The 110,200-nt window shown below is 41.7% G+C and overlaps 1 protein-coding gene and 2 long non-coding RNA genes across 4 annotated transcripts in view; 1 reads left to right on the forward strand and 2 right to left on the reverse strand.

The window, feature by feature from the left end:
* Positions 1–6,100: 6,100 nt before the first annotated feature.
* On the reverse strand, positions 6,101–31,682 carry LOC121650195. Its single transcript, XR_006012223.1, has 3 exons — positions 31,325–31,682; positions 20,374–20,377; positions 6,101–6,128 (listed from the first exon to the last, which is right to left on the reverse strand). It is a non-coding gene; the product is annotated as an uncharacterized LOC121650195 (long non-coding RNA).
* ahr1b (aryl hydrocarbon receptor 1b) lies at positions 14,263–98,458 on the forward strand. Of its 2 annotated transcripts, none has more exons than XM_042001568.1 (11): positions 14,263–14,948; positions 19,605–19,792; positions 56,961–57,067; positions 71,279–71,368; positions 78,048–78,177; positions 78,639–78,787; positions 81,038–81,240; positions 81,415–81,524; positions 85,767–85,908; positions 85,998–87,513; positions 96,936–98,458. In XM_042001568.1, the coding sequence occupies exons 1-11, from the start codon at positions 14,908–14,910 to the stop codon at positions 97,083–97,085; spliced, it is 2,826 nt and encodes a 941-aa protein (XP_041857502.1). In that variant the 5' UTR covers positions 14,263–14,907; the 3' UTR covers positions 97,086–98,458. The 2 variants fall into 2 exon arrangements, with proteins under 2 accessions (XP_041857502.1, XP_041857503.1); XM_042001569.1 differs by having other exon boundaries at positions 14,264–14,948; positions 78,654–78,787.
* A 10,556-nt stretch (positions 98,459–109,014) lies between these two features.
* LOC121650944 overlaps positions 109,015–110,200 on the reverse strand; it is an 18,024-nt gene continuing 16,838 nt past the window's right edge. Inside the window, exons 3-4 of the long non-coding RNA XR_006012365.1 lie at positions 109,600–109,667; positions 109,015–109,026 (exon numbers count right to left, since the gene is read on the reverse strand). This is a non-coding gene — a long non-coding RNA (uncharacterized LOC121650944). The remainder of the gene's footprint in view (positions 109,027–109,599; positions 109,668–110,200) is intronic.

Below are 110,200 nucleotides of genomic sequence, written 5' to 3' on the forward strand. Positions count from 1 at the left end.
TACAGACTGGTTTATACTGGGATTAAAAGCTGCTACAGACTGGTTTATACTGGGATTAAAAGCTGCTACAGACTGGTTTATACTGGGATTAAAAGCTGCTACAGACTGGTTTATACTGGGATTAAAAGCTGCTACAGACTGGTTTATACTGGGATTAAAAGCTGCTACAGACTGGTTTATACTGGGATTAAAAGCTGCTACAGACTGGTTTATACTGTGATTAAAAACTACTACAGACTGGTTTTTACTGGGATTAAAAGCTGCTACAGACTGGTTTATACTGTGATTAAAAACTACTACAGACTGGTTTATACTGTGATTAAAAACTACTACAGACTGGTTTTTACTGGGATTAAAAGCTGTTACAGACTGGTTTTTACTGGGATTAAAAGCTGCTACAGACTGGTTTATACTGTGATTAAAAACTACTACAGACTGGTTTTTACTGGGATTAAAAGCTGCTACAGACTGGTTTATACTGGGATTAAAAGCTGCTACAGACTGGTTTATACTGGGATTAAAAGCTGCTACAGACTGGTTTATACTGGGATTAAAAGCTGCTACAGACTGGTTTATACTGTGATTAAAAACTACTACAGACTGGTTTATACTGGGATTAAAAGCTGTTACAGACTGGTTCATACTCGGATTAAAAGCTGATACAGACTGGTTTATACTGGGATTAAAAGCTGTTACACACTGGTTTATACTGGGATTAAAAGCTGTTACAGACTGGTTTATACTGGGATTAAAAGCTGTTACACACTGGTTTATACTGGGATTAAAAGCTGCTACAGACTGGTTTATACTGGGATTAAAAGCTGCTACAGACTGTAGCAGCTTTTAATCCCAGTATAAACCAGACTGGTTTATACTGGGATTAAAAGCTGCTACAGACTGGTTTATACTGGGATTAAAAGCTGCTACAGACTGGTTTATACTGGGATTAAAAGCTGCTACAGACTGGTTTTATACTGGGATTAAAAGCTGCTACAGACTGGTTTATACTGTGATTAAAAGCTGTTACAGACTGGTTTATACTGGGATTAAAAGCTGTTACAGACTGGATTATACTGGGATTAAAAGCTGCTACAGACTGGTTTATACTGGGATTAAAAGCTGCTACAGACTGGTTTATACTGGGATTAAAAGCTGTTACAGACTGGTTTATACTGGGAGTAAAAGCTGCTACAGACTGGTTTATACTGGGATTAAAAGCTGCTACAGACTGGTTTATACTGGGATTAAAAGCTGTTACAGACTGGTTTATACTGGGATTAAAAGCTGCTTACAGACTGGATTATACTGGGATTAAAAGCTGCTACAGACTGGTTTATACTGGGATTAAAAGCTGCTACAGACTGGTTTATACTGGGATTAAAAGCTTCTACAGACTGGTTTATACTGGGATTAAAAGCTGTTGCAGACTGGTTTATACTGGGATTAAAAGCTGTTACAGACTGGATTATACTGGGATTAAAAGCTGTTACAGACTGGTTTTATACTGGGATTAAAAGCTGCTACAGACTGGTTTATACTGGGATTAAAAGCTTCTACAGACTGGTTTATACTGGGATAAAAAGCTGTTGCAGACTGGTTTATACTGGGATTAAAAGCTGTTACAGACTGGTTTATACTGGGATTAAAAGCTGCTACAGACTGGTTTATACTGGGATTAAAAACTACCACAGACTGGTTTATACTGGGATTAAAAGCTGTTACAGACTGGTTTATACTGGGATAAAAAGCTGTTACAGACTGGTTTATACTGGGATTAAAAGCTGTTACAGACTGGTTTATACTGGGATTAAAAGCTGCTACAGACTGGTTTATACTGGGATTAAAAGCTGTTACAGACTGGTTTATACTGGGATAAAAAGCTGTTACAGACTGGTTTATACTGGGATTAAAAGCTGTTACACACTGGTTTATACTGGGATTAAAAGCTGCTACAGACTGGTTTATACTGGGATTAAAAGCTGCTACAGACTGTAGTAGTTTTTAATCCCAGTATAAACCAGACTGGTTTATACTGGGATTAAAAGCTGCTACAGACTGGTTTATACTGGGATTAAAAACTGTTACAGACTGGTTTATACTGGGATTAAAAGCTGCTACAGACTGGTTTTTACTGGGATTAAAAGCTGCTACAGACTGGTTTATACTGTGATTAAAAGCTGTTACAGACTGGTTTATACTGGGATTAAAAGCTGTTACAGACTGGATTATACTGGGATTAAAAGCTGCTACAGACTGGTTTATACTGGGATTAAAAGCTGCTACAGACTGGTTTATACTGGGATTAAAAGCTGTTACAGACTGGTTTATACTGGGAGTAAAAGCTGCTACAGACTGGTTTATACTGGGATTAAAAGCTGCTACAGACTGGTTTATACTGGGATTAAAAGCTGTTACAGACTGGTTTATACTGGGATTAAAAGCTGTTACAGACTGGTTTATACTGGGATTAAAAGCTGTTACAGACTGGATTATACTGGGATTAAAAGCTGCTACAGACTGGTTTATACTGGGATTAAAAGCTGCTACAGACTGGTTTATACTGGGATTAAAAGCTTCTACAGACTGGTTTATACTGGGATAAAAAGCTGTTGCAGACTGGTTTATACTGGGATTAAAAGCTGCTACAGACTGGTTTATACTGGGATTAAAAGCTGCTACAGACTGGTTTATACTGGGATTAAAAGCTGTTACAGACTGGTTTATACTGGGATTAAAAGCTGTTACAGACTGGTTTATACTGGGATTAAAAGCTGTTACAGACTGGTTTATATTGGGATTAAAAGCTGTTACAGACTGGTTTATACTGGGATTAAAAGCTGCTACAGACTGGTTTATACTGGGATTAAAAGCTGCTACAGACTGGATTATACTGGGATTAAAAGCTGCTACAGACTGGTTTATACTGGGATTAAAAGCTGCTACAGACTGGTTTATACTGGGATTAAAAGCTGTTACAGACTGGTTTATACTGGGAGTAAAAGCTGCTACAGACTGGTTTATACTGGGATTAAAAGCTGCTACAGACTGGTTTATACTGGGATTAAAAGCTGTTACAGACTGGTTTATACTGGGATTAAAAGCTGTTACAGACTGGTTTATACTGGGATTAAAAGCTGTTACAGACTGGATTATACTGGGATTAAAAGCTGCTACAGACTGGTTTATACTGGGATTAAAAGCTGCTACAGACTGGTTTATACTGGGATTAAAAGCTTCTACAGAGTGGTTTATACTGGGATAAAAAGCTGTTGCAGACTGGTTTATACTGGGATTAAAAGCTGTTACAGACTGGATTATACTGGGATTAAAAGCTGTTACAGACTGGTTTTATACTGGGATTAAAAGCTGCTACAGACTGGTTTATACTGGGATTAAAAGCTTCTACAGACTGGTTTATACTGGGATAAAAAGCTGTTGCAGACTGGTTTATACTGGGATTAAAAGCTGTTACAGACTGGTTTATACTGGGATTAAAAGCTGCTACAGACTGGTTTATACTGGGATTAAAAACTACCACAGACTGGTTTATACTGGGATTAAAAGCTGTTACAGACTGGATTATACTGGGATTAAAAGCTGCTACAGACTGGTTTATACTGGGATTAAAAGCTTCTACAGACTGGTTTATACTGGGATAAAAAGCTGTTGCAGACTGGTTTATACTGGGATTAAAAGCTGTTACAGACTGGATTATACTGGGATTAAAAGCTGTTACAGACTGGTTTATACTGGGATAAAAAGCTGTTGCAGACTGGTTTATACTGGGATTAAAAGCTGTTACAGACTGGATTATACTGGGATTAAAAGCTGTTACAGACTGGTTTTATACTGGGATTAAAAGCTGCTACAGACTGGTTTATACTGGGATTAAAAGCTGCTACAGACTGGTTTATACTGGGATTAAAAGCTGTTACAGACTGGTTTATACTGGGATAAAAAGCTGTTACAGACTGGTTTATACTGGGATTAAAAGCTGCTACAGACTGGTTTATACTGGGATTAAAAGCTGCTACAGACTGGTTTATACTGGGATTAAAAGCTTCTACAGACTGGTTTATACTGGGATTAAAAGCTGTTACAGACTGGTTTATACTGGGATTAAAAGCTGTTACAGACTGGTTTATATTGGGATTAAAAGCTGTTACAGACTGGTTTATACTGGGATTAAAAGCTGCTACAGACTGGTTTATACTGGGATTAAAAGCTGCTACAGACTGGTTTATACTGGGATTAAAAGCTGCTACAGACTGGTTTATACTGGGATTAAAAGCTGTTACAGACTGGTTTATACTGGGATTAAAAGCTGTTACAGACTGGTTTATACTGGGATTAAAAGCTGTTACAGACTGGTTTATATTGGGATTAAAAGCTGTTACAGACTGGTTTATACTGGGATTAAAAGCTGCTACAGACTGGTTTATACTGGGATTAAAAGCTGCTACAGACTGGATTATACTGGGATTAAAAGCTGCTACAGACTGGTTTATACTGGGATTAAAAGCTGCTACAGACTGGTTTATACTGGGATTAAAAGCTGTTACAGACTGGTTTATACTGGGAGTAAAAGCTGCTACAGACTGGTTTATACTGGGATTAAAAGCTGCTACAGACTGGTTTATACTGGGATTAAAAGCTTCTACAGACTGGTTTATACTGGGATTAAAAGCTGCTACAGACTGGTTTATACTGGGATTAAAAGCTTGTTACAGACTGGTTTATACTGGGATTAAAAGCTTCTACAAACTGGTTTATACTGGGATTAAAAGCTGCTACCGACTGGTTTATACTGGGATTAAAAGCTGCTACAGACTGGTTTATTCTGGGATTAAATGCTGTTACAGACTGGTTTATACTGGGATTTAAAGCTGTTACAGACTGGTTTATACTGGGATTAAAAGCTGTTACAGACTGGTTTATACTGGGATTAAAAGCTGCTACATACTAGTTTATACTGGGGGTTAAAAGCTGTTACAGACTGGTTCATACTGGGATTAAAAGCTGTTACAGACTGGTTCATACTGGGATTAAAAGCTGCTACAGACTGGTTTATACTGAGATTAAAAGCTGTTACAGACTGGTTTATACTGGGATTAAAAGCTGCTACAGACTGGTTTATACTGGGATTAAAAGCTGCTACAGACTGGTTTATACTGGGATTAAAAGCTGTTACAGACTGGTTCATACTGGGATTAAAAGCTGATACAGACTGGTTTATACTGGGATTAAAAGCTGCTACAGACTGGTTTATACTGAGATTAAAAGCTGTTACAGACTGGTTTATACTGGGATTGAAAGCTGCTACAGACTGGTTTATACTGGGATTAAAAGCTGTTACAGACTGGTTTACACTGGGATTAAAAGCTGCTACATACTGGTTTATACTGGGATTAAAAGCTGCTACAGACTGGTTTATACTGGGATTAAAAGCTGCTACAGACTGGTTTATACTGGGATTAAAAGCTGCTACAGACTGGTTTATACTGGGATTAAAAGCTGCTACAGACTGGTTTATACTGGGATTAAAAGCTGCTACAGACTGGTTTATACTGGGATTAACAGCTGCTACAGACTGGTTTATACTGGGATTAAAAGCTGCTACAGACTGGTTTATACTGGGATTAAAAGCTGCTACAGACTGGTTTATACTGGGATTAAAAGCTGCTACAGACTGGTTTATACTGGGATTAAAAGCTGCTACAGACTGGTTTATACTGGGATTAAAATCTGCTACAGACTGGTTTATACTGGGATTAAAAGCTGCTACAGACTGGTTTATACTGGGATTAAAAGCTGTTACAGACTGGTTTATACTGGGATTAAAAGCTGCTACAGACTGGTTTATACTGGGATTAAAAGCTGCTACAGACTGGTTTATACTGGGATTAAAAGCTGTTACAGACTGGTTTATACTGGGATTAAAAGCTGCTACAGACTGGTTTATACTGGGATTAAAAGCTGCTACAGACTGGTTTATACTGGGATTAAAAGCTGTTACAGACTGGTTTATACTGGGATTAAAAGCTGCTACAGACTGGTTTATACTGGGATTAAAAGCTGCTACAGACTGGTTTATACTGGGATTAAAAGCTGCTACAGACTGGTTTATACTGGGATTAAAAGCTGCTACGGACTGGTTTATACTGGGATTAAAAGCTCCAGCTGGTTTACATGAAACAGTAAAAAATGATCTGGCATTTTAAGGGTTAAAAAGTCAACAGGAAACGTGAGTATGCAGAAAGGCAAACGGTGGACACAGCTGTCTCATGACGTCCACGTTATAAATGAAGAATCTGTTCACAGCTGTAAATGTAAGCAAAGGTGTGTAAAGTTGTGTGTGTGAATGCTGGAGTTCAGCTATAACCAGGCGTTTGCATCAGCTCTTCCTGAATCACCTTAGACTTAGACTCACTTTCTTTAGTAATTTTTTATTGTTGATGCTAATTTAACGTTAAACAGGCTCAGATTTGCATTGATTATAACTGAAAAATAAAGGAGTCTCAATAATAATAATAATAATAATAATAACAGATTTATATTTTGTTTTTTTGCTGATGGTACTCAAATTGCTTCCATGAACGAGAACAGAGCTGATCTGGTGTTCAACAGTTCTGAAAACATAAAAACACCTTCCATCAGGCCATTTTTTATTTTTTTAAAATGATTGTGGAAGAACTTAAGTCTGAGAAGAGGATGAGGATGTGAAGATGACCTGGCACATCACAGCTGTAATGACAACAGGTGTCCACCAGATGGCACCATGTGCCTTTTAGGGTAAGTACTTCCTCCACGCCGCTTTCTTCCTGATGATTACAGCTCCTTCAATATTTTAAATTACAGCTTTTATATTCATAGTTTTTGTGAACTTGGTAATAGATTAATTATGTTCTTTAAAAAGAAAACAAAACTTCTAAATGTGTTTAAATCTTTTCAAAACTTTATGTTAACAGATCAGACTGACCCTGCCTCGTTTCCATGGAAACAGGAAGCAGCTTTTGTGATTCAGTGAAATATGTTCAGTCATCAGTATAAACCCAGATCAGAACCAGAGTCCAGTTCTAAGGAGGTTGTTTTAGTCTTCAACACAGTCTGAACCCTCTCAGAGAAGCTTTATGCCTTTTCTTTAAGTCGTCTCCAGGAAAGGTTCTCCATGATCCTTGAAGGACTTTCCAAAACTACTCTTTGGATGTTTCTGCCTTTTGTTTCGTTCTCTGTCCATATAAGTGAGTAGGTAAGTAAATGTTTATTTATACAGCACCTTTCAAGATAAAAATCACAAAGTGCTTCACAATAAAACAGAACACAAAATAACAACACAGAGAACGTAAAGTAAAAGCAAGTTTAAAAAGATGTGTTTTAGCTGCTTGAGCCTCCACCCTCCTCAGCTCCTGCCTCCTGACTGGTCAGCCATCATGTGTTTTCCAGCTTGCAGCAGGTGACCTTGACCTGTGAGTGGACGAAGTACAGCAGCCACTCTTCAACCCCCTGTCGCTCTGCAGAGCTCAGAGCATGAAAAACTCATTTGCAGCCGTGACAGAGGTCGTCCCCGGAGACAGCCGGAGACAGCCGGCGTCCAGACAAACACAGAAACTCTCTCCTGGCTGGGAAGCATCCGCCTGATCTCCGGGAAGGAAGGACGACTCGGCGGCCAACACGGCAGCTTCCTGCTTCAAGGAACATCTTCTTCTTTCATACATGAGGTCACATCAGTAGATGCAGACTTCATGTTCATCATCAGGACATTATTCTGCAAAGTCTACTGTTAAAGTAGAGTTTTTCAGGGTGACTTGTATTTTTTTTAAGATATTACATTTTTTATTTTAATCTAAATTCATATTCTTATTTTTATTTTTATACTTCATTTTAATTTTGAAAAATTTTTATCATTAAAAAATAATGGTCTTTCTCTTTCTGTTTTTATATTATATATTTGTAAATTCTTGATCTTTATTTTAATTTGTTTTTTATGTTTAATATTTATTTAAATAATTGATCTGTTTCTAACAAACTATTTTGAATTTGAATTAAATAATTGAATCATTTTATTCCTTTATGGCAGCAATGGAATGGTCTAAAACCTGGTGTCCAGCTCTGGTCCTCAGAGACTGCCGCCCTGCATGAAACATCTAAAACCTGGTGTCCAGCTCTGGTCCTCAGAGACTGCCGCCCTGCATGAAACATCTAAAACCTGGTGTCCAGCTCTGGTCCTCAGAGACTGCTGCCCTGCAGGTTTTGAATGTTACCTGCTTCAACACCCGATTCTAGTGAAATGGATTTCCTCAACAGCTTGTCAAGTTCTGACTGTTAATGATCCATTAATCTGAGTCAGACGTGTTGCGGAGCAAACATCTAAAACCTGCTGGACTGCAGTCCGTGATGACCAGACTCTATGCAGTCTTTATATTCCTCATTGGTCCTGTTTCACTCACTTCTATATTTGTTGACTTTATTCTTTCCCCTGGTTTAAACCCGATTTCTTTTTTTTTTCCTCAGTTCCTTACGACTTTGTGAATGTCGCTGGGAATAACACTTTGGGTTCATTAGAGCTGGGATGGGATGGGACTGGGTAGAACCTCTAGTTTTTATTGGTTTATTTAACTTAACTTTAAATCCAAACCTGAGTCTTTCTGTTCTGCATGAGAAGCCGGATCTAAATAAAGTTTGATTTGTTAACATGAAGTCTCGGCATCATCCCATCATTGGTTGAATTTTCATTCCTACCTGGTTTATTTCGGTTCTCTCCTGGTCGTTCTTCTGGGTTTTTCTGCCTCATAAATAAATAAAACTGAACACCATGAAGAAAATACTTTAGAATAACTCTGATGGAAGCAGGTCTGAACACCTGACCCATCCTCCCTCTTCCTCCTCCTCATCAGTGACACCTGCTTGTGTCTGATTGGCTGGGGAGTCTCAGGTGTGAACATCAGCCTGATCAGGTGAAGCTCAGACAGAAACTGGATTTACTGCGTTTTTTTCCAAGGTGAGTAAAATATGTAGGAGTCCGGTTGGCGAGGACGGGTCAGGTTCTGGACGATCTGAGCTGAGTGAAGAGCTGCACATGTTTCTTCATCAGAACCAGTTTTTGCTGCTGCAGCGTCTCGCTATCCTCCATTCATGAAAGATTAACTTTACATTTCAGCCGTTCTGCTGTAGATCTGCAGCTATGTGTGTGAAGCTGCAGGGTTTATGTCCATTATCAGTGAACTAGACATTGACTTGATACTAACATAAAAAACAGTAAGATTTTAGAACAGCTGACACCTTTAACATGCGAACTGAGGCCTGGAGGGTCTGAGATGGAGATCTGGGTATTTTGTAGTTTCTCTGAGCATCGCCTGGTCTGACGTCCACTCGTGGGAAGATCAGCTGATGTCTTGAATGTTTTCCACTTGTGAATAATGTTAAAGGAACTTACAACCCTTCCCATACTGACAGCTTCTTCTCTAAGATCCTTGCTGATGTCTTTCCTCCTTGGCATTGTGTTCTGTTTCAGATTAAAGAAAAGTGAAAATATGACATTTTGTTTGACGGATGAGATGAGGAATGAAATCTCACTTAGAAACGACAGTGTTCATCCTCTGGGAAGCCTAAATAGTCATGAAATAAATGAAAACAACCTCCCGGCTTGTTGGCCTAGTTTTCTGCCAACATGGGAAAAGAGGGGGGGGCATGTGCACGTTAGCACCCTACGGGTCTGGTTTGGTCATGTGACTCGATGTATGCATTTCCATGGCTGCACATGAGGACATATCTGCCTTTGTCTGCTGTCTAAACACAGCTGTGTTCAAACTATGATTGTTTGCACACACTAAGTGTACACGCTTGTGGCTGGAATCAGGTTTCTGCATTTATGGGGATGAATGATTTATTGTTGGTGAGTGATGGTGGAGGCTCTCTAAGGAACCTGCAGACATTAGAGCTGAATATGTGGTCTAATCTAGTCTCCTAAAAGGAGAAATCAAAGACTAAAACATGAAATCACTGCTTGCTTTCCCCTTCATTTCATTTCACTGTTTAGTTTTATCTTTTTTAAATAATGTAACGTATTTAAAGTATCTGAGGTAACTACAGATGCAGAGCATGACCTTACAGTAGTCAGATTACTTGTTGCCCCCCATGTACTCGCTCTGCAATTCTGGCCCAGTTTTCATGCTGCATTCAATGTAACTGGGAAATTTAGCTGTTGGAAAAAAGAATACAGAGATTTCCAAATCTTTTTTTTTTTTTTTTGTTTCCAATAGAACATAAACAACATTAGATGTTGAGACCATTTCCTGGAAAATATGAGCTCATTTTTAATCTGATGGCAGCAACACATTTCAGTTTGTTTGGATTCTAGCTGTTAGCTAAAAACTTGCATGCTGTGCAGTCTGTCCATTAAAACATTTGAGAAGAGGCTACAAGGCTAACATAGAAGCCACTGTTATCTTTCTGACACTTAAATTAACCTTTTTATGGGAAAACAAAGTGGCTAACATCACTTGGTGAAGAATAATAAATAGGTTGCTAACTTTATTCTGCTTTAACTTAGCAGCTAATGCTAACATAACTACGGAAGCGTGGCGCTGTCACCCAAATAAAAGAAATCGGTCCGATTTCTTTTATTTGGGTGACAGCGCCACGCTTCCGTACATAACAGCTCATGCTATGTTGTTTATGCTAATGTTGCAAACTAATTAAAACTGGTAAAGCTAATCCAGCAGCTGGTAACGTGAAAGCTAATGTAGTAGCTGACAGTTCAATGTTAATGCCAACGTAGCAGCAAATGTTACCTTGTTTAAAGAAGGCCTAATTATTTAACTGTTAAAACTGTCTAGAAAAACAAAGCAGCTAACATCTTAATCATGCTGACATATTTATTATAACATAGCTGCTACAGTCATATGTTTAAAAACACGTGTTTAGACTTCATTTTCATCTTTAGACCAGAATAAAAACCGTAGTTATCTTTTTATGCTAAAACAGAAATAACAGATTGATCTTGTTTAGGCTAACACTGTGGCTGATGTTATCTTTATAGGGCTAGCATATTAAGGCTAAAATAGTTGCTAAAATGACCTTGTTAAAGCTAATATAGCAACTAATGTGATCTTGTTTAGACTAATAATATCACGTTAAGGCCAATATGAGTCAAATATTTCTTTGAGCTTCTTTGCTCCACATGTCTGGAACAAACTCCCAGAAAGCCTCAGATCAGCTGAAACACTCCGTTTATTTAGATCCAGGTTAAAGACCCACCTGTTCTCTGCATTTCACTAGTTTTTATTTGGAGTCCAGATCTGGATCTGGTTCTCCTAAGCTGTAATCTTTAGACTTGATCATGTTTTAATTGTCTTTCCCCACACTGGAACTTTATTTCTTGCATTTTATCTATTTTGTTTGAGGTTTTTCTTTCGGTTTTCATTAAATTAATTTTATTCCTTTTAATTTTTGTTTTTTTAATGCACTTGTTTTGCCTTCTGACCCTGCTGGGATGTTTTATGTAAACCATTTTGAATTGTCTTGTACATGAAATGTGCTACATAAATAAATTTGCCTTGCCTTTGAGCCACAGTCATGGTAGTGGCAGCAATGAGAGTCACTTTCTCTGCTTTCTCTGGTGTTTTTAACACCATCCAGCCACTGCTGCTGGGTGAGAGGCTGTGGGGGATGGGTGTCCACCCCTCCATGGTCTCCTGGATTCCTGACTACCTGTCAGGCCACAGTAGGTCCATCTGGGCAGCGTCCTGTCTGACGTGGTGGTCCTCAGGGGACTGTGCTGTCTCCTTTCCTCTCCACCTTCTACACCAGTGATCCTCAGTCCAACACTGAGTCCTGCCACCTTCAGAAAGTCTGATGGCTCAGCTGATGTTGGGTGTCTAGGAGGATGAGGACGGAGCGCTAGTAGACCGGTTTGTAGAGTGGACTGGCAGGAACTACCTGCATCTGAATGTCACCAAGGCCAGAGAAATGGAGATAGACATCTGGAGGAAGAGGACTCCTCTACCTCCACTGAAGATCAAGGGGCAGGAGGTGGAGGTTGCTGAGACCTAGAAGTACCTGGGAGGGACCATGGATCCCAGACTGGACTGGAGATCCAGCACAGAAGCTGTGTACCAGAAGGGGTTGAGCAGGCTCTGCTTCCTGAGACGGCTCAGATCCTTCAGTGTTGGAGATGTTTTACCAGCCTGTCGTCTCCAGGGAGCTTCTCTTTGCTGCTGTGTGCTGGGAAGCAGCTGCACCAGCAGCCTGAACAACCTTAGAAAGAAGGCTGGAACTGGTGGAGAGGAGGCTCAGAACAACCTGGTTTCCATCACGGAGAACCCGACCTTCCTCTCCACCTCACTGGTCAGCCAGCGGAGCTCCTTCTCTACCAGTCTGAGACGCTCCGATGCAGGAACCCTGTCCATCACTGGTCAATAAGTCAGACACCAGGCTCCACCTGCTGCTTCTATCCACCACTTTTATTCTACTTTTTACATTCTAGTTGGTTTGCACATCATTCTATTTATCTATCGATCGATCGATCGACCGACTGACCAACCGACCGACCGATTGATTGATTGATTTCAGCAGCAACAAGGTGATTCCCAAACAGCTGGTAGCTGGAAACCTGGCGTACCTCAGCATGGAGGCAGAAACTGGACACGTGGAGGACAGAAGAAGAAGCGTCAGGACTAAAAACCATCTAAAGCAGATGAGCAGGATCTGAGATCCAGCAAAGACCTGAACCTGGACCTGAGAGATGCATCTGGACCTTCAGCTGATCCATCTACTGTTGCCTCATCAGAAATGGTCTCCATGGAAACGTGGCTGTCAAGAAGCCGTTCTTAAGGAAGGAAACAGGGAGAAAAGGCTGATGTAGGTCACATGACCCAAGAAGTGGACTGAAGATCTACAGAAACAGGTCTGATGGAGGGTCGTATCCTCCCCAGATCCCGGACCTCCACATTACTGAAGCAGCGTGGGATCATCTGGACAGAAGACAGAAAAATCCAAAGAAGAGATTTGGAAAGTCCTTCAAGGATCCTGGAGAACTCTTCCTGGAAAGTCCTTCAAGGATCCTGGAGAACTCTTCCTGGAAAGTCCTTCAAGGATCCTGGAGAACTCTTCCTGGAAAGTCCTTCAAGGATCCTGGAGAACTCTTCCTGGAAACTGCTGAAAGAAAAGACAGAAAGCTTCTCTGAGAGGGTTCAGACTGGGATGAAGAATTAAACAAGCTCCTTAGAACTGGACCGGTTTATATTTATGACTGAACATCACAGCAGCTGTTTCCTGTTTCCATGGAAACGTATGAAGAGATAAAAGCACATCAAACATGAAAAGAATACATGAAAACAGTAAATGAGAATAAATGATGAGTCAGAACTTCTCGTTTCATGAACATGTGAAATAAGAATCAGTTCAGAATATTAAAGAAAAGAAGGATTTCTTCCTTTGTTTCTATTTTTTCCTCCACAGTTTTTCTGGACATTGTGTGTTTGGAAATATCAAATATCAGAGCTGTGAAAGACTTCATTTCAGCTTCCAGCCTGAATTCATCTCATCTTCCACAGCGACAGCTTGTTCTCAGTCTGCAGGTCTAAAGAATAAAACTAAGCGGCTTTTAATTTCCTCCTGACTCTTAATGTTGCAGAAACATTCAAACTGAAGTAAAAGCCGCTGTGAAAAAATAAATTCCTGAACATCACTGTTTTTATTTAAATGTTCATTTATAAAATATTTGTATTGAAATAATTCATGACATGAACGTAAAAATATTCTGTTAAAATTAACTGCACAACTTAATCTTTTAATCAAACTGATTTTATTCCTTTTTCTTCTTCATTTACATCTTTTTGCTGCGATTCATTCGCTGTTTTCATTATTTACTGGAATTTCTAATAATTAACTTTTTTAAAATTCCAAATCAGAAATTAGAACTTGATTTATTTATTTTAAGTAACATCATTAAATTAATTATTTAGAAATAAAAAAAATTATTTAAAAGAAGTTTTACTTTAGAAAAATGTTCATACTTAAAAACACAAAAAATAAAAGTGAGAAAATATTTAAATATTAAATATTTAAACCGTGTTCCAGCAAATATTTTGCACAATAGTTTAAGATTTTCTTCTTTTTTTTCCAGTTTTTCCTTTTTTTAAATTTTTTTTTAAATTCCACTTTTTCTGATCAGTTGGTCCAGTTCCGGTCTGACTCCTGGACTGGTTCTGGTTTGACTCAGACAAGGTCCTGGTCTGACTCCTGGACCAGCTCTGGTATGACTCGGATCTGATGATGAAGACCTTGTAGTCTTCCTCAGCAGGTTACATTATTTAAACGTTGACCTCTGACCCACATTCTAAAGCTCCATCCGCGCGCTGATTGGTCAACGAGGATCTTTCCAGAACGCGCTCGCGTGAACGCGCTCGACCTGTGTTTCCAGGAGACTATCCCTGTGCCTGCGCACTTGATGCGCGCACTCGACAGTCGGGCGTGCCCGCCAGTGGAATGCGCGTGCTCGCCGCCGCTGCCAGTGCAGGTTGGAGTGCGCGTTCAAACCTGAAGCTCCGCTGCGTTTCTGCGCGCTGCTGTGCTGAGGTGCGCACCGTTCCGGCGCAAACTGCGCCTGTTCTCCCCTCCTCTTCCTCGGGATGAAGAGCCGACGTCTCCTCTGCACCTGAACTACCCGCCGCTGCGTCATTTTCTTCTTTCTGCGGGGTTTGGATGCGTTTGCGCAACATAGCGGACTGCGACAGAACTTCTGACCCGTTTTAATAATTGTTTTTCTCTCTTTTCCTGAACATTTATTCGTTGATTTGTGGGTTCGGGGCCATGAGCTGTGAAGGAGCAGGTCTGTAGCGGCCCGTCTGGGTCCATGAGGAGGTGCGCGTGTTTCTGACGGATCTCGGCTTATATAAGAGGAGCGACATGTATGCGGGACGCAAGAGGAGAAAACCGGTCCAAAGAGCGTGAGTTCTTCTTTTTCTTTACTTTGCTCTAACTCTGTGGTTCTGAGCCAGGGCTCAGTTAAATCCCGGAACGGATCCCGGTTCCGTGTGAAGACCCTGCGACCAGCCGAACCCTTCCCATCAGATTTGACCCTCCGTGTCCTGAACGCATCTTTATTCCAGATTTCGTTTCTTTGTGAATCCAGAATCATTTCCGACCTGCTTTAAACCCCCGAACAGTTCGTGGTTTTCAGAAATAATTGGATCTTTCGGTGAAGCGGATTACAGCAGGCCTGCAGCGGCGGCCTCGGTCCGACCCGAACCGGCCCGATCCGGTCCGACACTTTCTGCTTTTTACCATAAACCAACATTCATTTGGAACGACCTGAGATTTATTTGTGCTTTGGTTAATGTTTTAGTGGGATTGTGTATTTATTGATATGGATCCGCCTCCCGGGACCCTCCCGGTGGCCGGGTCGCCATTTTCTGTCCGGACGCCCCTCAGAGAAAAACCAGGACCTGGTCTGGTTCTGTTCATCGACCAGTTTTTAGATCTTCATCATGGTTTTTCCATTAAATAACAAATTTATTGGTTTAAACTAATTTTTTGTAAATGAAACTAATAATCCTGAAGTCTGACGCAGAGGCGCTTTATTTCGTTTTTGTTTAAACGCAAAACTTTTTTGTCTCGTTTTTTTATATATTTAGTTTTTGTTTTTATAATTTAATGAAACTGTATTTTCAAGATCAAAAGAAAGAAAAAGAAATCAGCCTTCAGTCAGAATCTGCAGATAAATAATTATTTGTTCTGAACTGAAAATCTGTTTTCACATTCAACTCAAATATTTATATATATATATATATATATATATATATATATATATATATATGTACATGAATGATAATTTTGCAGGAATTTGTCTGGACAATTATTTCTTATAACGATGTTTTTGAGGTTCCTGTTTAATAAATGAATGAAGACTTAAATAACCAGCATGTCGCATTTCTTCACAATTTTTAGAAAAACGCAAAAAACAAACAAACAAACAAAAAAAAAGAAAAAGAAACGCTGCTTCTCAAAACACAAATTAATTTTTCCTTGTGTCTCTATTTAAACATTTTCCACCTTTTGGGATTTCTTGTTACAACAAAGAAATAATCCAAGTAAAGTATGTCTTGCTTGTTTTAAATAAAACGTAAGTAAACTAAGAAATATATAACAATTGGATTTTTTTATATCTTCAGAATTGATTTGATGATGATTTATTTCTAGTGAAATGTGTTGAATGTAGAACAGGCCTCGTGGAGCTGGTGTCAGAGTAACGTGGAGGTGTAGATTTTACTGCTACATCTGTGGGTTTAGCTTTTTTCTTTTGTTTTCAATTATTTATTTTCATCATTTTGAATCAAAGTTATGTCTGCTTTCCTCTCATGGATTGTTTTGCTGTAGAAAATATTTAAAACATCTATAGTGGCACCTGTTTTCCTCGGCCCCCTTCATGCTGCGGGCCCATGCCCCACCCATGCTGAAACCGTAGTTGGTTTAAAGCTTTCATTTGTGAGATTCTCATTCTGGCTGATGTCCTTCGATTAAGCTAAACAACATATAGGCTTGACCTTAATTTTTTTATCACGATGGCTCTGAACGTTCAAAGCCTCGGAGACCCGCTGTGCTCTTTGGGGGCTCCCGGTGTCGTGCCGAAAAAAGCACCCCTGCCGTGAGACGCACCCACGTCAAGGAGCGCAGTAACAGCATCTCGCCTTACCAGAAGCCTGAACTAACCTATATATCTTACACAGAGAAAAACAATCAAACACTGATGCTTAAATGGTTTGTATATGGTCACACAGAAATAATAAGACTAACAGGGACAGATTTATATGTCCCCGTTGGTCCTGGTTCTTTTATTTTTGTGTGACCAAATACAGACCATTAAAGCATCTTTTTTCTGTGTAATATACATATATATATATAAATTTATGGGTCATGGTTTTCTGTGCTGAGCATCATCCTTCTGATGGTTAGCCCAGATTTTTAAAACACCAAAACAAGACGTAGATGTAGAGATGAGGTGGATTTGTTTTGGTTTCTGTTGGGTTGAATGAGTTGCTTTGATCTCCACCTGGAGGGTGCACATGTTTCAATCCAATAAGTGATCAAGTTCAGTTAAAGTCCTTTCTGGGATCTGGAGTCAAAACATCTGTGAAAGTTTTTATTCGGTGCATATAATGATATGAAATACATATGAGGCAGTGAATGCAGCTATGGGTTGATACTGGCTTCTTCCCACTCCCTTTGGACAAAGACCTATTTTACTTTCTCTTATTTTTTTATATTCCTTTTGTTTTCCTGTTTATTTTATTTCATTTTTATTTTGTTCAAATAAAGACTTTTAATCAATCAATGCAGGGGCTTTGCCAGACAAAGGCCTCTACGGGGGCCCAGGCCCCACATTCCTCAAGTCACATTCTTAAACATAAAGATCTGCTAAATTTATGAAACTACTGTTATGTTTTACCTTCTTCCCTTTGCTAACCTGACTGTTACTGCTGCTTCCAACGAACAGCTGCAACTAAAACACCAAATAATATAAATAATTCTGACAATATGGTAAAAAGAAAAAAACAACAAAATAAATAAATAAACCAGTTAAAAAATAATTTTGCTCTCACCTGAATATGGAGGTTCATTTTGAAAAACCAGCCTAGAACAGTAAAATGGTTAGATGCCACTCATCTTTATTTTTATTTACAGACAAATAAGATTGCTGGAAATGTGTCCAATAAATACGTTGTTTAAAATACTGATATTGTTATTTATTTTCCAGTAAAATCCACTGAATCATGTTTTATATTGACCCTGCTTTCTGACTGTTATTTTCTTCTTCTCTGGATCCTATAACCTGTAGGTTGAGCAGATTTCTGATGCACAGTACTAACTTAAAACTGTTAATCCCCCCCCCCCCCCCATATTGCATTAAGTAATTAATTCTGATTATCAGTATAGCAGTCAATTTTTAAGAAAATATAGCTTATTATCAGATATAAATCTGATTAAAATCAGTAGGTCCCACTCAGACTCTGCCTTATTCATCATTCATTACGGCCTTAAAGTTGGAATATTCTCTTCCTGTTTTAGTAGACCTAATATAACATCTGTAAAATGATGGAACATAATTTAAAATGACAGTTTTTGAGGTCTTTTTTACTCAGTTTTCCAGATAGAGCAATTATAGAGACAGAGATAAGGAATCTATTGAATATGTCCTGATTGATCTCTGGGGAAGGGCAGTGTGTTCTGTGTATTTCTAGGGATGCATTCCCACTCGGTTCAATAGGGGGTGCAACAGAGTTTGCGTTCACGCTGCAACATTCAAACAAATCAGACCTTTAAATAACATGTTCCACTCTTTGCCACATGTGGCGCTACATCAAGAATTACTGAAGGAGAAGCGAGACACACAACAAAGAAGGAAACTGGTTAATTTATTGATTAATGAGGAACAACTTCCAGAGTAAAACATGGAGCTGCATCTGTCATGGGTGGAGTCAGCGGCAGGAGGCAGACTGTAGGAACAAAGTTAATTCTAAGAACAGACACAAGGAAACACAACGGAGAAATACGATTTCTCCATCAAAAATGTACTGCTAAAGCTAACATTGCATCCTCTTCAGCTTAGAATATAATGTTTGCTTCAGCTGATCATTTGCTGAGACACTGATATTAGAGAGAGCTTGGGGATGCCAGGTTTTCGGGGTTAGAAATGAGAACCTGAATCCAGTCTAACTAAAACCAGCCCCTGGCAGGAAGTCAGCAACAGCTGAGAGACCAACAGAAACACCAAAATTTTCCAATAAATGAAGAAATGTTTTCTTCAGTGTCCCTAGGAAAACTAAAAAAAGGAAGAGCGTTGTCGGAAAACTAGAGCAGCCTCTTTTCGCTCTCCCCAAGTGTTTGAGCTGCAGCGGGAGGCTGTCCCAAAGAAAAAATTCAGTCCATGACCACAAAACTGCTGTAGGAGAGAATGCCTTGTATTATACATAAAGAGACATGAAAAAAAGGAAGGCTGTCAATGGTACTAAACTCAGCTGATTGAGCATCCAGCTCATATAGAGACAACAGCTGCTGTATGTTCGATTTCCAACTTGGAGCAAAAATAATGATCTCTTTACAAAAACACAGAATTCAGGGAAGCAAATGGAAAACATTTCATTCTGGAAGAAAAAATAAACAGATTTCAAAGCTTCGCTATATTTCCTTAAATGCTGCATAAGCTAATCTGACCACTATACATTTCTGTGAAGGAAGGAATTAGTGGTAGCTACTGGTTTAAGTTTGGACTGGTTCTGGACTAGTTTTGGTTTGGACTAGTTTTGGTTTGGACTAGTTTTGGTTCGGACTAGTTTTGGTTCGGACTAGTTTTGGTTCGGACTAGTTTTGGTTTGGACTAGTAAGTAAGTAACAGAAATGGGAGGGAAACTACTTTGTTGTCTCCAGGACTTCAGGAGTCATGTGATCGCTTCTCATTTTTATACATATTATTTTTTTTATCTATTAAATGTTTAAATGTTGGAATGAAGTTTTGCCATGTTGTAGTTTAAAATGTAGAAATGCCTCCTGTGTGTGAAAACCTCTGAAATGTTCTGACAGTTTTCTCACCATTCCTTGGTGATCAGGGCGAAGCAGCCTCCGGCTGAAGGTGCCAAGTCCAACCCGTCCAAACGGCACCGGGACCGGCTGAACGGTGAACTGGAGCGGCTGGCTAGCCTGCTGCCTTTTCCTGAGGATGTCACTGCCAGTCTGGACAAACTGTCCATCCTCCGTCTGAGTGTCAGCTACCTGAGAGCCAAGAACTTCTTCTCAGGTGAGTTCACAGCAGTTTGTCACTGAACCCGATCACACATTAGTCTGCGGATCAGTCTGGGGATCAGTCTGGGGATCGGCCTGCTGATCGGCCTGCGGATCGGCCTGCGGATCCCCTGTGACTCTGAGGGTTAATATCAGATTATTGAATCAGCGGAATATTGAACATGGGAAAAACAGACATCTTTAGGTAATGGGTAGACTGATCTAAAGGTAGAGAGGGTGTGTGCTTCCTGAAGCCAATCTGGGAGCTGGTTCCACAGCGAGGGCTCTGATACTGCAACTGAAGGTTCTGCCTCCCATTCTACTTCTAGAACCTCTAGGAACCACCAGTAAACCTGCAGTCTGAGAGGGAAGATATGATGGGAAAATCTGGAACACAGATCTTTAAGAGCCAGTGCATCTTGGTCACTAAGAGTTTTATAGGTGAGGAGAATTATTTTAAATTCTGGACTAAGCAGTTTTACATTGTTGCTGCTGCAGCATCGGCTTTTTTAGGCCTGGACTCCAAGCTTTGCTGGTAAAAATGTTTTGAACTGGTTCAGAGAGTTAAGGTATCAAGTACTGGTTCTGAACTAGAACTGAACTAGAAGGTTTCATAAAGTAGTTGACTTGTCCTTTGCTGTTTTAATCATCCTTATAATAGCCGCTAGGAGCAAAAGTCTCTCCACAAAGTTCCACAAATTTTGTTCTCTGCACACTTCTCCTTAACCTGAACAAGCTCCCACTCAGTCAGGAGGAGCTCCTGTTCCTTCTGGTGGCGATGGTTTCTTCCTGATGGTGGTGATGGTTTCCTCCTGATGGTGGTGACAGTTTCCTGCTGATGGTGGTGATGGTTTCCTGCTTATGGTGGTGATGGTTTCCTGCTTATGGTGGTGATGGTTTCCTCCTGATGGTGGTGATGGTTTCCTCCTGATGGTGGTGATGCTTTACTCCTGATGGTGGTGATAGTTTCCTGCTGATGGTGGTGATGGTTTCCTCCTGATGGTGGTGATGGTTTCCTCCTGATGGTGGTGATGGTTTCCTGCTGATGGTGGTAACGGTTTCCTCCTGATGGTGGTGATGGTTTCCTCCTGATGGTGGTGATGGTTTCCTCCTGATGGTGGTGATGCTTTACTCCTGATGGTGGTGGTGGTTTCCTGCTGATGGTGGTGATGGTTTCCTCCTGATGGTGGTGATGGTTTCCTCCTGATGGTGGTAACGGTTTCCTCCTGATGGTGGTGATGCTTTCCTCCTGATGGTGGTAACGGTTTCCTCCTGATGGTGATGGTTTCCTCCTGATGATGGTGATTGTTTCCTTCTGATGTTGGTGATGGTTTCCTCATGATGGTGATGGTTTCCTCCTGATGGTGGTGATGGTTTCCTCCTGATGGTGGTAACGGTTTCCTCCTGATGATGGTGATGCTTTCCTCCTGATGGTGGTAACGGTTTCCTCCTGATGGTGATGGTTTCGTCCTGATGATGGTGATTGTTTCCTTCTGATGGTGGTGATGGTTTCCTCATGATGGTGGTGAAGGTTTCCTGCTGATGGTGGTGACAGTTTTCTTATGATGGAGGTGGTGGTTTCCTGCTGATGGTGGTGATGGTTTCTTCCTGATGGTGGTGATTGTTTCCTTCTGATGGTGGTGATTGTTTCCTCTTGATGGTGGTGATGGTTTCTTCCTGATGGTGGTGATTGTTTCCTTCTGATGGTGGTGATTGTTTCCTTCTGATGGTGGTGATTGTTTCCTCCTGATGGTGGTGATGGTTTCTTCCTGATGGTGGTGATTGTTTCCTTCTGATGGTGGTGATTGTTTCCTCCTGATGGTGGTGATGGTTTCTTCCTGATGGTGGTGATTGTTTCCTTCTGATGGTGGTGATTGTTTCCTTCTGATAGTGGTGATGGTTTCCTCCTGATGGTGATGGTTTCTTCCTGATGGTGATGGTTTCTTCCTGATGGTGGTTATTGTTTCCTTCTGATAGTGGTGATTGTTTCCTCCTGATGGTGGTGATGGTTTCCTCCTGATGGTGATGGTTTCTTCCTGATGGTGGTGATTGTTTCCTTCTGATGGTGGTGATGGTTTCTTCCTGATGGTGGTGATTGTTTCTTCCTGATGGTGGTGATGGTTTCCTCCTGATGGTGATGGATTCTTGCTGATGGTGGTGGTGGTTTCCTCCTGATGGTGATGGTTTCTTCCTGATGGTGGTGATGGTTTCCTCCTGATGGTGATGGTTTCTTACTGATGGTGGTGATGGTTTCTTTCTGATGGTGATGGTTTCCTCCTGATGGTGATGGTTTCCTCCTGATGGTGGTGATGGTTTCCTCCTGATGGTGGTGATTGTTTCCTCCTGATAGTGGTGATTGTTTCCTGCTGATGGTGGTGATGGTTTCCTCCTGATGGTGGTGATTGTTTCCTCCTGATGGTGGTGATGGTTTCCTCCTGATGGTGGTGATTGTTTCCTCCTGATGGTGGTGATGGTTTCCTCCTGATGGTGGTGATGGTTTCTTCTTGATGGTGGTGATGGTTTCTCCTGATGGTGGTGATGGTTTCCTCCTGATGGTGGTGATGGTTTCCTCCTGATGGTGGTGATGGTTTCCTCCTGATGCTGGTGATGGTTTCCTCCTGATGGTGGTGATTGTTTCCTCCTGATGGTGGCGATGGTTTCCTCCTGATGGTGGTGATTGTTTCCTCCTGATGGTGGTGATTGTTTCCTGCTGATGGTGGTGATGGTTTCTTCTTGATGGTGGTGATGGTTTCTCCTGATGGTGGTGATGTTTCCTTATGATGGAGGTGGTGGTTTCCTGCTGATGGAGGTGGTGGTTTCCTGCTGATGGTGGTGATGGTTTCCTCCTGATGGTGATGGTTTCTTCCTGATGGTGGTGATGGTTTCCTCCTGATGGTGATGGTTTCTTCCTGATGGTGGTGATGGTTTCCTCCTGATGGTGGTGATGGTTTCCTCCTGATGGTGGTGATTGTTTCTTGCTGATGGTGGTGATGGTTTCCTCCTGATGGTGATGGATTCTTGCTGATGGTGGTGATGGTTTCCTCCTGATGCTGGTGATGGTTTCCTCCTGATGGTGGTGATGGTTTCCTCCTGATGGTGGTGATGGTTTCCTCCTGATGGTGGTGATTGTTTCCTGCTGATGGTGGTGATGGTTTCCTCCTGATGGTGGTGATGGGTTCCTGCTGATGGTGGTGATAGTTTCCTCCTGATGGTGGTGATGGTTTCCTCCTTATGGTGGTGATGGTTTCCTCCTGATGGTGGTGATTGTTTCCTGCTGATGGTGGTGATGGTTTCCTCCTGATGGTGGTGATGGTTTCCTCCTGATGGTGGTGATTGTTTCCTGCTGATGGTGGTGATTGTTTCCTCCTGATGGTGGTGATGGTTTCCTGCTGATGGTGGTGATGGTTTCCTCCTGATGGTGGTGATGGTTTCCTCCTGATGGTGGTGATGGTTTCCTGCTGATGGTGGTGATGGTTTCCTCCTGATGGTGGTGATTGTTTCCTGCTGATGGTGGTGATGGTTTCCTCCTGATGGTGGTGATGGTTTCCTCCGTATGGTGGTGATGGTTTCCTCCTGATGGTGGTGATTGTTTCCTGCTGATGGTGGTGATGGTTTCTTCCTGATGCTGGTGATGGTTTCCTCCTGATGGTGGTGATTGTTTCCTTCTGATGCTGGTGATGGTTTCCTCCAGATGCTGGTGATGGTTTCCTCCTGATGGTGGTGATTGTTTCCTGCTGATGGTGGTGATGGTTTCCTCCAGATGCTGGTGATGGTTTCCTCCTGATGGTGGTGATGGTTTCCTCCTGATGGTGGTGATGGTTTCCTGCTGATGGTGGTGATGGTTTCCTCCTGATGGTGGTGATGGTTTCCTCCTTATGGTGGTGATGGTTTCCTGCTGATGGTGGTGATGGTTTCCTCCTGATGGTGGTGATTGTTTCCTGCTGATGGTGGTGATAGTTTCCTCCTGATGGTGGTGATGGTTTCCTCCTTATGGTGGTGATGGTTTCCTCCTGATGGTGGTGATTGTTTCCTGCTGATGGTGGTGATGGTTTCCTCCTGATGCTGGTGATGGTTTCCTCCTGATGGTGGTGATTGTTTCCTGCTGATGGTGGTGATGGTTTCTTCCTGATGCTGGTGATGGTTTCCTCCTAAAGGTGGTGATGGTTTCCTCCTGATGGTGGTGATGGTTTCCTCCTGATGGTGGTGATGGTTTCCTCCTTATGGTGGTGATTGTTTCCTGCTGATGGTGGTGATGGTTTCCTGCTTATGGTGGTGATGGTTTCCTGCTTATGGTGGTGATGGTTTCCTCCTGATGGTGGTGATGGTTTCCTCCTGATGGTGGTGATGCTTTACTCCTGATGGTGGTGGTGGTTTCCTGCTGATGGTGGTGATGGTTTCCTGCTGATGGAGGTGGTGGTTTCCTGCTGATGGTGGTGATGGTTTCCTCCTGATGGTGATGGTTTCTTCCTGATGGTGGTGATGGTTTCCTCCTGATGGTGATGGTTTCTTCCTGATGGTGGTGATGGTTTCCTCCTGATGGTGGTGATGGTTTCCTCCTGATGGTGGTGATTGTTTTTTAGCCGATGGTGGTGATGGTTTCCTCCTGATGGTGATGGATTCTTGCTGATGGTGGTGATGGTTTCCTCCTGATGGTGGTGATGGTTTCCTCCTGATAGTGGTGATTGTTTCCTGCTGATGGTGGTGATGGTTTCCTCCTGATGGTGGTGATGGGTTCCTGCTGATGGTGGTGATTGTTTCCTGCTGATGGTGGTGATGGTTTCCTCCTGATGGTGGTGATTGTTTCCTGCTGATGCTGGTGATGGTTTCCTCCAGATGCTGGTGATGGTTTCCTCCTGATGGTGGTGATTGTTTCCTCCTGATGGTGGTGATGGTTTCCTGCTGATGGTGGTGATGGTTTCCTCCTGATGGTGGTGATGGTTTCCTCCTGATGGTGGTGATGGTTTCCTGCTGATGGTGGTGATGGTTTCCTCCTGATGGTGGGGATTGTTTCCTGCTGATGGTGGTGATGGTTTCCTCCTGATGGTGGTGATGGTTTCCTCCTTATGGTGGTGATGGTTTCCTCCTGATGGTGGTGATTGTTTCCTGCTGATGGTGGTGATGGTTTCTTCCTGATGCTGGTGATGGTTTCCTCCTGATGGTGGTGATTGTTTCCTTCTGATGCTGGTGATGGTTTCCTCCTCATGCTGGTGATGGTTTCCTCCTGATGGTGGTGATTGTTTCCTGCTGATGGTGGTGATGGTTTCCTCCAGATGCTGGTGATGGTTTCCTCCTGATGGTGGTGATTGTTTCCTGCTGATGGTGGTGATGGTTTCCTCCAGATGCTGGTGATGGTTTCCTCCTGATGGTGGTGATGGTTTCCTCCTGATGGTGGTGATGGTTTCCTGCTGATGGTGGTGATGGTTTCCTCCTGATGGTGGTGATGGTTTCCTCCTTATGGTGGTGATGGTTTCCTGCTGATGGTGGTGATGGTTTCCTCCTGATGGTGGTGATTGTTTCCTGCTGATGGTGGTGATAGTTTCCTCCTGATGGTGGTGATGGTTTCCTCCTTATGGTGGTGATGGTTTCCTCCTGATGGTGGTGATTGTTTCCTGCTGATGGTGGTGATGGTTTCCTCCTGATGGTGGTGATGGTTTCCTCCTGATGGTGGTGATTGTTTCCTGCTGATGGTGGTGATGGTTTCTTCCTGATGCTGGTGATGGTTTCCTCCTAAAGGTGGTGATGGTTTCCTCCTGATGGTGGTGATGGTTTCCTCCTGATGGTGGTGATGGTTTCCTCCTTATGGTGGTGATTGTTTCCTGCTGATGGTGGTGATGGTTTTTTCCTGATGCTGGTGATGGTTTCCTCCTAAAGGTGGTGATGGTTTCCTCCTGATGGTGGTGATGGTTTCCTCCTGATGGTGGTGATTGTTTCCTGCTGATGGTGGTGATGGTTTCTTCCTGATGCTGGTGATGGTTTCCTCCTAAAGGTGGTGATGGTTTCCTCCTGATGATGGTGATGGTTTCCTCCTGATGGTGGTGATTGTTTCCTCCTGATGGTGGTGATTGTTTCCTGCTGATGGTGGTGATGGTTTCTTCCTGATGCTGGTGATGGTTTCCTCCTAAAGGTGGTGATGGTTTCCTCCTGATGGTGGTGATGGTTTCCTCCTGATGGTGGTGATTGTTTCCTGCTGATGGTGGTGATGGTTTCTTCCTGATGCTGGTGATGGTTTCCTCCTAAAGGTGGTGATGGTTTCCTCCTGATGATGGTGATGGTTTCCTCCTGATGGTGGTGATTGTTTCCTCCTGATGGTGGTGATTGTTTCCTGCTGATGGTGGTGATGGTTTCTTCCTGATGCTGGTGATGGTTTCCTCCTAAAGGTGGTGATGGTTTCCTCCTGATGGTGGTGATGGTTTCCTCCTGATGGTGGTGATTGTTTCCTCCTGATGGTGGTGATTGTTTCCTGCTGATGGTGGTGATGGTTTCTTCCTGATGCTGGTGATGGTTTCCTCCTAAAGGTGGTGATGGTTTCCTCCTGATGGTGGTGATGGTTTCCTTCTGATGGTGGTGATTGTTTCCTGCTGATGCTGGTGATGGTTTCCTCCTGATGCTGGTGATGGTTTCCTCATGATGGTGGTGATGGTTTCCTCCTGATGGTGGTGATTGTTTCCTGCTCTTCATTGAGGACGTTGTTACTTCAGGTGCTGATCTTTCACAGAATGCTGCAATGCGGCCGTCAGATGGTCTTGAAACATGAATAATTGAAAGAAACTCAGGAGTCTGAAGAATTTATGAGCTGGAGGAAGAAATGGCTGTTTGGGCTGAGGCTGTGGTTCTGCTGCGAGGTCGCTCGCTTCGTATCAGACACCCTGAAGAAAGTAATTAAAGCCCCGACTCCAGTCTGAGGCCGTTTCTTCATTCTGACAGATTCATTTCCAAACATTTTACAGTGATTTGACTTTTTTATTTGCTGGCTACTGAAGATGTCACAGTGATTTCTTGATGTTGAACTTCAGAACTAATAGGTCAAATTGTAGCCTATAGACAAAACTTCCTGTCTAACTACATTAGCCTACTTCCTGGACAGTCTCTAAGTAATTAACAAGCTCAGGGCTCCTACATTAAGAGAGCAGCTCTGTGGTCCCTGTAGCTCCGGGCTGCCTTCGTGGTCCTCTGTAATTTGTTGTATGTAAACAGCTTAAATCCAGCTCGTTCAGAAGTGGGTGGTCTGAGCGGAGAGAACTCTGGGAACGCTGCCACTGCTTCGACGCTCTGCTGTGTTTATGTGTTCGGAGGAACTGTTTAACGCTGAGAGGAGTCTTCATTAACTTTTAAAGTGTACGAGTGTGTTGAAGCCAAAACACACTGGGTGACAGCTCAGCCTTTAAAGGCTGAACAAAGCTCACTTAATCTGCACAACAGTAGTATCCCAACAAGCTGCCATCTTTGTTATCAGTGGGAGCAACAATGGGCGTGACCCCCCTCGCCCCCCACTCAGCCGCACCACACCTTCATCTTCATCTTCACAGCTGTTGTCTGTCATTTGGATCATTTGTCTACAGAACTTAAAGACTAAAAAATGGACGTTTAACACTGTGTGGCAGCTGATTCATTTAATTAGTTTTTAAATTATTTATCTGAGGAAAAGGGAAAAAAAGGATATATTTAAGTGCAAAAGAATTAATTTAATTACATGTAATTTAAATATGATAAAAAAAATGATAAATTGAAACAAATGATCAAAAGCATTTTTTTATTTTAAAATAAAACCCTCTCACAGACAAATTCAGAATTAGTTCATTTTATTAAAATATTAGTTAATATCTTCTGTTATTTTCATATTTACCAAATTCATCTTACGGACCAAATTAGACCCTCTGAAGGGCCGGTTTTGGTCCCTGGCCTGTATGTTTGACACCCCTGATCTAAAAGGTAATTAATTTTTTTAAACACCCAATAAGAAGCAACATTAAATTAAAGCTTTGGAGTAAACGTCCTGATTTTAACCTCTTCACGCCTGGCGTCGCAAATTTCTATCAAACCACTTCTTTGTTCATGTTTTAGTTTTCTACTTGATTTGTCTGTACGTTTGTTCCCTCTTGTGTTTTTATTTCTGTTATTTATTCTGTATTAATTTGTAAAATATTTTGGATGATTTATTTTAATTATGTGTTGCTTTTTTCCTGTACGGGAGTGTATAGAATCATCTGCTCCAGCCTACTCCCTGTTGGTTTATCATGTTTATCATGTCTTACCTCCACATTACGATGAACCAATAATCCAATCTCGATATAAAAAAGCGAGAACGAGTCAAGGATTTTATGAAAAGATGGAGAGAAACGTGTCCTGTGACCGGTTACGTTTGTGTTTGTTGGTTTTGCGTGAACGGTTGGAGCCCTGTCCGTCGCAGAGCTGATGGACTTGTTGATGATCAGGAAGGAGTAGTTTTGATTTCAGCCGTAGAAGAGCTGTGCAGTCTCAGACGGACTGGTTAAAGCGGGTCTGCTTCTGGCCTGAATGTAACCGTGACCTTGTGATGTGTACAGCTTTCTCCTCTTCCTCTTCTTCATCACTTGGGTTAGGGTTTTCCACCCTCCTCCTCAAATGTCCACCAAGAACAGCCAGGACTTGTAAAGGTGGTTTTCTCAGGCTGGAGAAATGAAAGGAAATGGACTCGGGCCTTGAACCGTGGCCTACATGCAGTGTGACCAGTGTTTATCTTGGCTTCCTGACGTTAGATGAGCTTTGATGATTCTCCATATTGAAGATCATTCCTTGGAGGAAAGAGCCTCAGACTTGATGAGATTCTGGATGACACAACTATGCCAACAAAGCCTCTCGTGGGTGTCATGGAGGAGTCACTGCCTGCAGACATTCAGATCACTTGTCCTTTGTCCTTTTTCTTCATCGTATCTCTCTGTTGAACCCAATCTGCCCCGATTCTGCTTGTGTTTCTCCACCGAGGTTTTCTGAGTTTTTCAGGCTGCAGGACTCAAACCTGCCGTCATGTGACTGACCTCGGCTTTAGAGCTTCAGCTGCGACTACAGAGGATCCCAGAGTAGACTTGAGGTCCGAGGAATGTTTCCAGCACGGGTCCAAAATCTGAACTCGGCACTGCCCACTGGATGAACTGACTTATTACCCATGGAAACGTAAAAAGACGTGTGGAAGTACGAGGGCGGCGAAGTATGACGAAGCCGTCCGTCGGTCTGCGCATCCGTCTATGTGTCGAGCTTAACTGGGCCTTTAGGTTCACTTCATTAATTCCAAGGAATACTTCACTCATTCCTTGAACTACTTTCTAATTTCTAAGCCTGCTATACTCATTCCTAGATTAACTGGGCTGCTTCTGGTTTTCATTTAAAGTAATGTAGTTTTCTTTTATGAGGACATGTGTTCCAGGAGAATCTACTCTGACACCGTAACACATATGTTGATTCTGACACTTCTGTAATAATCTCATGTCTCAGCTTTCTATAGAGACCAGGATTGGACATACAGCCTTTGTAGTTGTGAAGATAAACTTTGTTTATTTTGGGGATGTTATTTAAGACAGGAAGTAGAAAAAACTGGCCTGGTAAAGAAGAGGTTAAATTGCTGCAGAGCCTGATGTCTGACATTAAAACAGGGCAGACAAATCTGTTTGAATTAAGTTAACACCTGGACATCGCTGCTGTGCTTCTGCATGCATGATGCCAGCACACAGCTGTACATATCTGGCAGGATGACATCCCTGTTGCTGCTCCCTGACCGGTTATCTAAGCTGTGAAAGTCTCATGACATGTCGTCATATCCGGTTCATTTAACGCTGTCAGGGAGAATTTATCTTTGATGAACGGCCCCGCCTCCTTACAGAAGGAGTTTCTGCAATAGTACTCCACCACAGCAGGCCGTCCCTTCATGAAAACCCTCCCTCCATCTCTACACTGTAGAGCTTAACCCCTCCCCCACGCCTCGCGGGCTAATCACGATGTGGCACCCAAAGGAATGCAGGCCACTGAGGGGATAACCTGGTCATCAGGAATGACCCCCCTCCCACATCGTTCCCTGCCCAAATCCTCCCCCTCCTGCTGGATGTGGATGTGGTGGAGCTGAGTGTGTGTGCCGTTCCTGCTGCATTAGGACTGTGTTCATGTTCAGCCTGTAAAACTCTGTACCTGTTGTGTGCATCCATGTGTGTGTGGGGGAGGTGTGTGTGCATCGCGTGTTCATCCGCTGACATGTTTACACGCTGCTGTTTTCACTCTGGTAAAGTAATTACCATATAAACACACACATTCTGCATGCATGTGTGTGTCCATCCTGACAGCTTTCCTCCGTCCTGCTCGTAGAGGAGCTAAAGCCGAAACGTATCTGCAGATTTCTGCTCTTTAAAGTGTTGTCGTTGCAGCCTAAATAATTATTTATAAAATTCATGAGAAGAAGAGTTGATGTCATTCACACACACGTCACCTCTGATCAACGACCACAGCTCGACTTCCTGATTGGATGCAGGCTCAGAGATTAACACCTGAGCCGAGCAGAACTTTTCATGGCTGCTGCCTGAAGACGTTCGCAAACCAGACAGTTTTTCTTTTTTTTAGAAAATTTGTTGCTCTTGGTATAAAAGAAATGATTGATCCTTCTGAAAACTTATAAATACAGTAGATAATCCACGAACTACCAAATATATCAGCATGCTTTTCAACAATATGTTACAGAAAACCAACCTGTCCAATATCACAACTTGTGTGTAGTGTGTGTCTCTGTGGGTTAAACTGTGATGGATATTTAACCCTTTAGCTGATCTACGGAAGTTTTCCAGCTTTTCTATCCCGTCCAGGAGGTTTACAATCCAGCCACTAAATGTAGTTTTATTCAGAGACTCTATCTGGTAAATCCACAATGATCCATGATAACAGCATTATTTATCACATTTCATCATAAAAACATCACCATCACTACTATGTTGCTAAGAGACCTCTATTTAGACCTGGACATGATGATGAAGCCACTTCCTGTCAGACTTTCCACCAATCAGAGAGCTTAGATTGACGGTAACGTCCAATCAGGAGCAGCCAAAGATCAACCAGTGAGCAGAAAGTTCTATGTGTGTGTGAAAAGAAGAAAAATAATGCTCCTCTATGGCTGGAATAAAGCCAAGAAGACGTTTCTGATGCACGGTGGCGCCACAAAGCAGCTGAGCTGGAGTTGGTTTAGTGAGGATAGCAGGTAAATAGTAGCAGGAATAACTGGAAATGAGGAAAAAGTGGAAACATGGAAATAGTTTCTGTTGTGTGTTTGTTTCAATAACAATATTTTTTCTCCTGAAAGCCAAGACTTGAGAGAACGATGAGATGAGAAAAGGTTTGGTCACTGTTGGTCTGTGTGTTATTTCTACAAAGTTCTGTTAGTAATAAATTCTGCTTTCTTCTTCTGGTCGACCTTTATGCTGCTACATCTATTCATACATTCATTTTATATCATTTTACCTCCCAGTCTGACAGCTGAGAAACATCATGTCTGACTGGGATTAAAAGCCTCAGCTTCTACAGGCAGTACATGAAAAACAAACAAACAAACAAACAAGCAGGTCTAACAAAAATAGTAGAAAACAGCTTGGAGTTTTAAGGGTTAAAGACAGGACAAAAAGGAAAAAAAAAGCTTTACTGAGACTGAGAGGCCAGCTGGTCACAGATCATCCAGCGTAAAGCTGGGACAGACTGCGCCTGTGAATGTTGGGATTTATACTCCAAAGATCAAAGAAAAAAAAAACACACAGTTAACTCACAGCAAATATTTATCAAATATTTGACCATTTTCAATTTGTCCCTTCATGACACTACAACAAGATTATCAGGGACATGTTGCGCTTATGCTGCTTCAATGTCCAGCCCAATCCCTACATGCCATCCTGGAATTTCTCCAGAGCATTTCCACAAGCCGCTGTGCCACACACACACACACACACACATATACTGACGTATAAAAGTGACACAAGAGACTTATGAAAGAGTTTGGGACCAATCGCAGCAGAGATTTGGGATGTTACTTAACAAGCTGCAGTGAAAACCATCAAACACCACTTTATTTTCAGCCTTAATTAATATTTTTATTTGCACGTTAACTAGCCCAGACATAGAGAGAAACAGAGATGTTACTTCAGCTTCATGCCCGCCAGTCAGACTCAACCTGTTTGTTTGCACCACGTATGAATCATGTGCACACCATACAGCCCTCATTAAGCCAGCATGTTGAGCCCGCAAGGGGAGGGGGCGTGGGGGGCGCTCAGCTGCTGCCTTAATGCAGATGATTGGACAAAAGCTCCTCCCACATCACCAAGGGAGGTGTTTGTTTTGAATTTGCACCAAAACTGATTAAGAGTAAAATGAAATCTGAGAGGTTTACTATTTATTTTCAGGCCGACACACTTTCAGTGGTGACCGACTCTTCACCATATTTTACTTAATTTTAAAAATTCCAATTATTTTAATCATTTAACCCTTTAAAGTTGTATGCATCGTAAATGATGCATTCAGTTTGAGACCTTTTGAATCAATTTATGGAAAAAAATCTTGGGTTTCCTCATGTAAGAGGTGTTGTATAAATAAATGCTGGTTGAAGTGTAGCTCCACCTCCTACTTTCTGCATAACTCCACCCACTGCCATATTTGACAAATGCCAGAAACTGCAAGGGTGGGGTGGGAGGTGTGGGGTGATCAGGGGCGGAGAGTGGGCGGGTCGGGATACTCAGGCAGAAGTGATTGACAGACAGCAGCTCAGCTCACTGGCAAGATACAAAGCGAGACTCACAAAGCAGCTACACCACAGAGCATCTTTGAGGTGGAAGACTTTCCCTCCTGAATCTCCTCAGCTACACATGGACCAGGTGGTCCTGAACGTATCAGTGTGAGCCGTTAGCTGTTAGCTGTTAGCTGCCTGTCAGCAGCTCCAGCAGCTCTGGAAAGCTGTGGAGACTCGTGGCAGGTTGTGGCAGCTGCAGGAAGAGCTGCAGGAAGTTGCTGCTGCTACGATTTGAGCTGCTGTCTGTCGCCAGAAGAGGATCAACAGGTAAAGAATAAAGTCCAGTGTTGCTTTTACACCCACAGAAGCACAAATCCGTCCCATTGCAGGAATATTTCATCAGAAACTCTGTGAAAGAACAGAAGTCTGAAACTAGCAGATCTAAAACAGATAAGTTCACATCCCTTCATATGCGTTGGTGGGCGTGGCTTTCTATGCCTGCAAGGTGAAGCCCCGCCTACCTGCATCTGGAGGGAGGGGCTGTGGAGTTTTAAAATTTTCTCGTAATGTAGATAACCTCTTTATGTCACTAAAACCATAACCTGGTTATACCCTGTAGAGGACGTTATGAGCCATTTTTACCCCCACAAAAATTTCATTTTTAAAATAAATTTAAAAAATACAAATTTTATCAACAGTATATGTATCGTCACAGGTAATACTTCTATTCTCTATTCTATTCTACAGTCATTTAGAAGACTCTTTTATCCAAAGCGACTTACATTTGAAAGTTAGAACAATACTGTGTTTACAGCTCAAAAAACACATTTTTGGTTGCACTACCCCTTTAATCTGAAAATAGTTTTTATCTCAGTACTTGTCAGCACAATTTAAGCGTGTCCAGTTTTCTGGGTCTTCCTCTACATTCCTGTGTTAAGGGGTGTGCCCCAAGGCTCTATTTTGGGACCACTGTTGTTTTCAGTCTGTCAACAATCTGTGAGATTTGGCATCATTATAATACAGTCCTTTTTTGTTCCTTGTCTTCAATAATTAAAACCATAGGCTAAAAATCCTGTTGTACACAGTCTGATACTTGTCTTCTGCCCCCTGGTGGACATCTTTTGCACTGCAGTAATGTTGACATATGACACTATAATAAAAGATAAATATGCATGAATTAATTATATTTTTACAGTTTGTTAAAGGACCAGATAAAGAGTTTAGATTCAAAACATTTGAATTTTCTTCCCATTTCTGAGTGGGTCAAGCTTTAATGGAATAAATTCATAAAAACATATATTTGCCTTCAGTTTGAGGCTGTCTTAGCAGATTATTCCATGTTCAAATCAGAAAAATCTTTTCATTTTTTTTACTGAACTCCGGTAAAGTGTTGTTTGTTAATACTCTGGGTAGGTATACTGTAAATAAAAGCTTTGGTAGATGATGAATTAGTGATTTTAGTTTGCACACAGCCAATCACATGGTAGAAGACTTGGATCATACCATTATGTTAAAGAAGAGAGGGGGGTAGGTAGATGCTCTGAAGACAGTGTAGTGGTACAGACCAGGTTCAGGGAGCGACAGAGAGACAGATTTAAATGCAAGAATGTCAAGAATGAGTGAAGAAACAAGTGAAAACTGAAAAATAATCAGCATTTTGCTGCATTTCACTGAGACTGAAAACCCGAGAGCAGAATTTGTCAAATGAAAATGTCTCACTTTATCTTAACTGCTGCATGTTGTCAGTTACATAATTTACTGACCAATCAGAAGTTGAGAAGGCCATAGAAACGGTGTGGTTGGGAGATCGAGCTGCGGCTTAGACCAATGCGAGACCACTCATATGTGTGCAGAGACATTAGTGAATACCTGTAAATGTAGGCTACTGGTTGGTGGGATGGAGGATAACGGCTCTTTCCCACTAATACCTACTGAGCCCAGCCCAACACCACCCCTCCCGATATGTAGGCATTCCGTCAGTGAGTAGACAGACTTTTAGCACCTACTCTGTCAAGCTTCAGAAGGTCCAGACCCGGGCCAGAAATTGTGACATGTCGAGACAGCAGGCCTCTGTTGGCCAGAATTTGACATCATGGGATCAGTTATGAGAGCGACTCCCGACCCCCCATCTTTAAAACCCTGAAGCCGCAAATGGGGATAACACTGGCATCATGACGTTTCAAAAACCATCATCATGGTCCAACACAGAGGTGAAGACGTTTTTGTGTTTGTTGGCCAACTAAAAAATATATATACTTTTTCTAAATACTTTGCTTTATTTCGAACATGTAAGAAAACAAACAAAACAAATAACAATAGTCAAAACAAAACAAAAATAATAATATGAGCAAAAATAAAAACATGTCTGAAAAGGAGTCATGAAGCATAAGCTTATTTAGCCCCTTCTCTTTTACTCCAGTCTCCTCAGAATACATATTAGCATTACGCACATTTACAAGAAGTAGAAAATAAACAGATTAAATAAATACATAAATCATTATGAGAACACCTGCGTGTTAAAGCCCTTCTTCCTCCCTGTATCTGGTGACAACCAGGTGTTTTAAACTGGTAATGCTTGGCTGATGCCGGAGCTCCACACCCAGACTGTTCCAGAGCCTCCCTCCACATCAGAAACTAAAACTTTGTCATGTTCTACGTGAACTCCCCCTCAGATTGCTACCCTGTCTCTGTTAACAAACTATTTCTGAATATTTCCAGGAAGTAGACGGTGTGCTGCTTTGTTCATGATCTGTGCTGTTTGAAAATGAAGCAGGTCAGTGAATCCCCTCCACAGACCAAAGACTGTGGTCCAGAAGGTAGAGGTGTCTGTGGTCCAGAAGGTAGAGGGGTCTGTGGTCCAGAAGGTAGAGGGGTCTGTGGTCCAGAATATGGAGGGGTCTGTGGTCCAGAAGGTAGAGGGGTCTGTGGTCCAGAATGTAGAGGGGTCTGTGGTCCAGAAGGTAGAGGGGTCTGTGGTCCAGAATGTGGAGGGGTCTGTGGTCCAGAATATGGAGAGGTCTGTGGTCCAGAATGTAGAGGGGTCTGTGGTCCAAAAGGTGGTGGGGTCTGTGGTCCAGAATGTAGAGGGGTCTGTGGTCCAGAATATAGAGGGGTCTGTGGTCCAGAAGGTAGAGGGGTCTGTGGTTCAGAATGTGGAGGGGTCTGTGGTCCAGTATGTGGAGGGGTCTGTGGTCCAGTATATAGAGGGGTCTGTGGTCCAGAATATGGAGGGGTCTGTGGTCCAGAATGTAGAGGGGTCTGTGGTCCAGAAGGTGGTGGGGTCTGTGGTCCAGTATGTAGAGGGGTCTGTGGTCCAGAATGTAGAGGGGTCTGTGGTTCAGAATGTGGAGGGGTCTGTGGTCCAGTATGTGGAGGGGTCTGTGGTCCAGTATATAGAGGGGTCTGTGGTCCAGAATATGGAGGGGTCTGTGGTCCAGAATGTAGAGGGGTCTGTGGTCCAGAAGGTGGTGGGGTCTGTGGTCCAGTATGTAGAGGGGTCTGTGGTCCAGAATGTAGAGGGGTCTGTGGTCCAGAATGTAGAGGGGTCTGTGGTCCAGAAGGTAGAGGGGTCTGTGGTCCAGAATGTGGAGGGGTCTGTGGTCCAGTATGTGGAGGGGTCTGTGGTCCAGAATGTAGAGTGGTCTGTGGTCCACAAGGTAGAGGGGTCTGTGGTCCAGAATGTAGAGGGGTCTGTGGTCCAGAAGGTAGAGGGGTCTGTGGTCCAGAATGTGGAGGGGTCTGTGGTCCAGAATGTGGAGGGGTCTGTGGTCCAGTATGTGGAGGGGTCTGTGGTCCTGTATATAGAGGGGTCTGTGGTCCAGAATGTAGAGTGGTCTGTGGTCCAGAAGGTAGAGGGGTCTGTGGTTCAGAATGTAGAGGGGTCTGTGGTCCAGTATGTGGAGGGGTCTGTGGTCCAGTATATAGAGGGGTCTGTGGTCCAGAATGTAGAGTGGTCTGTGGTCCACAAGGTAGAGGGGTCTGTGGTCCAGAATGTAAAGGGGTCTGTGGTCCAGAAGGTAGAGGGGTCTGTGGTCCAGAATGTGGAGGGGTCTGTGGTCCAGAATGTAGAGGGGTCTGTGGTCCAGTATGTAGAGGGGTCTGTGGTCCAGAATGGGTTTTGCTCAGAGCACGAATGCTCCTGGTCTGTTTGCTTTGTTCATGTTTGATATGAGACTTCCTGCTTGTTTTATCATCTGTTACTTGTTTCCATGTCCAGGTACTCGTGTCTGTTCTTGTGTTTTCTTATTGCTGAATAACATGAATTTGGTTTCTGTTAATACCCGTGATGTTGAACCGTTTGCTCTGAATTCAGACTGACTGACAGAAAGTCATTTATCTTTATCAATGTGTCTGATCTGAAGTAGAGAAACTGGCCTGTAATTAGTGGCATCGATGCCCAGTTTTATACAGAGGAGCAACTTCAGCTGTTTTCATGTTGGTAGGAAACGTCCCGTCATTCCAGATGGAAAATCCTCTCAGTGACCTTTTTACTACTTCACAGCTGTTGGCCACATCATCCATATTGTCCTTTTTTATATTCTTACCAATAAAATATTGAGGATAGCTCTGTTCTTTAGAACCATTTTTAATAGTATTTAATATGTCCCATATTCCTTTAATATTGTTTTTATTATATTTTACTAGAGTATTCCTCCCTACATGCCCTTAGTGGTTAACCTATTTTCATATTTTTTATATTTATTTTCTGCCTCTTCAGTCCTTTCTTTTATCAATTCTCTGTCCAGTGTATTTTTCGTTTTACAGGTATTTTGTAATCCCTTCCTGAGCCATATTTATGTTTTCTGTAGTATCGTTTTATTGGACAATATTTTATCACATAATGTGAATATTATTTAAAAAGTTTCATTTGCAGTATCGATGTCACTTTCATTATATACCTGTTCCCAATTTAATGCCAGTAAATAGTTCTTTAGTGTATTTGCAGCTTCGTCTGTGCTTACTCGTCTGTACTCTTGTTTTTCCTCTGGCTTCCTTCTCTGCTGGTTCTGTTATAAACTGTGAAAACTGGTGTCGTTAGAGAAAATCCTGAGCGACCTGGACGGCGTGATGAGAAGGTTTTCCAGCCATAGGTGGAGTCTATGGCGGCTCACGTTGTTGTTTCCTGCTTCTGTCCCCTGCCGACGCTTGCTGCTTTGCTCTCCTCCTCTGCTTGCATTTTTCTGCCAATATTCTTATTTTTCTAATCAGTTCTAATCAAGAAACTTATGAGCAACAGCTCCTGGATACTTATTAATCACCGGTACTGTATTTTGGATACTACTATTTTTTAAGACTCTTACAATCTTGTCAGTGTCACATCAGCGTGGCCTACAAATAGCAGAAGCCTTATCTACAGTTACTCAGGAGCTAAAGCTAACTAGCTGCAAGATGCCTCCCTTCTCTACAGATGACTATCACAAACTTCTACAGGGGATCAACACGCTGGAAACAAAGATTCAACAGCTCGAGGTGAATGTGGAAGTGAATGGATTGTGTGGAAATGAAACAACCTTGCCTTTAATAAAAAACAGCCGACAAGATTGTGCTAACACACAGCTAATTAGCACAAACTTAGCTGGAAAGAAAAAGGAGGACAATGTACGAGTTAATAACTCTTTCACTGATAGTCCTCCCTGGAATGCTCTTGGTGCAAAGACAAAGAGTAAATCATCTCACAGGGAAATGGGAGGACGAGAAACAGGCAGAGCCCAGTCTGCTGAGATTAGCGACGCGACCGGCTGGCCTGCTCTACCATCCAGACCAAGCACATCCTCAACCCCTCTCATTAGCAAGACACAGTCATGGCCAGTTATCAGAAGGAAAACTAACAAATCCTCTCCACAACAACCGGACATGCAACTACAGAACAGGTTTGCTCCACTGCTGCAGGATTCTGGATCTACATCTGATGATCAGAATGAAATCTCCCTACACACCAAGGTTAGACCAAAAAACAACTCAGAAAGTAAAAGGTGACAAGAAAAGCAAACGGCTGGGCCTCAGACTCTGATTGTTGTGACTTCGGTGTGAAAGACGTGAGAAATGTGTGTGGAAAACGTACAAAAATACTGTGCTTTCCCAAGGATATGGTATCAGGTGTGAGAGGCAAAATTACGCAAATTGTGGCGGTGCACCCAACTGTGGAAAACCTCATCCTGCATGTGGGGTCGAATGATGTTGTGAAACAACAATCTGAGGTGCTGAAACAGGATTTTACTGAACTGCTGGATACGATCAGCTGTCTGGGTGCCCAGATATTCATCAGTGGCCCTCTTCCTCCCATCAGAGGAGGAGTGGAGAGATTCAGTAGGCTGTTTAGTCTGAATACATGGCTGCCGGCTGTATGTACCACACATCCAGTTCATTTCATAGACAACTTCAACTTCTTCTGGGACCGTAGGCACTTTTTTAAGATGGATGGATTCTGCCTGAACAGGTCAGGAGTGAAGCTGTTCGCCTCCAACCTGTTTTATTTTCTGAACAGACACTCTGTTCTCTCGGACAAGGACAACAGACAAGAGAGACCAAAACAACCTGATAAGACACAGCCTAGAGGAAACCTTAGGAAAAAACCACCTCAGCCCCCTCCCGAAGAAAGCCCCAAAGCTCTTAGCGAGGACCCACCCCCTTCATCTCATTATATTCCATCCAAGTCACCCTCCCTCTCCCCATCCTCCCCACCCCTCCTGGACTTCACTTCCCAGCTGGTCACTATTGCGACCAAACTAACGCCATGCCCCATTATGCTTTTGTCCCCCATAAACCCCCCCACCAGAGCGGCTAAAGGGGGGCACCCAGCCCCTCCTTTGCCACCAGGCCAACTTCATGTTTCGGATGTATGATGTGTGGAGGGTCCAGGCTGTGTAGATAACAGCAGTCATGATTTTTCCCAGGTCCAGCTGGATCCCTGTTTATTAGAAGGTTCAAAAATATCTGGACTGTTTGGTAACAGAAGAAGAAAAGTAGCTCGGTCAGAACACAGAGAGCTGCTTTCTAAAAGGTTTCTAAGTAGAATTAACATACCCTGTGAGCCACAGCGTGCCCCCAAACATAGGGTAAACAATTCCAAACCCATCAAGTTAGCTTTATTAAATGTTAGGTCATTAGTAGGGAAACATTTTTAATTAATGATTTTATAACTGAGCACAACCTTGATTTTATGTTTTTAACAGAAACTTGGTTAAACCAAGATAACAAGGCAGCCACTCTGATAGAGTCAACCCCTCCTAACTTTAGTTTTATCAGTGAGGTCAGACTGAACAGGAGAGGAGGGGGGTTGCAGTTTTATTTAATGAATCATTTCAGTGGAAGCAGTTATCTCTTGGAAGCTTTACTTCTTTTGAATACGTGGCTCTTCAGTTGAAAGCTTATTATAAAATATCTAAATTTCTATAGACCACCAGGGCACTGCGCAGACTTTTATGATGAGTTTAGTGAACTGCTGCTACAATCTGTTTGGATTTTGACTGTGTAATTATTGTTGGTGATTTTAACATCCATGTAGACAACCCTCAGGACAAAGCCACTGAAGATCTGGGTAACAGTTCGGAGAACTTTGGGCTGACTCAGCATATAACAGAGCCCACACACATTAAAGGACACACTCTAGACTTGGTGATTTCTAAGGTTTTGGATGTTTCCATGGTTACTGTGTGTGATGTGGGCCTGTCTGATCATTACTGTGTTTTCTTTGAGTGTACAGTTTCTGTTCACACAAATGTCTCTACAGAGATGATCACAAACCGCTGTATAACTAAAAACACGACTAGGATGTTTAGCCAGGTCTTCTCTTCAACACCTGCCCTGTCAGGCGGTTCAGCCAATGAGCTTGTTGCTAGTTTTAATGCTAAAATGCTAAATATTATGGATGCTATTGCTTCTGTTAAGGTGAAGGTTGTCTCTGGAAAGAAAAAGTCTCCATGGAGAAATTCCACACTGGTAAAGCATGGAAAAAGAGAGTGTCAGATCTGTTACAGATTGTGAACTTGTTCTTAATTTCTAGCGTCATCCCAGAACTTTTAAAAACAGCTGTAATGAAACCTCTGCTAAAAAGGGACAATCTAGACAAGACACAAATGAGCAACTACAGGCCGATCTCAAATCTTCCTTTTCTAAGTAAGGTAATTGAAAAAGCCGTTTTTCATCAACTAAACAACTTTTTAACACAAAACAACTACTACGATGTCTTCCAGTCAGGTTTTAGACAGCACCACAGCACTAAGATGCTCTGACCAAAGTCATTAATGACATATGTTTGAATACAGATGATGGAAAAATGTCAATCTTAGTCTTACTGGACCTCAGTGCTGCTTTTGGGACAGTGGACCACAATATATTACTTAAATGACTGGAGAACTGGGTGGGCCTCTCTGGCACTGCACTACTCTGGTTTAAATCTTTTGGAATTAGAGAATAGAAAGTACTTTGTGTCAATAGGTAATTTTACATCTGAACAGACAGGAATTACATGTGGAGTTCCCCAAGGTTCCATCCTGGGGCCTTTTCTGTTTAACATCTACATGATCCCACTGGCACAGGTCATGAGGAAAAACAAAATTAGTTACCATAGCTACGCAGATGACACACTGATATATATGACAATGTCACCAGGAGACCGAGGCCCCGTACAGGCTCTTAGTAAATGCATTAAAGAGATTAATGACTGGATGTGTCTGAACTTTCTTCGGTTAAACAAAAACTAAACTGAGGTGATGGTTTTTGGAGCGAAAGAAAAACGATTAAAGGTCACCACAGAGCTTCAGTCTATACACCTAAAAACCACCAACCAGGCCAGAAATCTGGGTGTAGTGATGGACTCAGACCTTGACTTTGAGAAACACATTAAGGGAATTACAAAATCAGCCTACTATCAGCTTAAGAACATATCAAGGGTAAAAGATGTGATGTCTCAGCAGGACCTGGAAAAACTGGTCCAGCTTTCATCTTTAGTCGGCTTGATTATTGTAACAGTGTTTTTACAGGTTCTACCTAAAAAATCAATTATACACCTGCAGCTGATCCAGAACTCTGCTGCTCCAGTCCTCACTAAGACCAAGAAAGTGGACCACATCAGTCCAGCTCTGAGGTCTTTACACTGGCTGCCTGTTCGTCAGAGGATAGACTTTAAAGTTCTGCTGCTGGTCTATAAAGCTCTGAATGGTTTAGGACCAACATACATCAGAGACCTCTTGACCCAGTATGAACCTACCAGAACCCTCAGGTCATCTGGATCCAGTTTCTTATCAGTTCCAAAGTCAGAACCAGACATGGAGAAGCTGCATTCAACTTCTATGCTCCACATGTCTGGAACAAACTCCCAGAAAGCCTCAGATCAGCTGAAACACAGTTTATTTAGATCCACCTGTTCTCTGCTGCATGGAACTAGTTTTTATTTAAAAGTCAAAATCTACATCTGGTTCTTTTAAGCTGGAATCATTTAATATTGTCTTTCCCCACACTGAAATTTTATTCTTGCATTTTATCTATTTTATTTTAGCATCTTCGTTCTGTTTTTATTTCATTAATTGCATTTCTTTTAATCTTTTTTTTTATTATTATTATTATTGCACTTGTATTGCTTTCTGCACCCTGCTGAAATGTTTTATGTAAAGCACTTTGAATTGTCTTGTACATGAAATGTGCTGTACAAATAAATTTGCCTTGTTCCATGTGTGGCTTCATGCTACTGACTAGCTGCATTGCTAACACTGAGCGAGGCCTCAGTTGCCCTCGACTGTAATGAGAACAATCGAAACCGGGGTGGTGTCGGCTGAACTAGTGGGAAGTTTGTGAAGCTGGATTTTATCAGATATATAAACCACATATTTTCCATCACACTCAGAGTGTGCTCACCGGTGTGTGCTCATCGGGATGGAGGAGGATTGTGATCATGTGTGAGACAGAAATGTTTTGCCATCTGTGAATACGACCAGTAACATCAGACTGTTTAGTTTTTTAAACCCTGAAGCTGGATGACGAAAAGAAGTCGGACTGACGGTGATAAAGGACGGTTCCAATGCTTTTGGGGGGGACTTGGACCACATTAGACCAGGTCCTGCAGACAAATACATAACTTGACATGTTTAGATCTGGACTGAATTATTTTACTGCAGATTCATTAACACACAGTTTCTGATGTTTGCAAAAAGACCCATTTTATTTATTGATGTATTGTTTGCATGTAGACCACATCAAACCCAGGGTCAGTTCCACAAAGCAGTAAATAATGATGAATAAAAGCCTATGAATTTAAAACTGAAAAATTTCTCTGTTGTTTTAGTGCAAATAAATTAGACATTTACCTATTTGAATAATTTTCATGTTATTTCTTATTTTTCTTTTTTAACTTTTGTTATTTTAAAAAAATATTAGTGCTGGGCAACGATTAAAATTTGTAAGTGTTGCGATTAATCGCAGCATGTCATGCAATTAATCGCGATTAATCGCATCGTTACGCGCAAAATGTCTCTTTCCTTTAAAAAAAAGGCCTACAGCTATAAAAAGAAAATGCAGTAAGGGGTCTCCAACCTGCAACTCTGGAGCTGCAAGTGTCTCTCTGGACCTTCCACAATGCCTCTAAATACGTGGCTAAAATATTTTTTTTCATTTCTTTTACATCATTTTCCACAAATATCTACATTCCTTAGCAGAAAGTCTGTCTATCCTCTTTTTTTTTTTATAAAGGTTTTAACTTTTTCTTTATTTTAAAACCTTAAAAATGGAAATAAAAATGTGGTTCTTCAAAAATAACAAACATCCTATGGTGGTTCTTCATTAAAATATATATTAACTTGCCTTTTTGAAAAGTCTCGTAACATTTGCATCTCTAAAGTAGTTTTATTTAGCTGGCTGAGGGAAAATGGCTCTTTGGATTGGAAAGGCTGCAGACCCCTGCACTAAACACATAAACAGGTTTAGCAGCAGTTTTCTCTTTAAACAGCAACAGTTAAAATATTTCTTCATATATAAAATCAAATATTTATGAGAAAGAAGGATGAAATGTTCAGGATTTACTAACTAAAAGGTAAAAAGTCAGCAGGATGAATTTAAAGCTGTGAAGCTGCTTCCTTCTAAACACAGAAGGAACAATATGTGATGAATATCAGCATCAGGTGAACAGACAGAAAGCAGGATGAGAATCTCACAGCTTCTAGATGGTGAGGAGAGAGAAATGTTCACAATATGCACAATAACTTCCATCCATGCACCTTCACTGCTTCATTATCCACATTTCTGGATATAAATTCTCTAAACTTTAATTTTCAGCCTCCGCTACCGGGAGTTAAGGGTTAACATCTGGTTTCCGGGTGTAGCATCAGGTCTGTAGATGTAACTATAAACATGTGTGGTATCCACAGAAAGTCCAGAATCTCAGCTACCAGCTCAGTAAAACCATTTCTATCACCAACACAAACAGTTAAGACAACAAATTATTTAAAGAGCAGCTACACAAAGTCCAAAAAATATGTAAACACAAATTATGTCTCCCCGTGTCCACCCCACGGCATGAACACGAACAAACGGCTCCTCTACTGAAAGCTCACATCTCACAGATTCCACAGCTGGAAGTTTCATGTCGCTACGACCAAGATTCACCGAACCAGAGGCAGAAGAAGACCCGGTTTATGCTGCATGTTTGTAAAAGTCAGAAAGCATGTCTTACCTTTGCTCTCTTGCATAAATTAAAACTGCATTTATTAAAAAACATAATAATAAAAAAGTTTCCCATCCAGAAATTACGATGTTCTGTCCATCTGCATGTATTTTGACAAAGAGAAACGTCGGTTCTTTTTTTCTTCTTTTTGTTCCAGACAGAAAACATCTCTTTATTTTAATAAACCCGCTCTCTCTCGATCACGTCAGACGCACCGCTGCAGCAGGGAAGAGAGACATGGACGCCATGTTTCTGTCATCAAAGCCAGCGGCCAGCAACAAAAGAAAAATTAACAAGCGATTAAAAAAATTAACGGCGTTAATTAAGCGTTGCGTTAACGCGCGATTAATGCAACGCAACGCAAAAAATATATATATTATTTTTTATGTATTCCTTATTTTATTATAGATTTTTATTTTATTTTATATGTAATATATACAAAATCTATTTTTGTGTTGATGAATCAATTTTATACATTTTTTATTTATGGGGTGGTGGGTGGGACGATTAATCAATTACAAATAACTAATGCATTTAATCACAGCTTGTGTTCCAATTAACGCGGAACATTTGTCTGTGCACCATTTCCAGTACACCGATTAAATTGAGACACACCTTAGCGCTCGGCTTAATCGGTGTTGCTAACTTAGCTTCTTTAGCGCTATATTTAACGAGTTTTCAGACCCATCAGTGACTCTGTTTCAAAAATGCAACTAGTGACACATCTAGAGACCTTTTTCTGGTGTTATTGGAGACTTTTGAAGCACATTTACTTCTTCTCAATGAGCTTACGCCCCTCCCCCGTCTGCAGCCCCCTCCCCTGTCCACAGGCCCCTCCCCCGTCTACAACCCCCCCCAACAGGCCCTTCTCCCGTCCACAGGCCCCTTCCCCATGCGTGCATGGGTCTTCTCTGCACCAGGACCTGACTGAAAATAAAACGTGTAACTTTGGGTCTAATTATTTTGGGTGATATTTTCTATGTAATTTTTCTACTGTTTTGAATTGAAATGCAAGTAAATGCATTTTTTCAGACATCACTAGAGCTGGAGTCTTTTATCTGGTTAAATTAAGGAGAAAATTATACTGGTCCTAGGACTGAACCTTGGGGTACACCCTGAACTTTCATCAACAGTCGATGTAACATATGGATCAAGGGACAAATTACAACTTCAAATGATTGCTTTTGCATCAACTGGCTTGTAAAACTGATGAAAAAGTTCCTAATCTGGATGGAAGACGTGTGTTGGGTCGTTCTATGTGCTTGTTTTTATTACTATTGCATCATAGATGGATCGTGAAGATGGCTAACCTTCCACTCCAGTGATTTTCATAGCAGCTTTTACCAGCATTGTAATCTTACTTTTAGGCTTAGTGCACAACCTCTCAGTTCTTGATAGCATGTCACAGCAGAAAAAGAACCAGAAAGAAGTTTTTTTATCCAGCTGTTAAAAACATTGTTTTAATTATTTATTGGCCATGATGAAGCACTAGCTTATGTACCAGGGTTCACCTACCGGCACAGTTTAACCTCTGCATGCTGGTATCTACCACAGTTCTGAGGACAATTTTATTCAGGTTGGAAACACATTATTCATGGAGATATGTTGGTTCAATATTTGAGCGCTTTAATCAGCCAAAGCAGAGTCATGACCCTGAATTTGCTTTGACGTCATTTATTATATAATCTTCTGATAAATCTCTCGGTCACAGCTGTGTTTCTACCTTCTGCTAACAACACCATGCAGTAAGAAATCCTTCTGCAGCCTGCAGCACCATGATGAACTGTGTGCTTTTCAGGGTCACTGCTCGTTTGTCGGGTTTGATCTGTCAAGTCCGGCCAGATACGTTAAGCAAGCGCTGCCATGGGGCCCAGTGGAAGGAAACTCTGCACTATGTCCACAATTGGAGGGGGTGACTGGCCATAGCCAAAAGAAAGCCTCCTCCAGCATGCCTCTCCACTTTTTACCCCTCTTAGCTTAACTTACATTATATTTTCACTCAGTTTGCTCCAAGAAAAAGATTTTTTTTTTCCTAAAATCTGTGAAACTCTGAGCATTTTTTAAAAATTCTATTTAATTTTTTTATTTTAATCAGAGGTGTTGTCCACCTGAGACGAGACACTGTTGTGTGGATGCATGGAAACACCTGGATGAATATGACTGAAACAGTTTTATTTATACATCACCAGTTCACAACAGTTACCTCAAAGAACTTTTAAAGTTCAGTTATAATCCTATAAAAGCAGATCCATCATATGATCCACTTCAGTCCAGTTTATAACTGTGTTCATATAAATATGACTGAGCTAAGGAAGGAAAACCTCCATCAGAACCAGAACCAGGAAGGAAAACATCCATCAGAACCAAAACCAGGAAGGAAAACCTCCATCAGAACCAGAACCAGGAAGGAAAACATCCATCAGAACCAAAACCAGGAAGGAAAACCTCCATCAGAACCAGAACCAGGAAGGAAAACCTCCATCAGAACCGAAACCAGGAAGGAAAACCTCCATCAGGACCAAAACCAGGAAGGAAAACCTCCATCAGAACCAGAACCAGGAAGGAAAACCTCCATCAGGACCGAAACCAGGAAGGAAAACCTCCATCAGAACCGAAACCAGGAAGGAAAACCTCCATCAGAACCAAAACCAGGAAGGAAAACCTCCATCAGAACCAGAACCAGGAAGGAAAACCTCCATCAGGACCGAAACCAGGAAGGAAAACCTCCATCAGAACCGAAACCAGGAAGGAAAACCTCCATCAGAACCGTTGGTTGGTGGTAATAAATTATGTAAAGGACGGGTTGTGGAAATCGAGGAATAACTGGGTTTTCAAAAAATTTAGAATTCCCGAAGAAACAGTGATAAAGTCAGTAATTTATATGGTAAAAGAATACATGACAAGGGATAAGGACGTTACCACCCAATAGGAGAGATATTTAAAATGGAAAGCACCAATGGAATTTGAGTTATTGTAAATTAGCCCCCCCCCCATTTTTTTTCCCCCTTTTGTCGTTATTATTTTATTGTGTTAATATGTTGTACATATTTTAGATTGTTTAAGATGTTACCCCTACTTGGGTTTAATTTTAGCCTGTGTAATTAGTACAGGCCCTAAGTTACCATTCTGTTTTTTGGGGGCTTTGTTTTCCTTTAATAGATAACCCCTTTTTTTGTTGTTGTTGTCGTTTTCTTTTCTTGTATTTGATATTACCCTGCCTGATGGAATTTTTTGTTGAATTTGTGAAGTTGATCTTTTTTTGTGTACTGGTTAAACCTGAAAGTGAAACTAGCTCAACTAGAGTTAGAGTAACCAGTGAAGCTGTGTTAAAATTAGCCAAAAATGTCCTTTTGTTGTTATTTTCTTTCATTGTATTTGACACCACCCTGTTGGATGGAATTTCCGTTGTATTTGTAAAGTTGATATCTTTGTGCATGGGAAATAAAAACAAAAAAAAGATAAGAGGAAGTGTGTGTTTCTGGTACTTTGGTTGTTGTTGCTGTCTTGGTTATTTTTTAGGAGCTCCTGATGATTGTCTGCTTAGTTTACCTGTAACAGCTGTAGGAAATTCTCTGTGTTTCTATACAGGTGTAGCAGCTGCTTGTCTGCTGTCAGGTTGGATCGAAGCTCGTTGCTTCTATCTGCTGGATTTTTGTCTCCTCTTCCTGTTTTCTACTTTCCTTTTTACTTCTCTTCATTACTCTGTCCTCTCCACCCTGGTACAGCAAGATTACATAAATTCCATAATTCAAAATAAAAAAGATAAAACAATAAATTTAAACGAATAAAGAAATAATAAAAAAGTGAAGTACGAAATTTGAGTTGTAATAGAGTTGGAGAGTCAGTGTATTGTAGAAATGGGGTAGGGCCATGTAAGTTTATACCTCTGCCTGCTCCTTTTCAGACATGAAATGGGAAGATGTAAATATTGTAAATGAAAGAACATGTTTGAAATAAACTCTGAAAATGAAATATTATCAAGAGGAGTCTTATACCCCCAAAGCTCCTCTTGGCAAGTTAGAAAATTAAATAAATAAAAGAAGCAGGAACTCTAATCCAGTTCTAATGAATGACAACAATATCAGATATTTCTACACGGAGAGTAAAAAGAACAGAGAGGAATCCAGTGCATCATGGGACATCCCCCAGCAGAGAGGAGCCCAGTGCATCATGGGACGTCCCCCAGCTGCCTCAGCCTCTAGCAGCAGGACTAAATGATGGATCAGGGTCACCAAGACAGACCTGCTATAAGATTTATCTGGAAGGAAAGTTTGAAGATGATCTGAAGGTAGAGAGAGTCTGATACCTGAAGCCAGACTGGGAGGCAGGATGGATCCATGTTTTCATGATGTTTCCAGCAGATTCTGAGCCGAGCATCTGAATGTGGAGCTGAAATGGAGACTCATCAGACCAGCAACGTTTCTCCATCTTCTATTGTCCAGTGTTGGTGAGTGTGTGTGAATTGTAGCCTCAGTTTCCTGTTCTTAGCTGGCAGGAGGCACCCGGTGTGTCTTCTGCTGCATCCTGGTCCAGACAACTGCTGCTCTGGATATTTTCTCTTCTTCGGACCATCTCTGGAAACCCTAGAGGTGGTTGTGGGTTAAAATCCCAGTAAACCTCAGACCAACAACCATGCCACGTTCAAAGTCACTTAAATCCTCTTTCTTCCTCATTCTGATGCTCAGTTGGAACTTCAGCAGGTCGTCTTCATCATGTCTACATGACTAGATGCTGCCATGTGATTGGCTGGTTAGATGTTTGTGTTAACCGGGAGTTGAACAGGTGGAGCTGATGAAGAGGATGGTGGGTGTATGACTTCTGTAAGTCATGAGTTAGGCATTGTGAAGTTTTTCGTAGTGCATCAGTTAGCAGTGATATAAACTGTGCTGCTTTGTGGGTTTGACCTTTAACATGTTTAGATTCACATTTCTTCTCTTCTGTAAAATCTCTACATGTTTGATGTTTTGTGTATTTGAAATAATTGATGTTGTCTAACTGTAATTAAGTGAAATTCCTCTCAGCAGCTCAGACTCCTTCAGAGTTTGCAGTTTTGTTTTCCTTTCGGTTTAAATGTATTTACCCTCCCGGCCGTGTGGAAATGCTGCAGGGGGAGCATCGGGTGTCTCTGTTACACTGAAGGTTCTTGACTGCACCGTGTAAACAACCCTGTGGTGAATTACGCTGCAACAGAACATGAAACTGAGTTGAATTGAATTGGACAGAGCAGTGAGAGGAGGAGGAAGAGGATGGTGTCATGTGCAAGCCGACCTGTCACATCAGGACATTTCCTTATTTTCTAACCTTGCTACTCTGTTATGCTAAGATAAGCTAGTGTGGGAAAGTCAAGCTGTTCTATTTAATTCACCGGAAATGCCTCTGGCTGTTACAGTCATGTATGTGAGTGCTGTGAGAATTTAAATTTTTCATTATGTGCACACGCACTCACTGAAGCTTAATAATAAGATCTGCTCTTTGTCTTCCTCTGGCCATCCATGAGGCTTTGTGTTGGCCCACTTTTCCTGGCTGGATTACTCTGATGATGCCGCTGCGTACCTGGTTTCTGATGCGAAAAGCTCCGACGTGCAGCTGAAATGTTCACAACACGCAGAAGTGCAGAGAGCACGTTAGCCTGAACGTAGCTTTCCTGTCAGGGAGCGATGGCAAAATGTTTGGATCAGTGGATAAAAACAATCCCCAGACTGAGCATCGATAACAGCTGCAGCCATGTTCACTGTCACGTAAACTTCCTGCAGTAACACAATCAGAGTTTTATCTCTGCTGTCAGAGCCGAGTCTGAATATAAAGTCTGTCTGCTTAACAAACGATCACTATGTTGCTAAGAGACCTCTATTTAGACCTGGACATGATGATCTGTGTGTTGTTTCTACAAAGTTCTGTTAGTAATAAATTCTGCTTTCTTCTGGTTGGCCTTTATGCCAACCCCGATCAACCAGGTGAGGGTGTGTGATGCTTTGATCTGAAACACCCGATGACCCTGGGAAACGTTACATTTGAATCACTATCTTTTGTGTATTTAGCTAAATGTAATGAAAAATGTACCAGTTTTTGTGTTTTTTATACTTGTAGCTTAATTTTCAACACTTTTGTAAATTCTTATTTCCCAGTGACTTTGATAATCTTTTAGCTGAAGCTGCACAGATCAGACATACAAAGCAACTCTGACATGAAACGTGATGTAGACGTGAAAATAATGAACAAAAACGAGCGGAAACTTGGACGCTGGTCATCGGCCGATCGTTGTCTTTGATGGCTGTTTGAGTTTTGTCTCCAGGATGTTGTGTCTTCATGACTTGTGAACATCCAGCAGGATAAGAGCTAATCCGGTTATTCATGCTTCTGATTGTGTTTCCCAGCTGTAAGCAGCTCCCAAAATCTGTAAATATTCTACATCATCTCCTCACCATTGCCGAGGTTGTCCAGCATTATTCTCGTGGCCTCACATCAAGCTGATCCCAGACGTCTGTTTGGGAATAAGGTCAGGGGTGTTGGACCAAAGCCGTGTCCCGTGTAAAATTCAAGCCCCATCAGGCTTCAAGCACAAAACCCGTTAGCCTCCCAGCTCCGCACCGCCTCCCCGATGACCTCTTGTTAACCTCGTTTGCAGGAAACAAAAGATCTGACCCAGAATCAGTCATCCAATCGCATCGTATGTCACCCTTGGGTTCAGAGGTCGTCGCGGGTCGCGGCGTTCCAGCATGGGTCAGAGATTAATCATCTCCGATCGCTGCTCTCTTTCTCAGGACGTCAGTGCGGATCATCACCTGACTTCATGTCTGTCAGGATTAGCTGCAACTGACAGACTGACAATTAAATTTTTACCAAGATCTTGATGATGGGAGAGTCAGACCTCCAGCACATCCAAAGATCCTCAATGGAGTTCAGGTCTGGACTCCATGGTGGCCGATCCATGTATGAAAATGATGTCTCCTGTTCCCTGAACCACTCTTACACAATATGAGCACCATGAATCCTGGCACTGTGCCATCAGGGAAGATGGAATAACCTGCTCATTCAGGATATTCAGGTATCAGCTGACCTCATTCTTTGGACAGATAATGGCCACGTTTACCTGAGAGTTTTAATTTCTCTTTAATTCAGAATAAAAATGAAATCCTCTTTAAAATGACCTTGTAAGCACCTGATTCCGAATGAAAATGACCATTCTGGATTAAACTTAAATCCAAAGTAAGTGGCTGGTTTATTCTGATTTTAAATCAGAATTGAATAATTCCTCAGTCATGTAAACGTTCATTCCGCTTCAAATGAATTCCGGTCGTTCTGAGCATGCTCGTTGCCTTGTCCTGTCACCATGACGATACAGTACTCTACCACCCTTCTCCTCAGCCGACCAAGCAGGATGCTGGTGTCGAGCTGCTGCTTCACAGCTAGAATCACAATCCGAGCTAAAATGGTTCTTATGATGTGGTCTTCCATGTTGTAGACGAAATGAAAAGCGGGAAGTGTTTATTTTCTTCCAGTAGACGTCCCCCCGTCCAATCAGAACCCTTCCCAGCCCCCAGATCTAAAGTGGAATTAAATAAACGTTTTCCATGTAAACCTCAATTCAGAATTACTGTAAACATGAAGGACGATACTTAATTCCAAATTATTTAAATCTAAAAACTTCATTCTGAAACAAAAAAACACCATGTAACATTGCTTCTGAACCTAGACCTGACTCTAGACTTGACTGTAGACCTGAACCTAGACCTGACTCTAGACCTGAACCTAGACCTGACTCTAGACTTGACTGTAGACCTGAACCTAGACCTGACTCTAGACCTGAACCTAGACCTGACTCTAGACTTGACTGTAGACCTGAACCTAGACCTGACTCTAGACCTGAACCTAGACCTGACTCTAGACTTGACTGTAGACCTGAACCTAGACCTGACTCTAGACCTGACTCTAGACTTGACTGTAGACCTGAACCTAGACTTGACTCTAGACCTGACTCTAGACCTGAACCTAGACCTGACTCTAGACTTGACTCTAGACCTGAACCTTGACCTGACTCTAGACTTGACTGTAGACCTGAACCTAGACCTGAACCTAGACCTGACCAACTGCAGCAACTCCAGATCATAGACTGCCCCCACAGGCTTGTACAGCAGCACTAGGCATGATGGCTGCATCGCTTCATCTTCCTCTCTTCTTACCCTGATCCTCCATCACTCTGGACCAGGGTAGATCTGGACTCATCAGACCACATGACCTTCTTCCATGGCTCCAGAGTCCAGTCTTTATGCTCCCTAGCAACCTGAAGCCTTTTTCTCCAGTTAGCCTCACTGGTTAGTGGTTTTCTTCTGGCTCCACAGCCGTTCAGTTCCTTGGGTTCCTTCACATTGTTCATGTGGAAATGTTCTAACTTTCACTATTAAACATGGTCCTGAGCTCTACTGCTGTTTTTCTTATGTTAAATCACCGATCACCATGATTTAGGATGTTTTTCTGATCACATTTCTTCCTGGAAGATGATGGTTCCCACCATCCTTCCAGTTTTAATGATGGTTGGACAGTTCTGAACCCAGCTCTGGTAGTTTCTGCTTCTCCTGAGATGTTTTCTCTGCTTGATGCCGACAATCTGACCCTTCTGAGACAGAATAACGTCGTCTCCATGACCACGGATGTGTCTTTCCACACGGTTGTTTAATGAGAAGCTGCTCAGTGCGTCAGTTGGGGATAAATAACTTGCTGCAGATGAAATATGATCACCCTGCAGGAATCACCCAACAGGAAGTAACTTGGTAACGTGTTGGTTTTTTTTTTTTTTTTTGGATGGGCAGTGTATCTGCTGAAGCATGACATCAGCAGGATGATTTTAACCACCAGCCTTCTCACCACCTCACACGCCTCCAGCATCAGGAGAAATAAAACGTTGGGATGTCATGCTGGGAAAGAGGAGAATCCCATAATCAGCAGAACAGCTGGGACCAGCAGCCAATCAGAGGCCAGGAGGCTGACATTAGGTGGGGGTGGGGGCTCAGTGGGAGGAGCTAAGTTGAACATGGAGGACACTGTAAACCAGAGAGGTCAAACGAATTTTAGTTCAGGGTTCACTATCCGAGCCACCTGGTCTCCAGTGGGTCGGATCAGTAAAATAACAGCATAATAATCTATGAAATAAAAACCATATTTTTCCTTTATTTTAGTACAACGAAGTACAAGAACTTTATCAAGATGTTTAACTTTAATAAACCAGCCTCTTAGAAAGTATTATGAACAACCGGAAATTTCTGGAGTAAAATAAGTTTCGTCTAAATTATTTAGACATTTACATGTTTTATTTATTATTAAATTAAATTAAATTTAATTTAATTTAATTTAATTTAATTTAATTTAATTTAATATGTGTATTAGACATATATATAAAACGTTCATTTTTAACAATGAATGAATAAATGAATGAATTTATTTCGAATGACAAATGAAATTGAAATATTCAAACTTATAAAATTTTGCTTTTATATTGACAGATTTTCCTGCAATACATTAAATATTAATTTATAATAACACTCTTCTAACATACAAACAAACATAGTAAAAGAAAACCAGCCTTGAAAAGTTCTGCCGACTCCTTTTTTATGGATATTGTTTGTTTTTTCTACAATTACTGAGGATAAACGTCCGTTTCATTTACAGAATTTCCTGTTTTTTAAAGCTTTTATTTTTATATTGTTAGAAAATAAACAAAGTAAACTAAAATGTACATAAAATATGTGTTTTATATATATTTGTCCAAATCTACATTTTATATTTTATTAATACAGATGTTACATATTTATAAGATTTTTTAATATATAATACATAAATCAATAGAAACATGATGTATATAATTTTATTTGATTAATTAAAGAAGTTTTTAGATGTGTTAAAATATTTTAATTTTTATTTATAAAATTGTGCTAATAAAATTCTTTGTATTTCTAAAATGTCTATTTTCTATTTAGAAATTATTAACTAACTTGACATTAAGAATATATATATATATATATATATATATATATATATATATATATATATATATATATATATATATTTACTAATACATACATATATATATATATATATATATATTTACTAATACATACATATATATATGTATGTATTAGTAAATATATATATATATATATACATACATATATAAATGTATGTATATATATATATATATGTATGTATATATATATATATATACATATATGTATGTATTAGTAAATATATATATATATATATACATACATATATATATGTATGTATATATATGTAATTTGCATTACAACTTCGAGATGAAAATGGTTGTATAAAATCTTAGTCACAGGTCTTTGAAAAATCCAGCATTTCACATGATGACCAGAGTAACTTTTCCAGATGTAGAAGTGATTTTAAATGCACATACATGTCCATTTCCACACGTGTGTAGTAATCCTGACCACCTGAACCGACTCACCTCATCAAACAAACTGAAGTCACGTCTATGAATCAGAAAGATGGAAACATGGAACAAGTCCTGCTCCTGGCCTGGAAACGTTATATATTTACACAGAAAACATCAAACCGGAGACGTTACAGTTAGTTACGTATGTTATAAGTTACTGTTCATTTTATTAATAATATCATTGTTACTTTTATTTTATGATAGTTACTTTTACTGAAATTTTAGTTACTTTTAATTACAGTTACTTCCCTGTAGTTACTTGGTGTCTGAGGTGTCTGAAAGCGTCTCAGTGCCTCCAGTAAGTCCTGGTTCTGCCTCCTCCAGGCCAGATATCTCAGAAACGCCTCCTTTGGTAAGCGTCTGGAGGAGATCCTGACCAGATGCCTGGACCAGCCCAGCTGGATCCTGTCAGTGCAGAGCAGCAGCGACTTTCCTCGGAGCTTCTCCTAAGGATCTAATTCCTCGGCCTGCCAGACGCCTTCAGATTCAGCTGCTCAGACTCAGTCTTTTGGTCATGAGTTGGAACATGGTTCAGCTGGTAACGGAGAGCTTCATCCTACACAAGAAAGAGATATCTTTTATTTAAACTCCTCCTAGAAGCAGAGACTCAGGACCTTGGCCTGCCGGCTCCATCCTGGCTGAAATGTTCGGTTTTAGATGCCATCTTTTTAAGAGAGATCTCCGTCTCTATCTCCTCTGACCATTGCAGTGAGATGGAAGACGGAGAAAACGCCACCTCTTTAAATCCTTCTGAGGCTGCTGTCATGATGTGAAGCTGCAGGCTTTCTCCAACCCTCCAGGCTGCTCAGGAATGCAGCAGCAGGATTTGGGACGTCGCAACTAGTTTACAGCCAGCTGATGATATTCAGCATGCTTGATGTGGAAACTGGTGCACGGACTTCCAGAATCTATGTGGGGTGAAAGGTGTGAATATTTCCTTTAGAAGTTATACCTGACAAATTTTCATTATTTATCCAACTTTCCTCATTTTTAGCACATTTTCCTTCATTTAAGATGGAAATGATCCTAAAAACAAAGTTATTGAAGCTGTTAACCCCACAGGTCAAATATAACTTTAAATCTAATAAAATCTAAGATTGTACTTCTAAAATGCTTAATCTGACATTTCAATGTGAAATTAAATTTTTTACTTTAAATCTTAATTTTGAATCTAAATTTTAGATCCAAGTTTAAATGCTAAATATCAAATTTAAATGTCAAATCAAAATATAAATATTTTTTTGCTAAATCTAAATTTTAGACATGTATCTGAATGCCTGAATTTGAATGTTAAATGCATTTTTTATTTATTTATTTATTTTATTCTAAATTTTATAATTAGATTTGGATAAAAAAAATTTGAATTAATTTGCTTAATCTTACATTTAAATGTGAAATCTAATTTTATTTTAAATCTTAATGTCAAATCTTACATTTAAATGTTATATCTAAAAATAAATGTTTTATTTTAAATCTGTTAAATATAAATTTTAGATCCTAAATTTAAGTGGGAAATCTAATTTCTGTTCAATCTAAATATTAATGTTAAATCAAAATTTTAAATTCAAATCTAAAATGCTTAATTTTAAATATAATGTGAAATTATTTTTAATCTTAATGTTAAATCAACCAGCATTTAATTTAACATGTAGAGCCAGTTTGTCTCAGATTGGTGAAGCTCTGTCCATCTTTCCCTCTGAGAGACTCTGCCTCTCTGAAATGCTCCTTTTATACCAGTCATGTTACTGACCTGTTGCCAGGTAACCTGGTTATTTGTCCAATGCTCCTCCAGGTGTTTCTGGTTTGTACCAGGTACTTTTCCAGCCTTTTGTTGCTCCTGTTCCAGCTTTTTCCATCAGATTCACTATCAGCTCATATTTTCATCTCATGGTGAAACGTCTCCGTTTCATCCTCTGACATGTTTTTATCTTCTACTGGGGATAAAAGATGTTGATGAGAATTACAAATCATTGACATGAGAAGCTTCAGATATGGACCATGAAGAACTGCACAGCTCTCTCTTGTTTTATTCAGTTTGCTAGTAGAAGACATGTTTTTAAACTAAGGTCTAAAGCGGCTTTAAGGGAACATTCATCATTATTTAAAAATGATAATTTACTCTGGAGACTGAAATACTGGGAAGAAGAAATGTGTTTATATTATATTTTATGACTGATAAATAACAATAATAACATAATTATGTTTGAAATGGTAAAACTTGTGCGTTTTATAAATTAGACTTTCAGATTGTTTAAAGCTTCATGAGCCGCAGGCTGAACATAAACGGCTCCGACAGTCGCTGCAGATTTTGCAAACGTCTGCAGCAGGACTGAAACGTGTCTGTTTGTCTGCAGTGGCCCTGAACAGCCGCAACGGAGCGAGTGCAGCCGGTGCCAAAGATGACGACGACAAAGTGGGACCGGCCGAAAGCAGGATCCCCGAGGGAGAACTCCTGCTGCAGGTCAGTCCATCAGACACCAAAAACCTGTTCACTGGAGGGTGAAGTTATTAATGCATACTACATATTCCATCTTTATTACTTATTCATGGATTTATTGCTCCTCTAGGACAGAGACCGTTAATGGCTTTCTTGTAATCTGATGAACATTTAATTAAAACTGACAGAGCGTTTTATTTGAAAACTGCAAGCAGTAATGTAATCATTTTGACCCTTTTAAATGTAATAAAGCTAATAATGTTATACTTTGCCAAGAGCCGGATTAACCCTTTAGCATAATTTGAAGTGGGGGCCCCCCTAGACCAGTGATTCCTAACCATGTGGCCATGGCCCATGCTTGGGCCTCGAGCGCCACCTAGAGGGTCACAAAAAACTAGCAGTTTTGCACATGTTGCTTGTGAGGGCTTCAGGACCACATACCTTATCAGGTCAAGACACAAGAGATATTACTGTTGTCCATGAGAAGTTGCAATGCAGCTTCCCACCATTTGGTGGCGATAATGTGTCAATTCCAATAAACAGAAGAAGACACTTAGCTAGTCATTAGCCTTTAGCAAATATAACAATAAAGTATTTAAAATGAAAAAGTAAAGACAAAAATGGTCCCAAAACCCCTAAAAGGCAAAGTATGGTTTAGTAAACAGAGGAAACAAGGCCGAGAGGGCTGTATGAATGTTAGCTAACGTTAGCTAACGCCATCCATCATCCAACTTCTGAAGCCACACAACACTAAGGGGCCGTCCCCACGATGCCGGATTGCAGCAAAAACGCAAAAGTATTTTAGCAAACCACCCTTTCATCCCCACGAAGCCAGGGATTAGCCTCCATGAAACCGACCATGTCTGAAGCCAGGTACCAAAGTGGATCGGTTTGAGTCCTCTACCGTCTGCGGTACTGTGCGGACAGCGAAGCCGCCCAACTCGAGGATATGACGTAAATGTGATGAACACGCCGATTCCCCATCCACCCTTCCTCAAGTTTTTTATGCTTTGTAGTCAAGCATTTTTTGAAGAAGCTCAACTTCTTTATTAGTCCAAAGAAATGTTTCTCTTTTGCTTCGCAGTGAATCCTCGACCATCTTCTCTTCTCTGTTTCTGATGTGAACTTCCTGCAACGCGCAGTGAGCCTTTATCTGCCCATGCGTTGTTCAGCTCTAGCTTTGGAGTGTTACTCTTTATCGCCCCCCACAGCCTGTAGTATGTACTACAGCGGTGTCGTGGGGATGTTGAAGCCTTTCTACTAGTTTTTCCACATCGTTTTCAAACCTGAACCGGCTTCGGTGCCATGTGGACATAGCCTAAAGCACCATCTAGAAACATAACATCCAACACTTAGAAACACAATAAGAAAACTAGTTTAGATGTAGAAAACATCTGTCATGTCCGGAAACTCTTAAACATATTTAAGAAAAGAAAAATAAAAAAAAAAAGAAAACAAAACGCCTAAATCTAAATAAGTCTCACCACTCTGGCTAATCTGGTGTTTGGTTGTGCAGGAACTCGAGAATGCGTGACTTTCTGCACATTACTTCGTTTAAATTTGGCTCCTCATTCAGCTGCACATTGTTCAGGTAGCTGGTAAACGATGGATGGATGATACATCATGGAATGAAGTGAAAGTACTGAAGGATAAATAACTGATATGATTTGTTTCACCTGCTGAACTAGGCAGGAAGATTTAATTTATATTAACCAAATCCATTTAAAGATTATTTAGATGGTTTTGCTATATATTGATTAAGAACTTAAATTCAGAATAAATGCACTGATTGACTGATCAACAACAGTGTGAGCTTCTCTAAGTATTCAGGTGTGTTACAGAGAGGAAGATCCTTCACAAGTGGAAAACATTTAAAACAGCTGCAGATCTCCCAGGAGTGGACATCCCTGCAAGTTCAGTTCAGATTTAGACCCTGAAACTACAAAACCCCAGATCTCCATGTCAGGCTCTACAGGCCTCAGTTAGCAGGTTAAATGTTAAAGTTCATGACAGTCCAGTTAGAAAAAGACTCAACCAGTATGGCTTGTTAGGAAGGTTGCAGGAAAAAGAAAGAACATGGCAGCACGGCTGAAGGCGGATTAATGCTCGCGCGGCGTCTGAGTGCGGTCGTTTACGGCGTAGCTGACGCTGGTAAGTTTGCTCTCGCACTCGAGTGTAGGAGTACACATCGTTCTTGTGTCATCTTGCAGTTTCTCCTCCTAAGCTGAAGGTGGCAGCAGGGGCGGTATCGGCCGGTAAACTCACCAGGTTGGAGTTCTTTTGATGGTTCAGTTTGGTGGTATTTTCTGTTTTAAAACAACAATGGTGTCCAGTATGGTTCAGTGTCTTTATTAGATTGTGGAAGAAAACAAAGAAATAATTCAATCAGCCTCTCATCAACTTGATCCAGTGGTTATTGTTTTTAAAAATGGTGGTTACCACACAAATTCAGCAAGAAGATCCAGATATCTGGCAACATGTGATCCCAAACTGACCAATCACAAGGGAGTACCTCCGCTTAACCGTCGGCGTAGCGGGGGTGCAAGTCAGAGTCGGAAGAGGTGTCAGTTTAGCCTCTGCGGAGCTACGCCGAGCCTATGGCGGTGACGCAGACGTCGCACAACCATAAATCCACCCTTAAGCTGGCAAAGCTGCATCTGAACAAACCAGCAGACGTCTGGAACAAGGTCCACGGTTACATGATGACTTTTAATTTGAAATTAATTATTCAGAATGAAATTATTTGGAATTAAAATGTTCTCCTTCGTGTTTACATTGAAATAGTAATTCTGATTTGAGGTTTACATGGAAAATATGTTTAATGGCCTTTATTTAATTCTGCTAAGGTCTGGGGGTGGTGAAGGGTTCTGATTGGACAGGGGGCGGACGTGATGTATTTACATCCATTGGAAGTAAACAAACTATAAGAACCTAAGATAATAGGAACCATTTTTGCTTTGATTTGATCATGGCTTTAAAGCAGCAGCTCGACGCCAGCACTGGTCAGCTGAGGAGGATAAGGGAGGCAGAGTAGCGTATCGTCATGGCAACAGGACAGGGCAACGAGCATGCTCAGAACGACTGGAATTCATTTAAAGTGGAATGAACGTTTACATGATGGAGGAACTGTTCAATTCTGATTTTAAAGCAGAATAAACCAGCCACTTACTTGATTTTAAGTTTAATTCAGAATGGCCATCTTCATTCAGAATCAGGTGTTTACAGCAGCTTTTTAAAGAGGATTTTTATTCTCAATTAAAGGGGAATTAAAACTCGTGTAAATGTTGCCAGTGTCTGCCTGTCTACCTGTGACCTATGTATTTGCTGTTTTTGTTTTCGTGCTTCGGCACTCTGCAATCGGAGTCCCTGCTGGTGTATGGATGCCCCATCGGGCATTCCTGCTCACCTGTTTAGGATGTCGGCCCTCCGTCCACAGCAGAAACTGTCGCAAATGCGGCAAGCGGGGCTCTGTTAAGGACTCTGAAGACTAGAGCCAAATGTGAGAGGAGCCAAAGTCAGTGGAGGAAGGACAAACTGCAGGTCTCATTTCATATCTTAAGAAACTGTTGACAGCTTTATATGGCCCAGTGGTGTAGTGGTCCATGGAGAAGTGGGTATACTCAATTTTCACCACGTTTTTTTCCTTTTTTCCAAGTAGTCCAAAAAAAGCTGTTTTAGAAACAGTGGCATGTTTAGACTACTATAGTTGTTTACCCAAAAATCCATCGTTTCTACTTGCTCACTGTTATAAAATGATTTATGACTTGATTAGGAGCAGTTTTTAGTTACTACTACTGGTCACACAAGCAGCATGGATGAATGTAAAATGTATTTACAATGAGGCACACATGGTGTTTAATTATTTTTTTTTAACATTTATTTAAAGAAAATACTTCAAATCTGAGGTTGACAATGTTGTTTTTGGATCCCAACCAGGGATTCTTGGATTTGAAGTCTTCTGTTTGTTTAGCACTCCACAGGTCTGGCCAGTCATTATTTATGTCTAAATAAAAAAAAATAAAAAAAAATATTTTGCATCTCCATGTCTCTCTCTCTCACATACACTCACAATAGTCATCAGCAAGACATGGATCATGGATCCCCCGATTTTCATAAACAACCAACATTCAAAATGAGGTGTTATCTGTCAAAATCACCATTTGTTGAGGCTTCACGTTTCAATAAGCTGGAGAATTTACTTCCTCTGTATGTTCTGACCTGGTGGTGGTAGACTGGGTTGACTTGCCTGGCTAGCGCCCAGGTGGGAGCTGCCAGGTTTGCTGGTTTCAGGGCTGGGGTCTGCCTGGGGCTGGTCTGGGCCTGATTTGTGCCTCTTTATAAAAAAATCTGCAATATCTCCCTTTCTTTTCATTTTTGTCTGTCCCTAAACAAAGTAAGACATTCTGATTAGACCTCAATATTGTTTTAGGCCGAATCTTAAACTATTTGTCCCAATTCTTGTGTTTTTAACTTACTGTACTGAAAAATCAACTACCAGCCTAGCTACTTTAAAATTAAAATTACCTTTAAATTAAACGTTATAATTTAGACCTTCACAGTAACAAACAAGCTTCATAGAAACTGAGATAATCAGTTTCATCTAACATTAGTCTGGTATGAAATTCTAATTAACACTTACTGAAAACCAACAATGGCGCGGTTTCCCCTCATTATTCCAATCTAGCTAGCTTCAGCAACCTAACATTAGGGTAACATTAGCCTTTCATAACGTTAGCAACTCACACAGTTTAACTACTGGTGACAAAATCTCGTCTCTTCTAAATGTCTAGTCATATTGCCAGTAGGTTAAAACAATGACTTATTTGGAAACCACCTTAAAACTCACCTGCAGGATGATGTCCTTCATCAACTGGGTTGGCATACCGCCGCCTGCTGTCTGCCGTTAGCGAGTTTTTTTTTTCCACTGGCACCTGAGGTGTTAGCAATATTTTTCTCGGCATGACCCGCCCTCCTCTGCCTCTGATTGGCTCATCTGTACTCATGTCTAAAGTTAACCAATCTAATCAGTGAAGGCTGCGAGTACCAGCCAATTAGAGACAGAAGAGGGTGGGTCGTGGCTTCATGATCCTTAAGGAAAAAATGGGCTACCTGGCTCACAGATATTACTGAATGGTGCGCATCAGGGGGATTTAGAGGTGGGTATACGCAATGCTGACCGAAAAATAAGTGGGTATACGCCGTATACCGCCGTATACCGCCGTATACCGCCGTATACCGCCGTATACCCTGGACTACACCACTGATATGGCCACAGTTAAAGAGGCGAGAAGAGAACATCTGCCAAAAATGATTGTTTCTAATCAACATAATCCGAGTTTTGTTTAAACTGCTTAGATGAGGTCGTCCAGCAGATTAAATCATCTGGCTCTCCTCTTGATGCCATTCCTCCTCATCTTTTTAAGTAGATCTTTCCCTCTGTAGCTCAGGTGGTCCTTGCCTTTATTAACAGCGGTCTGGTGACGGGTGCTGTCGCCTCTTCTTTTAAACATGCAGTTACAACCCTGCTCAACAACCCTGGCCTCAACTGCACCATACTGGCTAACTTCAGGCCCGTCTCCAAGATGCCTGTCATAACAAAAATCTTGGAGAAAGTGATTTACTTACAGTTAAGGTCATTCTTGGACAACCAAAACATTGTTAAGAGCTTCCAGTCTGGCTTCAGATCCCTACATAGCACAGCATCAGCTTTACTGAGGGCTGTTAATGACATTCTCCCGGCTACTGATGCTGGAAATGATGTGGTCCTGGTCCTGGTCCTGGTCCTGCTCGACTTAACAGCTGCATTTGACACAGTGGACCACTGTTGTCATGGGTCCAGAACTTGGTAGGGATCTGCACTAGTCTGACTCAGGTCTTATTTGGTAGGTAGAACCATGTGTGTCAGTATAGCTAGCTTTGAGTCTGTTATGGCGCCGGTGTCCTATGGGGTTCCACAGGGCTCAGTTCTGGGGCCCCTCCTGTTTTTGCTATATCTGCTTCCTTTAGGGTCCATCCTGGGAAAGCCATTTGTATGCTGTCGATAGCCAGATACATCTGCCCCTAAAGAAGAAAGATGCCTTTTCTCTTACGCCTCATGTGTCATGCCTCCATGACATCAAGGAGTGGGTGGGCCTGAGTTTCCTGAATTTGAATGAGAGAAAAATGGAGGTTACAGTGTTAGGGCCTAATGGCTCCAGTGGCCCCTCCTCAGCTGATCTGGGCCCCTTGGGGAGCTTTTTAAAACCAACTGTCACTAGTCTGGGTTTTAAATTGGACAGTGATTTTAAACTAGATCTCCAGATTAAATCTGTGGTGAAGTCCAGCTTTTTTAACCTTCGTCAACTCGCTGAGGGAAAATCATTTTAACTGCTCCGCACTTTGAGACAGTAATTCCTGCCTTCATCACTTCCCGGCTGGATTACTGTAACACACTTTATCTTGGATCAGCCCGTCATCTCTCTCATGTCTCCTAAAACTGCTCGTGCTCGTGCTCGTGCTAGACTGTGGAACTCTTTGCTACTATCGGTTAAAGACGCCCACCACGGTCCATTTTTAAAACCTACCCATTTTTATGATCTGGCCTTCGATCTAGCATGAGACTCTTACTTCCTTGTTTTTATTGTTTTTATTGTTTTATTGATTTATTGTTTTACTGCTATTGTTTCTGGTTTTACTTTTAAATTGATTGCTTCTATGCTGTGTTCAGCACTTTGTAGAACTGATGTTGTGTTAAAGTGCTTTATAAATAAAATTGAGTTCAGTTCTTTATTTCCATGATGAACTTTGACCTGCAATGTCCAAATCTGTGTTTTTATGATGTCAGTTGTTCTAAATTCTTGCTGTTTTTGATGTTAGTATAAAGCGTTAGCATTAGCATGCTCATCCATTAGCATACATGTATTAGCATGTTAGCTAGTTAGCTCTGTTGAAAGTAGTTAGCTCTGTTTGTTGTTGTGACTGATTTCTGAAGGAAATTAATTAATTTCAGTTTTACTATTTCAAACGACGTGATAATGAAGTTCATGAAAAGGTATTATCTTCATCCTTGTCTCTGATAGCGTTACCTATCTGGCTAGCTGCTCTACGGAAGCAGTGAGGGGACAGTAATGTTCTTTGGACAGACCAGACCAAAGTGGACATGTTTGGTCAGAAAACAGAAAAACCACAGCAGATGATACAGTTTCTGTGTTGTATTATTTCTATTTTGTAGTCTGAGCATGTGCAGTATTATTACTTTTGCCTAAATGCTCACCATTCTAACCTGTCACGTTGCTGCTAGCATGTTGGATCCTCCCCTATTTTTGGTACCGTGGCAGAACGTTGACTCGCCTCAGACCTTTGACATGAACCAACCCTGGGATGCAGGTCAGGCCTTATCGTCCACATCAGACTGGGCTTCACTAATGCTCTTTTGGCTGAGTGAGAGAAAATCCCTGCAGATAAGTCTTTTGGAAGACCGGCTGTTACAGCCAAACATTAGTGCTCATGGTTTTAGAAAGCAATGTTTGACAATCAGGCTCAATGATAGCTTTCAGCATATATCGTAAAGTCCATCCTCAGCCGGACCCACTGATGGGTTTTCTGTTTAACGGGAGAATAAAGTCTCTGGTTGTTGGAGGTTTTGTGTCCTGTGCAGTGCACATGTGACTGAGGGACTGAGCGCGCTCACTGGCTGCCAAATCCTTTTGGGCTTTGCTGCAGTCATTGATTTTCCAGTCCAATTCCTTCCAATGTGCATCACACTGGCATTCCAGGAGAGGAAACAGGCCGCCTGCCATTTCCCAACCGGAGTGCCCGGCTTTCATTTTTATTTCCCCACATTGGTCATAATAATGAGAAATGAAAGCTGGTTTGTTGAAGCAGAGTCTGGAGGTGAATGTTCCCCCTCCTCTTCCTCCAGTTCACCAGCTCTGTTTTTTTCTCACATTAGATGGCTGTGAATTATAGAGGAGCATCAATAATTCAGGCTCAGAAAATAGAGGAAACCTGGCAGAATTTATCAGATCTTTGAGTTATTGTTGATGAAATTCTTGACAACTCTTTTTAGAGCAGCGTTTTTCTCCTGCTTGAGACCGGATCCGATCATGTGCAGCTGGGAGGTTAACGAGTGGACAGCGTGGTATTAGGAGACGTGGCCTGGTTTGGGCTAGTTGGTGTCATGGCGGCTGAAGAGCTGAGTGCTTGGTTTCCTCCTTGCTGAGGCAGTTTGACATTTGCTTGTTTGTGTTTACGGTGGAGGAAGTGTGGCAGATAATCGAAGTGAGCCACTGGTGTGTTATGTGAAAGAATAACATGGCATCTGCAGCATTAGTCACCGTCCCCCGCGGACTGCCTTTGTTTGAATATTGGTGGTTTTGTGAGGACATTTTCTGAGTGTGTGTTGTTTCCGAGGCCGTGAGCGAGCACATGTTCGCTTAGTGAGGCGGAAACGTTGGAGCAGCTGCTCCTCTTTGAGGAGAAACAATGAGTGCTCTCCATTTTACCAAAAATAATCCCATATCTTCCTTCATCCCTAGTTTCTTTCTCTTTCCTACCTGCTTCCTTCTTTCTTGATTTGTGTGGTAATTTAACCGAACTAGAGCCGGTGTTCTAACGTTTCATCCTACCCATCGAGATGTGCTTCCTATGTAGCACAACATGAAAAAGTCATAGCTATGTGGGTAAATGACATGCCCATAAATCCATGCTACCCTCAACTCTGTGTTAGAACAGCTGGACCTACTTGTTGTGATACTTTCATTAGCTGTAGCTTTGATGAAATAATTTATGCTGTCAAATCAGTCTACCTCCATAAATATACTATGTAAGGTAGCACTTTGAGAGGGTCAGACGACCTACCGCTATTCATTTATTCAAGGTTTGATTTTTGAGCTCCTGTAATGGTATTACCTGAGACCGTACATATGGGGAACTTTAGTTAGTTTAGAGCTGGTCAGTTTAGAAATATGAGGATTTATGAGCTTTAAAACTAAAACTATTTTTGAATGCACAAAACTGTCAATTGTATGAAAATTCCATGTGGTGTTTTGTTCTGAAAGCTAAGTAGCTTGGAAAGGTGCTAACGCTAGGCTAACGAGCACCAAGATGCCCTATCTCCACAGATGGCTACCAAGACCTATTTAAGAAGATAACAGCTCTGGAGACGAAAGACCACCTTCTAGTACTGGGTCGCCCTCTTCATCAGGTCCTCCTTCTAGTACCGGGTCATCCTCTTCATCAGGACCGCCTTCTAGTACGGGGTCGTCCTCTTCATCAGGACCGCCTTCAAGTAGCGGGTCGTCCTCTTCGTCAGGACCGCCTTCAAGTACCGGGTCGTCCTCTTCATCAGGACCGCCTTCTAGTACCGGGTCGTCCTCTTCATCAGGACCGCCTTCTAGTACGGGGTCGTCCTCTTCATCAGGTCCTCCTTCTAGTACCGGGTCGTCCTCTTCATCAGGTCCTCCTTCTAGAACCGGGTCGTCCTCTTCATCAGGACCGCCTTCTAGTACGGGGTCGTCCTCTTCATCAGGTCCTCCTTCTAGAACTGGGTCGTCCTCTTCATCAGGACCGCCTTCTAGTACCGGGTCGTCCTCTTCATCAGGTCCTCCTTCTAGAACTGGGTCGTCCTCTTCATCAGGACCGCCTTCTAGTACCGGGTCGTCCTCTTCATCAGGTCCTCCTTCTAGAACCGGGTCGTCCTCTTCATCAGGACCACCTTCTAGAACCGGGTCGTCCTCTTCATCAGGTCCTCCTTCTAGAACCGGGTCGTCCTCTTCATCAGGTCCTCCTTCTAGAACCGGGTCGTCCTCTTCATCAGGACCGCCTTCTAGTACCGGGTCGTCCTCTTCATCAGGACCGCCTTCTAGTACCGGGTCGTCCTCTTCATCAGGACCACCTTCTAGTACCGGGTCGTCCTCTTCATCAGGTCCTCCTTCTAGAACCGGGTCGTCCTCTTCATCAGGACCGCCTTCTAGTACGGGGTCGTCCTCTTCATCAGGTCCTCCTTCTAGAACTGGGTCGTCCTCTTCATCAGGACCACCTTCTAGTACCGGGTCGTCCTCTTCATCAGGTCCTCCTTCTAGAACTGGGTCGTCCTCTTCATCAGGACCGCCTTCTAGTACCGGGTCGTCCTCTTCATCAGGACCGCCTTCAAGTACCGGGTCGTCCTCTTCATCAGGACCGCCTTCTAGTACTGGGTCGTCCTCTTCATCAGGTCCGCCTTCTAGTACCGGGTCGTCCTCTTCATCAGGACCGCCTTCAAGTACCGGGTCGTCCTCTTCATCAGGACCGCCTTCTAGTACCGGGTCGTCCTCTTCATCAGGACCGCCTTCTAGTACCGGGTCGTCCTCTTCATCAGGTCCTCCTTCTAGAACCGGGTCGTCCTCTTCATCAGGACCGCCTTCTAGTACAGGTTCGTCCTCTTCATCAGGACCGCCTTCTAGTACAGGTTCGTCCTCTACATCAGGACCGCCTTCTAGTACCGGGTCGTCCTCTTCATCAGGTCCTCCTTCTAGAACCGGGTCGTCCTCTTCATCAGGTCCTCCTTCTAGAACCGGGTCGTCCTCTTCATCAGGACCGCCTTCTAGTACCGGGTCGTCCTCTTCATCAGGACCGCCTTCTAGAACCGGGTCGTCCTCTTCATCAGGACCGCCTTCTAGTACCGGGTCGTCCTCTTCATCAGGACCGCCTTCTAGTACCGGGTCGTCCTCTTCATCAGGACCACCTTCTAGAACCGGGTCGTCCTCTTCATCAGGACCACCTTCTAGTACCGGGTCGTCCTCTTCATCAGGTCCACCTTCTAGTACCGGGTCGTCCTCTTCATCAGGTCGTCCTTCTAGAACCGGGTCGTCCTCTTCATCAGGACCACCTTCTAGAACCGGGTCGTCCTCTTTATCAGGTCCTCCTTCTAGAACCGGGTCGTCCTCTTCATCAGGTCCTCCTTCTAGAACCGGGTCGTCCTCTTCATCAGGACCGCCTTCTAGTACCGGGTCGTCCTCTTCATCAGGACCGCCTTCTAGTACCGGGTCGTCCTCTTCATCAGGTCCTCCTTCTAGAACCGGGTCGTCCTCTTCATCAGGACCGCCTTCTAGTACCGGGTCGTCCTCTTCATCAGGACCACCTTCTAGTACCGGGTCGTCCTCTTCATCAGGACCACCTTCTAGTACCGGGTCGGACCTTTTTAATCCTGGTGTGATAGATGGAAGCAGGTGGTGAAACCTTCCTCAGAGGTTTTCTCCATATTAACATGACAGCATCACACAGTTGCTGCAGGTTTGTCGGCTGCATCCATGATGAGAATCTCCTGCTGGTAGATGTAATGTTTGCATTAGGGAAATTTAAACAACACAAATTTAAATAAAAGATGTTAAGCTGATAACAGGATGAAAACAAAATAAAATGAATAAATAAAATAAAGATGAAAAATAATGAAATGAAATAAGACTAGAAAAATGGAGTAAAAGTGAGTCCTCAACATAAAAAGTCAAATCATCTTTTGCTGTTTGTCTGACAGTAATTTGTCTTCTTTTTATCTTCATTTTTTCCTCCTATTTGTATTTATTTGTATAAAATGTATTTGTCCGAAACAAAGTAATCTATAAAAATAAAACCCTGTTTACAGATTAAAAAAAAAAGTTGTACAAGATATGAACTTTAAAAAAGTTCCCGTCTTTACCTCCTGTACGTGTCTGTGTGTGTGCACATCGGGGTGAAACTCTGCTGTGTGTAATCCAGAAATGATGGAGAGAAAAGACGTTCTGTAGTGTAAATAAGATAAATAACATCTGACTGTTTAATGAATTGAATTTAGTGTCATTACACAGTAATATGTAATGATATTAAGGTCCTCAAAACCAAGAGTATGCAATAATAATAAAATTATAAATATGCATAGAGATGATAAAAAGATAAAAAGACATTTAAAGCTGTAAAGCTACCAGATGACCTAGAAGATACTGCAGAGTATGCATGTGAGTACTGAGTGGTGTGGTTGTGTGAAACATTCTGATATTGTGTGATCTGATTGATCTGTAACGTCCCGGAAAGCAACAGATCAAACAGGTCAGAAGCCCATTAGTTTTTATTATAAGGACAAAGTATAAACCTGTCCTGGAAAGAACAAGGTGGGTTTATTTTTAGCTTGTTAGATAAATTAGCAGCTTCTTACTTCACTGTTTTAATGGCTGTCACACAGGTCTGAACAGTTTGCTGAGCGAATGTTCCCGACTTCAGAGAGGAACGGATTAAAGACATCATCGGGCTTTAACTTCAGCTGCTTCTAAACTTTGGAGCATCCAGCCACTTCTAATTAAAGCCTCAGCAAAACTAAACAGCTTCAAAATCCACAAGGAAACCTCATTTTCATCATTTGACCTTTAATTCTAATCTCAACATTCAGACCCACCTGCTAGTACCGGGTTGGGCCATCTTTTTAAGTCTTGCTGTGATATATTTAACATGGTGTTGGAAACCTTCCTAAGAGGTTTTGCTCCATGTTGACATTTTGGATTTGTGATGTCCCACATTATTTAGACAGTTCCGTTTTCATGCAGTATAGATGAAAAAAAGGATCTTTCTGCAAATGAAAAGACAGAAATAATGCATGCCATGAGAAAATGAAAAATTTATCAGGATTGTACTGTTAAGAATTAGTGTGTTATTCAGAGAACAGCTGATTAACATCCGCTGATGAGCAGCAGCAGGTTTCTGAAGCTGCTGGTGAACCACGTAGGATGCTCCAGAGGCTGCAGGTGTGCAAAAAGCTGGATCAGGCTGTCCTTTAACCGATGTTCAGAGAGAAGTCTGCAGTTGGCTCAGAAATACATGTCATGCTACGGTGGAAGGTCCAGATTAAGGATGTCAAACTCTGGTCCTCAAGGGCCACAGTCCAGCAGGTTTTAGATGTTTCCCGGTGTCAACACACCTGTGAAACATCTATAACCTGCAGCAGCGTTCTGGACTAATTAAAGCTGTGTGATGAACTTTAGGTGGACCTGTAAGGACAGGGTTCCAGTAGTCCAGTCTACCAAAGATAAAAGTAGAAATTCAGAGTAATCAGTTCTTCACAACCAACTTAATTTGATGCCAAAATTCAGGTCTGAGTCCAGGACCAGTTACCCAAGTTTTCAACTTTTCAAGCTGAATTTTAATTTAAAAACTATTATTTCAGTTTTGTCTTCATTTAACTGAAGGCAGTTCTGGAGCATCCAATCTTTAACCTGATCAATGCATCTGATCAGAGTTTGGGCTGTAGTCTCCTGGCGAGATGGTTATGTAGATTTGTGTCTGATCTGCATAGTTATGGTGACATATTAAGTTGTTTTTCATTATGTAATTGAGTTGCAGCCCCAGGATGGTGCCTTGGGGACTCCATAGGTTATTCTAGTTTACTCAGGTGTATAGTTGGTCCTTGTCCTTTAGATGGGACTCAGACCAGTTAATTGTGGTGCCAGAAAGTCCTACCTAGTTTTTTTAGATGAACTTGTTACATGTTTTGGTTGACTCAAATGCAGTTTGTGATGCAGTGTATGAAGCGAAACTCACCTGCAATGCCACACAGAGTCCCCGAACAATGAAGTTATGAAGTGATTTCTTGGCCTCAGGATGCTGCCGGGCAGCGACGGCTCCAGAAATGTACATAATATATATCATTGTGACATCAAATGAGTCCAGAACACAGAGATTTAAGATTGGAAAGTTACGTAGTGCATCTTTCATCTGATATCAGAGAAGAACTGGAAAATTTGTTTTTATGTTTTAAGAAAAATGGAGAAATCTCAACTCAGTGCAAAAAACTGTAGAATAATTTGGATCACTGTAAATGTTTGTATATTTCTCGTAATTAATTTTCATTTTATTTTCAATTTTTATCTTATCTCTGGATACTTATGTATTGTCTTCTGTACTTGTTGTAACCCTCTGCTGCTGGGTGAAAACTAATAACGGATTATTCTTTTCTATTTTAGCACAATACAGCACACAAAAGCAAGTACTGTTATTAGAGAGAAAAAAACTACTTTCCAAATAAATCTGTATTTAAAAGATTAGAGAAGTTACTCTGAGACCAAGGAATAATGTTTAGTTCATGTAAGCAGCCGTTTTGTTTACGTCTGTTCGAGTTAAATAAAGCATCTTTCTGAGAACTCGTAATCTTTATTGGTTATCTCCTCAGCAGCCAATCAGACGGCAGGATACAACCCATTCATCTAATCCTGTGTCAGAGTTAAGTGACTGAGTGGGTCTGCTTCTGTCTCACAGGCTCTCAACGGGTTTGTCCTGGTTATCACTGCCAGTGGGACCATCTTCTACTCCTCCCACACCATCCAGGACTACTTGGGCTTCCATCAGGTAACGATGCACCTGTCCTGTTGGACAATAAAAGTCATCTATAACAGATACATAACAGAAACAGAACCGAAAAAACTCCTGAAATAAGCCCCCCTGCCCCAGAAGAGTTCCTCTACAGGAGGTAGGTGAAACACCATAAAACTGGAGAAATAAAAAAGAAGTTTCCAAAACAAACTTTCTGAAAATCTCCTCAACTGGGCCTTTTCCCTGTTTTATCTGCACATTTCCTGTTTCTGTTCTCCATCCGACTGGTCGGAGCAGAAACCCAGAATTCCTGATCTAAAGCTGGATCAAAACGAGTTACTGCGAGTCCTGGCTCTGCAAATTATTTCATTCATTCACATCACAGCAAATCACCGCCACGCTAAAGCAAATCATTTCACCAAATTAAAGGTCCAGTGTGTCAGAATTACTGCCATCTAGTGGTAAAGATGAACAGCACAGCTGTGAAAGGACGGTGGCCGCCAGTGGCCAAAATTCTTCCAGACATAAAGATGTTTTCACGTGTGTGTGGCCTCAGGTACTACAGGTAACTATTCCAACACTGTGTACCATAGACATGTATACGAAGACGCTGCGTCAACCTCCTCCACCTGCCATCCGCCATATTGGTCCTGGCAAGAGAACTCTTTAGATGTACAAAAGAAAAAGGTTGTTTAGTTTAAACTGGATTAAATATTTGACAAGTTTTTAGCATATTGGGTTTCTACCAGGGCTGTCAAAAATAACGCTTTAATGGCGGTAACTAATTTATGTAATTAATTACATGTTTTTAAAAAATTTAAATGTATAATTAATTAAGTAAAATAATTTATATGATTAACTGTGTTTATATTTTTAACACAATTAACGCATGCACTGCATGACAAGCCCCACACATCGGTCATTTCTCCGTTATGATGGCGGGACGTGGAGGCTCTAGAGGCCAGATAGAAAAAATGAGCCGGCTGGTTCTGTGGATGGATTTGAGAATAAAAAGAACAATGATGGAGCAACGTTGCCCCCGTGGAGGATGATGGTGCCTTTGTTTTTTCCTGTGTTGTGCACCAGCGCGGCTGGTCTAGAAGCTCTCTGGTCTTCTCTGTGTCTGCTCCTCCTCTTCGTCTCCTGTTGTTCCGTCAATCATGATGGCTGACGGCAATCAGCTGATCGGCTTTTCTGTTGCTAGTACCGTCTCTCTTGTAGCGTTAGCTTTTCATTCAGATGAGGAGGAATCTAGCGGTTTATGTTCATAGCAGCACATATTTACCTAAAGTATTGTTTTTTTTTTTGAGGACTCTTCTCTAACACAGTAGCTGACAGGGTTAGCTATGCAGGGGCGGTTCTAGAAAAGTTTTGAAGGGGGGCCAGGCAGGCGCACTGACTAGGAAAAGGGGGACGCAAATGAGACCTTTGTGGTTTTATCCAGATCATCAGTTTTAACAGAGTTTCTTCATCAATATCAGCTTTAACTTTATTTGTCAACATCTGGTGGTTGTATGACAGATATCATCATGTGATCATGTGGAGATGGTTGGTGAGACGATGCTGGATGAATTCTGAACATGGTAGAGATGATGCAGAACAACAGATAGATATTGAATTTACTGACACCTGGAGATCTGACATTAACCCAAGGGAAGGTCAGTTAACAGTAAATATTTGTAGCATCGGCTGCAGTAAAAACGGGCAAATTTCACGAATGGTGATTAACCATCCATCCATCCATCCATCCATCCATTGTCTGCCGCTTATCCAGAGTCGGGTCGTGGGGGCAGCTGCCTAAGCAGGGAAACCTAGACTTCCCTCTCCCCGGCCAGATTCACCAGCTCATCCGGAGGAATCCCGAGGTGTTCCCAGGCCAGCCGAGAGATGTAGTCCATCCAGTGTGTCCTGGGTCTTCCTCGGGGCCTTTTTCCATTAGGAAGTGCCCGGAACACCTCACCAGGGAGGCGTCCAGGAGGCATCCTAACCAGATGCCCGAGCCACCTCATCTGGTTCCTCTCGATGTGGAGGAGCAGCGACTCTACTCTGAGCCCCTCCCGGATCACCGAGCTTCTCACCCTATCTCTTTTTTTTTTTTTTTTTTTTTATTTTATTTTATTTTTATTTTTATTTTTTTTCTCACCCTATCTCTAAGGGAGAGCCCGGCCGCCCTGCAGAGAAAACTCATTTCGGTCACTTGTATTTGTGATCTTGTTCTTCCGGTCACTACCCACAGCTCGTGACCATAGGTGAAGGTAGGAACGTAGATCGACCGGTAAATTGAGAGCTTTGCCTTCTGCACCGATCCGCCTGTCGATCTCCATCCTTCCCTCACTCGTGAACAAGACCCCGAGATATGTGAACTCCTCCACTTGGGGCAGGACCCTATTGCAGACCCGCAGAAAGCACTCCACCCTTTTCCGGCTGAGGACCATGGTGATTAATTTGTAAGCTATGATTAATTTGATTAAAAATTTTAATCATTTGAAAGCCCTAGTTTTTATATTTGACTTATGGTGAAAAGAGTTTTAAACCGTAATTCATTCATTCAACTCTATACTGCTTCATCCATTACGGGTCGCGGGGAAGCTGGAACCTAACCCAGCATTTTAACAGGTGAGAGGCAGTTACACCTGGACAGGTCACCAGGCCATCGCATTTAAAGTTTTGTTTTTTTTGTATATTTGGCCATCAATAAAATTGGACATCATATGATTTGGACATATGCCACAGAAGAAAAATAAGGACGAAAAAACAACACAACAAAAGATTTTCCTTAAGTCATTTGTCTTAAATGTTGTATTTCAGGGGTCTTTATATTTTCCAAAACAAGACTTTAGTTCTTTAACTACACATAATAACTCCCATTTATCCATATTACTGACAAGTCAAGAGAATCTGTGGACACATGAGGAAAAATGTAATAAAATCATGTACATCTTTAAACAATAGAACATTAATGACCTGTACTGAACCGAGGGGAGGGGCTCACATTCTTGTGCGTTGTAGTGGGCATTAGTCTGTCAAAAGGAAAAGAGGGCCCAAAAAATAAATAGATAAATGATTAAGTAAATACAACAGCTTGAACACAGTGGGCAAAAATAGAAGCACATCTTGTTTCCACTCAATCGGCAAAAGTCTGAAAGTACAGGCTTGACGTACTCTGAGCACTTAGACCAGATGGGAAGGAAAATCCTTCCCGGGTTCTAAGTGTAAAAGTCAGTTTTTCCACAACATTTATGTTATGAGTTATGTCCACCCATTCATCCACACTAGTTCCGTTTTTCCTGTGATAACCTTTGTACGTGCCAGAAAAAGGCTCAGTAATAATTCCCTGTCATATTTGTCCCACCCTTCAAAACAAATTGTTCCTAAATATAAGGGAGTAAAATTTGAAAAGGATGCTGGTCCCAAACGTAGCTTCCATGCGAGCATGAATGTCTCTCCAGCAGAGCGGAAGCATTCCAGATACGAGTGTAGCGAGGCTTGCTCGAAAGCCATCACATGCACCATTGAGGTAGGATGTAGGGGCTTCGTTGGGTCCTCTACAGCTGGCCTTCTGCATGGGGTGCACAGGAGCAGGGTGTCGGAGAGCCACTAAAGGGCCGGCAGAGGAGGCGGAGAAAGGTAGCTTCTGGCGATGGCTAAGAAGGCTAAGCAACACCTAAGGCTTTAGGTGTTCCACCACCAGGAGATGTTCTGGGTTAAAAGAGCAAAACATCTGTGATTGGTGGTCCCCAGCTGATGACCCAGACTTTGCTGGCCACAGAGGTGTGCACAATTACCTGAAGGCACTGGTGCATCCCCACGGAGACCAGCAACCTGTATCTTCTCCAGTAAGAAAAATCCTAGACCACTCCCAGAATACAAGGTAGTGATTGTCCTCATTACCCCAGTCAACAACATGTCGTGGCGGTGAGGTTTTTCCAGCCGAATTCTCTCCAACATAGCTGAAGATGTTGAATCCCTTTGTTACTTACATAGTATTCCCCATTGTTCCCGTGAAAGCGTGAAATGGTCTTCTTTCTCCCACTTCTCTTCAATGTACAAAGTACTGTCTAGTTTGGCCTGGAGACCCCCGCTTACAGGCAGATGAAGTGAATGCTGATTTAAATACCTGGAGATGTCCACCTCCAGTGATCCGCTCAAATGCTGGTTGGAATTGTGTCAAACTTGAAAATATCTGTAAAAATCATTTTGCTGAATGATAGGCCTTTGCTCGGCATATCTGTGAGTTTAGAGTCTGTTCTATTTGGCAGGAAGTCCGCGTCGTGTGCACTCCACCAGCGCTATGAGCGTCCCTGAAATCTCCTGATTTTACAGTTTCCTTACAAATCTTCAGAGCCGAATTAACCAAGGATTGTTTTCCCAGCATGGTCTTTACTAGACTGGGACCCAATTACTCCATCTCTCATTGAGGTGTCATTGTCCTCCCATCATCTTAAGTGAAAGTAACCTCTTAGTATTCTAATTCGCATCTCAGTTCAACAAATACTTTTCTCTAATTGTTATTAAAAGGTTTTAAAAAAAAACACCAGTGAAAACCATCCTAGTTGTACTATGATAAATGATATTGTAGTAAAACCTGTAGTACTATGATAAATGATATTGTAGTAAAACCTGTAGTACTATGATAAATGATATTGTAGTAAAACCACCAAACTTAAGTAATTTATTATTTCAGATTGAAACCTTGTGATGATTTAAAACATCACATTTAAAACAAAGACAGGAACGACCTCATCGCCAACGACTGCAGGCTGCTGCTTGGATGGAGATGGAAAGCTTGCGTGCAACATGTGGCGGGATCAGTTCAGGGGTCTCTGCTGTTTCCTGCGACGTATTTGTCTCAGTCAACAGCAACAAAACCTCTGCTATTATTAGCTTGGCCTTTAGTAGAAAGCAGCGGTGTCCTGCAGAGAGCAACACCATGCAGCATGGGCTCAGAAAGCCCAGCTCCATGCTCTCTCTTCAGGTGGAGCCCGGGTGACCAGCTCTGCACGACGCCACTGCTCACCGGAGATATGAGGTGCAGCGTTGTGTTTGTGTTACACAACGATCATTACGCTGGACGTAACATGCAGACGGATTAGTGCTGAAATGACACAGAGGACACCCTGAAGTTACTTCTTCTACTGACAGAGGAGATGTTTAAACATCAAAAGGAGGAGGAATCATTCATGTGTACACAGATTCCTGATCCATATGGGTTCATTATGAAGCGGTGAAGATTTTGCATCTGGAAATTGTTTGAAGCCGAAGCTTCATGACACGCCTGCCGTGAGACCAGCTCGCTGCATGGACACGTGGATCCATTCAGGAAGAGCTCCATCTGGTGGCTGCCAGCATGTGGCGCAGCTGAGTGGAAGCGTTGACCAGACTTCATCTTCTCATTACTGACATCTCATCTGGTTTAAAAGCAGATGTTCTCAACCCCAAGTTGTTGTTTTTTCTGTCAGTGCTGAAGCTTTTAAAAGGGAAGAGTGGGAGAAAAGGGTGTTTATGCAGCTGGGACAGGGATTGTGTTGCTGTATTTATAGTTGCTTCTGCAACTTTTGTGAATTTGTATAGATTTTTATTTTAAAAACATATCTCTTCAATGATGTTTGGCTTCAGTCTGCTCCTCTTCTGGAACGCTACCTCTCCAGCATGATGATGCACAAGAAAGAAACACAAGAACTAAATTATAATCAAGCCACTTTAAAATCACTAAAAACCTCTGCTGATGGTGATCAGAAACCAGCTTGGTTGTGGAAGGTCCCACAGGTTGCCGTCTCCCCAGACACTTCCTCTGGTGCTTCCTGAAGCTTCTATGAACTTTAAAGTCTGCTTTTTGCAAACCTATTTAAAATACAATATAAAGAAAATAAACATAACCTACCTGTGATGTTGTCATGTCAACCCACTACAATCTCTTACTGTGAGCTCATTCAGCAGTTACCCTGGCAACAGCATCCCACAAAGCTAATCCGAAATGACAATTGGTAGCATCGCTGCCCAGCTTCGGTTTACAGTGTGACCGAATCGATTTTAAAGCGTTGACGGATTAACAACCTCAGTCCCTTGGAAATCCCGGGAGCAGTTAGACATGCACAGACAACGCAACGAGGCCTCGGTTGGTGTGGTCAAGTGACATTGGTCATGGTGAATCAACGTATCGGAACAATGCTCGCACCACTTCTATGTCATATGGTCGACAGACTCAAGTGTAACATCACTACCTGCCCTCCCGCACCGTGTTTTGTTCTTATTGCTGAGTGAGACAGGAAGTGATGATTCTTTCCACCAATCAGTGGATTGCAGCATGTCAAGCTCCACCCTTTTGGGTTGGATCGGTTTAAAGGAAGGGTTTAAAGAAAAAAGTGGGACGGTTTGGTCGGAGATTCTGGTACCTTTCCAGTGGAAATATAACAAACTGCAGCACGTTGAACCAAACCCGCAGGTGGAAACGGGGCTTTAAGGTGCTTTCACACCAACCCTTCTAAATCTAATCCTAGTTGTTCTGCTCAGAAAGTCCGATTCGATTGGGACGGTGTTCATGCAAACTTCGATCCACACTAAAGAAGTTGTCTGAAGCCTGAACATTAGTGAAGCTGTGGGGAATCAGGCAGAAACATTCAAAGATTAGTTTTGGAAAGTATTCCTGAAGAAAACTGAAAGACATGACAGACTGATTTCAGCATCATCTAATTCTCCCTCTTGTTTCCTCCCTCAGACTGACGTCATGCATCAGACTGTTTATGAACTGGTTCATACGGAGGACCAGCAGGAGCTCAGGAGAAACCTCCACTGGGCTCTGAATCCTCCCTCTGCAGCATCTGGAGTGACTCAGGACTCCCTTCAAGGTACCCAGCACCCAGTCCAGCATCAGTTAACAATGAACAAAGACCTAATGTGGACTGAATATGAGAGGAACCCTCCAGCTGAGGCCACGTTTATTAGAAGCGCCGAGCTCGACTGAGATCAGTGTCAGAGCTTTTATACGACTGACAGTTGGTGAAAAGTGCCTCCTCTGCAGCCTCAGCGGGCACACATTCAGACATCAACACGAGACGGTTAAGTACAGCATTAAGCTGTAAGACCAGCCTCAGTCAGATCACATGACCCTGTAATCTTCAGTGTGGCTTATGAGTTGAAGTGGTCCTAGATCCGCATGTGTGTTTAAGATGCTTATGTGTGTGTTTAGATCTACGAATAATCTAAAGAACTCTCTCCGACATCAGAAATGAGCTCTGGCTGCTCTGTTGCAAAACACGTAAATGTACTTGATTAACAAGGTTTTAAATAAAGTTATCTTTAACTGAAGGTGTTGTTGCTGCAGAGACAGAGCCAGAAAGCAGCTCGCCTTTGGTCACCTACAACCCCGAACAACTTCCTCCGGAGAATTCCTCCTTCCTGGAAAGGAGCTTCGTGTGTCGCTTCCGATGCCTCCTGGACAACTCCTCCGGCTTCCTGGTAGGTTTCCGATGGCAGACGAGGCGAAGGCGAAGGCCTCTCAGAAACCCAGACATGAGGATGGGAAGGTGGTGCAGATTCAAAACATCACAGGAGTCAGTCAGACTCAGCTTCCTCTAGACTTTATCAAAGCTACATTTCTCCCTTAAAATGATACAGAACTTATTTATTATATGTGGAAATGGAAATTGGCTCTTTTGTCTGACATCTTTAGAGGAAATGCTGTTATTGTAAAACACACCTCACAGACAGGTTAAACATCGTTTTCACCAGAGCAACATGATGGAAATGAAGGCCAAGGCAGCAGCAGCAAACACAACAGTTACAACAAAAGATCAGCTTGCAAACAGACTATGAAAACAAGTGGTTTCGACCCAAAGAACAATCTCTTTCGATTTAAAAGCACTCACTGAAATCAGCACCAAAACAAACTTCATGATTTATCATAACCGCAGCATATCTAAAGTTACAAACAATCCAGTCTTCTGAAAGGTGAGGTGTGACAACAACACCACAAACAAACAGAAAAGCTCAGCTATTAGCCCCTAACAGCTGGAACATCAGCCTTGCCGACGTTCCTTCCTCCTTCTATACACGGAACACATGAAGAGAACCGCCCCTTTAACTTCCAGCCAATCAGAGACTTCAGATGAGCCGCGTCATCATTCACTGCATTAATTGAGCTTCTGACATGTTCAATAACACCATGTAAATGTCACTACAACAGTAACAGAATATTTTTATCTCAGCTGAACTAATGTTGTAACCATGGCAACAATCTTAACATGACAGTTGCATGTAATATGTCCTGGTCTGTTGCAGTATGAACTACGATAACTCATATAACCAATACAAAACTGATATATTGTAATGGCTGCTGTGGTTGAATCTCTGGGGGTGTGTTTGTTTGCTTATTTCCCATCATGCTTTGTGGCACCCCATACCCTGTTTAGCACTGTAAGTTAACTCCTCTAAACTCTCCCTGGGTATGAAGTCAATAATTCCCTTTATTTCCTAGGAAAATGTTGGATGTGTTAAAATGTGTGTCAGATCTTTGATGAGTTGAACTTACTCCCCTCAGCAAACTTATAAATTATTTTATTCATTTTACTTTCAAAACCGACAAACATGATCAGATGTTGCTTGAGTCTTTATTTTTCTTTCTGTTCTCCTATTAGCCATTGTCTTGTTAATAAAGTTAAGGAGGCCTAAACCAGAGCAGGGCATTGCAATAATCTATTCTAATAAAAATAAAAGCTGCAGCATCTCTGTGCTGGCAAGAGAGAGAAAAGGGCAACTCTGGTGATGTTTTTAAGATGATAAAATCTTGTCTTTGTGACATTTTTGAAATGTGGAATAAAATCCAGCTCAGAGTCGAAGAGGACACCAAGATTTCTCCCACACTGAGAACATTCAAAGTTTTGTAATTTGGTAAAATGATCTATCTGTTGTCTTTAGGACCAATAGTTAAAACTTCAGTTTTGTCCTGCTTAAGCTGTAAGAAGTTCTCTGCCATCCAAAATCCAGTTTAAAAGAGTGTTAACTGGCTCCAGGTCATCAGAAGACACGGCATGTAAAGCTGTGTATCATCAACATAGCTGTAAAAAACCAATACTGTGTCTCCTGATGACATCCCCAAGAGGCAACATGAACAGATTAAAAATAGTTGGGCCTAAAACTGATCCTTGGGGAACCCCACACTGGATTTTATAGGTCTTTGAAGAGCATGTATCCAAACTTACATAAAACTATAGATCTGTGAGATGGGAGTTAAAAATTTTAAAAGAGTACCTGAGAGGCCCACCAGACCTCTGAGTCTAATAAAATCTGGTGATCTACTATATCGAATGCAGAACTTTGATCCAGTAGAACCAGAACTGAAAGTTTCTTTAAAAGGGTTGTCTCTGTACTGTAGTTTGTCCTAAAACCAGGTTGATATATTTCCAAGATATTTTTTTTATCCAAAAACTCATTTAACCGAATAAAAACAACATTTCTATGATTTTACTTAAGATGAAGTCCGAGGGGTTAAAAAAAAAATAAATTTAGAATGGCCATGCCTGCATTTACTTATTTTTTATGTTTTCACTGAAGTTCAATTAACTGGTTACATAGCTCATTTATATGTGGTAAATCTCTCTCATCTTTAAAAAGTGACCTTCTATCAAGATAACCACCTAGTGTAACTTAGGAGAGGAAACTGCCTTAACTGAAAACCATTTGCATAATGATGTTTTATTTCCCCTGTAGGCTCTGAACATCCACGGCAGACTCAAATTTCTGCACGGACAGAACCAACGGCAAGAAAACGGAGGAAAGGCACCACCACAGCTTGCTCTTTTCGCCATCGCAACCCCTCTGCAGCCTCCGTCCATCCTGGAGATCAGGACCAAGAACATGATCTTCAGGACCAAACACAAGCTGGACTTCACCCCCCTGGCCTGTGATGCAAAGTACAGACACTTTCCGTCCTTTCATCATGTTTACATCTCAGTTAAAGTAATAACAATGTAGTAATAACAGAAATTAATGCGTCATTTGAAGGAAAATAAGCTTCAGACAATTAACTTTTTTTTTCAGATTTCTCACCAAGCTGATTTAGATAACAAATCTAATCTGTTTTTTAGAGGGAAGATCGTTCTGGGCTACACTGAGGCTGAACTGCGGGTACGAGGAACAGGCTATCAGTTCATCCATGCAGCAGATATGTTGTACTGTGCAGAGAACCATGTCAGGAGTAAGTACCACCAAGACAACCCTGTGGTTAAAACTCCAGCTGTGAACAGATTCCTTCATCTCAGTCCTTATGGCCGTGTTTCTCCATCCTGGTCCTCGGGGACCCCCTGCCCTTCATGTTTTAAAGGTTTTCAACACCAGCACACCTGATTCAGACTAATTGAACTACTCATCAAGTTCTTTGCAAGCCTGCTAATGAGTTAAGTGTGTTAACGGATGGAAACCTCTAAACCATGCAGGATGAGATCCCTGAGGACCAGGAGTGATAAACACTGTGCTGTGGCATCTCAGTCTCTTTGTGTGTGTATATACAAATACACACACAAACACACACACACACACACACACACACACACACACACACACACACACACACGTACATATGTAAGGGATCATGCCTGTCATGTCTGTTATCATAAATAACGAACGATGCGGAGGAGTGAATCGTCCAACACGAAGCGGCGGACGATTATGTAGAATAGAATAGAATAGAAGAACTTCTTTCATAGGTGTCCATTATCACTTTTTAATGGACATACTCCAGCCAATCAGAATTGAGTATTCACCCAGACCATGGTATAAACTATTCTATTCTATTCTATTCTATTCTATTCTATTCTATTCTATTCTACAGTCTTTTAGCAGACACTTTTATCCAAAGTGACTAACATTTGAGAGTAAGAACAACACAAGCAAGAATTCAAACAAGATGGACATCATCATTATGTGGTAGTCAGCTGAATATGTATACATACATATATACATATATACAGGATCACCTTACTCATTCCTAGGATATATATGTATATATAAATATATATATATTTATATATACATATATATATGTGTGTGTGTGTGTGTGTGTGTGTAGTGTAAGTTATATATGTATAAATTAAGAATAAAAATTTTAAATAAGTATTGACACAGAACTAACTGATATTTTTCTGTAAAGTGCCCTGAGATTGTTGTGAATTGGCGTTATACAAATAAAGCTGAATTCAACTGGAAAATGAATTAATTATGCATTATACTGGCAATTTTTGTATGAGTCGAACAGCATTCAGACTAAAATACCAAGTGTATGTAAAATGTTAATCTATTTCTCGGTGCAGGCTGCTAATCAAAGAGATTAGGTCTTTGTCGAAGTATCGTCAGTGTTGTCGATACCAGCCTGAGTTGACTTGGTATTGGAGGGGAAATAAAAGTGCTGGTATCGCACATCTCTAGAAAACAATGGAAAACCCGTCTAAAATATGTTTCACGTTTAAGGTGGTCCGAAAAAAACCATGCAACCACGAGAACAATGATGTTCCACATCAGCCAGGATGGTTGCTGTTTTATCCGTTGTCTTGTTGATAAAGTTTAGGAGGCCTAAACCAGCGAGGTCACAGAGTTCAGCTAGCTTTCACAAGTAATCCTGCTGGATCAGGGAGTAGATTGAGCAAAGCTGCTGAGCTGCCAGAGGAAAGGATATGCCCCACAAATCCACAACATGAGCAAAACATCAGAGATGATCCATACAGCAGCAGTCAGCAGGGTAGGGGTCGATAAAGTTTTACCAACATGTGACAGCAAGAAGCAAAACAGCGGCAAAGATTCACAGGAACACAACAAGCAACACGACAGGTGGTCAGAAAACAAGCAAACTCATTTAATTCACTTTCACCATCATGTGTTAGGATGATAAACCAGCAGAATTTTTTTATTTGAATACAGGTTTTCAGCATTTACTGGATGGATTTCAGTCCAAGCATCTCTACGTCTCCCTGAGATGGTTGCTGAGGTTCTGCTCACTTCGGTTTATTTATACATTCACAACTGTCATCTCAAGCAATTTAAACCCAGAATAATTAAAGTTTATTATAAACCCATTTCAATCTGAATCACTCTAATCTAGTTAAACCTAAATTAATTTAATCCAATGGATCAATCCAGTTCAATTCAGTTTAATTCTCAGTGATCCATTGGGCTTAAAGATGTAGCGTGTAACGAAATTAAAGTTCAAAAACATAATAGCCGTTTTTTACTATCTTAGAATTTTACAGTTTTTATTGCAAATGTACAAATATACATTAAAAAATAGGCACCTTGAACAAATAAAAAGATCCAACTCAACATAATGTACTCAGAGTGAGCATGAAAACCTTCTGTGTCATAAATCACAAGACAAAATACAAGAATGGTTAAAGTGATACTAGGAATGAGTAAAGTAGTCTTAGGAATGAGTAAAGTAGTCCTAGGAATGAGTAAAGTAGTCTTAGGAATGAGTAAAGTAGTCCTAGGAATGAATTAAGCTATCTAGGAATGAGTAAAGTAATCCTAGGAATGAATAAAGTAATCCTAGGAATGAGTAAAGTAATCTAGGAATGAGTAAAGTAATCCTAGGAATAAGTAAAGTAATCCTAGGAATGAGTAAAGTAGTACTAGGAATTAGTAAAGTAATCCTAGGAATAAGTAAAGTAATCCTAGGAATGGGTAAAGTAGTACTAGGAATGAGTAAAGTAGTACTAGGACTTAGTAAAGTAATCCTAGGAATGAATAAAGTAATCCTAGGAATAAGTAAAGTAGTCCTAGGAATAAGTAAAGTAATTCTAGGAATAAGTAAAGTAATCCTAGGAATGGGTAAAGTAGTACTAGGAATTAGTAAAGTAATCCTAGGAATGAATAAAGTAATCCTAGGAATAAGTAAAGTAGTCCTAGGAATGAGTAAAGTAGTCTTAGGAATGAGTAAAGTAGTCCTAGGAATGAGTAAAGTAGTCTTAGGAATGAGTAAAGTAGTCCTAGGAATGAATTGAGCTATCTAGGAATGAGTAAAGTAATCCTAGGAATGAATAAAGTAATCCTAGGAATGAGTAAAGTAATCTAGGAATGAGTAAAGTAATCCTAGGAATAAGTAAAGTAATCCTAGGAATGAGTAAAGTAGTACTAGGAATTAGTAAAGTAATCCTAGGAATAAGTAAAGTAATCCTAGGAATGGGTAAAGTAGTACTAGGAATGAGTAAAGTAGTACTAGGACTTAGTAAAGTAATCCTAGGAATGAATAAAGTAATCCTAGGAATAAGTAAAGTAGTCCTAGGAATTAGTAAAGTAATCCTAGGAATGAATAAAGTAATCCTAGGAATAAGTAAAGTAGTCCTAGGAATAAGTAAAGTAATCCTAGGAATAAGTAAAGTAATCCTAGGAATGGGTAAAGTAGTACTAGGAATTAGTAAAGTAATCCTAGGAATGAATAAAGTAATCCTAGGAATGAATAAAGTAATCCTAGGAATAAGTAAAGTAGTCCTAGGAATGAGTAAAGTAATCCTAGGAATGAATAAAGTAATCCTAGGAATGAGTAAAGTAATCCTAGGAATGAATAAAGTAATCCTAGGAATAAGTAAAGTAGTCATAGGAATAAGTAAAGTAATCCTAGGAATAAGTAAAGTAATCCTAGGAATGGGTAAAGTAGTACTAGGAATTAGTAAAGTAATCCTAGGAATGAATAAAGTAATCTTAGGAATGAATAAAGTAATCCTAGGAATAAGTAAAGTAGTACTAGGAATGAGTAAAGTAATCCTAGGAATAAGTAAAGTAATCCTAGGAATCAGTAAAGTAGTCCTAGGCATGAGTAAATTAATATCTGAGGACGAACTGTGTTACTGTAGAAGGTAAAACGCGAACCTGAGCAGGTTTCCAGATGTTTAATAGAGTTGTTACGCAGGTAAATATCTCAGGAAGCCATTGGCCGATGATGATGATGATGGACACCTCTATCAATGGTCAGTCAGCAGAATCCAGGGATAGCCCCCACATTCACCTTAGAACCACCATGAGGATCCAGAAAGAAGTAAAGCCCAGGATAGTCTATGATAGGAAGAGAATCTTTCAACCTCCTTCATCTCCATGGAAACCAGCAGGATCTTCATGGTTCATGTCAAAGGCAGAGTCAAAGGAGACATTAGCAGAGTTTTTAGAGCTGGAATCAAACAGCAACAGTAAGACCTGGTTTCTGGTTCTGGCTGCTAGCTCCAGAGTTTCTGTCCCACCATGATGAGACAGACATTTTTGTCATTTTTACCACTAGAGGCTAATAATTCTCACAGACTGGACCTCAACGGCAGGTTATCTGAGTAGCTCCGGTTCTGGTGAGGTTCTACAGTCGCACCAGAATCTTGTGATCTAAAAATATGAATAATGTGGTTGTAGTGTTTCTCTGCCTGAGTTTTTGGCTCAGTTTACTGACTGGTGGTGTTTTTGTGTTCAGTGATGAAGACTGGAGAAAGTGGACTGACTGTGTTCCGGCTCCTCACCAAGGAGAACCGCTGGAAATGGGTCCAGGCCAACGCCCGGCTGGTGTACAAGAACAGCAAACCGGACTACATCATCGCCACCCAGAGGCCCCTGCTGTAATTTCCTTTTCCTGTGTTGTACAAACTGGATCCTAAATGAGTTTCCATGGCGACACCCCGTTAATAACCCTGTTTTTTTATTTCAGAGACGAAGAAGGAGGAGAACACCTGCGGAAGCGCTCCATGCACCTACCCTTTACCTTTGCCACAGGTGAGGCCCTGCTGTACCAGTCCAGTCACCCCATTGCAGGCTTTAAGGATGGAAGTCAGGAGAAACACGGCAGTAAGTCCAAGAAGAGCCGGACCGACAGGGTCGCGCGGGATGATCCGGATGGTCTGGATCCCGGCTCCCTGCTCGGGGCCCTAATGAGTCAGGATGAGTCGGTGTATGTCTGTCAACCAGCCCCGGAGCCCAAAATGTCCTTCCACAGTGTCTTTGGAGACCAGATGGATTCTGTCTCTGAAACCTGCAGGCAACGCAGGAGTTGGGCTGAGCCAGAGAACAGTGTGGTGACCCAGGGCATCACGGAGCCTGGCACCAGCTTCGACCCTCTGTTGGCTACTCTGGACTCGCTGTCTCTGGAGGGGCAGGGGGTTTTGGAAGCCGAGGAGGGAGGCTGTTCAAACGGGGAGTTGTTTGGAGCTCTGGAGGGTCTGGGGCTGAGCGCTGAGGACCTGGAGCTGCTGCTGCTGGACGAGCGGATGATCCGAGTGGAGATGGACCCTGAGCGTGTGCCCACGTTGGATGATCTACTGACGAATGATGAAATCCTCTCCTACATCTACGACTCTATCGAAGGAAAGACTGACTCTGCAGATCTTGGAGGACAGGTGCCCCCAAGCACTGCTGCAGGGACATCCTCGACAGCATTGCTGCCCGAAAACAACCTCAAATCTGATGCTAACATCCAGATGGGGTTTCCTCCTCTGATGGGCGAGACTCCCATTGTGCAGCTGTCGCAGCAGATGCAGCAGCACCTCAACATGCAGGCGGGTAAGGTGACGTGCGACTGGGCCCAACGCGGTGACCATGTGACTAACACGATGGTAAACGGAGAACTGATGGGAAAACAGCTGCCCAACGGACAGTGGACACCCCAAGACATTTTAACCACTGCAGGGATACAACTGGAACACTTGAACATGCAGCAGACTGCAGGCGAGCTTCATCATCATCACCATCAGCTGTCCCAGCAGTGCCACAACAAACAGACGGCAGCCAACCTCAACATGCCATGTACCGTCTCCAGCTCGGAGCAGTCTGCAGGAAAAACCTGCTGGCAGGAGTTTGGATTCAGTGAGAGTCCCTGCCTCAATAACGGCCAAAAACCGCTCACTAACACACTTCCGGAGTCATGCACGGATTACAGCATGCCTGACATTCACAATGTGGATTACACTGTCACTGGAAACAGTTTGTTTGCGAGAATTGGACATCAGCAGGCGAGCGAGTCCGCTATGTCATCTTTCCAGGAGATGAACCACAAGCTGCAGCAGGAGCAGATGCCGGCCCCTTTAGCTCAGGTCATCTCCAGCCTGTCTCAGTGTCCTCCCCCCAACACATCTCTGGAGCAGATCCTTGGAGTGGGCAAGTCCTGTCGGCAGCTGGACCCGTACGGCATGGTGACGTCTGAGATCTGCCACGACCCCGGCCACAGTAAGGTGAGAGACATGGTGTCTTTTTTTTTTTTTTTGTGTCTGGCTGCTGTGTCGTGCCGAACAAATTTGCTTTGCCAAGAGAAGCTTTATGGGTATAAGGCTCCTCTTGATAATCTAACTTTTTATTTCTTTATTTGTTTAAATATATTGTTTTATCTTATTTATTTGGTTTTACGGTTTTAAGTAATCTTGCTGGATCTGACCAGAGGGGACAGAAGAAAAAATAAAAGGACAATAATGGAGAGAAGTAAGAAGGAAAGTGGAAATAAAGGAAGTAGAGACAAAGATCCAGTAGATAGAAACAACGACCTATCAATCCAACCTAACAGCAGGGCAGCCCAGAGACCCAGGCGATTAGCGGCAATCCCAGAGCACGAACCCCAGCCACCCCACCACTAAGACTACCCCGGACCCACCCCGATGGCGGCAGAGGAAGATCCTAGCCAGAGGCCCCCCGCGGCCACGTGGCACAGAGACATGGTGTCTATGCATTTGTGGGTTCTCTTAGGGTTTTCTGAACCAAATTAAAATCAGACATTTTGGTGGATGAACTTTATTTGTACAGCACTTTTTTAGTCTTCTCTAACAACTCAAAGCCCTTTAACACAACATGCCACATTCCCAAAATCACATACACTCATTTATACACTGGACACATCGGGAGGCAACATGGTGTCTTTACATCTTCCTCTACTAAACCAGACTGGTTTCAGGATCTATTTCTCCGTATTTTCATGCTGTAGCTACTTTAAAACCAACTAGCAGCCTTGCTAGCCTCCTGTTTAAATGTAACTGGATAATGTAGCGCTAGCTTAGTCAGCACTAAGCAACGTGGATACTGAGGTTCTCTTTGAGCATCTTAATAGTTTGATCTCAGCTCCAATGTGAAAATCTTGATGAACTGAGTTGATGTGTAGTCCCTAAATACATTCACTGAAAATTAAATATGACCTGGTTTCCCCACATTAGCGTAAAACTAATGTAGTGCTAGTATAGAAGTAGATTTGCACTGATACTTAGCTTCATGCTAACAAGATAACAGCCTTACATACAGGGACAAAACAGCATTATTTATCACATTTCATCATCAAAACATCATCACTACCATGTTGCTAAGAGACCTCTATTTAGACCTGGACATGATGATGAAGCCACTTCCTGTCAGACTTTCCACCAATCAGAGAGCTTAGATTGATGGTAACGTCCAATCAGGAGCAGCCAAAGATCAACCAGTGAGCAGAAAGTTCTATGTGTGTGTGAAAAGAAGAAAAATAATGCTCCTCTATGGCTGGAATAAAGCCCAGAAGACGTTCCTCGTTACTCCATTCCTCGTTACTGTCTATGAGCTGAATGAATGAAAACATCTGGCTTGACGTTGCTGTGAGGAAATGGTATCTTAAGGATCCAGTCACACTGGAAGCCAGCCCACCCATGACCACAGAGGGCGCCACCACAGAACCACCTAGGTCAGGGCAGGCCAGGGTCCACACCACTGCCACAGGGCCGCAGTGCAGGAGCCCTGAGGTGACCATCGGAACTCGGCCGTCTTGGTCCGAGCCGGTGAAGTGCTGATCGACGCAGAGCCGGCAGTCCAGGCAGCCACAGAATCTCAGCTGGGCAGCAGAGCTGACATCCTCACGTCAGACAACACCTAGAAACGGTTGGATAAAACCAGGCCAGTACTGTTGAAAGCTTTCCTGGGGTAGCAGACCGGTTCAGACCAGGATGGCGGATGTTTAGGTGTGAAGCTGGAAGAAGGCCAGGGCGAGATATCAGGATCCCAAGGCACAGTGTCCTGGAGAGCCGCTTTCAGTGATGCTATGTAGAACGTCTGCTGGTGTGCCACATCCATCAGGAAATTCCACTTCTCATTCTTGGACCTCAGTTCAGAGAGAGAGAGGGGTAGTGTTGTGGTTTATGGTCCAGGAGAACCAGGTTCAAGTCCTCAGTGGCCCATCAGAGGCGAATCACTCAGAAAGGCCCTTAACTCCTAATTGGAACTACCAAAGAGATATTTGTTGGAACAATCACATCTACCATTGTACTTGCAAACATTTGCTGGATAGCTCAGTTGGCAGAGCATCCATCTCCCATGCAGGAGACCGGAGTTTGATTCCCCCCATGGGACGAACATTAACACCGTCCAGTTGGGTCCTTAGGCAAGACCCTTAACGCTACTGCCTAACTACTGTCCAACATATCTCCAGCATAATGATTTGAGGGAAGGTCACTAAGTTTGTGACCAAATCTGTCACAACCACTTTGATTAAAATATTTTTTCCAAATGTTTTTTATTTCAATTATCTGGCAACTTCCCCATTGCATGCATTATTGCCTGAAAAGAGAAACACGTCATCATGCAGTGTCATCATTCACAGTTGGTTTTGGCCCATGTCTCCATGGATTTCTTACCTCTATCTTCAGTTTTAAGTTTTCCATTTCTGGTGCCAGGTTGCTGGAGGTGGACTTTATAGAGTTTTTTTTCAGTCATCTGACACACAGACACAGCCCAAGCAGGCTTAGCATTCAACAGGGTTAGAAATATTTAAATAAGGAGGATGAACCCGGCTCTGATGATGAACCCCCTGGGATACCTTCCATCACGAGGCAGCCCAGGCTGATGCTCACCGCGAGCTCCTCAACATGCAGTCGCCCCAAACCTCTCTTCAGCCCCTCCCCAGTCTTCTTATTGGCTGTGAAATAGGTGCACCCTTTTCTGGTGAGCCTAAGGCATAATCTATGAAAATTATAGGCAACCGGAGGAACTTGTCCAAGGTGCAGATGAGAAACTCTTACCAGTCTAAAGAATGTTTTTATATTTTGTTTTCACCTAGTGCCGGTACGCTTGGGGGCGGACGGGTCATATCTGTTTATAATATAATATAATATAATATAATATAATATAATATAATATAATATAATATAATATAATATAACATAATATAATATAATATAATATAATATATGCCTATTAAATTTGGTAATCAAATAACACATCTATAGGCTAGCATGTGTTGAACGTCTACTTATGTGTTGATTTTGCAGGAATCTGCCACCAAGCGTCCCAGCAGGTGGTTGTGGATGCTGTTATTTTTTATTATAGTATTTTTTCTGGTCTTCATAGGCCTCAGGGAGGACCTGTAACTCAGCCTGTGAAAAATAAGGTGCTCTCCATTTAGCTTTTTAAATCGTGGTTTTGGGGCTCAGTGGGTGATGCCTTTTATGGCTTTGCCGTGAAAGTGTACACATCTGGCTTAACCAACACGAGGTTGTGATAGCTAATTCATAACAGGTGTTTTGGAACCGACAGCGTAGGTTAAGGTGTCAGAGGATTTAGCAGCTTGGAGCTCAGGCTTTATAACAGCATCAAACCTTCCTTCAGGAATACCCCCCAGGACTGGGAATTTAATTCTGAATTAAGTCTGTTTTGTTTGCATCTGTGTTGGTTCTGTTTCGCCACCTCTGATCTGATGGCAGCTGCTTCAGGAAGAGGAGGTTGTAGAAAATGTGTGGACGGAGCAGGAACGGTGGCATAAGAGGTTTACCAGACCTGCTAGAGCCCAACGTAATCAAATAATCTGCCCCAACATGTGAAAACACCGACAGCCTGGCGGAGGGGATTCTGTTCTTAGGCAAGTTTATTTGTAGCACAATTCAGCGACGGGGTGATTCAAAGAGCTTTACAGAATACAAGAAGCATCATTTAACATTAAAAAAGAAACAGGAAAGGAAAAAGAAAGATCACTGGATACAAACTGTATTACAACATGACCAAGTTTATAAATTCCAGCTTAGAAGAACCAGATCCAGATCTGGACTGTAAATAAAAACTAGTCCATGCAGCAGAGAACAGGTGGATCTAAATAAACTGAGTGTTTCAGCTGATCTGAGGCTTTCTGGGAGTTTGTTCCAGACATGTGGAGCATAGAATCTGAATGCAGCTTCTCCATGTCTGGTTCTGACTCTGATAAGAAACTGGATCCAGATGACCTGAGGGTTCTGGTAGATTCATACTGGGTCAAGATGTCACTGATGTATTTTTGTCCTAAACCATTCAGAGCTTTCTAGACCAGCAGCAGAACTTTAAAGTCTATCCTCTGACGGACCGGCAGCCCGTGTAAAGACCTCAGAGCTGGACTGATGTGGTCCACATTCTTGGTCTTACTGAGGACTCGAGCAGCAGAGTTTTGATTCAGCTGCAAATGTCTAATTGTCTACCCGAGTCCTGTATGTGGTCCAGCCAGGCGGACTCGGTCCAGGAGGTTACCGCCACACAGCAGGTTCCCGTTGGTGAGTCCTGATGGCTCACAGAGAATGAATCATGATTTTACTCTCTGACCTTTTCCTTCTAATGATTAGGCTGAAGTTTCCAGCCGAGCCACACAGCAGGTCTTCTGCCGACGTTCAGTCATGACATTTCCAGGTCTGTGACACAGACTTCATGTACTGAGACATCATCAACACGCTTACAGAGCTCAGTCCTGGATTTACCTGGAAAATATCTAAACCAGAAACAAGTTCTGTTTTAAGTTTACAAACCAAACTACATGCAGAATTTCTGTTTGAGACATTATCAGTAATCAAATAAAATAAAAGCAGCAACTTCGGCTTGTCTCACACTAGCTTTACGTGGACAAATATTTCATCAATCCAACTGAAATCAATCTGATCAGAGATCCCAGCTGATGTTGGATAAAATGATCCGATCATCTGTATTTACATGATGGACAGATTTTAAATGATCGTAATGGTTTGACATGCACAGTGCCTACTAGTTCGGAAGAAAGGTTTTTTTTATTTTTAACCTTCTGACCATCAAAATGCTCAACAATCCTTAAAGGCTGAATAATTAGGTTTCTTTCTTTGAAAATAATTTAAAATGTTTTCATTTGCTGTGAGGGATAAAAGGAAGCTTCCCTATAAACAATCTGTCTCCTACATCAACAACGTCTTTGTCAAGTTTTTCTCCTTCAAAATAAGAGTTCAGTGCCGGAATAACTTGGGTGCATCGTGTTGTTCTTTCCAACTTCCTGGTTCCTTAACCAATCATGTGCGACTCCCCACGGTTGCCAAACAACAACAAGGCAGCGTTTGGTATTTTATGTCTTCAAAAGAGCAGCAGCCTGCAGGTATGGAAGCTGGTAAAAGAAGTGGACCAGAAATAGTTTCAGAAAAACCTAAAAAGCCTCGGCATCCTGCTAAAAAAAGCAAACAACCAAAAACGGAAAAAAACAAGGATCAATATTGGAGAATCTTTAGAAAGGTGGAGAAGTCTGAGCTGGCAAAGTTTCTCCTCCACGGGTAAACACCGGAATTTTGCTTAAATTAACCGAAAAGTTTATCTTGATTTACAAAGATTTTACTCTAATTTAATTCTCGAGACTCATTAAATGGATGTGTGTGACTGTATGGACGTATTAGTGGAGTAAACTGGTGGCCTGTTAGTTTACAACTACAAATGTAATGATGTTTGAGCCGAGTGAAAACTGTGTTTGTCCTTATAAACGCATGAAATTACTATTAAATTAATTTATTAAGTGAGACTAAGGGAAAACCGCTGCTGCGTGGCTTTTGTTTATATTCTATTTTATGCTAACGTAAATTAGCGCGTGAAATTAGCTCTAGCATCGCAAAGCATAGCAACTTACTGTGTGTGTGAATCATCTTCGCTCCTCATCATGATGTTTGCTGGCGCTTTGTTCTCCGTCCTTCATAGACTGTATGAAAGAACCGCCAACCTACGGAAACTCTCCGAGGGGGGAAAGCTCTCCGTGTTTTTCTCTTTCGACTGCAGTTCTGATTTGAAACACTAGGTGTCAATGCTACTGATTTTGCCTTCAAGTCGTTCAGTTTCTAACGAAAACATTGTATCCGCCACAGCCCCGTTGTTCTGCTGCCACATTGCTCGCCAAGCATGCTGGGTCGATCGGATCAGCTGACATGTTTGCATGACACATTTTGTACATCAAAGCCAGCTTTATTGTCAATTTCTTCACATGTACAAGACATACAGCGGAATCGAGATTACGTTTCCCACTGTCCCGTCGTGAAGACAGGACAGGACATTTAAACAATGAAGTAACCATTAAAATTAAAAAATTGCACAGGCCCAACAAATATCTGAAAAAAAAAGAAAAACTGAGATTATTGCAAACTGATAAAACTGCCAATAAAAACGAGTGTATCTGAAAATTCTAAATGGCAAACTTCCAAAGCAATGTTCTCCTAATCAGCTCAAACTAATATTCAAATATCAGTTAAACAAAAAAAAAAAAAAACATTGCACAGTGATAATAAATAAGGTGTGAAGATTTAAGGCATGAACTGGTCCTAAGGCTAACTGTAACAATAACAATACAGGGTTTACAGTGATTTGAAAGTAGCAGCAGAGTTGTATGTATAAGTTGTGGTAATATGTACAAGCAAAGAGTGGTATGTATATGTTATGTATAGTAGTGCAAAGGCAGTCAGTAATAGCAGCAGAGGTTAAAAAGTGGCATAGTGCAAGACAGTCATTAGGTGGGTTGGAGGGTTTCAGAGTCCAGAGTGTTTTTCTTTTGGGGTGGGGGGGGGGGTTAGCTGGTGGAAGGGGCTGAGGGTGGAGAGGGACACTGTTGGTGAGTCTGGTGGTTTGGGAACAGAGGCTCCTATACCTCCTACAGAGGGCAGGAGGCTGAACAGGTTCTGTGCAGGGTGGCTTGCATCGCTCACGATTGGGTTGGCTTCGCGGGTGAGGCAGGTGGTGTATATGTCCTTCAGAGAGGAAGGTGGTGCACCAACGATCCTTCCAGCTGTGTTCACTATGTGCTGCAGGGCTCTCCTGTTTTAGTCGTGCAGCTCCTGTCCCACACAGTGCTGCAGCTGACAAGGATGCTCTCAATGGTTTTGTAGAACATGGTCATGATGGGAGGAGGGGCTCTTGCCTGCTTGAGTTTGCACAAGAAGTAGAGGAGCCGCTGGGCTTTCCTCGCCAGTGATGCAGTGTTGGTGGTCCAGGAGAAGTCTTTACTGGTGTGCACCCCCAGGAATTTGGTGGTGCTCGCTCTCTCCACAGCAGCACCATCGATGGTCAGGGGCAGGTGTTGGGTGTTGCCTCTCTGGAAGTTGACAACAATCTCCTTGGTCTTACTAACGTTCAGTAGGAGGTTGTTGTCTCTGCACCACGTGGTCAGAAGATCGACCTCTTTCTTGTAGTGAGTCTTGTCGCCCTTGGTGATGAGACCTGCCAGAGTTGTGCCACAAACCTCACCAGGTGATTTGAGCTGTAGGTTGTTTTGCAGTGGTGTGTCAGCAGAGTGAAGAGCAGGGGCCTGAGCACATAGCCTTGGGGAGCCCCTGTGCTCAGAGGGAGGTGCTGAGGCCAGTTTGTCCAGTTTGCAGATGAGTTGTTGTGGTATTATGGTGTTGAATGCTGAACTGAAGTCTATGAACTGCATTCTCATATATTACATAGAGTTAATATTTTTATTCTGATTGGACGTTTGATCAGATCAAAACGGCTCCATGTAAACATAGCTTTTGTTATCTTAGCATTAAAAACAATAGCATCTGGATGTCACACGAGAATAGGTCGTGTTACTAACGGATAGCCAAATCATTACAGTAAATGTCCTTAAAATGATTAATACATTAGTTAGGCTCAGAGAAGTATTTATTTAAAATGGTAATCATTTAACTGTGAGTGGGTGATTAAAGACAGCAGCCTTATCATCAGCAGGTTGCTGTTTCATAACTAACTGTGTGGAGCCAGAGCTGTAACACAGTCATAACAGTTTGAAGCTAATTCGATTGACTTTAAATAAATAACTATTAAATTATATTTTTGTACAAGATATAGGAGTAAAGATATGAAAAATGTTTTTGGTAAGAAAAAACAGGTTTTCCATCATTCAGTTGCTCAGAAAAAATGTGACCTCAGACCAAATTTAGTTGCCGACCCCTGATATAGGGTGAAGCTTGAAGCTGCAATCCATTGGTTGGTTATAATCAGTGGATATATTGGGGCGGCATGGCTCAGTGGGTAGAGTGGTCGTCCTGTAGCCCAAGATTTGCTGGAGAAAACCGAACCCCTAATTGCTCCTGATGGGTTGTAGTTGAGCGCCTTGCATGGCAGCTTCCGCCACCAGTGTGTGAATGGGTTAATGTGACGTACATGTAAAGCTCTTTGGATAAAAGCCCTATATAAGTACAGATCATAAGAATCATCACTTCCTGTGTGACTCAGCAAGAACAACAAAGCAGGAACAGTTCCATGTTTAAATAAACAGCGCAAGCGTGCCGTTTTTGTTCCCACTGGTGAGAGGCTCTGACAGAATGGGACAGTTTTATTATTTTTCTGAATTTTTAAATGTTTTTACCACTATGAAAGCCTTTATTAAAGCCTTTTTAAAACGTTGCATTTTAAGCACGAGTCTCTGAACACTGCCAGCGACAAAATGGCTGTGTTGGTGCCTGGAACATACAAACACTGACCGGCAGATCCCAAACCTCAAAGAGGACATCCGTAAACTCTCTGATGAACTGAGGTCTAAGAACCAACTGCTTGACAGCTGCTAGACTTGGCCCACCAGCAGCGCTCAGTGCACATTGCCTCACTAGTGGCTGCTCTCTAGGATACGGTGTCTTGGGATCCGGACATTTCACTTCGGCCCTCAGACTGACATCACAACCAGAACACATCCCAGTCCAACCTGCCCTTCCTCACCAACATTTACCAGTACTCATCACCAACAGACATTAAAAACACCCTCAGTCACATGTCTCTATCATCCCATGTCTCCCTCCCATATCCATAGCCCCTATAAATTCAATCCATTACTCATCAAAGAAATCTCATATAAAACTTTTAACTTGGTGCTTTTAAATTTCCGTTCTCTTTAAAAAACATCTTTTCTTTTTTCTTTTCTTTTTTTTACAATGATCTCATTTTAGATAATAAAAGCCGGCTTGATGCTGATGCTCCAGCTATTCTCACCGAGGCTTCTCCCACAAATTTAAGTTTTTTATTTTCAATCAGGGAAGGTAGAAGAGAGGGTTTTAGATAACTACTCATCAGTTGAATATCATGCTTTTGTCTTTAACAACCCACCTGTTTTATGTGTTACTGTTTATAGACCACCCAGCCTCCCTCTTGCTTTATACAAGAATTTTCTGACTTTTGACTTCATGACTTCTGATTTTTGTTGTGAGTCATTATCTGATTAGTCATTTTGGTTTAGAAAACGAAAACAGGAAGAAATAAGTTTTTTAAAGAATTTTTTCAAGTTTTGTTTAAAAAAACCTGAAAGAAAAAAATGAAAGGATTTATTACTCTTATCCTTCTTCTCCTTTTATAAATGTACTTTTAATGGCAGCTCTCCTTTCATCCCACATGGACCGGGATGAGTTGGATGTGGATCTCTGAATGTCTCTGCTTCCTCCTGCAGATGGAGAACGGCTGCATCCTGAACAGTTCTTACCCAGGAAGCTGCGCTCTGCCTAATGGCAATGGACCGGCACCCCCCGTCGTCCAGATGCCCGGCCCTGAGCCTTTACCGGGCCTCCCAGACCCACCAGCCACCGGCTTCTACCTCTGACCACGTGAGCAGGGGCAGCCATGTAGCAGGACACTGTGAAGAACCAGAAACAGGATGACTGGAGCAGCCTTATACCTGCAGACAACACTGAGGAATCTCAGGCCCCCGTGTTGCTTCTGTTCTTTCATTTGGACTAGTTTTCTGGTGGGGGGAGTTGAGGGGGGGTTGTGGTCATTGTGTTGTACAGTATTTCAAGTCATGTTATCATATGAGTTCTTTGTTTACAATGATGCAGTGAAGAGTGATCAGTTTATTTATGTAACGCAGAGAAGGAAATACGAGTTTTATGAATCAGTATTCAGATTCAATGCAAACTTCTTTTAGAGTCAAACCAGTCAGTATTTAAATATTATACATCTGTTATTTTCATGTAATACTTTGGTACATTTTAAACACCATGAAACAGTAAGCAAACCGAAGGAAGATGTGAGTGGATTAATGTGATCCCAGCTTATCAGAGCCGATAAATCCTTCACTCTCACAGCGAGAATCATTCTGCTGGTGTGGATGTAAACTAAAGATTAATTTTCCTGTAACACCCAACATGGCTTCCAGAGTGATGTCCAGGTTTCTAGTCGTTCTGCAGATGAACAGGACTCATGATGAAAATGTCGGTTTGTCAGATGTAGTGACGTCCAATAGAAACTCCCCCTCCTGCATCTACAACCAAACCTGCTTCAGAGCCATTCGGGTTTGTTTTGTCCCTCCTAGGTTACTGTAGATGTTGAACATGATGATGGGGGACGTAATGAATAAAAATAGATCTTATTATATTGCATTTTAGTCAGTAGTTCACCTTAAAAATTTTCTGTACTGGAACTGAACCCGCACACCTCTTCGGGTTCATATGTGCAAGCCCCTTCTGGTGACAGCGCTAGATAATATATGAACCCTTTAAAGCCTGATCTGAGAAATAATGGGCAGAAAATTCACATTTTTTAATCTGTAGTCTTTATTAAAACCTTATATGATTTTAAAAAAATCATTTGCATATATATACCGGTTATTACTGTGTGATATGTCAGAATAATTGTAATACAAAAGATATCAACCGGGGGCAGAAGACAAGTATCACATTGCATACATCAGGATTTTGAGCAAAGTTTTTTACAAAAAGTGATGCATTAGGTCTCAGAAACAGGATGTATTTGACATAGTACATACAGTGTTAAAGGGTTTTTTCTAGGCCATGCTTTACTTAATAATTACTAGTACATCTGAACGAGATAATTAATTCATAGCCATGCATGTAATAAAATATGACATATTTTGCTATGAGATTGGGTTGGTAGTTTGGAGGTATTTAGTTGGCTGGATGACATTACCACCAACTGATTTTTAAAAAAAAAAAACAAGTTGCAATACTTGTACTTGCATAGAAGTTTATGGAGTTCATCTGGTGGCATCAGTAGAAAATACATTAATCCATAATCCATAGCCTCCTAGCATTAGCTGCTGATGTGGGAGCTCATGGTCTTAACGTTAGCTGCTAAAGGCCCATTTATGCTCCCTTACGTGCATAAATAATGGCGTCCGTTTCAAACGTTATACGTCGCAGTCCTCATACTTCTATGCATCCTTTACGTTCCAGTGGTTGTTAAGTCAGTTCCTCCAATACTGAGCAATACTGAGTTCCCTCCCACGAGCCGACTTCAGTTTCAGACACTGTTTAGTAGTGGTAATGCGCTGAATGAGAATATAAAGGTCTTTCAAACAGCCCAAAAATACCCAAAACACTTGCAGTCTTTTTTACAAAAGCTCATGCAATTTCTACAGTTGTGCTCGTGTTCATTCTTCTTCTGCGTTATTGTTCCCTTCCTGATCTTCTTTGGTTTGTTTCTTTCGCTGGTCGCATGTCAGCTATTCTGCTCAGCACTGACCCTGCAATTTCCGGTGGTATTGCTCTGTCTTCTGCGTCAAGCAACGGAAAGCTAAGCTCCGTGAAAAAGGACCAAATTATGTGAGTAACTGATGCAGGAGACATACCAAACTGTCCGTCCATCTGCATATCCGTCTTCTGCATCAAGCATAAAAGGGCGTTAATGTGTGAGTTTGCGGTCTTTGCGTTAGCTGCTAATGTGGGAACTAATAAGGTGGAAAATAATCTACATGTGAATGTTTTACATTGTTTATGCTACGACTTCCTGCTGCTCTAAATCATCCTGTTTTTCTTTGGTGTTGTGCTCACGTCACGACCCCGTTGCTTCCATATTTTCAACAAAAAATGTTAAAAAGACATACATGATGCAGTTTTTTTTACATAAGCATACACAGTTGTAAAAAAAAATAAATTAACCAGATACATGTCTACATGCATGAAGACAGGGAGAAATCTAGATGTCACTGCCATTAATTTTCTCCTTCCCATTGTTATTAATCTGTGGTCATGACTTAGTAAGACCACTCATTGGCCTATATTTTCTTCCAAAGTCACCAGACGAGCTCCTTACAGATGTGCACAGTCGTCGGTTTTCCACCACCTGTGAAGCAGATCTGAACAAATAAAAATATGCTCCCACTGAAGACTTTAAAGAAAATAAACCAGGTTGTGCAGCATGTATTCGGGATGGGATTGATATTAGTGCTGTTATTGATTTTTATAAAAACAAACCTGTTCCTTATCGTCTCCCTTAAGTTTCAGCATCAACAAAACTGCTTTCTATCTGAAGCCCAGAGGAAAGAAACCTTGGGTTTTTAGTTTTTTATTCATCGCTTGCCATGATTTGGACGACGTTTACTCTTGGTTTTCTCTTGATTTTAATATAAAAGCTGATAAGCTCAGAGGCATCCGAATCCTATGCTTTGAAAAGTTTATAAATACTTCTGAATTCCCTTCCCTGCTCACCAGAGGGGGGAGACATAAGCTTTGTTGGTAGTGGTTGTAATTCATTAGAAGTAGGTGTCCTAACTAGAAATAAACCTGGGAGAAGCACATGCTAACGACTGCAGTGGACATCTGCAAAAAGAAACTTTTATCTCTGGGAATTTCTGGGTTGAAATATCTGGAAAAACGTCAGTTAATTTATTGTTCGTTGGCTAAAACTCAAAACAACTGATCATTTTAATCTGTGTCAAACACAATTCGTGAAGTTCTTTCAACCACCTCAAACTTGCATTGAGTCTTCTTCAAAACAGACAAAAAAAAAACACCTAAAGAGAGGGGAAACTTTCGTTTCCTTTCATGTTTCTTTCCATATTTTCTAAACGCAAACTGCCAACAGAAACCCGGCTAGCAACGTATGCAGGAAAAAAAACTGAAGTTCATGTGATATCGTCCAGACAGAGATTTGCATACACTTAAACATGAACTCCATCAGAGCCGTGGACATTTGTCATTTATTCCACCGTCTGCAGGTTTTAATGCCTAAACCGAGCAGAAGTGTGTGAAGTATCTCCAGTTAGTGCTCGGGTCTTTGAAAACTGGTGAACTCTCCTTTTGTTTCACAGAATGCGATTTAATAGTTTGCATATGTGCAGTTATTCTCACGTTTACATGCAGAAAAGAGAAAGTTGCGTGTCAGAAAATCAGAAAATGGTGTTTTATGTCATGTTTACAAGCACTTTTAGTATGGTGCAATATAAGGGACAAAGTTAAGAGAAATGATCTCTACAGAGCATTTATATTTAAATTATTTTCAAACCTTCATGGTACCGAGCAGCAGGAACTATTTCATGTTGTTTCAGCAGCTGAAAATCGATTGGCTCTCCTTCAAATACTTTGGCTTTTTGTCCTCAAAGCCCCCTGCAAGAAAAATCTCATCACGCTGTGTCAGCGATACTGACACCTTGGTATCTAAACAGCTGATATTTGGATCGATCTGCCCAGCCCTACCTGATAAGCCATTAGCTGCTGCAGAACGTTCCTGCTTAGACGATGTTTACCCCGTCGTTTTCCTCTCTCAGCCTACGAATGTGCAAATTTCTAATTGGGAAAATCTACTGGAACGGCTTCTATTTGACTATAAAATGTGAAAATGCAGCATGACTGACATGAACGACTGTTGAGCTGAATTCATCTGCCTCATTAGTTATAACAGGAAGTGGTGGTCAAACAGGTCGTTGTAGACCACAGTGTGTGGCGAACATGTTTGTGTTGTTTTTGCTTGTAGTCGTGTAACTGACGGAGGATCTGTCAGGGTTCCTCATGAAGTCATAAAAAAGGCAGAGCGATCCAAGGATTTGATGAAAGGATGTAGAGAAAATGTCTTATGAGCAGTGTTGTCAGATGTATCTTTATTGTATTTTGCCAAAATCCAGCCCTCTGCATGATCAGTAATTCCAAAATCCCACAATGTGCAATAATTTGACTCATTTAATACAAGGTTAGGTAGCTTCCTTATCAAACACAATCACTATATGGCCAATCCACGATTGAGATAGCATATAATGAGGCATAAATAATTAGACTTTTTAGCAGAGTTAAACATTGGGACAAGCCTCAGACCATTTACTGGATGCTTTAGTTCAAAGCTCGTACTTTGTGCTTGTCTACGTGTGTTTTGCATGTTAAATTGCATCAAGTGTTTTCAAGCCTGTCTTGCACAGGTTTTCAGGTCATATATTAAAATGGTTAAATATAAACTGTTGGCATGCAAAATGCCACATAAGCCATCCAAAAATGTACAGATTTATTTTGCATTTGCACTTTCAGCTCAGGTTGTATATCTCTACATGAAAGAACAGGTTTACATCTATATATGTTGATATGAAGAAGTAGTCATTAATTCAGAGAGAGTTAGTCGGGTTAGTCACAGCCAGTGACTTAACCTCCAAAAAAGAAAAAAAAAAAAAACATTTTTGATGAGCAAACTGCACAAAACTGCTAAAAATCTTGTGTTCCTGAAAAATTCTGTTTTATTTATGTACTATGACATTGTCAGCTGCAGTTATTCCATTTTTGATGCTTGGCCAATGACTGACCAACAGCATAATAACTCATTGCTCTGTTGGCTATTGTTACTTTATTGGCTGCTGCAGCAGTCATTGTTGATGTGTTATGGATGGTCTGGATGGAAATCGGGTGTTTACAATCTGGCAACACTGCTTGTGAACCTCTGCTTGCAATCAGTGATCACTTAGTTAATGGGTTGGAAATTTTACTTTAGCTGGTTCGGGTCCTTTTCTGGTAGCTGACCAAATGTTGGGGTAAATTAAAGCTCATGATGCAATAAAAGCTGTCGCTGCTTTCTGGTTTTTCTTGTCCAGATTGTAGTTGCCAAGCAAGAAGAGCTCATTTTAACTTGAGCTAATGTTTTAGCTTCAGTCACCAGGATGTGCTAGCAGTCTTTAGCCTCGTTTCCACCAACGGGTCGGGATGGTAAGGGTGTGGATACGTAACAGAATGACACCATCACAGTGCAGCGTCTTCCTTAAAGTAGAACAAAAACATGATTAAGAAACAAAGGAGGAGAATGATGATCCAGTAGTTGGAGTACTTTCTTCTTGGCGGTGCTTTGTCACGCCATTTTAAACAGATTTAAAATGGTGGAGCTTTGTTTTTATACCAGGTCTCACGTGAAGTGACTTTTTTTTCTCAACCAATCAATGGATTGCAGTGTGTCAAGCTCCACCCTTTTGGGTCGGGTCGGTTAGATTGGTATCATGATGGAAGGGTCCCAACAAAGTAGGACGAGTCGGGTCGGATGTTTCTGATCAAGTCTCACACGTTGCAACAACACTGTAAAAACAGCAAACGTCCAACTTCCAGGAGCAGAAACAATGCAGGATTGTCATGAAGGGTCTTACTACCAACTGCCTCCAGCCATCCACACTCCAGGAAGTTCTAGACTTCCAAGATGTTCCATGTTTTCACCTGCTTAGCCGTGTAGAAGCTGGTCTGAAGCAGCAGGAGCTCAACTGTTTTTAAGCATCAACTGCATAAGATGCATCAAAATTTTAGAAAAACACATTTTCCTGCACAACATTAGACCTTTTAGTTTGTTCGCCCACCACTTCGTTTGTGTGCAAAAGTCACATAATTAAATACAGTTCAAGCAACTAGCAGATCTGTAAGCTCAGCTGCAGGCCTGTTACTGCCCAGGTTACAGCTAGCCTGGTCAGCGAGCAGATCCGTCTGAGTTTCCCACCTGCAAGTGAAATCAAACATTTCATTCCCGAATGGGCAGGCTAGCGGTAATGGACATGTCAGCATGTTGTCTGGGGAGGCCAGGAATCAAACCACCAACCGCCTGGTTGGTAGATGACTGCTTTTCCTCCTGAGCTCAGGATGACCGAACGCAGCAACAAGCTGGTTTCATCTAGCCTGAATTTTGCCCTCTTTGTTGCACCATACGTGAGGAAGTGTTGGATAAATGTCCCTCAGGTCTTTACACAGAGACACTGAGGTTCAGATGATGTGCTGAAAAATCTTTACGCTTTTGGTCAAAACATTTTCTGTCTCATTTTCTGGCCATTTATAAATGCCAGCTTCTTTCTACAGAAGGTTAACGCAGGGATCAGCATCTCTGGACCTCTTGGGCCACAGTCCTGCTAGTTTTACATGTTTCCCTGCTCCAACACATCTGATTCAAATCAAATGGATCCAGCATTTTATCAGGTTTTGCTCAGTGACTCATTTGAATCAGGTGTGTTGGAGCAGGGAAACATCTAAACTTTGCAGGCTCTTGAGGACCAGGATTCCCCACCTCTGTTTAAGATATTTTCTTGCTCTAACACACTAAGTTCTGCTTAGTGGTTCATACGTTTAACTAAGCTGTGTTGCAGCAGGGAAACATCTAAAACAGAGGTGGAGAACCCTGGTCTTTCAGCACTGGAGTTGGTGATCCCTGGGTTGACAGTTTATTAGTGCTTCTGTGTTTTATCAGATGTGAACATTCATGAATGTAGAAGATGAGGAGTGACACCAGTACCAGACCAGTCAGACCACTTCTTAGTTTTTTTTTAGATACAGACAGAACAATTTTTCCATCACAAAACTAGAATGTGAAATTAAGTCTTCAATTATTTCTTCTTTAACACTGAGATTAATCTGTAGATGAATGAAAGTAATGTATAGAAGATGAGAAATATGCTTAAAATGTCCTGCAGTCTGACTCAAGCAGCCATTAAATGCAGATTTCTTTCCACAATTTTTATTTTTAAATTAATATTCAAGCTTTTGATGCAACATAAATGTCTTATTCTTACTTTTGTTTTTTTTCCTCACAAGCTCAAACACTTCCGCACATTTAGTGTCATCATTTAGATTTTTCTCAAACTTGAATTATTTTCTTGTGGTTGTCGATCATCTCAGAGCTGGAAGAGTTTTATTTTATTTTATTTTATTTTATTTTATTTTTTTTTTTTTTTTTTGCTCTTTTGTTAAAGGTTTAACAAAACGCTTTATTTATTCATAGTGTTCAAATAAGTAATTGTCTGTGATTGTTTATGAAGTCAACATGCAAGAAAAGACAGAACGATGGTTTTCTGCAAATATGAAGCGGTTGATTTGAAGGAGTCAGCAAAACCATCACATTTTAAAACTGTCTCGATATGTGAAACTATAACCACAAATAGAAAACAGTTGGGCCGCTGTGTAAAATATAAATTAAAACAGAATCTCATCAGGTCAATTTTTCTTCCCAGTAGAAGATAAAAACATGTCAGGATGAAACGGAGATGTTTCACCATGTGATGAAAATATGAGCTGATAGTGAATCTGATGGAAAAAGCTGGAACAGGAGCAACAAAAGGCTGGAAAAGTACCTGGTACAAACCAGAAACACCTGGAGGAGCATTTAACAACTAACCAGGTTAAATGGCAGCAGCTCAGTAACATGACTGGTATAAAAGGAGCATTTCAGAGAGGCAGAGTCTCTCAGAGGGAAAGATGGACAGAGGTTCACCAACCGGAGACAAACTGGATCTAAAACTGTAGAACAATTTCAGAAAAATGTTCCACAGACTTTGTAGATCCACCATCTACAGTGTAGAATATCAAAAGATTCAGGAGGAATCTCTGTGTGCATGGGACAAGGCTGGATGCTGGTGATCTTCAGCATTAAAAGCAGACATGATTCTCTACTGGAAACCACTGCATGGACTCAGGAAGACTTCCAGAAACCACTGTCTGTGAACACAGTTCACCCTGAAACCCACAAATGCAGGTTAAAGCTCCATCATGCAGAGAAGAAGCCAGATGTGAACAGGATCCAGAACCAGCGCAGGTTAAATCCAACAACAAAGCTCAGATTCCACATCTGATATGTGGTTTATGTTCTATTACTATAAAGTATGGGTTAATGAAATTTATAAATCATTTAAATTCTGTTTTTATTTACATTTTAAATAGCGTCCCAACTTCTTTGTATCTTTGTTGTCATCATCGGAGAAGGTGAAGACTGACTTAAACACACTTGATGCACAGATATGAGATTTTTTGTGAGATTATACCAGATTTGTCAGAATACCACCCCCACCCCTCCTCATCCTCGAATGTCTTTTAGTTTTTAAAGGCAGAAAACCACATCAGGTCAGAAACTTCAGGTCTACACAGGAGCAGTTACAGAATGAGAAGCAGTTAAAAACCAAATGTTAGTGTGAGCGATCTCTGCAGGAAGGAAACAGTTCTGAATGTCTCATGTAAATACAACGACTGGAACGTGATACGTGGAAATATTCCACTGAGAAAAGATGCAGAAAGAGATTTCCGTTTAATTGTTCAGATCATGTCATAATTATTAGCATTAACATTGTTTTCTATTGAGATGTGAAACACCTGTGGAGGTTACGTGTCAGTTTGTTTTCTACAGCAGAAATGTTTGCTATATTTAACATGATTCATGTGACTTATTAACAATGTGAAAAAAGATGTGTATATGAAGTAGATGCAGGTATGTATATAGTTTTGTCAAGTCCCTCGTTTCAAGCACAGTTTTTAAAACACGTCTACTCTGCTGATTCTTTTCTCTTTCTTTTTTTATTGTAAATACTCTCATCACGTAACACTGGAAGCTGCGCCAGCCTGAAAATGGTGCCATACCGCTGAGCGTAATGGTGGAGAGTTTGATGTAATGTTTGTTTTAGTAGCCACAGTAACTTTAACATGCTAACTGTAGGTCTGAGCGCGGACTGAATTTCTCCCTCTGAATTAAAGGATTGAAGAACAGAAACATGTTGCAGACGTAGAACTGAGCCCTGCAGACAGGAAGCAGCAGAGGGGTCCAGGTTTTTCCTCTGGACACCTTAAGGTGCTATGTGTAGTATTTCAGCATCAATAAATCATTACCACGGTAACCAGCTGGAGTCTGTGTACTTACTGTCATCTGAACCAAATCAGCCTGTTCACTTGGGGTCAGGATGAAGCCACACCCAAATCTGGAGGCCACGCCCCCACTCCTGATCACTGGCTGAGCAGCTTCTTCCTGCTCCATCCATCCGTTTATATCTGGATTTATTTATTCTATTCCTAATATTTCAATAAACGTTTGTTCTAAACCTTTAAAAGTCATCGAGTATTAGAATCCGTCGCTTTCCAGGCTGTTACTTTGCTCATTGAGAAAACTAACTTAATAAAATAATAAAGTAGTGAAAACATTTAAAAAGTATTAGTGTTTTATTTTGAGATTCTATTTTTTAGATAGAATAAAAAAATTATAAAAAGAATTAAACACAATTTTTTTTAGTTTAAGACACAAATTAAATTTTTTCTTTTAAAATATTTAAAAAAGAAAAAGAATTTCTGTTTTATTTATTTACTATTATTCATTTTATTATTTTATCTTATAAATGAAACAGAAATCCATCCATCCATCTATCCATCCATCCATCTACTCGTCCACCCATCCATCCATCCACCCACCCACCCATCTATCCATTCATCCATCCATCCATCCATCCATCCATCCATCCATCCACCCGTCCACCCATCCATCCATCCACCCACCCATCTATCCATCCATCCATCCATCCATCCACCCATCCATCATCCATCCATCCATCCATCATCCATCATCCATCCATCCATCCACCCATCCATCCATCCATCCATCCAATCTATCCATCCATCCATCATCCATCATCCATCCATCCACCCATCCATCCACCCATCCATCATCCATCCATCCATCCATCCACCCATCATCCATCCACCCATCCATCCATCCATCCATCCATCCACCCATCCACCCATCCATCATCCATCCACCCATCCACCCATCCATCCACCCATCATCCATCCATCCATCCATCCATCCATCCATCCATCCATCCACCTATCCACCCATCCATCCATCCATCCATCCATCCACCCATCCATCATCCATCATCCATCCATCCATCCACCCATCATCCATCCATCCACCCATCATCCATCTATCCACCCACCCACCCATCCATCCATCCATCCATCCACCCATCCATCATCCATCATCCATCCATCCACCCATCCACCCATCATCCATCCATCCACTCATCATCCATCATCCACCCACCCACCCATCCACCCATCCATCATCCATCATTCATCCATCCATCCACCCATCCACCCATCATCCATCCATCCACTCATCATCCATCCATCCATCCATCCATCCATCCATCCATCCATCCATCCATCATCCATCATCCATCCATCCATCCAACCACCCATCCATCATCCATCCACCCATCCATCCATCCATCCATCCATCCACACGTCCACCCATCTATCCATCCACCCACCCATCCATCATCCATCCATCCATCCATCCATCCACCCACCCATTCATCCTTCCACCCATCCATCCACCCATCCATCATCCATCCATCCATCCATCCATCCACCCGTCCACCCGTCCATCCATCCACCCACCCATCTATCCATCCATCCATCCCTCCATCCATCCATCCACCCATCCATCATCCATCCACCCATCCATCATCCATCCATCCATCCATCCATCCATCCATCCATCCATCCACCCATCCATCCATCCATCCATCCATCTATCCATCCATCCACCCACCCATCCACCCACCCACCCATCCATCCATCTATCCATCCATCCATCCATCATCCATCCATCCATCCATTCTTGCTGCTTTTCTGGGGTTGGGTTGTGGGAACAGTAGCTTAAGCAGGGAAACTCAGACTTTTTTCTCCTGGAGCATCCCCCACAGGAGTCTCTGGGGGACACAATCCAACGACTTCTCCAAATCCACAGACTTTTGGGTGAACCCCCATGCCCCCTCCAAGACCCCAGTGTAGAGCTGGTTTACTGTTCTGCAGCTGAAACGAGAACCACACTGCTCCTCCTCAATCCGGGGTTCGGGTCCTGACTGCTCCTGCTGGGCCTCCCTCTGCTGGGGGGCTTCAATGCTCACGAGGGTGATGACAGTGAGACCTGGAGGGGCTTGACTGGGAGAAATGGTCTATTTTATTTTTTAAAAGGGATTTATTTTAAGTAGATAAACAATAATCCTACTTTCATTTTAAAAACATTGAAATATAATTATTTTAAAAAATGAAATAAAATAAGTAAAACATTGATAGTTTATTCTTTAAAAAACTTTAAACTGCATTTTTAATAAAATAAAATACTAATCCAGTTGTTATTCTTTTGAAAATATTTCATCATTTAAGATAAAAAGTTAAATAAATAAAAACCAGACTTTGCTTTGTTTCACTCTTCTTCCCAGCATGACCTGCTTTCTGTTCTGTGTTTTATTTAAAGGGTGAAATCATGAAAGATGGTGAACATTTCCTGAGGAGCATAAGTTGTGCAGTTAAAAGCTGACAGCAGCTGTCTGTGTTGTCAGTGCTCTTGTTTTCCTTTGGTAATGATGGAGCCAGCTCCTCATCCAACGGACGGACGCGCTGTCATTATATGGCGTTTACACGCCATCACACCTCGCTGCAGCAGACAACGAGGACAATGCTGTTAAACTATCGTAATGTCCCCAAGACTAAAGTGTGTCGGGTCATGAGTTGATGGAACACCAAAGTTGCATCGAAAGTTTAAAGCTTCTTCCAGTATCACTGGGGAGTCTGGTCACCCTGACATATCAGAGGGAAAAGAGGACAAAATCTAAGCAGCTTGATGAGCTGGTAGAAACAAGGTGTGCTTGTTCTGGACTAAACGGCGTCTGGGGTGCTGAAACCATCAGGGTGGGACTGCCAGAGTCTTTTCTCTGCCTTTCAGCCTCAGTTACTCCAAGTTTAACCTCAGCTGGTTTTAGAGAAGCTGAGACTTTGGAGCCTCGACTCCTTTATAAATTCTGTATTTAGGATAAAACCGGATGCATTGATCCTCTGAAGGTGAACTGATTCTGCTCCTGATCCAAATGATCCAGTTTTCTAAGCTCAGACTCGATTTAGTTCAGTTCAGCTTTATTTGAACGGACAAAAAAGTCACCTCAAAGCACTTTTACAGACACAGTCAGTTCCCTCTGGTTCATTGTAGTCCAGTTATAATCCAGTTCAAACAAGCACATATGATCCACATTAGTCCAACTGTGTTCATATAAACCAGTTCCCCCAGTAGCCTTGACCTGTAGCAGCAGGACTAAAGGATAGATCTGGGTCACCAAGCCAGACCTGATCTGAAGGTAGAGAGGGGGTCTGATACCTGAAGTCAAACTGGGAGCCAGTTCCACCGAGAGGGTCTGATAACTGAAAGTTTTGTCTCCTATTCTACTTTTAGATCCTCTAGGATCCACCAGTAAACCTGCAGTCTGAGAGTGAAGCTGTGATGGGAAAATCTGGAACTCTGAGATCCCAAAGATCCAGTGGATCTTGGTCCCAAAGATCTTTACATGTGTTGATGAAGATAGAACTGGAGTAGGTAGATCTCTGATGAGGATCCTCTTGGTGAAGGGGTTTAGGTTTCACTGTCTGTTCCTTTGTTGCTGTTCTCTTCCTGTTTTATTTTGTAGGGTCATCCCTTTCTGTGTTCATTTCCTGTTTTCTGCACCTGGCCTTCATTTCACCGTCACACCTGCCCCTTGTTTGGTTATCACCCCTCTTTTATACATCTTAGTTTGTTTTCTTCACGGCCAGATCCTCTTCATTTTCCTGGTCCTGGTTCCTCCTGTTTTTCTCCTCAATCTGTTTTATTTTCAGTAATCTCTCTATTTTTATCCTGCTGTAGCAGCACCTTCTGTCATTTAACTGTAAATTCCTTCTTCTGCCTGGTCCT

Source organism: Melanotaenia boesemani, chromosome 12, assembly GCF_017639745.1.
Source record: "Melanotaenia boesemani isolate fMelBoe1 chromosome 12, fMelBoe1.pri, whole genome shotgun sequence".
NCBI classification, from domain to species: domain Eukaryota; kingdom Metazoa; phylum Chordata; class Actinopteri; order Atheriniformes; family Melanotaeniidae; genus Melanotaenia; species Melanotaenia boesemani.

What these genes read in the sequence shown, in the direction of transcription:
- ahr1b (XM_042001568.1), top strand. Translation starts at nt 14,908, where the DNA reads ATGTATGCGGGACGCAAGAGGAGAAAACCGGTCCAAAGAGC. An exon ending in AGCCAAGAACTTCTTCTCAG is followed by an intron (nt 19,793 to 56,960) that starts GTGAGTTCACAG and finishes GTTTGTCTGCAG; the next exon opens with TGGCCCTGAACAGCCGCAAC. An exon ending in ACTACTTGGGCTTCCATCAG is followed by an intron (nt 71,369 to 78,047) that starts GTAACGATGCAC and finishes TTCCTCCCTCAG; the next exon opens with ACTGACGTCATGCATCAGAC.